The sequence below is a fragment of the Vipera berus genome (assembly GCF_964194415.1).
Source record: "Vipera berus genome assembly, chromosome: 3".
Taxonomy (NCBI): Eukaryota; Metazoa; Chordata; class Lepidosauria; order Squamata; family Viperidae; genus Vipera; species Vipera berus.
In genome coordinates this window covers 116916253-117060431 of record NC_138204.1, presented here as the reverse complement: position 1 = coordinate 117060431, position 144179 = coordinate 116916253, and the positions used below count along the sequence as shown (strand labels likewise).

Genomic DNA, 144179 nt, shown 5'->3' with positions numbered 1-144179 from the left:
TTGATATTGTTTATTGGCTCTACCTGAAGTCAAACTCTCAACTTGTTCTTGATCTCTTCTTTTTATTCCTGATCTTGCTAGGTTCTGATATAATAAAAATAAGAGAACTCAAGTATTTTATATCTATTTTCCCTTAGTCTTCTCTCCTTAAAAAGCCCACTTGGATCTCATAATTGCATAATTATGCAATTAAGGCTGTATAATTTTTATTACCCAGATGTAGACAATGAGGGAGTTGGATTTAGGAAAGAAGAATTATCTCCTCAGAACAATTTTTCCAAAATCAATAGTCTCCTTCAATGTCACCACTCACTTTATCTTGATTGACATCAACCTGGCAAAACAGCCACCTACTCACTAAACACCATACTCACAAAGATGATGCCACTACAGAACATTCCATGTCCACAGACACCATAATGAAAATCCTGGATCTATGCCTCAACACAAGCTTCAATGGGAAAATGTGCAAGCAAGTACAAGGTATCCCAATGGGATCACCCATATTAGACCTAATAGTAGAAGCAGTCATGCAACAACTCAAATACATAGCTCTACCCACCATCCAATCAAAATTCTGGACACGCTACATTGATGACAACTTCGTCATCATCAAAAGCTCCCAAATTGAAGAAACATGCCACCTACTTAATAACATATTCCCCAGGATCAAATTTACAAGCAAAGAGGAAAAAGAAAACAGACTCTGATTCCTTGATATTGACACAAGGAGATTGGACAACAAAGAATTGGAAACCTGCATCTACCACAAACCTACACACACAGACCAGATCCTCAACTTTGCAAGCAACCATCCCACTGCAGACAAAAGCTGTGTCCAGACCCTCTTCAGAAGGGCCAGGACACACTGCAGCATGACAACACTAAGAAAAACAGAAGAGAAAAGGCTGCTTGATGTCTTTCTTCATAACAGCTATCCAAAAAACTTTGAATTCTGACACACAGCACCCAAACCACAACACCCTACACAGCTGACCATCACGCAAAAACTAATCAAAGGGGTTTTGGAAATGACAGCCAGAATTCCCAACCCTTAGGAATAGCAATAGCCTACAAACTCACAGCCAGACTCTACCAGGAATTATCCAGAACCAAAGTCAAGATATAGAAGGATGAAAGAAACAATGTAATCTACAAAATCAACTGTAATGATTGCAACCAATTCTATGTGAGATAAACATCACGTCAATTAAAAACCAGGATCCATGAACACCGGCTGGCAGTCAAATGCCACAATCCCAAAACTTTAAACTTTACACACACTGACACCAAACAACACCAATTTGATTGCAGCAACACTAAAATCATTGGCTACATTACCAATTGCCACACTCGTGAGTTCATCAAAGCCTGGCACTCCACGAGCAATTCCATCAACAGACACATTGACCTACAACCAGCCTACAAACTCCCCAGAATCCAAATCAACTGCACAGCCAACCAGAGATAGTGCTTTACTTTGTAATGAGTATCTCCAGCCACCACAAGAGGGCCAGGTGCTTTCTTGGGAGGGGGTCTTAGAGTTGACTCTCTGAAAGGCTTTAACAGGCTGCAGTGAAACACTGGATGGATCTTTCGTATATTACCGTATTTCCTCTACTCTCTGGTAATTCAACAGTAAAATCCATAGTGTTCTCTTCCCATGGTTGGGAAGGATCTGTAAAAGCCCAGGCTTTCCTGGGACCCTTTTCATGGTAGCACAGACTGTACAACTTTTTACATAACTTTCCACATCTTTTTTTTTAAATTTGGCCACCAAAAGTGCCTCCGAACGAGATGTAGTGTCTTTAAATAACCAAAGTGACCAGCTTGCTTTACGGCATGGCTGCATTGGAGCGCTTGGAGTCTGAGCGGTTCAAGCAAATATAATTTTTCCCCTTTCCAAGACAATCCATCCCTATGGGTCAGGATGGGTTGATTTTCCTTGAACCATTAATCATTTTTCAGTTCTTGTTTTAATTTTTCTATTAATGGGTCACTTGGATTAGGTGACCTCACATGTTGTTTTCCAAGGTTTATCTGAGAAATAACTTGTGATGGTGGCATAATAGGATTTATGATTTGTTCACATTGGCTTTTGTATTGAGGTAACCTAGAGAGGGTGTCAGCCAAAAAAATCCCCCCCCAGTATATATTTCAGGGTAAAGTTAAAATGGTTAAAATATTGCGCCCAGTGAACCTGTTTGGGAGAGAGTTTGTGGGGAGTTTTCAGTGCCTCTAAGTTCTTGTGATCAGTCCAAACTGCAAAAGTCACCTTGTTCCTCTGTAGAAAATGACACCAAGTCAACAAGCCCATCGGATGGCAAAAGCTTCTTTCTCCCAAACAACCCAACTCTATTCTGTGTCAGTGAGTTGTTTCGAAATGTAAGCACAGGGTTGTAATTCTCCTTTTGGGTTCTTTTGTAACAGGACTGCCCCCACAGCCACATCGCTGGCATCAGCTTGAACGATAAACTGTTCTTCAGGATGAGGGTGTTTTAGAATTGGTTCAGTGGCAAACAGTCTTTTTAAGTTCTCAAAAGCAGTCTGGCGCTCTAATGACCAGTGTAGGGTTTCGCCTGGTTGTGGTTTACCCCCATCTTTGCCAGTTTTTGAGAGTTCAGTGATGCGCAAAGCAATTTCAGCAAATGAGGGGATAAATTGGCGATAGAAATTAGCAAATCCTAGAAAGCTCTGAAGTTGTTTTCGAGTTCATGGGGGCTGCCATTCAATTACAGCTTTTACTTTAGCTGGATCCATCTCTATTCCTTTGTTGGAGATTCTGTAACCCAGATAATCCAAACGTGCCTGATGGAATTTGCATTTTGAGAGTTTTGCAGAGAGTTTTGCCTTCAGCAGTTTTTTAACCACCTCTCGTACTAAAATCATACAGGTGAAACTCGAAAAATTAGGATACGTGCAAAAGTTCATTTATTTCAGTAATGCAACTTAAAAGGGGAAACTAATATATGAGATAGACTTATTACATGCAAAGCAAGATAGTTCAAGCCATGATTTGTCATAATTGTGATGATTATGGCTTACAGCTCATGAAAACCCCAAATCCACAATCTCAGAAAATTAGAATATTGTGAAAAGGTGCAATATTCTAGGCTCAAAGTGTCCCACTCTAATCATCTAATTAAGCCATAACACCTGCAAAGGGTTCCTGAGCCTTTAAATGGTCTCTCAGTCTGGTTCAGTAGGAATCACAATCATGGGGAAGACTGCTGACCTGACAGTTGTGCAGAAAACCATCATTGACACCCTCCATAAGGAGAGAAAGCCTCAAATGGTAATTGCAAAAGAAGTTGGATGTTCCCCAAGTGCTGTATCAAAGCACATTAATAGAAAGTTATGTGGAAGGGAAAAGTGTGGAAGAAAAAGGTGCACAAGCAGCAGGGATGACCACAGCCTGGAGAGGATTGTCAGGAAAAGGCCATTCAAAAGTGTTGGGGACTTTCACAAGGAGTGGACTGAGGCTGGAGTCAGTGCATCAAGAGCCACCACACACAGACGGATCCTGGACATGGGCTTCAAATGTCGTATTCCTCTTGTCAAGCCATTCCCAAACAACAAACAATGTCAGAAGCATCTTACCTGGGCTAAAGAAAAACAGACCTGGTCTGTTGCTCAGTGGTCCAAAGTCCTCTTTTCTGATGAGAGCAACTTTTGCATCTCATTTGGAAACCAAGGACCCAGAGTCTGGAGGAAGAATGGAGAGGCACACATTGCAAGATGCTTGAAGTCCAGTGTGAAGTTTCCACAGTCTGTGTTGATTTGGGGAGCCATGTCATCTGCTGGTGTCGGTCCAATGTGCTTCATTAAGTCCAGGGTCAACGTAACCGTGTACCAGGAGATTTTGGAGCACTTCATGCTTCCTTCCACAGACGAGCTTTATGGGGATGCTGACTTCATTTTCCAGCAGGACTTGGCACCTGCCCACACTGCCAAAAGCACCAAAACCTGGTTCAATGACCATGGGATTACTGTGCTTGATTGGCCAGCAGACTCGCCTGACCTGAACCCCATAGAGAATCTATGGGACATTGCCAAGATAAAGATGAGACACATGAGACCGAACAATGCAGAAGAGCTGAAGGCTGCTACTGAAGCATCCTGGTCTTCCATAACACTTCAGCAGTGCCACAGGCTGATAGCTTCCATGCCATGCAGCATTGAGGCAGTAATTGCTGCAAAAGGGGCCCAAACCAAGTACTGAGTACATATGCATGCTTATACTTTTCAGAGGTCTGATATTGTTCTATGTACACTCCTTGTTTTATTGATTGCATGTAATATTCTAATTTTCTGAGATTGTGGATTTGGGGTTTTCATGAGCTGTATGCCATAATCATCACAATTATGACAAATCACGGCTTGAACTATCTTGCTTTGCATGTAATGAGTCTATCTCATATATTAGTTTCCCCTTTTAAGTTGCATTACTGAAATAAATGAACTTTTGCACGATATTCTAATTTTTCGAGTTTCACCTGTATGTTCTTCCATAGTCTCTGTATAGATTAAGATGTCATCAAGATTAATCAAAACCCCTTTATACAAATGATCATGCAGCACCTGGTTGATCAGCTGCATGAACACAGCAGGAACTCCTTGTAATCCAAAAGGCATGACTTTGAACTGATAACATCCCAGGGGGCTGTTAAAGGCAGTTTTCCATTCATCCCTTTTTTTTATTCTCACATGACTCTCGTAGGTCTAATTTGGTAAATACTCGCCCTTTTGCCAGGTGGGGTAACAGGTCCTTCATTAAAGGGAGAGGGTACATATTTTCCATGCTGACCGCGTTCTTTAAAATCAATGCAGAGTCTAAGAGATCCATCTTTTTTCCCCTTAAACAGTACAGGGGTGGCCACTTGGGATTTTGCGGGTTCAATGAAGCCCCTTGTCAAATTTTTATCTATATGCTCTTGTAGTTCCTTCACTTCGAGAGGGGTCATTGCATACATCTTCGGTTTTGGCAATTTTGCTCCTGGCAGGATCTCAATAGCACAGTCAGTGGTTCTATGGGGGGTGGGGTAGGATGTCACATTCCATCTCACTAAACACTTCAGCCAAATCTCGGTATTCGTTGGGAATGAGAGGCATTCCTGGCAGAGGGTATGCTGCTGTTCTTAGAGTTTCTGATGGCTGCATTGAGATTCCTCTGGTGGCACCAGAGGGGTTGGGGTGTGTGTGTGACGGACCTATGGGTAATCTTAGGGTTCTCATCCCCTTCTCCCACCATATTAGAGGTTTCCATTTGTCTAGCCAAGCTAATCCCAAAATCACTGATTCAGTCATTTTGGGGGCTACCATGAATTGAATAAACTCCCACCTCTAGTCATACAGGCACCATTAGGTGGGTAGCTAAAACTCCTCCCAATAAAGATCCATCCACCTGTTCGAAACTCATGGGGGATGAAAGCTTTTTTGCTCTGATGCCTAAATTAGGGAGATTGATCAGGCATCATGAGCATTCAGAGTCTACTAATACATTTAAGTCTATTTTTGGGTACCTGTCTTAGGGACTATGATCTTTGCAGAAAGGGAAAAAGGTGAAACAGGTTGATGCACCATCAGGTCATTTTCTCCCTCATCATCGCTGTTATATGGAGCAGGTGAAGTAGCAACTTTAGTCAGGGCCTCGGCCTTCTCTTGAGTAGGGGAGGTGACTTGAGTGGCTTGCTCCTGGTTAATCCAGCTCATTTTTTCTCTGGTAGGATGAAAGCCTCCTTTTTATTTCTCTGAGGTAGTTGACATGCTTTTTTGTTGAGGGAATGGAACTGGACAAACAGCAGCTCAGTGGCCCAGCTGGCCACAATGAAAATTCTTGATCGATGGTCCAGTTGATGTCTTTGGAGTCCCAGTTGTCCCAGTTGGAGGGGTCTGTCAGGGAAGTTGACATCTCGCCGGATCAGGTCTCGGCCCAGGTCCAAGAATCGGTGACTTTTTGTAGCGGTTCAGCTTGATGTCTAAATTTACAGTCAAGCAATACCACTCTTGGAGTTGGTCTGTAGATGCATGCCTGGAATAGGTCTGAATCCAGACCATTTTTGAAATGATGAACCAGTGATCGTTCAGACCACTGCACAATTCTGCCAGCCACTCTCTGGAATTCACGCACATATTCCTTTGCTGGCCGACATTTCTGTTTCACTTCATGAATGTCCTTTTCAGCTTGCAGAGCTATGGAACCATCTTCGAATCTGGCTCTTATCCCTTGGATTAATAGATTATAGTCCCATAGCATTATACAAGCTGTTCAACCATTCTGATGCCTCCCCCTCTAGGTTTGCCACTATCATATCGACCATAGTGGCAGAGTCTCGATAGACGTTGACATTCCAGTTCAAATTGGAGTGCACTTGATTCAAAAAGAAAGTCAAATTCTCGGGGTCACCATCAAATGTAGGTTTGAAAGGAGGGGCTGCTACAGGTCACTACCAATCTAAAAGAGCTTGCATCCACCCATACTGTTGCAATTGATCTCGTGGGAGCCCTGCTGCCCAATCAACCCTTGGCAGGGGTCCTGGGCTGGTGTGGCTCCAGTAACAGTGGTTGGGACTGAGTCACTGGGGTTGCCGCTCGGGACTAGCTCTGTAATGATGACAATATGGCCTGGCCTGGTACCGGTAGCAATCTGAACTACCCCAACATGGTTATCTGTCAGGTCTATCAGGGTATTGGTGGCAGTCGGGGCTTCTTTACACTGATAGTGTTTGGGGATGATTTGGCATAGATAACAGTCGGGGCTCGTGTAGTGGTGGTACCATTCAGGGCTAACATACCATTTTTGATGATTGGGGCTGGCATAACATCGATGGTGATCAGGACTCTATGGCTGCTAATGACAGTCGGGACCAATATGACACTGATACTGATCCAGACATCACCCCCACACTGGACTCTTAAGTTAAAGTTGGTGGCTTTGGTCGTGGGGAGGTGGCTCTGGCTGCGGCTATGGGACTGGGACACCTCCTGGACTGGGAACAGTCTTGGGAGCATCTGTCATCATTCAACCGACTGGCTCCGCATTGCTGTCAGGTATTTCCACTCACCCGATTCATTCCAAGGTGCCAAATGTTTAGCACCTCTTCAATCAGGAGACTGCGATTCGTGAGAAGCAGTCAGAAGAAATTCAAGTTTAGTGGCCTTTGCAGAGCTCTTTTTCAGCTGGGTTGCTTCTGAATGCCAAGCATCTCCACTAGACAGAATCCTTTCTGATGACCAGAGGAGTTTCCACTGGACCTCTTATTCCATTGGTCTTGCACCTGCCACCAGGGCCACCAAAATCACACTCTCTATCGGAGCTATGGCCTGCACTCCATCCACCAATATAGTTGCTGTAGTTTTGGTGCTGGTGACAGGTTCCTCTTTCCTCTCCATTTTGGAATTTTCCCTGAGTCTTTGTCATCCTCTTTAGGCTTTGGGTAGGCAACTGGAGCTCAGGACCCCATGAATTTAGAATATTTTTGAGTCTTGGGTTAATGTCATGGTTCCGATAGATAAGACCATTTAAAAGAACTTCAAGGCAAGAGTTTCTTCCTTAAAGAACATTTTTATTTGGCTACAACATAATGGCACATACAAAGGTCAACCCAACACTAAATTCCACTCCCCTAGGTTACAAAGTTGCAAGTTACATTTCCCACCCCAAATTGCTGTCATAAATCACATTCACCAATTGTTAGGAAGTGCAGGCACTCCTCCCAGCTGCTCCATCCTGTAAAAATGTTACCAGCAATGACCTTGGTTCCCATACATGTGAATTGTTTTGGCTAACTTAGAACTACCCCCTCCCTCCTTCTTCTAACTAATTAAGTGGCAACGAAGACAAAGTGAAAATGGCTTCAATTCGGTTTGTCACAACATTGACATATGAATTTAAAGCACATTATATTTGAGAAACTTTGTAAAATTTAAAGTGATAGAAAAATGAGGATAAGTGAGATAAGTGATAACCTAGCAGTTATGAAATACTATAATTCAGAATAATTTAACAACACAAATTACTGATAGATTACGTATCTCTTTAAAATTCAGCACTGATATTTTCCACTTTATGGTATTTCCACACTTTTGAACAAGGTGATGAATCCTATCTCATAGATAATATGATTCCTTTCTTGTTTCTCTTTTAAATTCAATTTTATTTTCTGTTGGTTGAAACAATAGGAATACAAATTTTGAAACAAAATATTTTTTGCAATTTGATCTGAATTTGCATTAATAATCATTTGTTTAAGTATTAGAGGATAAGTGATTAAATGATGGCTGCTATTTATGTCATTCCTGTAGAATAACATAAGTAAGAGGCAACCAAGAATGTAAAATACTCAAAATGCAAACAAACAGCAGCTTATTGTTCTGCAAATGCAATAGTCTTGTTTCAACATTTTCTGCAGGGTCTGGGAGTAAAACACAGATACCTTTCTTCTACAATGACAGAACTGCTATTAGTGAGGTGGAGGGGGGGGGAATTGCATCTATGGAATTTCTGCTGGATGACTTTTGGTGCCAGATTAAAAAAAAAAGGATGAAATTCAGTGAAGCAAACAGGCCAACCATCCTGCCTGCACCTTGCCATTTAGCCCAAACACCTAGAATTACAAGGAAATAATCAGAAGCCTCACGGCAATAGGGAAGCATAAAACTCCAGAATGCCATAAAACTCTAGTGGCTACTTTCACAACTAGTTAAAATGAGAATGTTACAGGTAAATCATAACTCAGGCCAAAGGCAGAGCCAGGAAAGTTGCTACTTGTACTTGTCTGAGGTAATAAAAAGGTGACTTGTTACATTATTTACACCACCTCGTAAAGGCAGGCCTCTGGTTGCCAGGTGGGCAGGCAAGGGCAGGACTCTGTGGCAAAGACACTGCACAGCAAGGCAGAGAAGGGGTTAAGATGTGCCAGTGGGGGCTGGGGAGGCAGAAAAGGTTCATCTCTTTGGGAATGAAATCCAGGTGGCCTGATCTGTGAACAGACGAAAGATAAAAATCACAGAGGAAATGGCGCTGTCTGAGCCCCCAGCTGGATGCCTCGTGCTGACCCTCCAACCTAAACCCCATCAGTCAGCTTGTCCTTCCCATGACTTTTCACCTTGTGCTCTGCCATTCCAAGGAGCCCATGTGGGCTGCGGGAGAAACGTTTCCCCTTCCTCTTTTCCATGCCTAAGAAAGAGGCATGAGGTACTCTCATTTATATATTTATTGCTGGAGGAGGACATTTCAAGCCCGAGTGTTTTAACAGGTCCTTGAACGATGTTTCTGTGGGCAAGCAGAAAAACCCCCTGAGCTAAGGGAAAATGTAGCAAAGAGCTGGGCTGGTTCTAGGGGCAAGACCCCAAGGGAAAGCACAGTTCATTCCCTTTGTCCATTGTTTGCTTGGCATGTGGGCTGTCTGGTGGGTCCCAATCATATTTGTTCTGGAAGCTTTTATTTGCAATTTTGAAGTATTACTGAAAAAGACTGAACAAATATTCATAATACTTGGATTTCATTTATCCAACTGGGAAAAAGTGGGAAAAGTATCACTGAGGCTGCTTCAAAAATGTGTATGTGTGTGTGTGCCCCCAACAGAACAGTTTTTCAATGTACACTTCTGCTTGCTGCAGACATGGCAGTGCAGTGAAAGAGCTTTGTTAACTGTATAGGAGTGCATTCCATGAGTCTTTTAAGGGGCAAAATACCCAGCTGCACTTTTGATTGTTAAGGACAGGAGAAAGCATCTGTGTGAGTTGCGTACATCCTGTCAGGAAGTTACTGAAATGGTTAATTATTCAATAAAAGGTAGGACCATGTAAATGGAGAGCAGGAAACACCCAGAATGATATTTCTGCTCACCCAAAATATTGGCAACTGGAAAATGAGATTGGAGCCCATAATTTCCTAGAATGGATTACCACCACTTCCTCCAAAGGACCTTACAGAGCTCTGTGATTCCACATGCCAGGTGCTCAAGAACTGAGCTGAATTATTTCTGGCTTGGTTGCAACCCTGGCTTTTTTTATTGCATTACGGTAGATTTCATTTTTGCTTTGATTGAAATGTAGCAATAATTCTTACCTTATTTGACCCTTTAGTTCTTGAACTTCAGAGTTTCAAGAGGAAGGATTTCTGTCTGGCACTTTCTTTAGTTCTTCCTTTAAAGAAGTGGGTTTTTTTTGTTTTTTGTTTTTTGCCAAGCTAAATGCACACAACATGAAGTGATGTGGCCTACTGTGTGTCAGTGCATGCATGCATGGGTGCTATTTTCTTTTCTGTGCAGAATAGAATGGGGAAATGTTAATTTCTCTTGGAGCTGCACCTTGAATATTTTTCAAGGTGATGTTTTAGAATAAGTTGGGAAATCTATCCACATAACGGTGTGACAAAAGATTCTGCATTTTCTGAAGTATTCTTCCACCCAATTAAATAATCCCAAAGTTGTTTTTCAGAAGATTTTTTTTTAAATGAAAAGATTGGCTGTTATGAATTTCAGCTTTTCAGAACAAGGGGCTATCTGTGTGGATTTCTACATGATTGTGACAACAGTGATTCTGTGAGCAGATGTAAATATACTGTACATGCAGTCACAACCAGTCCCTTCAGCTGCCTTTGGCAAGCTGTGTTGATTCTCAGTAATAACATTTTAAGTATGAAAAACGACAGAGCCCTTGAAGTTAATTTGCACAAAGATGTGATCATTTTGAATGTCAGCCAAAGTGCAAGGCCTGTCTGGGATTCCTGTGTGCAGATATCTAGAAAGAGAGAAGAGAGGTTGAATGCAGTGCTTCAAATGTGGCCTCAGTGCAAAAGCAATTTCTTTTTCCAAAATCCTGAATAAGGGGTGTTTATTCATGCTGCTTAAATATTTCTTCTGTTTTAATTTTGTGGTTGTGATTGTTTTATTATTTTCTTTTTATAGTTTATTATTGTATAGCACAAAAATAGGTGCAGGACTGTGGAGTTTGGTAGAACCACTCCATTTAAAAACCTACCATGTTTGAGGAAACAAGGGAAAAAGTAGGACTGAGTTTTAACCCCTTATAAATCTTTCAGACCATATTTTAACTTTCTAAACATGGGCCATTTCTAGTCTTATTAATACATTGATCAATGTGGTAAGGTTACTTCTGTCCAGAAACTGCTGTAGTTGATAGGCCAGTTAGAGCTGAATAGCACTTAGCAATAGCACTTAGACTTGTATACCACTTCACAGTGCTTCACAGCCCTCTCTAAGCGGTTTACAGAGTCAGCATATTGTCCCCAACAATCTGGATCCTTATTTTACCAACCTCAGAAGAATGGAAGGCTGAGTCAATGCTGAGACGGTCAGGATTGAAATCATGGCTGTGGGCAGAATTAGCCTGCAATACTCCTCAGTGATACTTTTCCCATTCCCCCCCCCCCAGTTGGATAAATAATGAGGAGAATAGACTCTCCTTGTTAAAATGATGTGTGCCACCGTTGATAGAGACGAGTGTAGCAATGCTTCATATTACACATTTATTTTTTCAAGGAGAGAACAATCCTGCTCAAACCTCAATAAAACAGCTGCTAACCTGCCATATTTCTAGCTTCTCAGAATTCAGCTTATTGACACTTATCAAGTCTACCATCCTATCCAGAGAAGAGTCTAAAGTTAACTCTGCTTAGATGATAGAAAGAAATAGAGTAGGAGATTTCCAGCCCTATGATTCTCCATTCTAAATAACTCAAGGCGGCAAACACACACACAATTCTACTTCCTCCTGTTTTCCCCACAACAAAAACTCTGTGAGGTGGGTTGGGCTGAGGGAGAGTGACTGGCCCAAAGTCATCCTATGATGCACTGTTTCAAGATGACAAACAGATAGACAGATACAAGAGATTTAGTGGTATATAGCTATCAACATACAGATGAACTTTACTTCAGACTGGTTTCTTGAAGTCATTGAATAGCCCTGGAGGAAAACCAGAACCTGGGAAATCTGACTTAATCTATGTGAGTTATTTGAGACGATCTTTAAAGTGAAGTTGCATATAGGAGCCTGACCCTTGTTTTCAACTCACAACTCGCACTTCGGCACACAATGATATTGTGATCAATATTCTGAGAAGTTGCTGAAACAATAAGAGCAACAAAGAATAAACAACTGCTCTCTGTATTGAAGGTTATTTAGCAAAATGACCAAGCATGATTCAGTCACATATAATCTGAAAATCAAAAGAAAAGAATGTAGTTAGCCCAGGATGTACAGTTACCACTTCTTAAGCATTAGTATTCCTCTAATATACCCCAGAAAAAGAAAACAGTTTACTGTAATATGCAACATTTCAACAAGCCTCGGCACATATTAAATAAAAGATAAACACATCCCAGTTCTAAATGTTATACTATAAAATAATTTAATTACACTAAAGGAGACCACTGATAGATTTCCTTGGCCTCAGCCCCACTTCTCACTCAGAGTGCAGCTGATGCTCAGACCTGCCAATCTGCTAACTGACTGTCCCTTCTTAGCCCTGCAGGCTGTACAAACACAGGCAAATTCATGCAATGAGCCGGATTTGGCCCATTGGTTTAAAATTTGAGCAGTGCAAATTCACACCCACATGTTTCAAAAGCTGAAATAGGTCTCACAAAACTGAACAGACAGTTCACCAGATTTCTTATCTGGATGTGAATTAGTTAAAGATGTGCAGGGAATAATGAGCAACAATTTGTTGTCCAGTTCATTTTGCCAGTAGGTCACAACACCATGCATTCAGGATGTTCTATATCAACCAGGATTTGTTTTGTTTTGTTCAAGAAGGCACATTGGATTGGAGCAACCCATTTGGGCTGTCCTATATTTTTCTAATAAGTACTAAGGAGCCAGTGTGGGCAACAAGAAGCATCTGCAGATATAAAGAAGATAGAAGAGACTGGTACAATGGTTTGTAACATTCCAGGTTTTTTTTAAACAACAACAACAACAAAAGAAGTCCTTTAAAAAAAGTCAGATGAAGCAAGGAGATTGGTGGGCACCAGAGTATTATAGTTTCTTATTTTGTTATACCAACATAACTAGTTAGTTTTTTGACCACTGTAAACTTTGAATTGCAGAAGGTATTGTACGTGGTAGCCTCTTCTTGTTATTCATTGTTTCAGGTAGTTATTTATCCAGTATTTTAAATTTTGTATTTGCATTTTATTGGGATTTTAGTATTTTAAATTATTTGTGCTTTATAAAAGAAAATGAAACAAATGCGATGTTAATCTGAAAGGCCAATTTTCAATTGCCTCAAAAGAAAGTTGATATAATTATATTACCAATTTAGATTTGTCCAGTTGTTAATTCCTGACCTGGATAATTTTGGAAACTGTAATTTTAGGAAGAACAACTAGATATGCTAAGAAGAAATTCTCCAGAGCTGAGCTGTGAGTTGCAGGATATTTTGGTGGAAATTAGGATGTTTAAATTAGTTTTTAAATCATATTTTGTAGCATTGGATCATTAAGTTTATTCTGCTTTAGCCTCTGCAGCAAGCTTATTCCAGTGTTTTCAGAAAATGTGTAGCAATGAAAAATTTGACACACAAACATATATCGTAACAGAGGAGAAGAAATTTTGTACTGCGTACTTTGTATATGCCAAAAAATAGAATTATTTCCAGGATAAAAGACAAAGTAGTTTGTCCAATTTTCCCCATCTCATTCACCTTCGCTCCTTCTCTGCTATTGCTCCCGTGCAGCTGCTGAAGGTATTCTTTGGCCTCCCTTCCTGTCCAATTTGCAGCAAGGAATATGCAGCCCTCCAGATGGTGCCAAACTTCAGAACCCAGAAGTCACTGCCAGCATGATGAATGGCTAAGGATAACCTTGGTAGAACTTCTAATTCTGGAGTATCTGGAGGACTACAGGTTGCCAACTCCCGCACCCAATTAATTAAGCACAAACAATAAGCGGAGTAAAAAATATATATATATATATTTCTAAGGAATATTTCTTTGGGTTTTACAATTCAGTTCAGTAATCAAAATTTACATACAAAATTTGCATAATAAAGGCAATGGCAAATGGAAAGGACTGTATAAAATGTATAAATTAGAAAAGTGTTTATAATATATGGGGAATTTTCTTTTTTTAAAAAATGCACAACAATGTGCATATGTGAGAGAACAGATGACTGTTTACACAAAAATAACCCTGCACATTTAGATTGAGCTATAGAATCCTATGTAAACTGAGGTATTTAAATGTCACACACAAAAATATAAGATAAGGAGGGATTTGGAAATACATTATACAGAAACAGAGAGTCAAGCATAGGCAGTGGCAAATCTAGAATAGTTGGCAAGGCCATGTATCTAGCTCTTCCAAACAGAACACCTTTTATTACTGTAGTCTGACAGCAGAAGGACTTGATCAAAAGTTATAATTTAAAGCATATTTGTTAGAAATAAATCATCCTAGAGTAATAGCAAGAAAAAATGGTGAAGGGTATGCTTTCATGTAAATATTTTGAACAGAAAGGAAATATATTCTGCTTACTTGAGCTTCCAGTTTTGGATGCTGTATGTTTGCATAGTACTGTCAATGCAGAATATTCAGTTGTTATCTCAGTCTCCCCAGCTTCATTCATCCTATTTTTATGCCTTTATAAATAGCCAGAGAGGCTATTATCATGGAATATCATCATTAGAACAGCCTGGAAAATTTGTTAGTTACTTCCAGAATTAAAAACTCATAACAGCTGTTTTTCTTGCCCAAAATATAACAACAACAACAACAACAACAACAACAACAGTTGGGAATGAGAGGGCGAAGATCTTGTGGGACCTTTGAATACAGACATATCACCATTTGGAACACAATACGCCAGATATCGCAGTTGTAGAGAACCAAAGCGTACAGCTGATTGATATCGCTGTACCAGGAGATGCCAGAGTTGAAGAAAAAGAACTGGACAAAATTACAAAATATCACGACCTGGCCATCAAAACTGCATGGTTATGGATGAAACATGTAACAGTGATACCCATTGTCATCGGGGCACTGGGAACTCTGTCCAAAAACTTTGCAAAATACATCAAGCAACTGCAGCTTCCTGCAATAACTCCAGCAATGCTACAAACAACTCTGCTACTCGGAACATCTTACATTTTAAGGAGCTACCTGGTTGATACCTAGGATGCTGGCAGCAACCCGTGTCAACCATCAGTGCCAGTCAATTTGAATGTTCAGTTGACTGAGGTTCATGTTTAATGAATAAAAGATAACAACAACAACAACAACAACAACAACAACAACAACAGAGTTGGAAGGGACCTTGGCGGTCTTCTAGTCCAACCCCCTGCTCAGGCAGGAAACCCTATACCACTTCAGACAAATTGTTGTCCATCTCTTCTTAAAAACTTCCAGTGTTGGAGCATTCACAACTTCTGGAGGCAGGTTGTTCCACTGGTTAATTGTTCTAACTGTCAGGAAATTTCTACTTAGTTCTAGGTTGCTTCTCTCTTTGATTATTTTCTCTGTACTGTTTCTAGAGTTTCAACATCTTTTTTAAATCATGGTGAACAAAACTGGATGCAGTATTCCAAGTGTGGCCTTACCAAGGTGTTGTAAAGTGGTATTAACACTTCACGTGATCTTGATTCTATCCCTCTGTTAATGCAGCCTATCACTGTGTTGGCTTTTTTTGGCAGCTGGCTCATATTTTAAGTGATTGTCCACTAGGACTCTGAGATCCCTCTAACAGTTACTATTATTGAGCAAGGTATCATCTATACTGTACTTGTGCATTTAGTTTTTCTTGCCTAAATGTAGAACCTTACTTTTTTCATCATTGAATTTCATATTGTTAGATAGCACGCTATGTTCAAGTCTGTCAAGATCATTCTGTATCTTAAGCCTATCTTCTGGAGTATTGGCTATCCTGCTATTTTTGCCAGCTTGGTGTCATCTGCAAATTTGATGAGTTCCCCATCTATCCCCTCATCCAAATCATTGATGAAGATGTTGAAGAGCATTGACCACTCCAGCAGATTGGCTTAATATACAGAAGGATCTTTACAGACTTAAACATTAGGCACTATCTAATAAAATGAAATTCAATAGTGAAAAAAGTAAGGTTCTACATTTAGGCAAGAAAGAGCACTGGGCCAAGAACAGAGCCCTGGGGCACCCCACTACACACTTCCTTCCATGTAGATGCAGTTCCATTGAGGACCACATACTGAGTACGGCTGGTCGTTGTTGTTGTTAGTTGCGAAGTAATGTCCGACCCATCGCGACCCTATGGACAACGTTCCTCCAGGCCTTCCTGTCCTCTACCATCTTCTGGAGTCCATTTAAGCTCACACCTACTGCTTCAGTGACTCCATCCAGCCACCTCATTCTCTGTCGTCCCCTTCTTCTATTGCCCTCAATCTTTCCCAGCATTAGGCTCTTCTCCAGTGAGTCTTTCCTTCTCATTAGGTGGCCAAAGTATTTGAGTTTTAGCTTCAGGATCTGGCCTTCTAAAAAGCAGTCAGGGTTGATCTCCTCTAGGACTGACCGGTTTGATCGCCTTGCAGTCCAAGGGACTCGCAGGAGTCTTCTCCAGCACCATAGTTCAAAGGCTTCAATTCTTTGGCGCTCAGCCTTTCTTATGGTCCAGCTTTCACTGCCATACATTGCAACTGGGAAGACCATAGCCTTGACTATACGCACTTTTGTTGACAGGGTGATGTCTCTGCTTTTTAGTGTGCTGTCTAGATTTGCCATGGCTTTCCTCCCCAGGAGCAAGCGTCTTTTAATTTCTTGGCTACAGTCCCCATCTGCAGTGATCTTGGAGCCCAGGAAAATAAAATCTGTCACTACCTCCATTTCTTCCCCATCTATTTGCCAGGAATTGAGAGGGCCGGATGCCATGATCTTGGTTTTCTTAATGTTTAGTTTCAACCCAAGTTTTGCACTCTCCTTCTTCACTCGCAACAAGAGGCTCTTTAGTTCCTCTTCACTTTCTGCCATTAGAGTGGTATCATCTGCATATCTTAGGTTGTTGATGTTTCTTCCGGCAATCTTAATCCCAACTTTTGATTCATCTAGCCCTGCCTTTCTCATGATGTGCTCTGCATATAAATTAAATAGGCAAGGCGACAGTATACAGCCTTGCCGGACTCCTTTCCCAATTTTGAACCAATCAGTGGTTCTGTGTCCAGTTCTCACTGTTGCTTCTTGGCCCGCATATAGGTTTCTCAAGAGACAAATAAGATGGTCTGGTATGCCCATCTCTTTAAGGACTTGCCACAGTTTGTTATGATCCACACAATCAAAGGCTTTAGCATAGTCAATGAAGCAGAAGTAGATGTTTTTCTGGAACTCTCTAGCTTTCTCCATGATCCAGCGTATGTTAGCAATTTGATCTCTAGTTCCTCTGCCTCTTTGAAATCCTGCCTGTACTTCTGGTAGTTCTCGATCCACATACTGCTGGAGTCTAGCTTGTAGAATTTTAAGCATGACTTTACTAGCATGAGAAATGAGTGCAATGGTGCGATAGTTTGAACATTCTTTGGCACTGCCTTTCTTTGGAATTGGAATATAAACTGATCTTTTCCAATCCTGTGGCCACTGTTGAGTTTTCCAAATTTGCTGGCAAATTGAGTGTAGCACTTTTACTGCATCGTCTTTTAAGATTTTGAATAGCTCAGCTGGAATACTGTCACCTCCACTAGCTTTGTTGTTGCTCAGCTTTTTTAAGGCCCACTTCACTTCACATTCTAGGATGTCTGGCTCGAGGTCGGTGACCACCTCATTGTGATTGTCAGGGATGTTAAGCTCATTCCTGTATAGTTCTTCTGTGTAATTTTGCCACCTCTTCTTAATCTCTTCTGCCTCTGTTAGGTCCCTGCCATTTTGGTCCTTTATCATGCCCATTTTTGCATGAAACGTTCCTTTCATCTCTCCAATTTTCTTGAAAAGATCTCTGGTCCTCCCTATTCTATTGTTTTCTTCTATTTCTTTGCATTGTTCATTTAAGAAGGCATTCTTATCTCTTCTAGCTATTCTTTGGAATTCTGAATTTAATTGGGCATAACTTTCTTTTTCTCCCTTGCCTTTCCTCAGCTATTTGCAAAGCTTCCTCAGACAGCCATTTTGCTTTCTTGCATTTCTTTTTCTTTGGGATGGTTTTGGTTGCTACCTCTTGTACAATGTTGCGAACCTCTGTCCATAGTTCTTCAGGCACTCTGTCTATCAGATCTAATTCCTTAAATCTATTTGTCACCTCTACTGTATATTCAACAGGGATATGATTTAATTCATACCTGACTGGCCTAGCGCTTTTCCCTACTTTCTTTAATTTAAGCCTAAACTTTGAAACAAGAAGCTCCTGGTCTGAGCCACAGTCAGCTCCTGGTCTTGTTTTTACTGACTGTATAGAGCTTCTCCATCTTTGGCTGCAGAGCATATAGTCAATCTGATTTCTGTGTTGACCGTCTGGTGATGTCCATGTGTAAAGCTGTCTCTTGGGTTGTTGGAAAAGAGTGTTTGCTATGACCATCGTATTCTCTTGACAAAATTCTATCAGCCTGTGCCCTGCTTCATTTTGTACTCCAAGGCCAAATTTGCCTGTTATTCCAGTTATCTTTTGGCTTCCTACTTTAGCATTCCAATCCCCCATGACGATAAGGACATTATTTTGGGTGTTAGTTCTATAAGGTGCTGTAGGGCTTCATAGAACCGGTCAATTTCATCCTCTTCAGCACCGCTGGTTGGGGCATAGACTTGGACTACTGTGATATTGAATGGTTTGCCTTGGATTCGAACTGAGATCATTCTGTCATTTTGAGGATTGTATCCCAGTATTGCTTTTCCTACTTTTTTATTGACTATGAAGGCTACTCCATTTCTTCTGAGGAATTCTTGCCCGCAGTAGTATACCTGATGGTCATCTGAATTAAATTCACCCATTCCTGTCCATTTTAGTTCGCTGATACCTAAGATGTCGATGTTTAGTCTTGTCATCTCTTGTTTGACCACGTCCAGCTTTCCTTGATTCATGGATCTTACATTCCAGATTCCTATGGAGAAAAAATCTTTACAGCATCGGACTTTCCTTTCACCACCAGACATATCCACAGCTGAGCGTCCTTTCGGCTTTGGCCCAGTCGCTTCATTCTTTCTGGCGCTACTAGTACTAGCCCTCTGCTCTTCCCCAGTAGCATATTGGACGCCTTCTGACCTGAGGGGCTCATCTTCCAGCGTCATATCGTTTTGCCTTTTGGTACTGTCCATAGGGTTTTCATGGCAAAGATACTGGAGTGGTTTGCCATTTCCTTCTCCAGTGGATCACGTTTTGTCAGAACTCTCTGCTATGACCTTTCCGTCTTGGGTGGCCCTGCACGGCATAGCTCATAGCTTCATTGAATTACGCAAGCCCCTTCGCCACGACAAGGCAGTAATCCATGAAGGGGCTGGTCAGCCAGCTACAAATCCATCTGTTGGTGATTCTGTCTAACCCACATTTTTCTATCTTATCAAGTAGTAGATTGTGGTCTACTTTATCAAATACTTTACTGAAGTCCAAGTAAATGATATCCACAGCATTCCTCTGGTCCACTAATTTTGTCACCTGGTCAAAGAATGCAATAAGATTTGTCTGGCATGATCTGTTTTTGACAAGCCCATGCTAGCTTTTGGTAATGACTTTGTTTAGGTGTTCACTGATTTCTTGCTTGATTATCTTTTCCAGAATCTTCCCAGGAATTGAGGTCAGGCTGATAGGCATGTAGTTTCCTGGATCCATTTATTTTTTTACTTTTTTGAAGATGGGAACTCCATCAGTTTTTTTCCAGTCCTCTGGTAGTTCCCCAGTGCTCCAGGATTTTTGAAAGATATACTGTAGTTCAGTGATTCTGAGATCACATCTGCCAGTTCCTTCAGAACCTTGGGGTGTAGTTCATCTGGTCCTGGTGATTTGAACTCATCTACGGTGGACAGGTGCTCACTTACTATTTTCTTGCCTATCTTATCTTGTGTTTTTTATAGTACTATTTTTGATAGGTTGGACTGTTAAGTAGTTCTGCTTTCTCCCTGTTGCTTGTCCTATTCTTGCCACTAATGGACGAATCATTTCCGTAACTTTTTTCTTGTTTTTTACATGTTGAAAGCTTTGTTGTTGTTGTTGTTGCTGATATTTTTGACTTTTGTTGCAAGCCTTAGTTCATTCTGAGCCTTAGCTTTCCTCACTTCATCTTTGCAGGCTTGGGCTATTTGCTGATATTCTGCCTTAGTTATGTGCCCCTCTTTCCACTTTTTATACTAGTCCTTTTTGTCTTTCAATTTATCAGAGAGTTATTTATGCAGCCATGCTGGTTTCTTTTGAGAGCTGTTATTTTTCTTCTTTGTTGGTATTGTGCTAGACTGGGTTTTTATAATATCACTTTTTAAAATTTCCAAAACTTCTTGAGTTGTTTTCTCTTTAGGATTCTCATCCATGGAATCCTTCCCAAGCTCTCTTTAAGTTTATTAAAATTAGCTCTCTTAAAGTCCAAGACTCTAGTTTGATTATGTTTTATTGCTTGTGGTTGCATAATGTTTAATTCTAATATTGTATGATCACTCCCCCATAAGGTTCCTATGGCTTCAACACCTTCCATTTCATCTCTGTTAGTGAGAACTAAGTCCAATATGACTGATCCCCTAGTTCCCTTCTCTGATAGTTGTCTATTAGTTTTGTCAGGAATCTCTTTGATCTTGCACTTAGTGCAGAGTTTGTCTCCCAGTTGATGTCAGGGTAATTAAAGTCCCCCATTACTATTGTGATGTGTTTCCTACATACTTTAGTTAACTGACTAGCAAAAAGTTCATCTATTTCCTCTATTTGGTTGGGTGGCCTATAGTATATACCTATGGCAATGTCATTTCCCCCCCTTTTATAATGACCCAAATGCATTCAAGACAGTTTTTGTCATTGTTGTTCTTATTTCTGTAGAGATTATTTCTTATATAGAGAGCAACTCCACCCCCTCTTTTATTTGTTCTGTTTCTTTTAAATAATTTAAATCCCTCAAGCTATGTTTTTCATTTGTGGGTTTCATCCCACCAAGTTTCAGTAAAGGCAACAATATCATATCTGCCATCATTTACCTGAATTTCTAATTCACCCTGTTTATTGCTCATACTCTGATCATCTACAGCTATCATGGACATCTTGAAAGCACATTCTTTGAATGGACTTTTGAATTGAATGGAATAGAACTGACTATTTACAATTCTGCCATAGAAGTTATAAATAATAGAAAAGAGGAATATCAATCCTGCTATCTTATTACTAGTTTGGAGAAATAAATAAAATTTTGATCTGGAATTGCAGAGCAGATCCTTGGCTATGGCAAATGATCCTTTTTAACTAAGAATAAGCAAAAAAAGGAAGAGAGGAATTTACACTTATTTTAGCACTTGTGGGACTAGCCACTCTTTCCGTGAAGACTGCCTAAAAATACTGTATCCCATTTTGCTGTACTGCGTGTATGCATGTTTTGCTGTACTGCGTGTATGCATGTTTTCTGCACATACACAGAGTCTAAACAGAAGTAAGCAAGATCTTCCAAACAGCGGTTGTATCAAATATAAGCACCTATTCATCAGGAAGGGGAACAGCCTTTCTTGCTGGAACATTATTTGAGGCCTCAAACCATACAAAAAAAACATATTTGGCTTATTTAGAAAATCTATGTCACTCTATGTGAGGGAAGCTGCCTTATAATTAGTGGTAACCTGGACTTCCGGTCTGATGCCATGGAGCTCCAGCTTCTTAGTCCGATTTCATTCTGTCTGGCAACCCCACAGGGCCGGAAAGTTGCCCTGCAGTGGCAACGAAGAAGAAGGGAAGCTTTGGGAGTCTGGACCAGATGGCAGTCAGTCCAAACAAAATGAGGAACCTCTTCAAATGGACGGAAGAAAGGCTGCCTGTAGACACAGGCAGTCCGAGTCATCGTCAGCCGGGGAAAAAGCGAGGAGACGCAGCACGTTTTATTCCTCTCCCTTATGGACTTGAAAATAGACATCCCATGATTGGGAAAAATTTCTGAAGCAATGACCCCAGAAAGACCAGGGAAGAAGGGAGTTAAAAGCGGTGAGAAATTATAAATAGGGGAAGGAAATTAAGGAATACAAAAGTATATATACTTGTAAAAGTGGAATTTGGACTGATTTAAAGAAAACTTAGTTAACCCCTATGATGTGGAAAATCTTTTCATATTCAATTTTTACGATAAATAATTTAAAAAGAACTTTTTAAAAACTTTTTAATAATCTTCTAAACCTGGATATAGACAATACAGTAAATAAGGACTTCTAGTGTTGAAAGGAGATATTACAACAATACCAAAATATCAAAAGAACTTGAGAAGCCTATGACCTTGAAACAACACCTGATGTAAACAAAAAGCTTTACATGTCTCTAGGTTAGAAAAGACTCTCTACAATCATATTTTTTGACTCTGGACATAACTACAACAGAAACTATTTGGAAACAGAGGGCTTTTTACATCTTTAAACTTACTGGAACATTTGGATTAGCCTAAAGTAGTCAGCTCATTTTACGGTTGGATTATAGCCTAAGGCAGTTGGCTTTTTTTTTAATCTTGCTTTTCTTCTTGTGGATTTACAAAACTTACTCAATTGAAAAATGAGTGCACCAAATCTCACTAAAATTGTGAAAAAACCCTCTTCTGCACCCTCTGTTGGAACACCTAGTTCAGCAAGTTAGGGATCTATTGAGACAATGTCGCGGCGAGAAAACAAAAATACTGCTCAAATAGTGATAACCTGAATAGTTTGCCACATGCACTGAGGGTCCTTAGGATCTTGAAAAAAGTTCTGTACTTTCTGAATATAGGCCCGCTTTGCTGTTCTTATAGCATGTCGCAAATCAGCTCTTGCTATAGTAAGTGTTGCCACATCACCTGATTTAAAAGCAGCATTTCTCACCTTCAAAATTACACAAACCTCCTGAGAAATCCAAGGTTTCTAATTTGCCTGCATAACGATAGTCTTAAGAATACTGACATTCTCCATACACTTTTGAATATAAGCAGACACAATAGAAGCATACCCAGTATGTTGACCATATGTTGCAGCCTCTTTAAATATGTTCCAATTTGTGCACCCAAAACAATCTTGTAGAGCTTCCATACCTCCTGCCGGCCACAGTCTCACGTGTTTCATAGTTGGTGTCTCTCCAGTTAACAAAGGCTTATATGCTGGCATAAGCATCACAGAGAGATGATCTGAAGAGCCAAAACGATATGATTATAATAGGTGTAAGGAAAGTGTCTGAACCCATTTCGTTCATGGGGGGGGGCCTTTTCCTATTCCTTTCCCTTTCTTTTCCTCTCTCTGGGTTCTTCCAAATTCCTGGGGGGAATGGGGGAGGCTTTTGGGGGATTGTATATGTAATGGCATTTAATGCTACAATGTATCCTCTCTGCTTCCTCTATCTGCTTGCTCTTTGAACTATTCTCCCCTTAATGTCAGCCTGTGGGTGAGAAAGGAATGTGCCTTTGGCCACCTGGCTTATCTCTCGCTGTGGAAAGGAAGGTGCGAAGACCCAACAACATTTTCACAGCCCTGGGAATGGAGTCTTTTCAGCCTTGTTCCCACAGTGGACTTAACACCTGGGGATTGGCCTGTTTAAACTGACTGGATGAACTGTTGGGGTGGGGTTTGCTTTTTGCTCCTTTAACCTATTAATTTGAGTTGGAAACCCTCAGATCCTGCTTTCTATGCCTGCTGTCAACTTCACCTAATAAAAGTTCCTTTTGGAATGGAATTGTTCCAAGATTCCTGGCTTTCTTGGGATGAGGTTTTGAAGCAGCTCCTTACAGAGAAGCTGCAATTGCTGTTGTTTGCATTCTGCCTTAATTTTTCATTCCAGATATTGTCCTTTACATGTAGACCAGGAAGGAATGCCTGCCTTGAAACACTGCAGACTTGATATGCAACCTCAGATTGATGCAACTGAGAACACGGTTAGGCCATGATGGCCTAGAGTACACTTAGAAAAAAGTTGGTTATTTTTGTTATAATAGATGAAAGTCCACCAGGGCTCAGAGCCTGCATTTGAATTATTCCACAGCTATGAAGAATATTTTATGTTGAAGTGAGGAAAATCATGCTGAGCAGCCAGTTTCTGACAAATATAGGTTTTGCTGAAAACATTATTTTAGGAGAAAGACTGAAGCATCAGGTACAGGTGCTGATCACCTTTCAAGTAAATGAATCAAAAGTTGTTGTCAATCCAAAAACACAACTCACTTTATCACCTCTAGAAGCAACTGTTGAATGTTGTAATATCATCAGAAAACTAAAAATGTGGAGACAGCTTATACCTGCAAACTCACTATGTAATTTCCTTCTTCAGAATTGTAAATGTTGAAGGAGGAAAAAAAATACTATTTCTGTAAATCCAGAAATTTCTTTTTTACAGTCCCCATTTATACAGCCTTTCACAGAGTTATGAACCCTTCTTCCCATTGCTATATTATAGGCATGCAACAGGATCCCTATCATTAAAATTATATTCTGTGTTGGAAAAAAATACAGAAAATTGTTTCACATATGAGAGGCTCTGACTTGCTACAACTAGCCTCAGTTTTGACTTATGCTGTTGTAATAGCAAGGATCTTTGTTAAACTGAAAAATCAAGTCCATCAAACGTACATATGGAGAGGCTGCTTCATAAGAGCAGCAGTTTCATAAGCTCACAATCCTTTCAGCATGCTACACAGTACGACAAGAGACTACAAGGGCCCCGTTTGGGTAACTTTCCATTTGTATGCAGTGCTCCAAAAAAGAGTAGTTGATTTCCATTGCAATAAGAAAGTGTCTGTGGCCCGCCCCCTGCACCCTTAGATAAGATTTTTTTTAAAAAAAGATGCCAGATAGAATAACTTAAACATATTGTTTTCAAATGATTCAGTTTGTATTTGTTTGTAAACATTACCACAAATAATCTTTTGGGGTTCCAACCTCTTTTAGAATGTGATTGTCAGGTCCCAAATGGTTCCCTGTTTTACTTACCTTCCTTCTGTCCTTCCATCTTTGGGACCTGCCATTTTGTTGTGGGAGGGGGAAGCCCAGCATTACTTGCATGTTTGTATTTGTTCGCCAGTTCTGTTTCCTTTTCCTGATTGCCATGGGGAGGGGTATGGTAGCTCTCCGAAGATGATCATGATGAGCCGGATGTCAGCGAAGCCAAGAGGTCATGTGCCAAAAGCCACAGCTGATTGCCCGGAGATGTCAGCAGATTGGATACAATTCAAATCCCCGTGCAGTTTTGGTGGGAGGGGTTTTACGGCTTGGATGACTATACGGTGTTAGTGAGCTTTTACCTCAGACCTCGCCTTGATCCCCCACTCTTACTGATCCACAAATAAAAGAATCCTGTTTGAAGCAGTGATTGCCTCAAGAATTCGAATTCTTGGGAGGACAACTGAAGTGGGTCGTTACAGTGATGGACATTCATCAGTGGAACAAGCTCACACACTGACACTAATTCAGAGCTTGGGTTCATTTGATGATGGCAAAATGCTGAGCTGATGCTTGAAAAACATTTTGAAAAAGTAAATGTCACTGCAGCCAGAAAACACTTGCCTGCCTTGAATGTGTGGGGAAGTTCTGGAGGGGGAACTCAGCTGCTCTCCCACTATGCCAATGTATTGCATAAATATATATATATATATTCCAATGCAGGATGCAAGGCATGAAAAAGATTGGTGAGATCTGAACAGTAAAGGCATACTCCTTTTTCTTTTGTTGCATGTGGTGGAAGAGGGGGTCAAATTACTCTCCAAAGCACCAGAGGGCAGGACAGGAAAAAATGGTTGGAAACTGATCAAAGAGAGAAGCTACCTGGAATTAAGGAGAAAGTTCGTGACAGGACAATTAACCAATGGAACAGCTTGCCCTCAGAACTCATGGGTGCTCCATCACTGGAGGTTTTTAAGAAGAGACTGGACAGTCACTTGTCTGAGATGGTATAGCTTCTCCTGCTTCTGCGGGAATAGAAGACCTACAAGGTCCCTTCTAAATTCTATTCTATTCTATTCTATTCTATTCTGTTCTGTTCTGTTCTGTTCTGTTCTGTTCTGTTCTGTTCTGTTCTATTCTATTCTATTCTATTCTATTCTATTCTATTCTATTCTATTCTATTCTATTCTATTCTATTCTATTCTATTCTAGCTCATACTTAATTGATCATCCATTAGGAGTCCAAGGTCCCTCCCACAGTTACTATTTTTGAACCAGGTTTCACCTAATTTGTACTTATACCTTTGGTTTTGTTCTGCCTAACTGTAAAATCTTGCTTTTCTCCACATTAAATTTCATTTTTTTGGATAGGGACCATTGTTCAAGTTGGTCAAGATCTTTTTGGATCCTGAACTTGTCTTCTGGGGTGTTGGCTATTCCTGCCAGCTTAGTGTCATCTACGTTCCTCTTCTATGATGAGTTCCTCTTCTATTCCCTCATCTAAGTCATTTATGAAGATATTGAAGAGTACTAGGACTAAGACGGAGCCTTGTGGTACCCCACTGCTTACTTCCCTCCAGGTAGATGTAGTACCATTAAGAACTACTCATTCAAAACAGTTTGTCAGCCAGTTACAAATCCATCTGGTGGTGATGCTGTCTATCCCACATTTTCTAGCTTACCAAGATGTAGGTTGTGATGTACTTTGTTGAATGCCTTGCTGAAGTCTAAGTATATTATGTCCACAACATTTTGCTGGTCTACTAATTTAGTCACTTTGTCAAAGAATGAAATAAGATTGGTTTGGCAAGATCTGTTTTTTAATAAGCCCCTGCTGACTTTTAGTTATAACCTTGTTTCTAGATGTTTGCAGATCTGCCTTTTGATGATATTTTCCATTATATTCCCAGCTATTGACGTTAGGCTGATTGGTCTGTAATTTTCTGGGTCTGTTCCCCTGCCCCTGAAGATGGGATCCACATCAGCTTTTTTTCAATGCTCAGGTAGTTGGTAGGATTTTTGAAAGATATGGTACAATAGTTCTGAGATAACATCTGCCAGTTCCTTCAGAACTCTGGGATATAATCCATCAGGTCCCGGTGATTTATATTCATCAAGATCAGATAGGTGTTCTCTTACTATTTTCTTGCTTATTTTAATTTTTATTTCTAATTTGTCTTTTGCAGTATTTTTTTTTTGTATGTTGGGCTATAGTTTCTTTTTTTGTGAAGACTGATGCAAAGTATGAGTTAAGCAGTTCTGCTTTCTCTCTGCTGCCTGTTACTTCCTTGCCATTTTCTCTCTTTAGTGGACTGACTGTTTCCTTGACTTTTTTCTTGTTATTTATAGCTTAAAAGAAACTTTTTTTTGTTACCTTTGACTTTTGTTGCAAGTCTCTGTTCATTTTGAGTCTTTGGCTTTCCTGACTTTATCTTTGCAGATTCGGGCTATTGGCAGATATTAATTGGCTGGCAGTTCTGACTGCTCAATTATTGGTCAAAAAAGACAGGTTATTGATGGGTTGGCAATTACCTGGATGTAAACATGCTCGATTGTCATAATACTGTAATCTGATTTCCAAAATTAACAGAATAGGCCACAACAATTTTAAGTGGATTGTAGATTGAAATCAGAAAAGTATGTGAATGGAAATCAGTCAGGCTAGAAGCTGATAAATTAAAAAAACAAACAAACAAGGAAGGAGTGCTGAGAAGCCAGATAGTCACTGCTTATGCATATACTTCTTTGAGTAATAATTTCCAGAAAACAGCTAATTTATTAACATGCTGACCAAAACCTTACAGAAATATGAAATTCCAAGAAAATGTGGGTAGGAATTAGAAAAATATTGACCATCAGGGGAAAATGAAAATTAGGGAAATTACCCTCAAAGTTTTTCATTATTTTTCTGCGTTCACACATCTGTAGCCATCGTTTAGCTGGATGATAAAATATTTTTCCAAATTGGCTTGAGGTCTGGTGGGAAAATCAGCCTGGCCTAGAAATACTCCCACTATCTAGAGCAGGGGTGTCAAGCCTGATTGCCTCACAGGCCATATCGTGATGTATTGGGATGGGGTTTTTTTGCTTTTGCAGGGCCGGAGTGGGCATGGCCTGTGTGGGCCGCATCCGGCCTACAGGCCATGTGTTTGACATGCCTGATCTAGAGAGACTGGCTAATCAGAGTACCATTTGACCATCCTTTAAGATACATTTGTTTGTGTAACTGCAACTATAATAAATCTTCCTATAGTCTCTTTTAATTATCTTGATGAAGCTATTAATTCCTTTCTTTCATCCTATCTTGACATAAGTGCAAAGTTACTGAGTTTTATCAATACTTTGTTTTGAACCCTATAATGAATTAGGACACAGGTTGTCTTGTTCTCCTGATGTTTGCATTCATGTGATGTACACCTCTTAATTGCATTATATACATTAAAAAGGTAAAGGTTCCCCCGCACATGCGTGCTAGTTGTTTCCAACTCTAGGGGCTCATCTCCGTTTCAAAGCCGAAGAGCCAGCGCTTGTCCAAGGACGTTTCCGTGGTCATGTGGCCGGCATGACTAGACGCCAAAGGCACACGGAATGCTGTTACCTTCCCACCGTAGTGGTCCCTATTTTTCTACTTGCATTTTTACGTGCTTTCGAACTGCTAGTTTGGCAGAAGCTGGGACAAGTAACAGGCGCTCACTCTGTTACGCAGCACTCGGGATTCGACCCGCCAAACTGCCAACCTTCTGATCGACAAGCTCAGTGTCCTAACCCACTAAGTCACCTTTATATACATTATATACATTATATACATTACATCGTATTTTATAAAAAAATCTTCTTCTTACTCCTATGGGTTGTATGTGTCCTCCTGAATCTCAGGTCCTCTACTTAGACCCCTGGGAGTTGAGGGTTCTACACCGAATCTTAGCTTCTTCCTAGGATTGCAGTCTTCTGGGCAGGCAGCTCTGACGTTGTTCCTGGGATCCATTGGAGCCACTCTCCCAACTTTGGTGTCACAGCTACTGTCATCTTGCTGCTACCACCCTTGGTACCAATTTGGCCTTCACTTTCCATATCCTCTCTAGTTCCTCCTTCAGGCTCTGGTATTACTCTAGTTTTTCATAGTTCTTCTCCTGATGTTGCTGTCCCTTGGCACCACTGCATCTCTATCACTGCTGTAATACTGAAGATACTTGGCCATATGATCAAGGTGAACAGCAGCCAAAGTATATTAAAATTTGGTTTAATTTAATTTGGTTCAAGATCAACATAAAGTAGTATTTCAAAGTATAGGATTAATCTTTCCAAATAAACAATCTGTCTTTCCAAGGTAATGAAAATATTGAATATATTGTGGAAATTTTTTTACAGACTATAATCTACAAGTGGACTAAGACTCACCAGGATGCAGCTGCTCCAGATAAGGAGTCATACTACATGTTCCATCAAGGATAGCTAAAGGAAAGCCATTTAAACATACAGTCTTATTACCAGCCCTTTTCTAGCATTACCTGGCCTTTATGTAGATCAGGGGTGTCAAACTCAATTTCATTGAGGGCTGCATCAGCATTGTGGTTGCCCTCGGGGGGCCTGCTGGGTGTGGCCAGGGTGGGCATGGCCTACTGGGTGGGCGTGGCTGGAGTGCTTATGGCCTACTGGGTGGGCGTGGCCAGCTCTACATCATTTGTGTCAAGGGTGCCTATGGGGGCCTGGGCAGGAGTGGCACAGATCTGAGGGTTTCTGGCAGAAGGAGATGGGACCAGGGAAGTGCCAAGGCATGGTCCACCGGAGGAGCCTCACTGTTCCTCTCAGGCCATGGGGGGGGGGCTGGACAGTGGCACGGAGGTCAAATGCCTAGCCCAGCCCTCAAGCACCCACGGCACTAAGCCCAGCCCCACTTCCCCAAGGGGGTGCCCAGCTGCACTTACCTCCTCCTCAAGGCTGCTGCTGCTGTGCTTGCTCTCCTTAGCCAGGTTGCTCATGATGGGTGCGAGGGCAAAATCAAGAGGGAGGCCCATTCCCTCTCCATGTGAGGAGACCTGGCTTTGTATCCAAAGCTTCCTTAGCAATGGGAGACCCCCCCAGCATAGGCCAGGAGGAGGGGGCAAGGGGATGGTGAAAGGGCAGCAGGGCAGGACTAAGGTAGGGCTTCCCTCAGACCTTCCCTCTCCTTTCTTCCTTCCAAAGAACAGAGTGATGGGAAAATATTTGAGATGAGGGAGGGAGAACAGGCAAGAAACACAGCTGGGGAAGTGTCATCCTTCGTGAGGAATGAAGAAATGCACCATTGCCTGGAAATGGCCAGCACATGGCCCTCGCCTACTTCACATATCCGGCTTGGTGGGCTCTATGGGAGGGGATGCCATGAGCAGCATGAGAGTCGATGTTACCTTCCCAATGCTGCCCAGCCCCCAGCCTGCCCAGTTTTGGCAGACAGCAGGGTGCTGTCCTCACAGTGCTGAGAGGCTGAGCCGGGTGGCATGAATCTGAAGAGAAGCACAATGCTGCCCAGCCCCTAGCCTGCCCGAAGTAGGCAGGGCCATCTGCTGGCCACTTCCAGGCGATGGTGCATTTCTTCATTCCTCACAAAGGGTGATACCTCCCCAGCATGCGCCGAGGGGGCAGTGCCGACGCAGCATGGGCCGGTCCCTCGCTGTTTCCAGATGGCCTTGTGGAGCTAAGACTGAATGTATTTCAGCATAGATGACCACCACAAAATTTTACATTGGCTCCTGGCCAGCCTGGGCCAGGGCCAAGACAGCGGGGGCCATTCCCTTACTGTTTCCAGGATGGCTTCGCGGGCCACATGAAACCACTTCGCGGGCTGCATCTGGCCCCCGGGCGTTGTGTTTGACGTGTCTGATGTAGATGCTTAGCTTAGATTATATTCCCCATTTGTATCCCTAACATTTGTGGCCTCATTTTTCTAGAGCAACCAATATATTAAATATAACTTGAAATAAAGTTTTGCCCATGGTAAGATTCATGTCGCCTTCTAAACCATGTATTACCCTTGGTATAATAAAATATAAAATCCTTAGTTTCATTTTTAACACCTCACAGTAAATATCTTACAGAATTTGCTAGTATAGAAAACAATTATTGTAATAATCAGGCATCATCTAGAGTGATTTCAAAATTGTTACTAAAGTGAAAACATATATTTTCAATATAGATTTTAAAACTGAATTGATATGATTCATTTTGTGAAAACCCTATTGTTGCTGTAAGATCTTATTCTGTGCTTGAATCATTCAGCTGAGGACTAACGTTTCATAACATAAGTTTTAATAAGGTGTTTTCACCTCTTTTATAATTGTAAAAAACAACCAGAAGACTAAAGAATAGTCTATGTCTATTGATTTTTCATTCAGGGATCAATTCTAAAGTACTTAAGTTATACTTAGTCTGAAATAGGTAATTATTACCTTTTACACTCATTTTATCTTTCCTCTCTAAATAATTAGGGTAAATAGTTATCCCATGACTTTCACCAGTACTTGAGCTTATGATATACAACAACCCCTAGTCTTTTGACTTCATCTGCTCTGCTTTCACATGCCTGTGGGAACTTTCTTTGATGTTCAATGGGGTCCCTGCCCACTTGACTTTCAATAAAATAAGATAAAAGAACAGAACAAAATAGAATAGATGTTGGCTAACTTCTAGCATTATTTTTATGTACAGACATAGCTCTGAACGCCACAAAGATTTTATTGGAATAGTAGTATCAAGTCTACCATTGTTTCCTGCCGTTCTGTTGAAGTGCGGGGAGGAAGGTTTCTTGGCATTTTTTGCATGCTTTCACTTTTCCTGTAACTGCTTGGGAATTAGGGAGGGGGATTGTCTTAGGAGACGGAGCAGACTCCTTTCCAGCCAGTTCTAGTCTTTGCGCAGGACTTTCAGATTCCACCTGACTTTTCTCAAACACTTTCTCTTAGTAAAAGTACCTTTGATTCAATTCAATGGAGTCAAGAGTTTTGCTTTTCTGAGGGACCAGCTGGGGCAGGTCCTTACATTAGGCAGAATCTGCGAATCAGTCAACCCGGAGAGACACATAGCCCCAGTGCTTTTTTTGTAAAAGAAAAAGGTGCCGGAACTCACACATGTCATACAACCCGCCTTGCCTATCCTACAAGGTTCCATCCAAAAAAGGTGCTGGAACTCCGTTCTGAGCGTTCTATGAGAAAAAAAGCCCTGCATAGCCCTACTGTGGGGACCGTGCAAATGGTCAGCTCAAGGCAGCAACCAGGAGGAAGCTGAGTGCTGGGGGGATAGCCTCATACAGGACTCACCCTGGGTTAGACCTCTCTAAGTGGACAGAGGAGGTCGCCAGCCTGGGAGACTCACTGAGCCCCAGGTGGTCCATAGGCATCAGCAAGAAAGACAACTGGGAACGGAGAGCCAGAGGGGTGACTCTCAGCCGGGGCAGTTGTGGCAACCAACGATGTGAATGGGAACCAGAGCTGGAGGAGCTTGAAGATGAGGAGGAAGGCCTGACCATGCTGACCACCTGATGAAGTAAGCCATGCATTTCATGATGGATGCCTTCCAGACCCTCAAGGCACGCTGCTGTCAGCAAGATTCAGCAAGCCCAAGAGGAGGAAGATGGTAGGAGAGCTAGACACCACAGGGGGAGTTTTGGCAACCCCAGTAGGTATCACCATGGCTGCAGGCATAGCAATAAGGGGACCCACCCATAGCTAAAGCCCTAGGGGGACTGGCCCAGTGAGAACCAAGAGTCGCAAGACCCCACCCCTCGGTGTGAAGTTCGATGGAGACTCCCAGCAGCTGGGATTCTTCCTAGCCCATGTATTAGCTTACATGCAAGAATATGGGCCGGAAATTCCCACTGAAGATGCTAAGGTGAGAAGCATCACCCTGGCACTGGAAGGAGCTGACTACCATGTGAGGATCAGGGAGGGAGATGAATGGAAAACCTATTTCAATTGCCTCCTGGGGTGCTTCCAGTTCAAAGTCCTTCTTTTGGCCTCCAGGGCACTCCTGCTGCGTTCATGCAACTAATCAATGAAGTCCTACATAGCACATGTACATATAAGGTGGTGCTAGTGTACCTAGATGACATTTTAATTTACACTAAAATGAATGTTGAGCATATGAAACTGGTGAGGGCTGTCCTGAAGAAACTAAGAGACACCAACTGTATGCCCAACTTTCCAAGTGCAAGTTCCACCAAAGCAAAATAGAATACCTAGGCTACTGCATCTCACATGAAGGAATGAAAATGGGCCCCCAGAAGGTCAGGGCAGTGCTGGAATGGGCTCTACCCCAGACCAGGAAATAGCTGCAGAGTTTCCTGGGCTTCATACCATCTTTTGCCCAAACAGCACTCCCCATTACAAACTTATTAAAGACAAAAGGGGAGGACAAACCCAAGCCCAGTTAACTTTTGAAATGGACTTGGGAATGCCAAGTGGCATTTGAGAAACTTAAATGATTGTTTGTAGTAAGCCATTTTTAAAGCACCACGACCCGAACATTCTTTGTCATTCAGGTGGATGCTAGCAATGTGGTCATTGGGGATGTGTTGCTACAGAAAAATGAGAATGGCCAACTGCAGCCCTGCGCTTACACCTCTAGGAAGCTATCAGGTGGGCAGTATGGGAAAAGGAGGCTTACACACGGTGCACTGGGCGCTTCTGTCTTGGAGGCACTTCCTTGAAGGAAGCAAGGTGTCTTTTGAAATATGGATCAATCATAAAGATTTAGAGGCACTGAAGACCCTGCAGAGGCCATCTCCCAAGCAAGTGAGATGGGCACAGTGTTTTAACCAGTTCAACGTTATGTCATGCTACCTCCCGGGAGGGAATTTTTTTTAGCAGATGAGCTATCATGAATGCCTCAGTACAGTTGCTCTAGATCAGAAATAGTCAAGCCGCTGCTCCCGTCACACCAATTAGCTGCCCAAGAGACCACCTGAGTGCAAATAAATCAGGGCCATCAAATCAGGACCATGGCCCTTAAGGCTGCACTGCAAGAAAACAAGTGGTTTCAAAGTCATGGGAATATCTGCTCATTCCAGACAGACTAGCTTGGATAGGGGTTAAACTCTATGTTCTGGAGAGTCAAAGGGTGATGGTTTTGGGGGAAAAGCTGGGACATTTTGGCTTTTAAAGACTTTACATCTGGTGAGAAGGCAATTTTGGTGCCTGTCCTTGTAAAAGGACATTGAAAGCTATGTAGCAAGTTGTGCATCAGACAAAGCAGCAGTAGGGGAAAACCCCAGGACTCCTCCAAACTGTGGCCAAGCCATCAGCTCCCTGTTTATTTTGTTATGTTCTGCAGAACTAACTAGTCATTCAGGAGGGCAGCATGTCAGGTCCACAACTGGGTCCTGCCATTCTGTTGAAGGGGGGGGGGCTTCTTGGCATTTTTTGCATGCTTTTGCTTTGCTGTAACTGCTTGGGAATTTGGGAGGGAGATTTTCTTTAGAGATGGAGTAGACTCCTTCCCAGCTAGTTCTTGCCTGGCTCCAAGGCTGTCATGACCTGAAAGTGACCTCTTATCTAACCAGTACCTCAGTATTCTCAAAACAACCTTGCATCATCACATTGGCTGCCGGTAGATTAGTCGGGGGAGGGGGGGTTGAGTTTGGGAAAATGAAAGAATTGCTTTGTGCTTTGGATAGGACTTTCAGATTCCACCTGATTTTTCTGCAACCACTTTCTCACAGTAAAAGTTCCTTTGATTGAACTCAATGGAATCAAGAGTTTTACTTTCCAGGGGTACCAGGTGGGCAGGTCCTTACAGGGAGCAGCCTCAAGTCATCTTGAGAGAAAGCATATCTCTCAATTATGTTGGGAGTGGCCACCACATACTACCAAAATTCAAACCTAATGTGCCCAAAGCAATTGCCTGCTCTAGAGGTAATTATGCTATGAATCTTTTTGAATTCTATGAAATGGAATAATATCCGGTAATTTAAAGCTGTTTTAGGACTATAAATTTAGCAGTTTTAGTTTAAAGTTCCTCAAATATCAAAATTAAAGGGACTTTTTGGAGACAAAGAAGATGCCCTTGAAGGGAAGATTAAGCTGTTCCCTAAACATTATCTAAAGATCCATTTTAAAACTTAGTCACCCTTGAAATAAAATGTGCTTTTGCTATATTACAACAAAAGCTACTCAACCTTAGGCCAGCTGCTCTAACTTGCTCTTTTTCTATAAGAATAATAAGAGTTTAGTTTCCAGGTTTGTGTATTTATCCTCTCAGGGCCTGCAAAGCCATTTCACTAAGAGGAAATGTTTTGCTGCCATCTATTAATGAACCACTGTCCCTGGCTTCTATCCCTGATTTTATTTTTGTTCTAGGAAGTTGCTCACTTATGAATCTCAAACCAGTAAAATGTGAATGTGCATTAGGCTGTGGCTCCTGAAAACTTCCACTCTCTGGAATTGGTGCGGTGTCCCAACTATAGACATTTCCCATATAGCAAAGCAACTGACAGAGTTTCCTCCTTCTCCTGTCTCTTCACGCCTTGTTGGTTTCATTTCTTATGATGGATGACATGACACATGGTTCATGAGTTTGTCAGTACCTGCTCTGTAAATAATGGCAGCAATGCAGGACTGAAGGTGAAATGACCATCTCTCTATACTAGCTTGAGGGATTTCTAAGATGGCAGACACTGATCAATGATTAATGTAAACTAGCAACTGCACAACATATATTCACTTACACAGAGAAAGCATCTTAGCCAAATCAAGGTATCATCTTGCAGCGGAAAAAGAATTTTGGCTTCTAAGGGCCATTCCACGAGCATCATTGTTACTAGAGTCTGACATTGTTACTACATCATTGTGATCTTACAATGTAAATTTCTTTGACTGAGAGTTTTTTTCTGACTTAGTTGCTGTTCTGTCATAAGTTCAGTTAAAGGGGGTCAGGGAGAGCAATATCATGAGGAACTGCTTTGCAAATATGTCTGTTTATGTTGTTTACATTTACATTACTGTACCAGATGAACTTGGATCTCTGAGAGCCTAGACCTAGGTTTGTGGTTTTAAAGGATTGTGGTGGATGGGTGTCTTGGGCCGGAGATCACTGACTTGGATTTCACGTCTTATATCTTTGGATGAGAGATATGATATAGATGTGGAAGAGACAACAATATTCCTTTCAAGCAATAGTTTGTAGTAATGACAGTTGGTATTGGATCAGAAGTGGGGGTCTGCATGTGGAGATATGTGTCATTAAGGGGGACAAGTAGGTTTCTTTAACTTGCTGTTGCTGTGGTTTTTTGTGTTTTTTTGTCCATACCTAGCAGCATACCATGGTTCTCACAGGCTAGCCAGTTTGGAAATGGTTGGTGAAATCTGGATGTTGGATGAAGTAAATACCTGGGAGAGATATGGCTGGGCTAAGCAGGGTTGTTTTGGTTGTGGAGGGCTGAGGGAGACACTGCAGGGGACAGGGGTGCTCTCAGGGAAGTGTCTCATCCCTCTTCTGGCCTTCAGCATCCTAGGTTTTAAAGAGAGTCTAGATCAGTGATGGCGAACCTTTTAGAGACCGAGTGCCCAAACTGCAACCCAAAACCCACTTATTTATCGCTGGGTGCCAGGTGAGCGTGGCCTACTGGGTGGGTGTGGCTGTGGTGTTCATAGAAAATTGAGTGGGTGTGGCCAAGGTGGGTGTGGTCACCTCAATGTCACTTGTGGGGGGGCAGCTGGTTGAAGAGGGACAGTTGCCACCTCCAAGGCATGGCGCAGGTGCCCACAGGGAGGGCTCTGAGTGCTGCCTCTGGCACCTGTGCCATAGGTTTGCCACCACTGGCCTGGAATGAGTCAGTGACATTAGATTGCACTCACCTACACATGCACTCACATGTATGCAGACCTCAGGGTGCCTCTGGTTTTCAGAGGGCCTCCAAAAGATGAAGCAGCAGAAGAGATGACTAGAGCATCTCTGAAAAAAAAATATCTAGGAGCAAAAAGAAGTCAATAGAAGACAAGTAGCTAGATATAACTACTGTTTACCCAGGTTTCAGTACTTATTAATTAAATTTCCTCCAGTGTTTTTCAGCACATTGCAACAATATAGCAGTTAAAAATGGACATAATGGTATTTCAAGATAAACTCTTTATTATGCAACAACAAACATTCACTAGATTTAGTAGTGCTATCATTTCGAAGTCTCCCGTGTGTTCTCATATTTGCTCCCCCTCCCCCATGTCTTAACACAATAAATTGATGAAAGTTGATAAATTTAGAATAGTAGCATATGGGGTTTAGAGGTCAGAAAAAAATGTTCAGCTGAAGCATTTGGAAAGAGTTATCTTGGGGAAATAACAGGACAGAAAAGTAGTTAGAAAGTAAAGTGACAGACTTTCATTTTACTTTGAATGAGGTAGTAGAATCAAGTTTACTATAGAGATGCTTCTGGTATTTCAGCTTTTTGCTAGTGGCTGAAACTGATGAACCAGTTAAATCCATTCCTAATGAGCATCTCTGCCTCTTTGTAGCTGATTTAGTCAGCAACTGATTCCCAAAGCACTGTATGCTGGATCCATTCTTCATCTCTGTTGCCCTCAACAACTGCTTTCACCCTGTCATTGGCCAGATTGGTGGGAATCTGTAGCACTTTCCATTTTTTCGACGTTCCATCATTTTCCATCATATTTCCATCTGAATTAGCTAATAGACTGAGCAGAGCAAGCTTCCGTCATGAAATGACAAGCCACTTAGTTTTCATTAAAAGAAGAAATAGCAAAGAAAGGCCAGAGATTTAACTATTCAGTCTTCCCACAAATGGTGTCTATATATGTGCATTTTTGTAATGCCTGGTTAAGTACTCCCTCTGATAGGTTATGAAGGTGGGACTTTCCGCAGGAACCATCTATTGTTGAAGCAGTTAGCAATTCAGTATGTTTCCCATAACTAGAAGCCTGTTGAGTGCTTAATACTGGCAAAATAGCATTGCTGGCATGTCTAGAAGTGGAGATGATCAAACTACAGCAAGCAAATGGAGTGCTTCCTCTGCAGTTGATTACACTGGGTTCTCAAATAAAATTCAAATGTGAAATTAACTAGAGGGAATATTAACGGAAGCTGTGTCTTTTTGTAATAAGCACATTCAGCTGCAATTTTGTATCCCTGTGCTGTAGGCATTTTTATTGTAATTTATTAAAAACGTAAGTTAAGAATAGTAGGGCTATGAACTGACACAAGTATTTAATTAAAAAGATGCTTTTGCTCATGTGTACTGGGAGCTCACAAATGAAAAAAATGGAAATTGTCTCCTGCTCATATGTTGAGTTAGCAAGCAGCAGTTTCAAAGCCTGGGGGAAAGAGAAGAGTGGAGAAAAGTATGAAGGGAACAATTTCAAAATGGAACCCTGGCAAAAAGAAGGGGGTCGACACTGCCAATTCAACTATGTCCTGCCCAGTGTATGAGAGGAACATAATTAAAGATAGATACCAAAACTGTGTTGGTGTCCCTAAAATCTGGAACTGGAACTTGCAGTTCCATTTGTACTGTGGGAAGTCAGCCCCCCCAGAGAAGGAAATATTAAAAGGGCAGAAAAATATATTTTCTCAAAGGATCTTAAAGAGGCAGAAAAGCATGCCCATTTTTTCTTAATAGCCCCAAGTTTCCCTCCCCAAGCAGAAACCAGCTCTTTAGAAATGCAGATGTAAATAATCCAGAAAGATTGGAGGCACCCAGCTAGATGCCTAGGAAGACAAAGAGACCTAAAATCTACATAATCCACCCAAACTCTAAGGCAGGACATAATAGGATTAACACACAGATGCCAAAGGGCACACTCAGACTCAGGTCAAAGTTCATGACACAGGAACTACTCCAAACAAAAGGCTCCAGAGGGTATAAAAACCCACTCCCTACATGTGCTCTCTCTCTTTTCTTCCAGAGCCATTTTTCTGTCTGGCTCTCTTCTTCAATAAACTGCAACCTTCTTTCTAAAGGTGCTGGTCATTACCTATAAGTCCGGGGTACTTGAGGGAACACCTGCTGCCAGCATCAAGTGCCCTTCGTCCAGTGCGCTCCCACAGGGAGGGTCTGCTCAGGGTCCCACCGGTAAGAGATTGCCGGTGGGTAACGCCTAGGGATAGGGCCTTCTCAGTGGGGGCGCCTGCCCTCTGGAACCAGCTGCCAGTGGAGCTGAGGACTGCCCCTGACCTCCGTTCATTCCGCCGGGGCCTGAAGACCTGGCTCTTCGAGCTCTCTGGCCCAGGCTGAGGATTAATTTATTTTAACTGGGGTTTTAGTTGCACAGGGTTAAATTTAATCTTTTTTAAACTGGTTTTAACTTTTGTATTTTTGGTTTTTAGTTCCCTGTAAACCGCCCTGAGTCCTCAGGGAAAGGGAGGTATATAAATGTAATAAAATAAAATAAATAAATAAATAAAGCCATCGCCATGTTGTTTATTCCCAGCTTGGACTGAACCATGATGAAGACTTTTCCTTCAACAGTACCAACAGTTTAAGACTGTTGCTAAGACCTTTAGTCATAGCTTCCATAATGACCAGAAGAATATCTGGTCCTTCCTTTCACAAAGAATTTGGAAATGACAGGCTTTCTCTCAAGGGCAGGTGTGTTATTTGTGTCAACCTAAAAAAACATCCCCCGGCCTCAGATCCGGGTAGCAATGGCCTGGAAAAGTCCTCTGGCAGCCAGATCCACCTTCCAGAGGGCTGCGGAAACATCTCCCAGCTTCAGATCGAGGTGGCAGTGGCCTGGAAAAGGCCTTAGGTGGCCATCTCCACTTTCCCGAGGACCAAGGAAGTGTCCCTTGGTCTCAGATCTGCCTGGCAGCAGCCTGGAAAAGGCCTCTGGTGGCCAGATCCACCTTCCAGAGGACTGCAGAAGCATCCCCCAGGCTCAGATCCAGGCAGCAGCAACCTGGAAAAGGCCTCTGGTAGCCAGATCCACTTTCCTGAGGACCACAGAAGCATCTCCCAGCCTCAGATCCGGGCGGTGGTGGCCTGGAAAAGTCCTCCAGCAGCCAGCTTCACTTTCCAGAGGACTGCAGAAGAATTCCCCGGCCTCAGATCCAGGTGGCAGTGGCCTGGCAAAGGCCTCCAGTGGCCAGATCCACTTTCTGGAGGGCTGCAGAAGCATCCCCCAGCTTCAGATCCAGGAGGCAGCAGGAACCACAGTAGAGAGAAGATGGAGCTTTTGAAGGTAAGTCCAGCGTGGCAGGAAATGAGAGGGAAGAATGAGGTATCTTAGTGGGTCGGGGAAGCCTTGGGGGCCTGGTCCATCACTAGACCCTCCATGGCCTTCCCTATCCTGAGATACCTAATGTACACTTAACGAGCCACGTGTGTCTTAACCAGCAAGGGAGTGATCTTGTTCGAGATATGAGATTCACTGACACATGTTTTCAAGTTACAAGGGAAATGGCAGGCTACATTACACTCGTAATTTGAGGACTACCTGTACAAACACATACATACAAATCTTCTTCAGCAACCTCTGCTGGTTCAAAACAAGAATCACTTTCATCAACTGCATGCATACTGCTACTTTGCTCAGCCTGCTATGGGAAATAAAACTTTTTTTTTATACTGTATTCTTATATGCTTCCAATCATTCTGCTAATTAGAATAGTTTCTTTTTTTTTAAAGAATTTTATTGGATTTTATAGGGTTAGAAATAAAATAGGGTTGGGATTGGGGTTAGGGTTTAGGCTGGGGTTGGGGTCGGTATTGGGATTAGGACAGGGTTAGGGTCAACATTGGTCTGAAACTAAACAGAGAAAAGACCAAAGTATTGACAAAGAACTTAACAGATAAACAGAAAAGTCAATTTACAAAAAGACAAATCTGCAAATAGTTAAAAAAAGTTAAGTACTTGGGAATCTATTTAACAGCAAGATGTGTAACACTAAAAGAAGATAACTATGAAAGATTGTTAAAAGTAATAAAATTGGACTTGGAAAATTGGAAAAATCTCCAGCTGTCAAAGTTAGGAAGAATAGCTACAGTGAAAATGAATATCTTACCAAAAATACTCTTCTTATTTCAAACAATTCCTGTAAAATTGAGAAACGTTTTTTGATGACCTGAATGCAACAATATTGAGATTTATCTGGCAAGGGAAAAAAGCACAAATTAAAGTGAAAATGTTACAAGTAGCTAAAGATAGTGGAGGATTTGGACACCCGGACTGGAGATTATATTACCAAGCAGCTATTTTAACATGGCTTAAAGAATGGATAATGCTTAGAAATAAAAGACTATTGTACCTACAGGGGCATGACCTACTGATTCGTTGGTATGCCTTTCTGTGGCACGGGAAGAATAAAATACACAGATATTTTCAAAACCATTTTATAAGGAATGCACTTCTTTTATAATTGGAAAGAATAAAAGAGAAAATTTATATTAAGATACCTGAATGGCTTTCAACAATGGAAGCTTTTGCTTTCCCAAATTTAATTAACTATGACAAAGTCGGACTTATAAAGATATCTTGGATAATGAAGGGAAACTGAAAGATAGACAAGATTTACAAGGCATTGATTTAGCATGGTGGCCATATTTGCAAATTCATATGATATGAAAAGGATGAGAAAACAACGGGATTCTATAAAGGACAGAATTTGATCAAATATTGCTAAAAACAGATGAAAGGTTGATTAAAAAACTATAAATATCTGTTAAGCTTAAAGATGGAGGAAGAACAAGTAAAAGAAACAATGATAACATGGGCAAAGCACTTTGGATATTCTATAGATTTGGAAGACTGGCAAAAACTATGGGATAGAAATATTAAATTAACTAAAGCAGTGCCATACAAAGAAAACTTGAGCAAAATGTTTTATAGATGGCATATGACACCAGTAAGATAGCGAAAATGTTTAAAAATACTTCAAGTAACTGTTGGAAATGTAAACAAAGGCAAGGTACTTATTATCATATCTGGTGGACATGCCCTAAAGCAAAAACGTTTTGGGTTAAGATGCATGTATGGCTGGAAAAGATGACTAAAAACAGATTTTAAACCAGAACTGTTTTTGTTAGGAATATTAGGAGCTAATTATGAGAAGGAGAGTGAATATTTAATATTACATGTATTAACAGCAGCGAGAATTGTATTTGCCTAATATTGGGAAAATGAAAAGTTACCAACTGAAGAAGCATTAATCAAGAAAATTTTAGAATGTGCAGAAATGGATAGATTGACTTCAGAGATTAAAGAGAAAGAAGATTCAGTTTACGTTAGAACATGGGATAACTTCTATCAATGGCTAGGAAAACGAACTAGGGAGAAAGGAATGTGATATGTTATTTTGAATACATACTAGTAAGAAGAATGATACAGTATGGATTGATTAATTAATACTGTCTATGTTAACCAATCATACTTACTACTGTTATCTACTACTATATTAATTATTGTTAGCTATATATATGTACCCAGACAATATTCTGTATGCTAAATATTGAAAATGTTACTGGGGGAGAATAGTTTCTTAATGAATAGTCATGCCTTTTTCCTGCTTAGCTATCTTGATTTTTTGTCTTGATCTCCCTGCTTCTCTTTATTTCTATTTCTCATCCTGTCTTTCTGCCCATAGGACACTCAGTCTCATGAAAATCATTCTCCAAAGATGAGAAATTTGGCCCCTTCCCTCTTCCTGGAACTAGGAAATACTTTAGAATAGAATAGAATATAGCTGGAAGGGACCTTGGAGGTAGTAGTCTTGTGGATCAGGGTTCACTGGACTGTTCTCCCAGGGCCTCATCATATGTGGGCCTTTGTTACTGCTTCATAGAATATAATAGAGCTGGAAAGGACTTTGGAGGTCTTCTAGTCCAGCCCCATGCTCAAGCAGGAGAACCTTTACCATTTCAGACAAGTGACTGTCCAGCTCTTCTTAAAAACCTCCAGTGATGGAGCACTCACGATTTCTGAAGGCAAGCTATTCCATTGGTTAATTGTCCTCACTGTCAGGAAGTTTCTCCTTAATTCTAGGTTGCTTCCCTCTTTGATCAGTTTCCAACCATTGTTGGAAATTCTCGTCCTACCCTTTGGTCCTTTGGAGAATAATTTGACGCCCTCTTCTTTGTGGCAGCCACTCAGATACTGGAATACTGTTATCATGTCACCCCTATTTCTTCTTTTCTTTAGACTAGCCAAACCCAAGTCCTGCAGCCGTTCTTTGTATGTTTTAGTCTCCAGGCCTTTGATCTAGTTGCTTTTCTCTAAACTTTTTCCAAAGTCTAAATATCTTTTTTGTAGTATGGTGAGCAAAATTGGTTGCACTATTCCAGGTGCGGTCTTACTAGGGTTTTATAAAGCGGTACTAATACTTCACATGATCTTGATTCTACGCCTCTGTTTATACAACCCAGGATTGTATTAGCTTTTTTGGCTGTTGCTACACATTGCTGGCTCATAGTCAAGTGATTGTCCACTAGGATTCCAAGGTCCGTCTCACAGTTACTGTTTTTGAGTCAGGTGTCACCTAATCTGTACTTGTATCTTTGATTTTTCCTGCCTAAATGTAAAACTTTAAAATTCATTAAAATTCATTTTGTTGGATAGGGCCCATTGTTCCAGTTTGTCAAGATCCTTTTGTATCCTGAGCTTGTCTTTTAGGGTGATGGCTATTCCTGACAGTTTAGTGTCATCTGCAAATTTGATGAGTTCCCCTTCAATTCCCTCATCTAAGTCATTGATGAAGATATTGAAGACGTACTGGGCCTAAGACAAAGTCTTGTGGTAACCCACTGCTTACTTCTTTCCATGTGGATGTAGTACCATTAAGGACTACTTGTTGAGTACAGATTGTCAGCCAGCTACAGATCCGTCTATTGCTGATGTCTATTCCACTTTTTTCTAGCTTACCAAGCAGTAGACTGTGGTCTACTTTGTCAAATGCCTTACTGAAATCTAAGTTTATTATGTCTACAGCATTTTGGTGGTCTACTAATTTGGTCACAAAGAACGAAATAAGATTTGTTTGGCATGATCTGTTTTTAACAAACCTGTGCTGGCTACCAGTTATAACTTTGTTTGCTTCTAGTTGTTCGGAGATCTGTTTTTTTATTATCTTTTCCAGGATCTTCCCAGGTATTGATGTTAGACTGATCGGTCTGTGGTTTCCTGGATCTGTTTTTTCCCTTTCTTGAAGATGGGAACCACATCAGCCCTTTTCAATCCCCAGTGCTCCAGGATTTTTGAAAGTGGTGCAATGGTTCTGAGATAACATCTGCCAGCTCCTTCAGAACTCTGGGATGTAATCTTTTGGGTCCTGGTAATTTATATTCATCAAGGTCAGATAGGTGTTCTCTTACCATTTTTTTCCCTTATTTTAATTTTTGTTTCTAATTTGTCTTTTGCAGTATTTTTTTTGGTATGTTGTGCTATAATTTGTTTTTGTGTGAAGACTGATGCAAAGAATGAGTTAATCAGCTCTGCTTTCTCCCTACTGCATGCTACTTCCTTGCCATCTTCTCTCTTTATTGGACCTACAGTTTCCTTGAATTTTTGCTTGTTATTAATATGTTAAAAGAGTCTTTTTTATAATTCTTTATTTCTGTTGCAAGTCTTTGTTCATTCTGAGCCTTTGCTTTCCTGACTTCGTCTTTGCATGTTCTGGCCATCTGCTGATAATCAGCCTTAGTTATGTGTCCCTCTTTCAATTTTTTGTACTTGTCCTTTTTGTCTTTCAGTTTGTCTCAGAGATGTTTGTGCATCTATGCTGGTTTCTTCTTGACTTTCTTGTTTTCCCCCCCAGTGGTATTGTGCTGGACTGGGCTTTTATGATAGCATTTTTCAGAGTTTTCTATGCTTCTTCAGTTGTTTTCCCCTTTAGGATTTTCATCCATGGAATCTTTCCTAGGTTCTCTCTGAGTTTGTTAAAATCAGATATTTTGAAGTTTAAGACATTGGTTGAATTATTTTCTATTGCTTGTGTTTGCATTATATTGAATGCCAGTATGACATTTTCACTTTCCCCCATGGTTCTGGCAAGTTCAACTCCCTCTATCACTTCTTCTTTATTAGTAAGAATTAGGTCCAGTGTAGCTTTACTTCTAGTTCCCTCCTCCACCTTTTGGATGACAGCTAGGTTGGTTAGGAATCTGTTTGATCTCCCACTCGCTGCAGAGTTTGTCTCCCAGGATATCTGGATAGTTGAAGTCTCCCATTAGTACTGTGGTATGCTTCCTACATATGTTTGTTAACTGATTGGCAAAGAGTTCATCCATTTCATCTGATTGGTTGCATGGCCTATGATATACACCTATGGCAAAGTCACTTTCCCCCCCTTTTATATTGACCCATATATATTCTGGAGGGATTTTATCTTTGATCATGTGCATTTCTGTAGATATGTAGTGTTCTCTTACATATAGAGCTGGAAGGGACCTTGGAGGTTTTCTGCTCAAGCAGGAGAACCTATACCATCTCAGACAAGTGACTTTCTAGGCTCTTTTTAAAAATCTCCAGTGATGGAGGGCCCATGATTTCTGGGGGCAAGCTATTCCACTGGTCAGTTGTCCTCACTGTCATGAAGTTTCTCCTTAATTCCAGGTTTTTTCTATATAGTACAACTCCTCCTCCACTTTTTGTAGATCTATTTCTTTTGAACAATTTATATCCATCTGTCAGTACATTCAAGTTGTGGGTTTCGTTCCACCACGTTTCTGTAACACCAACTATGTTATATCCACCCTCATGTACTATTGGTTCTAGTTCACCCTGTTTGTTCCCCAAGCTTTGAACATTAGTATATAAACATTTAAGACATTTATGCCTCTCCGTGGGTGTGTTTCCTGAATCTCCTGATTGTTGTTCGATTTTTTTTCTTTTTTCTCATCCTACCTCTTTATTTGATTTGTTTTCTTGGGATTTGTGATTGGTTTTGTGTTCTAGAGATTCTAAAGTACTAGTACCACTTTACAAAGCCCTAGTAAGACCACACCTATAATACTGCAGCCATGTTTAGTCACCATAACACAAAAGAGAGAGAAGAGCAACTAACATGATCAAAGGCCTGGAAGCTAAAACATACAAAGAATAGCTGTAGGATTTGGGTTTGACTAGTCTAAAGAGAAGAAGAAATAGGGGAGATGATACAAGTATTCCAGTATCTGAGGGACTGCCACAAAGAAGAGGGGGTCAGGTTGTTCACCAGAGCACCAGAGGGCAGGATGAGAAACAATGATTGGAAACTGATCAAAGAGAGAAGCAACCTGGAATTAAGGAGAAACTTCCTGACAGTGAGTACAATTAACCAGTGGAAAATCTTACTCTCAGAAATTGTAGGTGTGCCATCACTAAAGATTTTTAAGAAGAGACTAGACAATCACCTGTCTGAGATGGTATAGGTCAGCGGTCCCCAACCTTTTGGGCACCAGGGACTGGTTCCATGGAGAAAGGTTTTTCTGTGGACCAGAAGGAGCATGGTTTTGAATACTGCCTGCTTCCAGATCCTTGAGCTTTGCTTGTTTATGTGGCCTGCTTGTTGGAATGCTGCAGACTGGTGCCGGTCCATGGACCAGGGGTTTGGGGACCTCTGATATAGGTTCTCCTATTTGAACAGGGGGATGGACTAGAAGACCTCCGAGGTCCCTTCCAGATTCTATTCTATTCTATTCCAGGGATTTTCAACCTTTTCACCCATTGTACCACTTTTAGGATATGGCAACATCCGAGTACCACCAGTCTCCTAGCAAGGTGTCAAAAACTTGATGACCAAAAAAAGAGGAAAAAAGTGATGAAGTATGGGTAGTCCTTGACTTACAACAGTTTGCTTAGTAACTGAAAAAAGTGCCCCCCAAGCCACAGCCAAGCAAGACACCTACCTTCTGGGCTCAGAAAAGCCAGGATCAGCGCCAAGCTCTTCCACTGAGCCCTGACAGGCCTGCAGCTCCAGCTGTCTCTCAATCAGGCTTGTGCGGTGCTGCCACTGGTTAAGTTCATTCCCCTCCCCCACTACCACTTTTCTAGGATGGTCGCATACCACCTGCCAGGTGCCAATGTACCACAGGTGGTACCCGTACCACTGGTGGTGCCAATGTACCACAGGTGGTACCCGTACCACTGGTTGAAAAGCCCTATTCTATTCTATTCTATTCTATTCTATTCTATTCTATTCTATTCTATTCTATTCTATTCTATTCTATTCTATTCTATTCTATTCTATTCTATTCTATTCTATTCTATTATTTCCCCTCAATTTTAGTTTAAAGCCCTTCTAATGAGTTGGGCCAGTCTTTTTCTGAGCATATTTTCCTCTGTTTTTATGAGCTGCAGCCCATCCCTTGCCAAGAGTCCTTCACATAGGAAATGGAGTCCATGGTCCAGGAAACCAAAGTTTTCTTGATGACACCAACCCTTTAGCCAGTGGTTTATTTCTAGAATTTTCCCCCCTCAATGGGTTTTCACCTTTTGTTGGGAGTATTGATGAGAACACTACTTGTGCTCCTAGCTCCTTAACTTTATTGCCTAGTTGTTTATAATCTCTCAATATTGTGCTCAGGTTCTTTGTTGTGTCATTCATCCCAATGTGAAGTAGGAGAGGGTAGTAATCTGTGGACCTAATTATTTTGGTTAGGTTCTCAGCCACATCTTTGATTTTTGCTCCAGGGAGACAACATAGTTCCCTGGATTCTATGTCCAGTCTGCAGATGGCTATTTCTGTTCCTTTGCGAATAGAATCTCCTATTACCAACACTTGCCTTCTTTTTTGGGGGGTACAGTCAAGTTTATCTCAGGTGTATTTGTTGATGTGACTTTTTGGGGGATATTTGGTGCTGTTTCTTTGCTAGGTGTCTGCATGTTTTCTTTGAGGGGGAGGGTGTGGGTCTGTGTATTTCCATCTAGGGGGAGAAATTGACTGCTTGGTTTTAATGGGGCTACTTCTGATTGGGTTAGATTGGGCGGTAGGGGTTTGTTTGCTGCTTCTTCCTTTGATTGTCGTGTTTCCTTCTTTATTTGACATACCTCCATTTGTCTTCTTCCAAGGGTTTATCAGTAGGGTCAAATCCTCTGGGAGTGATTTGTCCATTGTTTGGTTCGATTTGGGTATAGCCTTCTTGCATAGGTTGGAGTTTGGCTAGAGTTGCCTCTTGGTCCCTTACTTTTTCCATTAGCTGTTCACATAGTTTACATTTAATGCATCTATAATTTGGATGTTCTTTGGGGATAAGCACATACATGGAACATGTATTGCATACCACAATAGTATCAACCACCCATGAGTTTGTTGTTTTTTTATGGTTGATGGATGTGCTTTGCTGTTAGCCATGTTTCTACCTTCTCTATCCTATGTTTTGCAGATCACAATAGTATCAGTATCTTTTTCCAAGAGTCTGCTGTGTGGTTGCTGTTCACAGTCCCCGGTGTACTGGTCTGCTGCCATTCTCAGTCCCTGGTCTACTGTCATTCATAGTCCCCGGTCTACTGTGATTCCCAATCCCTGGTCTACTGTCATTAACAGTCCCTGGTCTACTGCCATTTGCAGTCCTCAGTCTACTGTTATACGCAGTCCCCGGTCTACTGCTGTTTGCAGTCCCTGGTCTATTGTTGTTCATAGTCCCTAGTCTACTGCCATTTGCAGTCCCTGGTCTACTGTCATTTATAGTCTTTCTCCTCTCCTACACAAAAAGAAGAGTTGACCCCTTGGTAACTGGGTAACTGGTCTTATAGGAATGCCCTGGATGGGCTTCTTCCCTGCTGAATGAAGAACGATTGCAGGATTTGGGTTTGGCTAGTCTAGAAAAAAGAAGGACTAGGGGTGACATGATACCAGTATTCCAGTTTTTGAGAGGTTGCCACAAAGAGGAAGGGGTCAACTTATTTACCAAAGCACCAGAGGGTAGAAGAAGAAAAAATGGATGGAAACTAATCAAGAAGAGAAGCAACCTGGAATTAGGAAGAAACTTCCTAACAGTGAGGACAATTAACCAGTGGAACAGCTTGCCTTCAGAAATTGTGGGTGCTCCATCACTGGAGGTTTCTAAGAAGAGACCAGACAGCCACTTGTCTGAAATGGTATAGGTCTCCTGCCTGAACAGGCGGTTGGACTAGAAGACCTCCAAGATCCCTTCCATCTCTAATTTGATTGATTGAATGCAAGATATTGGGGCTAAGTACTGTAGTTATGGGAATGCTACACTAAACATTATCCAGCACTTTCCCACCTGAAGACTAAGTATCTGTCTACAAATGTGGGTACAGATGTGTAGGGAGTTGAGGAGCACAGTTTGATCTTTCTCCTATATTATACACCCAACCAAAAGCTCCCATGAAGCTTTTGGTTAGAAACTAACCTTTTGTAGAAAACTTTCTCCCAAATCTCATTCTGAAATCTTATGAGATTTCCTTTTGCAAGAGCCAGGCAACAATTGTGTCCTGTCTTCTTTTCTCACTATCACTTCCATATCCCCACAAATATTTCCTTTCTTCAAGAACAATTATTGCCAAGTTGAGCAGAGAGGAAGTTTTCATTTAGTCTAATAATCAAGGTCCTTTTGCAACATGCCTCTACTACGAAATTTGCAGGTTATGGGAAAGTTCCATTAGCAAAACCCTTGTCGACTGAAAATGAATCCTTTAGTGAAATGCAAACATTGAAATGTACAATGTTTTTTACCAAGCAGCTATTTTAACGTGGATTAAAGAATGGATAACACTTAGAGACAAAAGATTACTATACCTAGAGGGGCATGACCTGCAGATTGGCTGGCATGCCTTTCTGTGGTATGGGAAGAATAAAGCGCATAGATATTTCCAGAACCATGCTATAAGAAACTCACTTCTCTGGGAAAAAATGAAAGAAAAAAAGTATATTAAGATACCTGAATGGCTTTCAGCAATGGAAGCCTTTGCTTACCCAAACGTAATTAACTATGATAAACTTGTAACATATAAAGACTTACTAGACAATGAAGGAAGATTGAAATCTAGACAAGACTTACACAACAAAGTATTGACCTATCATGGTGGCCGTACCTACAAATCCAATCAAGATATGAAAAAGACGTGAAAATGATGGGGCTCTATAAGGAACAGACAGAACTTGATCTTACATTGTTAAAAACAGATGAAAAGCTGATTTAAAAACTTAATAGATTACTGCTTAACTTAAAGATGGAGGAGGAACAAGTTAAAGAAACAATGATAATATGGGCAAGAAATGTTGGACATACTATAGAGCTTGAAGAATGGGAAAAGTTATAGGAGAAGAAATATTAGATTAACCAAAGCTGTACCGTATAAAGAAAATTTGTATAAAATGTTTTATAGATGGCACATGACACCAGTGAGACTAGCCAAAATGTTTAAAAATACTTCAAATGTCTGTTGGAAATGTAACCAAAGACCAGGTACTTATTACCACATATCAGACATGTCAAACTCACGATGTCACGTGACGTCGCGCGACATATCGGAACTTTTTCCCATTGCCGGCAATGGGATGGGCGCAGTTTCTCCGTGACGCTCCGGCCCGCGGGCCGGCAGTTTGACACCCCTGCCATATATGGTGGTCATGTCCTAAAGCAAAAAGGTTTTGGCTTAAGATACATCTATGGTTGGAGAAGATGATTAAAAAACAAATAGAATTTAAACCAGAATTGTTTCTGTTAGGAATGATAGGCCCCAACTATAACAAGGAGAGCAGATACTTAATGTTACATGTATTGACAGCAGCGAGAATTATGTATGCCCAATATTGGAAAAATGAAAAGTTACCGACTGAAGAAGTATTAATCAAGAAAATATTGGATTGTGCAGAAATGGATAGATTAACTTTAGAGATTAAAGAGAAAGAACTTTCAGTTTACTATAGAACTTGGAATAAATTTTATCAATGGCTAGATAAGCGAGTTAGAGAGAAAGGAATGTGATATGCAATTTTGAATTTATTTGAGTAAGAAAAGTACTATACGTTGAAAACTTAGTATTGTTTACGATAATCTATTATACCTATCATTGTTATTATTAGCTTTACTACTTTTATTTATGTATATTTACCCAGACAATATGCTGTTTGCCAAATGTTGAATGTTATTGGAGAAAACCCCAAACCTCACCCCCAACCTCTCCTGTACCCTATCCCAAATTCCCATCCCATTACCCCCCTCTTTAACCCTATAAAAACTAATAATTTTTTTTTTCAAAAAAAAGAGAAATATACAATGTTTTTATTCTCCAAATCCATAAGCTGTTATGCCTATTCCAAGGAAGACTTCAAAGCCACAAACAGTAAACTCTTTGAGGTTTACTGTACTGATAATTAGTTAATCTTTAACTAGCAGCTGAAAAGGCTGCAAGAAAAATAGCTTCTTCCTCTTGCGTCAAGAGCCATTTGTGATCAGAATGATGACTTTTGCAACCCCACACGTGGCTGGTTCATTAGGCTATATTCTAGCCTTGAGTGGATCTAAATACATGAAGATATGGTTATTCCCAAAGGTTACTATTGATTGCATGATGCCAGTCATAGCTTTCCTGGAAGGAAGTTGGATGTGGTGGGAACTGACTGCTGCTTCTGGAGGAGGTAATGACCTCTAAAAAAAATTGTCTAAAATCCAGCAGCCTCTACATTAACAGCCAAAGAGCTTTCTCTTGTGGCCAGGGAGTTAATGGCTTTAGGTTATTTGTAGTTATCTGGATTTCAGATTGACATCATAAATATTCAAAATCTGAACCCAGCTGAATGCAGCTGCTCCTGACATTTGTACGACCTAGTTGGAAACTTTAAATCAGCTCCTGCTTGACTTTCAAGGGAGCAAAATAATCCAGACCTACCAGATAGTATCGCTTCAGTGCTTTATTACGTTCAGAAGACCCCACTACAGAATGGCCGCAATGAAAGGCTCTCCCTAGAATGCTGTACTTTTTGTTAACATTACTAAGTCATTGAGATTTCCCTGTGGGAATATGGGTGCCCTAGATTGTGGCTGCATGCAGGATTTCTAATATAAAACACATGTGATTAATATAGGAGGAGGAATCTGAATACGTTCCAGATGCAAAAGCAGCAACACATTATTAATGGGTTAGCTATGATCTCTATCAGTGGGTTTTTGTTCACAAGATCTTGGAGGAGGGTGTTTATTTTTTTTATTTTTTGGGGGGGAGTGTTCATTTTTCTTTTGAGAGAGATCCTTGGGACTATGCAGTTTAGGAGGCTCTGTTGTGAAGAGATGCTCCAGCTGTTGGGAGCTGCATGTCTATACTGCAAAATGCTGACAAGGTATAATTAAAAAAAGATGTTGCTGCTTTCCTGAGATGTATGTGTGTGTTTATGTTCATACCTGCCTGTCTGCCTAAGAGACGGAGCTTCATTTATTTTTTCTTTCCCTGTTGCCCTGAGATTAATGAGAAATAAGGCTGAAAATATCAAATCAACCATAAATATCTTTGCCTTTATAGAACAACAATAAAATGCAGATAATGCCTTTTCCAGATAGTGCTGTTGAGAAAATAAGTTCCAGGTATATGGGAGAAAAACCTTCTTCTCTGAGTCTGCTCCGGGAAGAATCTCAAAAGTAGCTCCTTTTGTTCTGTGCATCTGCAGATACAATCCCTGTTGTGATTTATCTAAAAGTCTTATATTTTTATGCCTCCCAGGAGGCTTTCATGAATTGAGATGTACCATACCCCTATGACTATTTGGATCCTGAAAAAAGCAGGAGATAGAAGAGATAGAAGACTCCGGAAAGAGAATCCAATCCTAGGGCCGAAAACCTCCTGAAGCTTTTTCCAGCTGGATATTAATGACTAAATATATTAATAAATACGTGAGAAATTTTAAACATCCCTATAAAAAAGGGTGACAGAGTGGCTTTGTATGTAACACGGCCAGATACCTAGGAAGAAATTCATGACCTTATTGACTAGTTATCAGCTAAAAAACTGATGGTGATGATGATATCCATTCAGTTATATCCAACTCTTGGTGAACTGGAGATTGAACATGTCTCCCCTATTTCTTCTTTTCTTTAGACTAGCCAAACCCAAGTCCTGCAGCCATTCTTCATATGTTTTAGTCTCTAGGACTTTGATCATCTTAGTTGCTCTTCTCTGAATTTTTTTCCAAACTCTCAACATCTTTTTTGTGATATGGTGACCAAAATTGGCCACAGTATTCCAGGTGTGGTCTTACCAGGGTTTTATAAAGCGGTACTAATACTTTGCGTGATCTTGATTCTATGCCTCTGTTTATACAACCCAGGATTGTATTAGCTTTTTTGGTTGCTGCTGCACAATGCTGGCTCATAGTCAAGTGATCATCCACTAGGACTCCAAGGTCCCTATCCCAGTTACTGTTTTTAAGTGAGGTCTCGCCCAGTCTGTATTTGTGCCTTTGTTTTTTTCCTGTCTAAGTGTAACATTTTGCTTTTCTCCACATTGAAACTGATTTTGTTGGATAGAGCCCATTGTTCGAGTTTGTCAAGATCTTTTTGGATCCTGAGTTTGTCTTCTGTGGTTTTGGCTACTGCTGACAGTTTGGTGTCATCTGCAAATTTGATGAGTTCCCCTTCAATTCCCTCATCAATGTCATTTATGAAGATATTGAAGAGTACTGGGCCTAAGACAGAACCTTGTGGTACCCCACTGCTAACCTCTTCATGTGGATGTAGTGCCATACTCATTGAGTATGGTTTGTCAGCTAGTTCCAGATCCATCTGGTGATTATGTTGTCTATTCCACCTTTTACTATCTTACCAATTAGTAGGTTGTGGTCTACTTTCTCAAATGCCTTACTAAAATCCAAGTATACCATATCCACTGCATTTTGCTGGTCTACTAGTTTAGTCACTTTATCGAAGAATGAGATAAGATTGGTTTGGCATGATCTGTTTTTAACAAACCCATGCTGCCTACTAGTTAGAACTTTGTTTGCTTCTAGTTGTTCAGAGATCAGTTTTTTTATTATCTTTTCCAGGATCTTCCCAGGTATTGATGTTAAACTGATTGGTCTGTAGTTTCCTGGGTCCATTTTTTTCCCTTTCTTGAAAATGGGGACCACATCAGCCCTTTTCAATCCTCAGGTACTTCCCCAGTGCTCCAGGATTTATGAAAGATGTGGTGCAATGGTTCTGAGATAACGTCTGCCAGCTCTTTCAGAACTCTGGGATGTAATCTGTCAGGTCCTGGTGATTTGTATTCATCAAGGTCAGATAGGAGTTCTCTTACCATTTTCTTGCTTATTTTAATTTATGTTTCTAGTATGTGTTTTGCACTGTTTTTTTTTGTATGTTGGGCTATAGTTTCTTAAGCAGCTCTGCTTTCTCCCTGTTGCCTGTAATTTCCTTGCCATCTTCTCTCTTTAGTGGGCCTACAGTTTCCTTGACATTTTCCTGTTGTTAATATGTTGGAAGAAACTTTTTTTATTGCCCTTGATTTCTGTTGTGTTTCTTCATTCTGAGCCTTTGCTTTCCTGACTTTGCATGTTCTGGCTGTCTGCTGATAATCAGCCTTGGTTATGTGCCCCTCTTTCCATTTTTTGTATTCTCCTTTTTGTCTTTCAGTTTGTTAGAGAGACCTTTGTGCAGCCATGCTGGTTTCTTTTTGGATTTTTTGTTTTTCTTTCTCAGTTATATTGTGCTGGTTTGGGCTTTTGTGATTGCATTTTTCAGGGTTTCCCACACTTCTTGGGTTGTTTTCCCCTTTAGGATTTTCATCCATGGGATCTTTCCTAGGTTCCCTTTGAGTTTGTTAAAGTCAGCTCTTTTGAAGTTTAGGACATTGGTTGGATTATTTTTTATTGCTAGTGTTTGCATTATGTTAAATTCCAGTATGACGTGGTCACTTTCACCCAAGGTTACGGCAATTTCAATTCCCTCTATCACTTCTTCTCTATTTGTAAGGATTAAATCCAGTATAGTTTTATGTCTAATTTCCTCCTCCACCTTTTGGGTGACAAAGTTATTGGCTAGGTTGGTTAGTAATCTGATCTCCTGCTTACTGCAGAGTTTGTCTCCCAGCTGATTTCTGGATAGTTGAAGTCTCCCATTATTACTGTGGTGTGCTTCCTGCATACATTTGTTAACTGGTTGGCAAAGAGTTCATCTATTTCTTCTGATTGGTTGGCTGGCCTGTAATATACACCTATGGTAATTTCACTTTTTTTCTCTTTAATATTGACCCATACACATTCTGGAGAGATTTTTGTCTTGGATCATGTGCATTTCTACAGATATGTAGTGTTCGCTTACATATAGTGCAACTCCCCCTCCTCTTTTTGTAGACTTGTTTCTTTTGAACAATTTCAATCCATCAGTCCATTCCATTCATGGGTTTTGTCCCAACAGGTTTCTGTTATGCCAACTATGTCATAACCTCCCTTGTGTACTATAGCCCTGTTTATTCCCCAATCTCTGAGCATTTGTATATAAGGATTTAAGACTTTTATGCCTGTCCATCAGAGTGTTTCCTATATCACATGATTGTTGTTTGGGTTTTTCTTTTTTTTCATCACTGCCCACCTCATTGTTTGACTTGTTTTCCTGGGATTTGTGATTGGTTTTGGGTTCTAGAGATTGGTCACCCTCCCCCCTCAGTTTTAGTTTAAAGGCCTCCTGATGAGTTCGGCAGTCTTTTTTCAAGTACATTTTTGCCTATTTTAATGAGGTGTAGACCATCCCTTGCCCAGAATCCTTCATGTAGGAAATGCAATCCATGATCCAGAAAACCAATGTTTTCTTGGAGACACCAACCCTTTAGCCAATGGTTTATTTGTAAAATTCTTTTTCCCCCTTATTGGGTGTTTGCCTTTCGTTGGGAGTACTGATGAGAACACTACTTGTGCTCCTCGCTTCTTAACTTTATTAGTTGCTTATAGTCTCTCAGTATTACGCTCAAGTTCTTTGATGTGTCATTTGTCTCAAAGTGAAAGAGTAGGAGAGGGTTCTAATCTGTGGGCTTAATTATTTTGGTTAGGTTCTCAGCCACATCTTTGATTTTTGCTCCAGGGAGACAGCATACCTCCCTGGATTGTATGTCTGGTCTGCAGATGGATGGTTCTGTTCCTTTGAGGATAGAGTCTCCTATTATCAACACTCTCCTTTCCTTTTGTGGGGGCTGCAGTCTGGGGTACTTTCCTGTTTATCTCAGGTTTGTTTGTTAATGTGGCTTTTTTAGAAATATTTAAAGTGACTTTTTAGGGATGTTTGAAGTTGTCTTTTTGCTAGGTGTCTGCATGTCTTCTTTGGGGGGGGGTTGCGGGTCTGCATATTTTTGTCTAAGGGGAGAAATTGATTGGTCAGTTTCGGAGGGCCTGCTTCTGGGTGGGTAGGATTGGGCAGAAGGGATTTGCTTGTTGTATGATGTTTCTTTCTTTGGGTATTGTGTTTCCTTCTATGTGTGACATACCACAATTTGTCTTCCTTCAAGGGTTTATCGGTAGTGTCAGGTCCTCTGGGAGTTATTTGTTCCTTGTTTGATTCTGTTTGGGTGGAGCTTTCTTTCGGGGTTTGGTTAGAGTTGCCTCTAAGTTTCAACCTTTTCCTGTAGTAGTTCACATAATTTGCATCTGATACATGTGTAGTTTGGGTGTCCTTTGGCATCAGTACATACATCGAACATGTATTATATATCACAATGGTATCAATCACCTGTTGCATGAGTATGGTGTTTGGTAGTCCTTTTTTTGGTTGGTGGATGTGCTTTGCTGTTAGCCTTATTTCTAGCTTTCTGTTCTGGGTAATTTTGCCTATTTTGCTGTCCTTTTTTCCTGGTCCACAGGGGAGAAAAAATGCCATTGCCTGCCGGCCTCCTGGTCCTTTGCTGTTGCCTCGCCACCATTTGCAGGCCTCCTGGTTCACTGCTGCTGCTTCGTCTCCAGCTGCAGGCCTCCTGGTCCACAGAAAGAAGAAAAGGCTGTTGCCTGCAGGCCTCCAGTTTGCTGGCAATAAAAGAAAATATTTTGGCATACTTGTCACCCTGACCTTTTTGGATTATAAACACCTACTGAGCTTGGACTTTTAATCTCAAGAGCTAGTGGGAGAGAAAGAAAAATTTGACCTTTGATTACATCTGAGCTGTTTTCAGGGAGATTGAACATTTTGAACACTTTGATCATTGTGGATTATAACCTTGCCTGACTGACAATTTTTGGATGCCTGAGACAAAGGATCACTATAAAATATTGCTTTTGGGAATGGACCTGTACTCTGGAACCTATTGTATTATAAAGGCTATATATAAACACCAGAAAACTAGAGGAAACTTTGTTCTACTCTTACTGAGACTGGTGATACTAGAGGATCTGCAGAAGGAAAGGTACTATACGCTACAACTAATTCACCAAACAACTGTTGCATACAAAGAGGACATAAAACGAAAGCACAATGAGACTAAAAATAATTTACATAATATAATTGAGCAGTTCTCCAAATTAAATCTACAGCTAGAAAGTTCGCAAACAATGACTACAAAGTATAAACAAATAAACCAGAAATCAGAAGATGAAACAGAGATGGAAGAGATAAAAGAAGGGAAATATAAACTACCATATACAAATAAAATACTGCAAGACTTACCCATAACAATGAAAATGCAAAAGACCTTTAATCCCTTAAATCTGCAAAATACACCTGATGACAAGGAAGAAGTTTTTAAATAATGGAACATAGAGCTGTCAGGGGAAATGTTACAATTTGGGAGACCAAAAATGAAAAGAGAAATTGAGGGAGAAGGAAAGTGGGAGTTATTTAAGGAACATAAATGGATGGAATTCCCCCCCCCTTCAAAAATACGTTACCTAAATTGTCTTCCTCATGCCAAGCAACTTTCGTAAAAATAGAAAGAAACTTCCTGGGCAATTTAATTCCCTTGGCTTGGAAAGCTACTTGACAAAGAAAGAAAGCGAGAGTTAGATTTAAAAAATAGAAGATTTGACCTATTAGAGGGGGCATTATATGATGAAATACTTGTTTGAATATGATTAAAAGAACGGATGATCCTTAGATATAGTTAGACTTTTATAATGAAAGATATGATTTAGAATTAAAATAGCATTTTTCTCTCTTCTTTTGGTATGGGAAATATGAAAATAAGAGAAGGATTGGTATGAATAAAATTTTTAGCTATATAAATGTAATTAATATTGAGAAAATCATAACTAACAAAGATACTTCAAATATTGATGGGAAATCAAACTTTAACAAGAGCACGAAAAACAGGATATTGACTTATGAATTGATATTGTTATTTGTATAATCAGGGCTTTTTTTCTCATAAAACGCTCAGAACAGAGTTCCGGCACCTTTTTTGGATGGAACCTTGTAGGGTAGGCAAGGCGGGTTGTATGACATGTGTGATTTCCGGCACCTTTTTCTTTTACAAAAAAAGCAGTGGTATAATATTGGTAAAATGTGATGAAGATGTTTATATCTAACTTTGTATATATCAATAGTACCAAGAACTGTAACTGTGTAATGAGGGGAAAATGGAAAAAAATATGGGGAAGAAAGGAAGATCAGGGAAAAAATACTGGATTGCGCAGTACTGAATAGATTTATATTGAAGAAGTTAATGTTAAATATGTGAACCCAGACAACATGTTGTTTACTAAGCACTAAATATAGTAATTCTTAAAAATTAATAAAACATTTTTTTTTAAAAAAAGCTGTCTGTTACAATCATGGGGCATGAGGAAGCAGATTTAAATCTTGGGGCATACTCATACTCATCGTTACTAGGGTTAAACCAATTATCTGTTGAAGCTGAGACATTGACTTTTCCATGACAGCCTTTGAGAGACTCCTGAAAGAGATTTATTGCAGCAGCCTGGGTGTAATTCCTGACAAACATTGGGCCAAATCCAACAGGATGATGTTCAGCTGTAACAAGTACAAGCTTCCTGCTTCTGGCAACAGAAAAATTACATGCATATGTACCATATTGAGAAGACCCAGCTTGGCAGCAGTGCATGTGAAAATGATCTCAAAGGACTAGGGGACCACAATGCAATTGAACAGCTAAAAAGGAAAATGCATTAACAAACAAAATAATTCCGTGGTTTTTCTATACTGGTTAGACTGCACTTGGAGCCCAGAGCCAGACCACTCCACTTAAAAAAAAGATTTATTCTTGTTTCAAATGATACCGATTCTTAAGAAAGACTCTAATTTGGAGGAATGGCAGCGAGGTATGAATAAATTTGTGTGGGCAGGGAAAAAGCCACGAGTTAAACTTAAGATTATGCAGGATACTCGTGAGAGAGGTGGCCTTAAACTGCCTAATCTTAAATTATATTATGAAGCTGCTGCATTAGTAGGAATAAGTGATTGGATTAATTTGACGCAATTGAGGTTATTAAATCTTGAGGGCCATGATTTGTTGTTTGGCTGGCATGCATATTTGTTGTATGATAAGAAGGTAGATACTGTGTTTAGGATGCATATTTTAAGACAGGCATTGCTGAGAGTTTGGAAGAAGTATAGACATAAGCTAAGCAGCAAGATACCATTGTGGGCAATTCCAAAACACGCAATAGAAAATATACATGCTGGTTTCAAACATGATGTGACTACGTACAAGGAAATTTTAAGCCTGGAAAGGAATGTTTGGTGTTTGAAATCATATAGCCTCTTGCGAGAAGAGAAGGTTGTTCAATCTTGGTTTCAATATATTCAATTACAGGCCAGGTGGAAAGAAGACCAGAAAAATGGATTTACAATGACTGATGGAAATTTGATAAAGCAGATTAGAAATCAGGGGTCAGCACATATTAAACGGATATACCTTGCATTGATAGAGATTGATTCGGAAACAGAGCTTGTTAAGGACTGTATGATAAAGTGGGCCCAAAATATCCAGGAAGTTATTACAATGGACATGTGGGAAAAGATTTGGGTGAGGAACGTAAAATTTACACAAGCTCAAAATTTAAGAGAGAACTTTTACAAAATGTTTTATAGATGGCATCTAGATCCTAAAAAGCTTGCAAGTATGTATCCGAATTATCAGCCTAAGTGTTGGAGGTGTGGTGATGAAGATGCAACGTATTTCCACATATGGTGGACTTGTAAAAAGGTTAAGGCTTTTTGGATAAAAGTCTGGTGGAATATGCAGAAGATTTTTAAACAGAGGATAAAGTTTTGTCCGCAACTTTTTTTGTTGGGAATAATTGCAGACGCTACAGTTGTGGACACTAAGCTGATGTTGAACTTAATTACGGCGGCAAGACTTTTGATAGGCCAATATTGGAAGAAAGAGGAACTGCCGACCATAGAAGAGTGGACTTTAAAGGTTTCCGACCTGGCAGAGATGGCGAAGATTTCGGCTTATTTGAAAGATCATTCGCAAGAACGCTATATTATGGAATGGAGAAAATGGATTGAGTTTATCCAGAACAAGTATAGGGTTAAGAAGTTTTACGTAGCATTTGAATAAGTCTTCTTTCGTTTTTTTTTCTTTTTGTTTTTTTTTATTTTATTCTAGTTTTTTATATATATTTAATATTGTTAAGGTGTGTCTTTTCCTATATAAGCTAGAGAGTGATGGATTTTAGAACTTATAGTTGTTAGTATATGATTGTTTATGATTGCTTTTTATATATATACCTTGTATTTAGCTCTGGGAAGTCGGGGGGGGGAGGGGGAGGGTGGAGGGAGGGGGGGAGGGAGGGAGGTTGGGGGGAGGTAGGGGGGGAGCAGGGAGGGGGAAGGGGGGTTTCTTAAGGGAAAACTGTATTTTAAAACTTTTCAATAAAAAAGAAAAAAAAAGAAAAGAGAAAGTATTCAGAAGAAAGCTGATGGGATAATAAGCAGTCTGCAAAACGAGGATTGAAGGAACAGTTAAAGTGGTATACTTATCTTGAAAAAGACAAGATTTATGTAAATATCTAAAAGGCTGCAGAGGAAAAACAGGAGTAAAGTTGGCAAGTTCCTTAGCAGGTAAAAGAGGCAATAAATGAGATCTCAGCTCTGCGAAAGGAAGGAGTGTGAGAAAGAGATTCAAAATGCCCCTGCCTTGTTTCTGTGTGGTAAAAGGAGGGGTTTGTATGTGTGGGAAGTGGAACTCTGGCACACTTTCAAGGTTGTACTATTCTAAGCTACAATACTAAAGCAGAGTTCCTTGTAATATCTATTTCCTGACCTGGCCTAACTCAAAGGGCTGACATTAATCTGGAAAGCATCTCTCCTCTAATTAGACATTTGCCTTCAACTGAGGAATGGCATCAGATCCACTGTCTGTAGAACATTTTGCTAGATCCTTCCAACATCAACACAAGTAAATATACAAATTACCAGCTCTTACAATGCACAACACAGCACACAGGGCAAGACTTATCTCAATCAGGAATGGCTCAACAGCCTGTAACCCAACCAATATGTGTTTGCTTTGCTTTCATGAAATTTGCCCCAGGATCAGTTTCTGAATTCCTGACTCAGCGTAAAATGTCTTTTTTTTAAAGAAAATTTTATTTGTTTTCTAGTTTTACAGTTGAATATTTGAAAAGCAACGTGGCGGCTGATTTGGTCAATAATTCAATAACATACAAATATCTTTAGTACAGATCTCAAACTTTTACATTAAACATTTCCTCTCTTTTCCCCTTAGTATTTACTGTCTCATATTTAAATTAATACAATTCTTATATCAATTAAATAAAAAATAACTTTCTTACATTTGTCAATAATTTTTGTTTATACATACCGTATCCAAGTTGTTTTAACATTCAGTCTTTTTAGACAATCAATGTCCTGGTTGATTTTTCTCGATTTTTAATTCCCCATTAATATTTATGTTTAATGTTTAATATTTATAATTTCCAAGTTTTAAATAATCCCAATTCCCTTTATCACAATTCATCACAAGATCTAATGTTCAGGATACATGTCTTATCTATTTGAATTCTCACCATCTTACCCAGATTGTTGGGGGCAATAAGCTGACTTTGTAATAATGCCGCTTGGGGTGTGTGTGTGTGAAAGCCCTAATAAGCAGGCATATACATAGAATGAAGGCTACTGCTAAGCTTGTAAGCCGCCCTGAGTCTTCGGAGAAGGGCGGGATATAAATGGAATTAAAATAAATAAAATAAAAACTAATTAGTGATACAATATAATATTCTTATTTTCTGGTAATTTCCAGATATCTTAAATTTAATAACCAAAATTCCTCCTATTTTAACATTTAATACTTCCTGTCTTTTTCTCTTAATATCTACTATCTCATATTTAAGCTAATAATTTTTACTATTACAGCTAAATAAAAACATATTTATTTCATTCATCGATAGATTTTTAGCTTATATATATCTTAATTACCTTGACATTTAACCTTTATAAGTAAACCAATGTTCAAATTTAACTATTAATATTTATACTTCTAAGTTATAAATGACCAAAGTTTTCTTTATCTCATCCCATAACAATATCTAGTATTCAGAGTACAGATCTTATCTATTTGAGTATATTCTATTTTAATTCTCATGAGTAAGTCAAAAACCCAATTTTCTTCCGTGTTATCCTGCCTTCCTTTCTTTGCCAAATCATCTTCCATGTCCGTGCTTTTGAGTCATCAAACAAATCTTCCTGTGTTGTTATGTAGATTGTTTGATATAGAAAAGACCATCCAGTTGCCATTTTTTTCAGAGGACTAACAAATTGTCCCTCTATTTTTCCATCTTGACGTAGTTGTCCTGAACTGTTTATCTTCTCTTCAATCTGTTCTTCTTCTTGATCTTCAGGTTCCTTCTGGTTTATGTAGAAAGTCTTTTCCTTTCTCCATATTGTCAGTCCCTTTTCTGGGTTTTCCATTGACTGTATTTGTTGATCAGTTGAATCTTCTTTCATAATCTTTAATTGTTCCACATTTTCTGTTATATTTTGTGTAGTTGATTTTTTAGTTGTAGTCAAAGTCTGAGTTCATATATCTGGGCTGACATCTTGTTCTTTTCTGTAACCTCTTATTTCATCAGTAGCTGTAAGAATAGTTTGATGAATTGTTTTCACCATAGAGAGAATCTATTCCTGATCTTCCTCTGTATGTAGTAGGGCATTAGATTAGAAGCTTTACAATCAGAAAATGCAAAAAAGGATTTTGTCACTAAATAGGGAACACAGCTGGGCTTCTCAGCTGATGTCTCAAGGTTACATAAGTCTTATCTATTGTATAGGTTGCTAGCCGAGTCTCTTTTAAAGGTAAAGGTAAAGGGTTCCCCGCACATGCATGCTAGTCGTTTCCGACTCTAGGGGCCGGTGCTCATCTCCGTTTCAAAGCTGAAGAGCCAGCACTTGTCTGAGGACATCTCCATGGTCATGTGGCCGGCATGACCAGACACCAAAGGCACACGGAACACTGTTACCTTCCCACCATAGTGGTCCCTATTTTTTCTACTTGCATTTTTACGTGCTTTCGAACTGCTAGGTTGGCAGAAGCTGGGACGAGTAACAGGCACTCTGTTATGTGGCACTCGGGATTCGACCCGCCAAACTGCCGACTTTCTGAGTGACAAGCTCAGCATCCTAACCCACTGAGCCACCGCGTCCCTCTATAAGTCTCTTTTAAGCAATAACAAATTGTAGTATCACGTTTAGCCACAAGATGTCACCCCTACCATTTAAAGTTTCCTTTTCAATCCAAAGTTTTTATAATCTTTTCAATTTGCTTCTCTTTTATAAGTAGAAACCCGATCTTCGGTAATCATAGAAAATCTTTTAATCCACAAACTTAAAAAAAAGAATTCCAATTAGGATCAAGTTATTCTTTCAATGTTTTAAACTCCCTTGGATAGACAGTTGCCGCTGTTTCTAAAGGGAGGGATAAAATCTCCCTTTCCTCTCCACAGGCGGAAAAGTACTTTAAGCAGCTTATGCAGGTAAAAAAAAATAGTTAGGATTTAAGAGAGGTAGATCTCACCCAGTCTCATCTGCGCTGCTTTAAAATTGTCTGGTGGAAATTGTGACTTTGGCTGTCTGCAGCCTAGTGACAAGCCATATTGCTATGGCTGGTCTTTCATCCGCTGGCTTGGAGGGCTGCCCTGGATCAAGTGGAAGGGCTGCTGCCCTCCCATGATCCAATGAAGATCCCCTCCTTACTGGTCACCCCTACAAGGTGACTTTTGACCCTTTCCAGGGTCCCCCAGCGAAGCAAAACTGGGCACGGAAGATGGAGCTCGCCTTCTAGATGTCCATGGCAGCCACATCGGCAAACCGGATGTCTCAGCATAAAATGTCTATGGTGGGTTGGCCCACAGATTGCTCCAGGATTTTTTGTTCTGAAACTATTAAAGGAAGAGTGACCAAATGGGTTGTGACCCACACTGAAGGTAATGATCCATTGCTGGATAATCATCAGAATTTCATGCAAAGATATAGAGCTATATTTGAAAATCTGGCCAGGAAAGTAATTACAAACTGAGATTATTTGTCAGCAGAACTTGTAAGAACATATCAGATATTTAGTTATATGCCAGAGATGTGCAGTGGAATGAGTTTTCTCTGACCAATTTCAAGAAGGATTTGCTTACGAACAAAGAAATGGGATAATGAGACAGGCTCACCACAGAATTTGTTCCAATATTGTGTGTTAATTGATGGGCAGTTGGAAGAGTTGTGACATGAAGGAAATAAATAATGGAAGAAATTGTTATAGCCTCTCTTCACTCCTACTCCCTCTCTATGGCCTTCTTGTTTGAGAACCCCTGCAAACAGAAGGAACAAAAAGACCCCTGTTTTCAGCAGAGAAACAGAAAAAGAGTCCAGTTTATGTTTCTAGCTCAGAGCATCAGGGGTGTGCATTGATAAAGTACAGACATCTGAGTCACCTACAATGCACCTCACCCGTGAAACTGCAGCCCACATAGCAAACACATGCCCAAATTGCTCAAAATCTTCATCTTCAAGAAACGTCTCACATTTCCCTTCCAAGATCTTAGCAGAGGGGCCCCCCAGACAATGAAAACAAACTCAAGCAACCAACAACAAGTGGGTGCATTTTATTCCTGGTGCTGTTTGCACATTCTTATATTTAGAAATACAAATCTCCACTCTTATAGACTTCCATGCAACAGGCAATTTCACATATCAGACCACAGTGCAACAATTTAAATTACCCACGCATTTGTTAGAGAAGCCTAGGTTGTTGAAATGATTGATTGGCAATCAAGCACTTTGAGCTGATCCTGTTCTGTGCTGCACAACAGCTTTGCAAGTGATAATAAATGACCGCACTGAATTCTTGCCACTCTGTATCACAGCTTCTTTACATGTTCCCACTGTGCTGGTTGTTAATTAATTGCAGACCCATAATCCAGATGTTCACTGGAGGTAGAAAATAATTTCTTTTCTTTCTGAAAGATGTCAACAGCACTATTTGCAAGCTTCCCAATCATATCCTTTTGCCTTTCCTACTTACAGTAGCTCTCTGAATCAACTTGCCAGAAGAGTTCTTAGAACTTGCTAACATTTTGAGAGAGAAGGAAGAAACATGTACGTTATCTCAACATCAGATGTGTGTCTGTACCATCAACTTAAAACCAGGAGCCCAGAAGCAATACCCCACATCTACTCACTAGTTGTCTACACTGAATGACTTTCTGGACAATGATTCAAACACTTTCTTTGCTCTTCTAACTCTGCAGTGTCTGCACCCACACTTTAAGTCATTAGGAGTGATAATTTTTTTAGGACTGGGCATGATTCATGAACAAGAGGGATCAGTACCTACAGCTTCTTTCAGTCTTACTGGGCTGCCTTCAAATTGCACTCATTTTCAGAAAATTGGAATTGAGAATCACATACAATCTGATCATGAATATTTTACTGCTTTTGATGTCTGCGAGTGTGATTATAACTAACTTTGGATTAGTTAATTGTGATGCAGTCTACAGGTTTATAGAACAAAATATTTTCTAATATTTAGGATAAATATGTAGTGATGTAATTCGATGACATTTCAGAAATGTGAAATTTCAATGTGTTAAGATTCCAATGTGAAATGCTTGCATATACATGTAGTGACTTGGACCCACACTAATTCCCATGACAGATCTGCAAACCACCTACATCATGTTACATGTTTTTAACAGGTTTAATTCTGTCACTATTAGCCTAGGGATTAGGCAGCATCCTTCATATCACAAACCAGAATGAACTACTCTTCCGTGATATATATCACAACCAGCTGATCTTAGATTGCCAGACTGCTGACTGTGGATTTCTTTATCTTACCTTTAGGCAGACCAGGAGAGCAAAATGGAAGCTATCTCCTTTTTGCAAAAGTACATCTGTGGGAGGACCCCTTCTTCCTGTTGGGATCCTCAGCATTTGAATTTCCTGGGTTGTGGTATAAGTCTCCACATATTACCTGGATGGATGAGCCAAGCTTTCCTTTCAGTAATCTGAATCTTTTGAAGTGCATTTTCCCCCCACACTTACTACATTGTTTGTTCCCAGTGCATGAGAGCTGCCTGAAACTCAGAACTGATAAGACTAATACAAAAGAGTAACATTCCATTTGCAGAAAAGAGTAAATTTAGACTTTAAGAAGTGGAGAACTGAGATGAATGCCAAGTAATGCCATTCATAGTGTCCCAAAAGAGCTCAGGTAGGCAGATCATAGAATGAGGTGAGAAAATTCATATCTGTGTGAGAGGTCAACATCCTGTTTCCCACAAGCAAAGCTGCCTATGAGGAAGTAATATTGCAGCAATAGCAGCAAAACTGTCAAGTTTGGGATGTGGCTGCTTAGTTTGATTTTCTGCAGGTTTCCATTGTGATTCACAAATCTGCTTCAATGAGTGATCTTATCAAAGTTTAATCAGAAAGAGATATCCCTTTGAAGTTACTACTATAATAGCCGCAGATAAATTTCCCATATCAATTACAATTCTTAATACATAGAAATTCAAGGCATGGACAAATAAACCTACATTTGATTGTTGAATTTGCCTAATAGTTCATCTCCTATTTAGCTACCAGATAATTGTCCTCCTCTGCTGCCTTCCTAATTGCGTCCTGAAGCTGAGAATACATATATTGTAACCCTAATATTTTGGCAATTATCTTCAAGTCCACTGTAATTCAATTTTTATTCTTGGAAATGTGCTGACTGTCAGACCTTGGTAGTGCAGGCAGCTGATGTGGTATTTTGTTCAGTGCCATACTAATAGTAATCCAAAAAAAACCAACCCTTCTTAAAACTGGGTAACTTCAGGACTTTCCAAAAGGTAGACTGCATCTACAAATTTCAAATGGAGAAACTGAAGCTATTTCAAACGTTTTAAACATACTGTCCCAATTCTTGAAAAGTCTGAAAAAACTTTCCAGGCTGACACTTGCCAGAAGCACCCCCATCTCCAAAATACTATTGGTTCAATACTCTTCTAGCAATAACTGAGCATCTATAAAAGATGGAGACTGACTCTTACCCAGACGTTGATCCAAACTGGTGCCTGCATGATCTTTCCCTCCTTCTGAGCAAGTTGTCACCTAGAACAATTTTATACCGCTAATTAGGCATTTGATTGGCATTTGAAATTCCTTTCAGGTTCATTGTCTTCCCTGCTGCTTTGCGGCCTCTTTGGGTGACCATATTGGAGGCTCAGTTGGAAGTTCAAACAAACTCCAACCTACACAAAAAAGCTCTACCCAAACCAAACCAAATAATGAACAAATAACTCCCAGTGGATTTGACCCTACTGATAAATCCTTGGAGGAAGACAAATGGAGGTATATCACACATAGAAGGAAACATAATACTCAAAGAAAGAAGTAGCACACAACTAACAACCCCCCTTTGCCCAATCCAACCCAACCAGAAGCAACCCCATTAAAACTGAGCAATCAATTTATCCCCCTAGATGGAAATACGCAGACCCACAACCTCTCCCTCAAAGAAAACAGGCAGACATCTAGCAAAGAAACAACACCAAACATCCCTAAAAGAGTCATATCAACAAACACACCTGAGATAAACAGAAAAGCATCCCAGACTGCACCTCCTCAAAAAAGGAAGGGGAGTGTTGGTAATAGGAGATTCTATCCTCAAAGGAACAGAATCAGCCATCTGCAGACTGGACATACAATATAGGGAGGTATATTGTCTCCCTGGAGCAAAAATCAAAGATGTGGCCAAGAACCTAATCAAAATAATTAGGCCCACAGATTATTACCCTTTCCCCCTCTTTCACATTGGGATGAATGACACAACAATGAACCCGAGTACAATACTGGGAGATTATAAGCAACTAGCCAATAAATTTAAGAAGCAAGGAGCATAAGTAGTATTCTCATCAGTACTGCCAACGAAAGGCCAACCCCCCATTGATAGAAAAAAGAATTCTAGAAATAAATCACTCGCTAAATGGTTGGTGTCGCCAAGAAAACTTTGATTTCCTGGAACATGGACTGCATTTCCTACATGAAGGACTCTTGGCAAGAGATGGGCTGCACCTCATTAAAACAGGGAAAAATGTACTCAGAAAAAGACTGGCCCAACTCATCAGGAGGGCTTTAAACTAAAACTGAAGGGTAGGGTGACCAATCTTTAGAATCTCTAGAACACAAAACCAGTCATAAATCCCAAGAAAACAAACAATGTATTCAGGAGTGATGAGAAAAAAGAAAAACTCCAACAACAATCAGGAGATGCAGGAAACATACCTATGGACTGACATAAAGGTCTTAAATGCTTATATACAAATGCTCAAAGCTTGGGGAACAAACAGGGTGAACTAGAAACAATAGTACATGAGGGCAGGTATGACATAGTTGGCATTACAGAAACTTGGTGGGACAAAATCCATGACTGGAAATGTACTGATGGTTGGATACAAATTGTTCAAAAGAAATAGGTCTATAAAAAGGGGAGGGGGAGTTGCACTATATGTAAGAGAACACTACATATCTATAGAAATGCACAGGATAAAAGATAAAATCCCTCCAGAATGTATATGGGTCAATATAAAAGAAAAAAAAAGTGACATTGCCATAGGTGTATATTACAGGCCACTCAACCAATCAGAAGAAATAGATGAACTCTTTGCCAACTAGTAAACAAACGTATGTAGGAAGCATACCACAGTAATAATGGGAGACTTCAACTATCCAGATATCAACTGGGAGACAAACTCTGCACTGAGTGGGAGATTAAACAGATTCTTAACCAACCTAGCCAACAACTTTATTATCCAAAAGGTGGAGGAGGGAACTAGAAGTAAAGTTGAAGTTGCCAGAACCTTGGGTGAAAGTGACCACGTCATCTTGAAATTCAATATAATGCAAAGACAAACAATAGAAAATAATCCAACTAGAGTCTTAAACTTCAAAAGGGCTGATTTTAACAATCTCATAGAGAACCTAGGAAAGATTCTATGGATGAAAATCCTAAAGGGGAAAACAACTGGAGAAGCATAGGAAACTCTGAAAAATGCTATCATAAAAGCCCAGTCCAGCACAATACCACTAAAAAAAAACAAAGTCAAGAAGAAGCCAGCATGGCTGCACAAACATCTCTCAGAAAAACTGAAAAACAAAAAGGACAAGTACAAAAAATGGAAAGAGGGACACATGACCAGGGCTTTTTTTCTCATAGAATGCTCAGAACGGAGTTCCGGCACCTTTTTTGGATGGAACCTTGTAAGGTAGGCAAGGCGGGTTGTATGATGTGTGTGAGTTCCGGCACCTTTTTCTTTTACAAAAAAAGCACTGCACATAACTAAGGCTGATTATCAGCAGATTGCCAGAACATGCAAAGACAAAGTCAGGAAAGCAAAGGATCAGAATGAACAAAGACTTGCAACAGAAATAAAGAATTATAAAAAAGACTCTTTTAACATATTAATAACAAGCAAAAATCAAGGAAACTGTAGGTCCAGTAAAAGAGAGAAGATGGCAAGGAAGTAAGAGGCAGTAGGGAGAAAGCAGAGCTGCTTTAGGCAGGAAAAAAAAATCAAAGATATAAGTACAGATTAAGTGAGACCTAACACAAAAACAGTAACTGGGAGAGGGACCTTGGAGTCTGAGTGGATGATCACTTGAATATGAGCCAGCAGTGTGCAGCAGTAGCCAAAAAACCTAATACAGTCCTGGGTTGTATAAACAGAAGCATAGAATCAAGTTCATGTGAAGTATTAGAACCTATTTATAAAACCCTAGTGAGACCACACCTGGAATACCGCAACCAATTTTTTTTTTGGTCACCATACTACAAAAAAGATGTTGAGACTTTGGAAAAAATTCAGAGAAGAGCAACTAAGATGATCAAAGGCCTGGAGACTAAAACATATGAAGAACGGCTGCAGGACTTGGGTTTGGCTAGTCTAAAGAAAATAAGAAATAGGGGTGACATGATAGAGTATTCCAGTATTTGAGGGGCTGTCACAAAGAAGAGGGTGTCAAACTATTGTCCAAAGCACCAGAGGGCAGGACAAGAAACAACGGTTGGAAACTGATCAAAGAGAGAAGCAACCTGGAATTAAGGAGAAACTTCCTAACCATGAGGACTATTTACCAGTGGAACAGCTTGCCTTCAGAAATCGTGGGCGCTCCATCACTGGAGATTTTTAAGAAGAGGCTGGACAGTCACCTATCTGAAATGATAAAGGTTTATTTTATTAGATTTATTTATTTTATTAGATTTATATACCGCCCTTTTCCGAAGGACTCAGGGCGGTTTACAAGGTATTTAAAACCAACCAATGCAAAAGTTAAAAACAATTAAAAAAGATTAAATCATCCCTTAAAAATAAAAACCCCAGTTAAAAATTCTCAGCCTGGGCCGGAGAGCTCAAAGAGCCAGGTCTTCAGGTCCTGGCGAAATGAACGAAGGTCGGGGGCAGTCCTAAGCTCCACGGGCAGCTGGTTCCAGAGGGCAGGCGCACCCACAGAGAAGGCCCTCCCCCTGGGTGTTATCCACCGGCAGTCTTTTACCGGCGGCACCCTGAGAAGACCCTCCCTGTGTGAGCGCACTGGATGAAGGGAACTTGATGCTGGCAGCAGGTGTTCCCTCAAATATCCTGGACCCAAGCCAAGGTTCTCCTGCTTGAGCAGTGGGCTGGACTAGAAGACCTCCAAGGTCCTTTCCAACTCTGTATTCTATTCTATTCTATTCTATTCTATTCTATTCTATTCTATTCTATTCTATTCTATTCTATTCTATTCTATTCTATTCTATTCTATTCTATTCTATTCTATTCTATTCTATTCTATTCTATTCTATTCTATATGGTATACACATCTCAGGTTCTGCAGCCTTAACTTCTGGTAGTAGAATTTCTGTAGAAATTACAAATTCCTTCAAGTCACTGGTAGTGCTGAGCTAGCCAAGTGTCTTTATTCTTGTGCATTCAGAATAGAGACATCTCCTCCTGGTTCTCTTACTCTAGCATTCATAATTGGAAACTAATGGTGCATAACAACTGATTATGTGGTTGAAGCTTGCGTTACTCCAGAAGAGAATCTTAGCTACTCATAATAGTTCTCTTCAGTCCCAAGTGAATATAATCACAAAACAACTCTCCTCCAGCTCTTCATTTTCTTGTCTGGCTGCTTCAACAGCAGGAAATGAAGCCTAATTTACATTCTCCCTCTTTCTTTAGAGATACCAATGAGCTGCATCTGAATTCTAGTACCAAGTAACCTGGATAGCATAATTTTCTCCAGTTGCCCTATTTTCTCTATTTGTATGGACTTCAGGTTCCTCAGAAGCCACATTTATCAGGCTTGTTCTGCTGAGAGTCCAGAGATGTATTGCACAAAAAACACAATCCCTTGGGGAATGCTATAAATCCTGAGACTGCCATTCCACTTGCTATGTATTCTGAAGAAAGGAAAGGACATCTTCAGCAGGTTTGTTGGTACTGCTTATGTTGCTATCAACAACATAGAAAAAATGAAAAGGAACAGTGAGGGTGGGAATCCTCCGGATAACAAGCTCATGGGGCTTGGGCTATATAACAGGGAAGGAGACAGGAAACCTCCTCCCTTGAACCCCCTCACAGGGTCACATAGCAGAAGAATGAATTAAGACACGGGTGTCAAATTCGATTGCGTCACGTGATGTATCATTATGTTTTTGGCCTTTGTGAAGCCGGGGTAGGCATGGCCTGCGTGTGACGCCTCCAGCCCATGGGCCTCCAGTTTGACACCCCTGAATTAAAAAGTTTGGAAATCCTGAATTCCAACAACTGCGTTATTGGTAACTGCTGGATTATTGGTAATTCTGAAAGAAAACTCTTCATCAGGGTCCAGTCCGAGTCGGAAATAAAGAAAATGGAGACTGCTTTAGAAAGAAGGTTGTGGTTTATTGAAGAGCAGAACCACAAGACATGTGGCTCTGCAGCAGATGACATGTTGCTGGGCGTGTTGGGTTTTTATACCTTCTTGGGCTTTTGTGTTTGGAGTTGTTCCTGTGGCATGAACTTCGACCTGAGGTTCAGTGTGCCCTTTTAGTATTCTGATGGTGGTGGGTTAATCCTATTATCTCCTAAGAGCCTTGGTGGAGCAGTGGGCTAATGCCTCCTTAAGTAACACCAGCTGCCTGCAATTATTGCAGGTTCGCATCCCACAAGGCGCAAGGTTGACTCAGCCTTCCATCCTTCCGAGGTAGGTAAAACGAGGACCCAGATCGTTGGGGGCAATAAGCTGACTTTGTAATAATGCCGCTTGGGGGGGCGAAAGCCCTAATAAGCAGGCATATACATAGAATGAAGGCTATTGCTAAGCACACTTGATTTGTGCTTAGATTGTAAGCTGCCCTGAGTCTTCGGAGAAGGGCGGGATATAAATGGGATTAAAATAAAAAAATAAAATAAAAAATAAAGGTCATGTCTGGCTGTGGCTGATGGCTGTCTTGTGTTGGATGGGTGAGGGGTTGCTGGTTCTAGGGATCTTTGTCTTTCTAATCCCATTAACTCCAAGCTTCCTGGCTCCAGTCTTTCTGCACTTCTACAGAGCTGGTTTCTGCTTGGGGCAGAGAGACTTGGGGGGGGGTGAGGGGTTTCTGCCTAAGATTTTCTATTATTCCTTTGGGGAAATATATTCTGCCTTTTTTTAACATCTAGGAGGGTGGGTAGGTACTGACTTCCAACAATAACAAGCTGTGGAAAACCTATATCTGTGGTGAGAAGGGGAAACTCAGATGTACCAGAAATAAAGAAATTTGATTTGAAAGGATTTGGTTGATGGTGGTTGAACTCATAAAGAAAGACTGTCAAGGCCACCTCCCTCAGCTTACTCAAAGAAGATACCAATCAACAAATTCCTTGTCGATCTGAAAGTCTTTTCAAGTTTTGAGTTAATAACGTCTGCTTTCTTTCCTGAATAGGAGACTGCTAGTTATCTCCTATTGCTAGGTTTCATCACAGTAGAGACTTTTATTTTCCCTACTCTAGTAATATCTAGGACTGGTAACAATCCTATTTTGCTTCTCTGTGGGACAAGGACTCCCAGCTTCCAATAAAAATGCTTTGTTATTTCCAGGAAAAGGCTATATCAATAGAAGCATAATTTAAACCATAGGAAGCCCCTGTTGCACATTATTCTGCATTAATCAAACCCACCCCAAGTATGGGGGGAAGTACATTTTAAAAGATATTAGAAAACTTGAACAGATTCAAAGAAGGGCAATGAGAACAGAGGGACTAGAAACTCTGTCCCATCATGAGAGATTGAAGGAACTGGGCAGATTCTGCACTGAGGAGGAAGAACTGTGGGGGATACACAGGTATAGCCTTCTGCACATTCAGAAGATGACACAGAAGTCAGTGTACATAAGATTCCCATTTAATATCCCAGGCTTATTTATTGAAAAGCAGCCAAGAACAAATCTATCTTTTATGGTATTCACAGTTGTCCTTTCTGACCTGCTTTTCAGGGTTCAAATTGTCGTATATACCAGTCAAGCTAAACTTGACTTGAAATAAACATTATTATCTTTGCATTATCCCATGATAGGTTTTCTGCCAAAACAGATCCTTGCTAGGTATGCCCATGCTTCCTTGACTCTGCAACAAAATATCTAAGGAAAAGGTCCCACGAGTGATTTCAGATGGGTAAGAAGACTACTTTTTGTTTATTCTGGATGGAAGGTATTGTGTAGTGGGTCCGACGCAAGGAAGAGACGCCAGCCAGAGTGTGAGTTCAGCTCTTTATTGGAGGGGATGGCCAACTGAGGAATGAGGGTTACCTGGCCTCCTTAAATACCTAGCCAGGTAAGCGGACAGCCAATGGGGTTGGCCCTAGGTTTCCCGCCGAAACTGGGTTTCCCGCCAAAAACCGTTCAGGCCAACGCCCCCTGGTGGCTGTTGCTATGCAGGTGCCTGCATACATAACAGAAGGTATATTTCCATCTTTCTTCCAACTTCCTGAAAATTGCAGTTTCAATTTATATATACGACTTAATCTAGTTGACCCATATGTTTGCCTAACCTGGTGAGGTGGTTAGGAAAGTATGTGCATTTCTTTTCCCTTTCCTTTCCTGTGGGGTATTAAGTCACAGGTAGCCAAGTTATGGCAAATGATTATCTTTGGGTATGGGGAAGAAAGTTAAAATGACCTTACTTCTTTCCTAGAATTTCCTGAGTTTCCAGGTTTGTACAAACACTGGAACCACATGAAGTACAATGATTTGTGCTAGGTGGAGTGTTAGGTAGGAACTAATGGAGGTGATTTTAGAACCATTCTTGATTATCTTTGAGAGCTCCAGGAGGACAAGCGAGAGCCCGTAAAACTGGTGGAGAGCAAATTCAAGGGCAGAAAAGGAGACCCAAGAAATTAGAAGCTCATCAGCTTGACATGTATTTTGGTCTTTGAATAGATTATAAAGCCACAAATTTATGAGCACTTGAGCAGATATTCTGCAATTAACAGGAACCAACACTGGTTTGTCACCAACAAATCATGTCAGATTCCTTCTTTGACAGGGTAACTGGCTTAGTAGGCATTGACATATTAAAACCTTCAAATGATATTCTCCTTCAAAAAAGGTGAAATATGGGCTACTATGGTTAGATGCCCTTACATTTGGCTGAGTGACCATGCCCCATTTGATGTTCTGTGTCCATTTACGGGCAATAGAGTTTAAAATGTCACTGACAAATTGGAGCAAGTTCCAAATTATATCTGGAAACCAGGCTGTATAAGATAAAATTAAGGATTGTGATATATTTAGCTTATAGAAGACAGTCAGGGAGGTTAGGATAACAGTCTTTAAATATCTAAAGGATGATCACAGGGAGAAAGGAACACATTTTTATTGTCATAGAGTTCAGAACTGCTGAATTAAATTGCAATGAAGCAATTCAAGGTAGAAATCAAAAGGAACATCCTGACTAGAAAACTGTCAACTAGTAGAATAGGCTGCCACATGAATTCTCCTTCAGTAGAGGTCTTCAGAGGCTGGAGGATCATCAGTCAGAAATGTCCTTTCCAACTCTATATTCTATAAATATTATGTTAAGCCACAAAATGCGTTTTTGTTCTTGCAACATGGGCATACTAATTTTTCTCAGACATTTGAGAATTTCTTGGCAGAAGAAAGCTCATAAATGAGGCATTCTAGCTGTACAATTAGAAAGTATTACATTTACAACTAAAGAATATAGATGAAATATCTTAAATGGGAGGGAAATTTATGCCTTGTTCAACATCAGAAGTGCAAACCATGAAAATTACTTCTTAAATCTTACAAAAGTCTCAGCTAAGATTGATAGCTTATGATTAATCTAATGAAAAGCAAAATGTTACTGAACACAAGTTTTGCAGAGATTCCATAAATGAAAGGAATGGCAGGGACTTCTTATACTTTAATATGGCTTGTTGCAGAACCCAATATAAATTTTAATTACATTAAAATTAATATAATTCTAATTCATTGATTTGAGAATGAAATAACCAAACCCTGGGATTCTGCAGCTTTCATGCATTGAGCCTTGAGGATTTCAGCAGCATCTACTTTTAGGTCCCAATTTAAAACGGATTTCCTTCCACAGCTCCTACAATGCTGCAGTTCTGGCCAGCAATGAAATTGGATGAACTTGTGTTTTTCTTTTCCAGACAGTTCTAAGACTATAAGTGTATGTGGATTATAAATTTCACAACATTTGCAATCAGGCAAACATCTGCTCTAAGATGTTTCCGCTGGATAAGGCCAGCCAAAGGCTCCAGGACAAAATGTGCAGGGATTGCACCAATTGCCACCTGTCTGCTCCTATCATCAAGTTGATTTTTATGGGCCTGACATCAGCTTTCAAGACATATGATCTATGTGTTTATTTAGCTGTTTTTCCTGGCGTTCCCTAGATCTGAACTCCCATAAATCCTCCCACTGTTGGATTTTTGAACTTGGAAGAGATTACTTTTTTTGACAGCACATTTCTTCTCCTGCCTTGTCTATATGACAGCTTTTACTATTTTCAAGTCAGCTTTCCTAGCATCAAACTGCAAGGCCTACAGTGTACTTCTTAGTGCTTTCAAGACTTACAGTCTGATTTTGCCTTTGTACATCTGAAACCCTAGCTCTTCTTAGACAAAATTGGAGTAATATCTCCAGTTCATTTGCTGGCCACATGCAATGTTGATGGCTTTATAGATCTTGGGAGACAAAGGGTTTGGCAGAAACAACTACACATATCCCAATATTTTTAGCAGCTTCCTTCCTATAAATGCTGATGCTTTCTTTGACATATGAATGAGATAAAATGAACAAAACCCTAATAAAGAAATAGATTTTGAGGCATTTCAGATCTTTAGAAGAAGCATATGGCTCAGAGCTTCATTTCTGTTAATCATTTCAGAATTCAGAAGGAAATGTGGGATGTGGAAAACTAACTCTGTGAAATGGTTCATTTTATATAAATATACCACTAATGGTACAATCACATTGTTTGTATTTGGCAAGCCTAACCGCCAAATTGCATTTCTCAGTACAGAATGTGGATCAGAGAGGTGAGCTTTCATCTGAAGTATGTCTGAAACTTTTAAGCCTTCAGTAGTGATTATATTTAGCTGGCATTGCAGAGTTAAGTTTCATATGTTGAATTCTGGTGATTTAGTTGCTGTTGAAGGCTCAGAAAAAGAGTGCATTTCCTAGTCTGTTGGCCATTTAAATAGACACCATTCTGTTTAATTTCCCACACCATTCTCTTTGTTCCACTTTGAAAACAGCTTTATTTGTTAATACAGCAACTTAAATTTACAGACCTTGCCAAACAATCAAGCAAAACCAAAAGCAGACAACGCTGGGGTTCTGAAAAAATGAAGTAGGATACCCAAGAAAACCCTGAAAAATTAAGTGTCCTGAGAAATGTATTCTCCTTTTAAAGCAAAAAGACAATGCAAACTACTCTTCCCATCTCTTGCATTTATGAACTTGTTTACTTTTTGTAAAATAAGCAGAAAAAAGCATGCTTCCTTTGCAAGGATTAGAGGACAGGAACAGGGACAGGAATTAGCTCACATTTACCTCTTTCCTTATTTGGAAATCTCAGCTAGCAAGATGTGTTGATTGCAAAGGCATTCGGATTTTTCCTAATCTTAATTATGCTGTGGGCCAAGATGGTGGGTGAGGAAGAAAGCAGGGTAGAGGACTGGACAGAAAAGGACAAAAGATTTTTTCAAAACTAACAAGATCTAGTGAAGATAAAGGTCTGAGGGAATCTGACAGGGGATTCACCCAGGAAGATTAAACATGAGCATGCTCTTGTTCTATTTTAGTATATAAAGTAACTTTTAAAATAAATGTTATCCAAGAGAGGTAAACTGATAACATAAATTTCAAGTGATCCTGCCACTGAGGCTTTGTGAAGAACCACCTGCTTCTCCAGATGTCTTGGTTATCTCCTGAACCTTATCCAGCTTCTCTTACTACATCAAGACACGAGGCAAAACAAGAACTTACAAATAGTCTCAGTATTTCAATATATTAGTAATGAAATTGCAATCGACATTTTGCAACCACCAAAGAAAGAATGAGCATTATGGGACAGAATGTATCCTGTCAGGGGAAAAAAACCCACCCTCATTCAATTAACCATAATTTACAAACTTTTATCAGCAAGAGAAACTTGTTTAGTTTTCATAACAAAACCTTAAAAGAGTATAGCGTAGAGTAACTTTCACCATGTATTTTAACTCTACTTGTAGTTTGCTTACAATGTTTATAGTACATGAATTAGCTTGTGAATATAGGCCTTCTAATAAAATTGATTTTAAAGCCTGTGCAGCGTATGGCAAGAAATAATCACCCAGCTGTGCCTTCCATGCGAACATCCCTTTTTAGTTGTTCCAGCTGTACCTGTCATCATTTCTCTAGCTTCATTAAGAGTGAACAAAGCTAATACCCTCTTGAAAGGGGTTGCTGGATGGTGGTTGCTTTATCAGACCATCAACAGAAAAGAAATTTTGGGGAGAATTTATGGACCAAAAAATGTTAGCAGAGGTGGCCTTCAGGGACTGTCTCCAGGGACAGACTTCTAGGGTAAAGATGGATAGTCCTTCTGGCTTTGAGGTTTGCATTAGTTCTGGAAGGTTCTAGGACAATTTATCATGGCCACCTGCCCATGCCCACTTCACAGCACCACCACCACCACAGCCAATCCATCATGGGCATTCTTCATTGGCTAGCCCTCCAACGGTGCTCCTCCCCTGCCACTGGTCTGCCGGCACTCCTCCCCCGCTGCCTCATCCCTGGCAATTTGTGGAGAGACATTCACTGCACCTCCCATGTGGTGCACAGAGAAGGCGCCAGGTGGGACAGTTGGAAAAAGTAGGACAGTATTTTGTATTCAACTCGGAAGAGGGAGAAGGAAGGCAATGTATTACTAGACAAAAGAAGTCTTAGTTGAGCAAGAAATAATGTTATTTGTAAACAAATGAGACATGAGAAAAAAATGACATTGGAATACAATTTTTTTTAATTTTAATTCCATTTATGTCCCACCCTTCTCCGAAGACTCAGGGCGGCTTACAAGCTTAGCAGTAGCCTTCATTCTATGTATATGCCTGCTTATTAGGGCTTTCATACACCCCCCAAGCGGCATTATTACAAAGTCAGCTTATTGCCCCCAACAATCTGGGTCCTCATTTTACCTACCTTGGAAGTATGGAAGGCTGAGTCAACCTTGAGCCTGGTGGGATGCGAACCTGCACTAATTGCAGGCAGCTGGTGTTACTTAAGGAGGCATTAGCCCACTGCTCCACCAAGGCTTTTTTGATTTTTTTCTGGAAAAAAATGTTTAAAATGTTTAGTTAAACCTACATAACTAAGGCTGATTATCAGCAGACAGCCAGAACATTCAAAGAAAAAGTCAGAAAAGCAAAGGCTCAGAATGAACAAAGACTTGCAACCGAAATCAAGGATCACAAAAAAAAGTTTCTTTCAACATATTAATAACAAGAAAAAATCAAGAAAATTGTAGGTCTACTAAAGAGAGAAGATGCAAGGAAGTAACAAGAAATAGGGAGAAACCAGAGCTGCTTAACTCATTCTTTGCATCAGTCTTCACACAAAAAGAAATTATTGCACAACATACAAAAAAAATACTGCAAAAGACAAACTAGAAACAAAAATTAAAACAAGCAAGAAAATGATAAGAGAACACCTATCCAACCTTGACAAATATAAATCACCAGGACCTGACAGACTACATCCCAGAGTTCTGAAGGAGCATGCAGATGTTATCTCAGAACCATTGTGCCATATCTTTCAAAAATCCTGGAGCACTGGGGAAGTACCTGAGGATTGGAAAAGGGCTGATGTGGTTCCCATCTTCAAGAAAGAAAGAAAAAAAAAGCAGAACCAGGAAACTACAGATCAATCAGTCTAACATCAATACCTGGGAAGATCCTGGAAAAAGATAATGAAAAAAACAGATTTGTGAACAACTAGAAGCAAACAAAGTTATAACTGGTAGCCAGCACGGGTTTGTTAAAAACAGATCATGCCAAACCAATCTCCTGCTTGGTAAGCTAGAAAAAGGTGGAATAAATAACATCACCACCAGATGGATTTGTAGCTGGCTGACCATACTCAACAAATAGTCCTCAATGGCACTACATCCACATGGAGAGAAGTAAGCAGTGGGGTACCCCAGGGTTCCGTCTTAGGCCCAGTACTCTTCAATATCTTCATCAATGACTTAGATGAGGGAATAGAAAGGAAACTCATCAAATTTGCAGATGACACTAAACTGGCAGGAATAGCCAACACCCCAGAAGACAAGCTCAGAATTCAAAAAGATCTTGAGAAACTTGAACAATGGTCCCTATCCAACATAATGACCTTTAATGTGGAGAAAAGCAATGTTTTACATTTAGGCAGGAAAAATCAAAGGTACAAGTACAGATTGGGCAAGACTTGGCTTAAAAACAGTAACTGTAAGAGGGGCCTTGGAATCCTAGAGGACGATCACTTGAGTATGAGCCAGCAATGTGCAGCAGTAGCCAAAAAAGCTAACACAATCCTGGGATGTATAAACAGAGGCATAAAATCAAGATCATGCAAAGAATTAGTACCGCTTTATAAAATCCTAGTAAGACCACACCTGGAATAGTGCAACCAATTTTGGTCACCATACTACAAAAAAGATGTTGAACCTTGGAAAAAGTTCAGAGAGGAGCAGCTAAGATGATCCAAGGCCTGAAGACTAAAACCTATGAAGGACGGCTGCAGGACTTGGGTTTGGGTCCTCTAAAGAAAAGATGAAATAGGGTGATGTGATAGCACTATTCCAGTATTTGAGAGGCTGCCACAAAGAAGAGGGGGTCAAATTATTCTCCAAAGCACCAGAAGGCAGGACAAGAAACAATGGTTGGAAACTGATCAAAGAGAAAAACAAGCTGGAACTAAGGAGAAAATTCCTAACAGTGAGGACCATTAGCCAGTGGAACAGCTTGCCTCCAGAAATCATGGGTGCTCCATCAGTGGAGGTTTTTAAGAAGAGACTGGACAGTGACTTGTCTGAGATGGTATCCCCTTCCCTTCCTGCTTCTTGACTTATTTAGTAGTATGAAAGACAAGTGAAAAGGGATCTCATCACTGTTGGTTTTTTTTTTTTTAAAATCCACCCCAGTGTGGTCTTTGGCACATGTATGTGTATATGGGGGTGGGGGAAATCCCCAGCAGTGTTGCCTAGTGCCTCTCTGCAGAATCACTGCCATGCAGCAGAACAGCCCAAGGCAGCAGCAAGAATGCCCCAGTGCCCGAAGGAGGGGTGGCAGCCTTAAGCACTGCCTTGTTTTGCAGCTGGGGCCACATGAACAGGCTGCCTGCCTCCAGCTCTGCATGCCTACAAATACAGCCTGGCTGCAGCAGGAGCCACTGACTGTCATGCTTGCAGGCTTGGCTGCTGCTGAAGTGTGCTTGGCTGCTGTTGTGGGGCCATCACGGGAGGGGCATGACAAGTGTGCATCGCCTCCTCCTTCCCCACCATCTTCTGAAGGCCAAGGGAGACTTGGAGGGCTGGGCTGGGAGGGAGGGAGCTAGCTGTCCTTCCTCCCACCCCTTTTTGCCCATTTTGTTGTTTTTCCAGTTGCCCCATATAGCAATCGCTGAATCTCCTGTCTCCCAGTCCAGTGCCCTGTGGGAAGTGCAGCTAATTGTCCCATACAGTGTACTGGCCAGGGACAAGTGTCCCTCCATGAATCGCCAGGGACAAGGGGGAGGGGGAGGAGTGCCAGTGGACTAATGGCAGGGAAGGAAAGTCAGTGGAGGACCAGCCAAGTAGGAATGCTCACTGTGGGTTGGCTGAAGTGGGGAGGCCTGGGGCGTAGTAGGCATGGCCAGGTGGCCATGATCAATTGTCTCATTCCAGTTCTGGAAATGACTTTTTCCTTTCATTTTGATGATTCAGTTTGGTTGAATCTGTTGATTCAATTTCTTTTCACCTGGTGATTCTATTCCCTTTTAAACACATTTTTCAACACTGTACTAGGAACAATTCCTATCTTCCCACTCATTCATAGAGATTTTAATTGCTTCCAACCCCCATGGACCTTTTGTGCCATTGGACTTTTTGTGCCTCCTCAGTCTTGCCAGTCAACTCCTTTTGACCCTCCAGCCCATTTGCTATTGTGTTTTACCCTTCCTGCATCAACAGAAGAAAAAGAACGGCTGTGTGGTGCCGTTCAGGTGCAGAATATTTTGTTGATTCTGATTTATTAAACTATAAAAGACTGGTTTATACTAATACATACCAGAATATTAATACTAACAATACAATGACCAAAGCACAAATAATGATTTAAATAAACATAGCAGTCTATAAAATATCATAGAATAAAATTATATTATTTAAGTGACTTACAATTTATAATATGAACAAAGCAACTCAAGGAAACTTGAACACATTGGTGAAAATTCCCCTTCCTTGTCCTTCTGTTGAAATAAGACTAAATCAAATGCTGACAATGAATACATGTTGGCAATCCATTACGGCAATTCATGTATAGATTTAGCCTTCCAATTTTGTGTAATAATTCTTTTTGCTATTCCCTATCCACAAGTATCCATAATTCTTGATATCTTGATAAGTTCCAGATATTGGAATGTAATCAAGAAGAACACATGTATCTTTGACAAGCAACAATTGCTCTAAAGTCATATTGACATTTCTGAGAATTTCAGGCCAGACTATGGCAATTGTTGTTAGGCACAATAATACGATCTAGCTTCGGAACTCCATTCTCTTCCAGAAAGCCAAGAGTAAAGAACTTGAGGGGTTCTTGGTGCTCTCTGAATTTTGTAGATGTAGATGTTTCATTACTCTAACTAATGTTTCATTACTCTAACTAAGTAACATCATCAGTGCTAGTAAGGAGTGCTTTTGCTGTCGGTTTATATTCTGGTGTCTATGCTGATCTGAGTGCTGATTACTGGAGAGACGCTGGAGTCTTTTTCTCTTTTGGGCTGGTTGATTTTCTCTTATTTTGATTTTTCTCTTAGTTATAGAGTGTTGTGATTCAGGGTCAGCCTGTGGGTTCGGCAGTTGGGTCGGACGACTCAGAGGAGGAGGGGGGTGTTGAAGACCTTGCTGAGGGGGTTGAAGATCTTGCTGATGAGAGCCCTCAGCCAGGCCCCTCCCACTTGGTCACCACGGAGACCCAGCTGTGTGAGCCTGACAGCGTGGATGAAGATGACCCACAGCTGGCCCTGTTCAAGGCGCCCAACGCAGGAGGCAGTCAATTAGGAGTAAACAGAGGAAGGCAATGGGGCTCCTCGGAAGGAGGCAGAGAGAAGCCACGCCCTGAACTCTATATAAGGGGAATGTGTGGGAGGGCTGGTTTGCTGAAGGCAACCGCTTGGATAGTTCCTGTTTCTTAAAGCTCCTGTTTCTTGGTTCGTGTCTTGTTTGTTTTTGTAGCTATAAATTTGGCAGGCGTAATTCCAGCCTCTTGCCTTCTTGTAAAAGGGGTTGTCCCTGCCTTTTCTGCAGGGCCGGTAGCAGGCTGGTACAGAACATAGATGTTGTTAACGTCTATGTGTCTATTGATGGCTGATTTGTCCATGTAATTTGTAATCAGCACTAAGATCAGCATAGATTAATCCTAACAGCATTCCTTACTAGCACCGATAATGTTACCTAGTTAGGGGTAATGAAACATCTGCAAGAAAACAAGCAAGCTCAGAGAGCGCCAAGGACCCATCATTTCAATCCTGAGCTACAAATATTCTCCTTCATTAGTAAACCACTTATTTAACAAGTGTTTTGTTCAACTTCCAGAAGCTCCAGGGGGTATACATAGCATCCCTTCTTCAAATTATGAGGAAAGCTTAAGAGAGTATGCAAATGGTTGAAGTCACACATGGCTGAAGGTGGAGTACAACCTTCCACATCCTAGTCCAGTATGTCAATCACTCCACCACCTTGATTCCAAGACCAAGGTAATTGTAATTAATCCCTTACTGAACATACTTTGCAACATCCAATAGATATAGAATTGTCAGAGCCCTTCAAATATATTTGATTTGAATCCTCTCATTTCTCCCTTTCTTGCTTTTGTCTATGTGTTTTCAGGGCTTGCCATACTGTTGGGGAAGGATGCTTACATGGGAAATATTATTTGCTTTGCTCTGCTCTGTATGAGGTGCCCTCCCTCTAGGCAAGAGGAATGCGACCTGAAAACATCTGCCTTATCTCCAGACAATGGAGCCTGGGACCACTGGAAAATGAAACAGAGAGACCTCGAGAAGGGCGCTAAATCTCCAGGCTGTCATAACACTCTGGCACCTGTGTATTGGCTGGATTTCAACTGGATGGTTGAACATGGGGGAGGGAGGGGGAAGGAGTTTTGAATTGTCTTTTGAGGTACTCTTTCATGTGCCAAATCTTCAGACATTGCTTTGCTCTCTTGCCATCACTAACTCTCAATAAAAAGTTCCTTATGAAAAGATGCCTGTTTCAAGAGTTCTGCTTTCTTGGGAGATCTAGTTGAGGTAGGTCTTTACATAAAGCAAGGTCTGCAGTAGTGCCCAACCCAGAGAAGCATCTGCCCTACCAAGGGGAGCCGTGCACAGCATGTCTCTGCATGGCAGCGAAATGGGAGAAGTTGGAACCAAAGACTGCAGTGAGGCAGCCATTCATATTTATCCCAGAGAAAGCACCTTCACCTGGGTAGAGGAAACTGCTGCCCTAGAAGATGCCCTGAGGCCAAGATGGTCACTTGGTGTTGGGAGGAGAGAGGGCTGGGAGGAAACGTCCCAAAAATAACTTTCACCCAAGGAGGTCGGAAAAAGACTCACAAGAAAAGGACAGAGCTGCTTTCTGATGATGAAGATCTGGACCTGCAGTCAGACCCGATGGAGGGGATCCTGAAGTGAGCCATGCATTACATGGTGGAAGCTTTCGAGGATCTAAAAGCCAAATCCCTGAGCTGCCCAGAAAAAGAGGAAGAACTGACTGAGGAGGTTGGAAGTGGAGAAGGAGAGAAGGTGATAAGCGGAGATGGTAGCAGGGGTTGTGGAGACGGTGGTGGCTACTTTGACAGTGCGGCAGCGAGCAAACCCCTAGAGAGCTCAGACCCCATGACTGCCCAGAAAGAGAACTCCCCCAGAGGAACCAAAGCTGGTTCCATTGGAAGTCAAATTTGATGGGGATCCTCAGCTGTTGGGCTTCTTCCTGGCTCATGTCCTTACCTACATACAAGTGTATGGGTGCTCTCTGCCCAATGATGCAGCCAAGATCCGGGTCATCACTTTAGCCCTTGAAGGAACTGCTGCCAGGTGGATGGTGACCCTATATAACTGCAATGCTCATAAGCTTTGGAAATTTAACCACTTCATGATCACACTGAGATGCCATTTTGAAGACCACCTGGCAGACTGGAAAGCTAAATATTGCATAAAAACCATAAAATGGGTATCTGGTAGCCAAATATATGGAGAAGTTTTGAGACTTGGCTTGCTGCCTGAACTGGCTTGAAGACATCCTGATAAGCTGTTTCCAGGATGGGCTAAACGATGACCTGTACAATGCCTGTGTGGCTTGTGGAGCACCTGCTCACCTCTACGAATGGTGTCTTCTAGCTGAAGAGGTAGAAATTGACCAGACCAGAACCTGTACCGTCCCATGAAGTCAGGAGACAAATCCAGCCTGAGAGAAGGGGAGGGGTCAGTAAAACCTCCACAACCCAACCACGTTCCACCGCCTACTTTAAGTGCACCAAGGAATCGCATCATGCTGTGGAATGCTGCAGCAAGAACCCAGTTAGGAAGTCAGTTCGCCCCTCTGGGGGGAAACCAAGCAAATCCACCCAGTGCTTGAAAGACACAGTCTTGAAGCCCACAGAGGTTGTGCAGCTCCCCTTAGCCCCAAAGGAGGGGGGTAGAGCTCTGAGTCCACTGGATGATGAGTCGGGGATGTCAGAGAGTGATTACGATAATGATCCATTGGTAAGTGGGCTGATTGACCCCATAACCATGCCCATAGAACTGACAATCCTGGGCAGAGGCAGGAAAATGGCCCTAACCACTTTGTTGGACTCAGGCTAGACATGGTGCCTGATGTGTCCCAACTTAGTTGGGAAACTGGGGCCTCCCCTAAGAAAACTCAAAGACCCCATCACCTTTTGCCCGTTTGATGGGTCAGTAGCAGGGAGCATCCTGACAAGCTTTGTCACTGAACCCCTGGGAAGCCACTTGGAGACTTTAGCATTCATTGTGGCTCCCGACACGGAATGGCCCCTGGTCCTTGGGCTAACTTGGTTAAAGAAATGGAACCCCCTAATAGACCATAGAGAGGGGCAGCTAAGGTTCCCAAGGAAGAGAGTGCCTTCCATGGGGTTAACTGGAAGTAGAATGGAGGGTCCAAAACAGGAATTTTCCTCCATGCTGAGCAAGCAAGAGATTCAGAGCATTCCGAAAGTGTACCAAGATCTAGCTGAGGTTTTCAGTCAGAAGAGGTGGGATGAGCTTCCCCCTCACTGACCTACGGACTGTGCTATTGAGATCATCCTGGAAGCTAATTTGCCTAAGACGAAGCTATATTCAATGACCCCTAGAAAATTAGATGAGCTTTGCAGGTTCATCAACAAGAATTGAGATCATCCTGGAAGCTAATTTGCCTAAGACGAAGCTATATTCAATGACCCCTAGAAAATTAGATGAGCTTTGCAGGTTCATCAACAAGAATTTAGCCCAGGGGCTCATCCAGCCTGCCCGACCTTAGGTAGCATCTCCTGTTCTATTCAGAGAGAAGAAGGATGGGTGTCTTCACCTCTGGGTTGATTATAGGTGCTTAAATGAGTATCCATGGAAAATGTGTGGCCCCTGCCCCTTATGAGGGATATGTTAGCCCACCTGATGAAAGGAAAAGTCTTTTCTAAGCTAGACTTGTAAGAGGCATATTATCACATCAGGATTAAGAAGGGGGATGAATGGAAGACTGCTTTCAACTGCCTCTTAGGCTGCTACCAATTCAGGGTGCTCCCTTGTGGGCTACAGGGAGCCCCCGTAGTGTTCATGCAACTGATCAATGAGGTCCTTCATGAACACCTGTATAAGGGAGTTCTGGTATATTTGAATGATATCCTGATTTACACTGAAAATAAAGCTTAGCATGTGAAATTAGTCAGGGCAGTCTTAAAGAAGCTTCACACTGCTAAATTATATGCCAAGCTCTCGAAGGGTGAATTCCATAAGGATAGAATTGACTATCTTGGCTACCACATTTCTCAAGAGGGGGTGGAGATGGACCAAGAAAAGGTGTGGGCTGTTATGGAATAGACCCTTCCCTACACCAGGAAGCAACTGCAAAGCTTTCAGGGATTTGCCAACTTTTACAGGCAATTTATCCACTCATTTGCTCAGAATGCACTCCCTATCACAAACTTACTGAAAACTAAGGGAGGGGGTAATCTGAAGCCTGGCCAGCCACTAAAATGGACAGCTGAATGTCAAGCTGGATTTGAGAAACTTAAGAGACTTTTTTTTGCAGAACCAGTGCTGAAACATTCAGACCCAGAAAAGCCATTTCTAATTCACGCAGATGCTAGTGATGTGGCAGTGGGGGCAATGTTACTGCAGGAAAACCAGCAGGACCAGTTACAACCCTGTGCCTACACATCCAAAAAATTGTTGGAGACTGAACAACAGTGGGCTGCTTGGGAGAAGGAAGCCTATGCAGTGAGATGGGTCCTCTTAACCTGGAGGCATTTCTCAGAAGGGAGTAAAATCCCTTTCCAGGTCTGGACTGATCACAAGAATCTTGAAGCTTTGAAAAACCCCAGGAGATTATCTCCAAAACAGGCACACTGGGCCCAGCACTTCCATTGTTTTCACTTCTCCATCCACTATCTGCCAGGGGGAAAAAAACTTCCTGGCAGATGCTTTGTCACGAATGCCACAATATAACAGTTTGACAGCGGAGGTAGTTTTACTTCTACTTTCCCCACAGCAATTGGCCATCCCAGTCACTGCAAGGGAGCAAACTAAGAAACCCCCACCATTAGACAACATATCGATTGGGGAGTTCAAGAAGGTGCTGGAGAAGGATGAGTGGTTTAGCAGCCATAAAGATCTCTGTTCAGTGCAAGATGGGTTAGCTTGGTTGGAAGAAAGCTGTATGTGCCTGCAAATCAGAGACTGAGAATCATGCAGGCCTGTCATGATTCAGAAATGGCAGGACACTTTGGGTTTGTAAAGACTCTTCACTTGCTTAAGAGGCAATTTTGGTGGCCTTCCTTAAAGAAGGACATTGAAAGCTATGTGCCCAGCTGCCCTACTTGTGCTGCTGCTAAATCTACATTTAGCAGGGAAAGATGCCTGGCCTCCTGCAGCCGGTAGCAAGCCCTTCAGCACCCTGGAGAGAGATCTCCATGGATTTTATTGTGGAGCTACCCGAAAGTGCGGAAACACTGTCATTTGGGTTGTCACCAACTTGTTCTTTAAACAAGCCTATTTTATCCTGTGTCAGAAGATCCCAACTGCAAAGACTTTGGCTAAGTTGTTTGTGCAGCATGTTTATCACCTTCATGGTGCCCTAAAGTGCATAATATCTGATAGGGGTATTCAATTCACCTCTAAGTTCTGGAAAGCCTTTTTGGACCTGTTAGGTTCGGATCAGAGACTGTCATCTAGTCATCATCTTCAAATGAATGGGGGGACAGAACGAACGAATTCAGTTCTAGAACAATACCTCCATTGTTTTATTAATTATCAGCAGGACAATTGGACTGATCTGTTGCTGTTTGCTGAAGTGGCTTACAACAATGCAGTACAATCCAGTAGTGGGCTCACTCCTTTCCAAGTGGCTAATGGGCAAAGCTTCCTTCCTATGCCTGAATTGCCTGCCAAAAAACCTGCCATTCCTCCCCTTAAGAATTGGGTTCAGCAATTGCAGAACATCTGGCCAGTTGTTAGGAAAGCTTTGGATGAGGCTAGGGAAGTTTATAAGGCTCAGACTGACAAAAAGAGAATGGAGCCTAAGCCTTTCCATGTTGGTGACAGAGTTTACCTTTTCACTAGATTTTTACAGTCATTGCAGCTATCAAAGAAGCTGGGGCTGAAGTATATTGGTCCGTTTCCCATTAAATCCATTATAAATCTTATTACAGTGGAGCTGGAACTCCCTAAGAGTTTGAGACAAATCCATCCAGTTTTCCATTGTAGCTTGTTGAAACCTGATGTCACCTCCAGACTATGACCTGTCACCACTCCGGCTCCTAAGCCTATTATGGTTGAGGGCAAGCAACAGTTTGAGATAAAAAAATATTATAGATTCTTGCAAACATCACAGGTCCACACAATATTTAGTGGCCTGGAAAGGCTTTCCTGCTTCACAGAATGAGTGAGTTTATAAAAAAAACATGTCAGGGCCCCTAGATTTCTCAAACGCTTCCATGCACGCTATCCAGATAAACTTGATTAATGTGTTTATTTTTGTTTTTTCCCCTTTCCCCCTTCTTGTTTTGCAGATGGATTTGTCTTTCTATTAGGGGGGTGAAATGTCAGAGCCCCTCAAATGTATTTGCCTTCAATCCTCTCATTTCTCCCTGTTTTTGCTTTTGCCTACGTATTTTCAGGGCTTGCCATACTGTTGGGGGAGGGTGCTGGCATGGGGAATATTATTTGCCTTGCTCTGCTCTGTGTGAGATACCCTCCATCTGGGCAAGAGGAATGTGACCTGAAAACATCTGCCTTATCTCTAGACAACAGAGCCTGGGAACGTTGGGAAAGAAAACCGAGAGAGATCTTAAGAAGGGCACTAAATCTCCAGGCTCTCATAACATTCTGGCACCTGTTGATTGGCTGAATTTCAACCAGGCAGTTGGACATTGGGGGGAGGAGTTTTGAATTATCTTTTGAGGTACTCTTTTGCGTGCCAAATCTTTAGACTTTGCTTTGCTCTCTTACCATCACTAACTTGGTGGAGCAGTGGGCTAATGCCTCCTTAAGTAACACCAGCTGCCTGCAATTAGTGCAGGTTCGCATCCCACCAGGCTCAAGGTTGACTCAGCCTTCCATCCTTCCGAGGTAGGTAAAATGAGGACCCAGATTGTTGGGGGCAATAAGCTGACGTTGTAATAATGCTGCTTGGGGGGGGCGAAAGCCCTAATAAGCAGGCATATACATAGAATGAAGGCTATTGCTAAGCACATTGATTTGTGCTTTAAATTGTAAGCCGCCCTGAGTCTTCGGAGAAGGGTGGGATATAAATGGGATTTTAAAAAAACTCTCAATAAAAAGTTCCTTTTGAAAAGATGCCTGTTTTAAGAGTTCTGCTTTCTTGGGGGATCTAGTTGAGGCAGGTCCTTACAATGAAATTTTCAGCCAGGTAACATTTTAAAGACCAAAGAACTTCACATTATAAAACAACTTGCCACTGATTTAGAGGAATTTAAAGGAGATTTAAGCAATAGAATGTAATTCCGAAAAGAACTGGTCCTACACTGGATTAAATAATACATTCTATGATTGTGGCAGTCAGTCTTAATTTCCACTGCCCAGATGATTTATTGTATAGTATAGTTTTGTCATAAAAAAACAAACATTTAAGACTAAACAATCATTAATCAATTCCTCTTTTAATTGAGAAAAATAGTAGAAGATACCATAAACTTTACAGATTTGGGGGGAACCATTTTGGGTCAAACATCATGTCAATTGAAAATCAGGATCCACTAACACCAGCTGGCAGTCAAACACCAAAATCCCAAATTCCTAATCTCTGTGCACACTGACACTGAACAGTACCAATTCAATTGGAGCAATACAAGAATCATTGGCCATTCTACCACTCACCACACTCATGAGTTTATTGAAGCCTGGCGCTCCATAAGCAATTCCATCAACAGACACATTGACCTACAACCATCCCACGAACCCCTGAGAAGTCAAATCAACTGCACAACTAACCAAGACAGCACAGACGTCAACCAACCCATGAAACACCCCCCCGCCAACTAGCATTTCACCTCCCAATGACCCTCAGCTGATGTGACTCACACATGACCCATCACAAGATCTTCACCTGATGTGACCCATACCTGACCCATCACAAGACCAATCACAAGACTGTCAACTGATGTGACTCACAACTGACCCATCACAATACCCATCATTAGACTCTCACCTGATGTGACATTCCCATCACAAGACCTACTGGCTACATGAAGCCCTTATAAGAAGAAGAACACCAAAACTGACATTCCCTAAATTCTGCTGAACATGTTATGTAGCCTGGTAATGAAATGTTCAGAAACCAACCCATGAGCTCAGAGAACAAACCTCCACTCTCATCGTACACCCGAGCTAAGATATTTGCCAACTTTACCATCTATTCCTGTACTGTGTGTAATGCCAGATCTTTCCACTTTTTTACATATAGCAATTTCACTGCACTTATCACATATAAAAACAGAGTTCCATGGCTTTTTTTTCTAACTGTTTATTGATCAAAAGAAAACCTTTGGTTTCAATTGTAGATTAATCCTTAAAATCTTCTGAATTAGTATATGTATTTGAGTCCAAAATATTCTGGCTTTTTGCATATCCACAAAATATGATAAAATGTCCCCTCTTGTTCACATTTCCAACATAAATTGAGGTATCTTTATACATTCTAAACCAGGTGTCCCCAACCCCCAGGCCACAAACTGGCAAATGAGCTATGTAAATGAACAAAACTCCACCTGAGCATGTATGGGATGCAGGCAGCACGCCTAAAACCAGAGCCCCCTCCGGTCTGCGGGGAAAAAACCTCTGTCCACAGAATCAAAAGGGGGGCACAGTTCTAAACAGTTTCTCTGATGACATATACTAACAATACATAATTCTATTAAAAAATCTCTTTAAGATTATTTATAACATAAGGTAAATTTCAGTCCTTTCAACCCCAAATTCTCCCATTGCTCCATTTCTATATTATAACCAAAATTCTTTACCTGCTTATCATACTACACATTCTTTCATTTGTTCTTCTGTTTCAATTTTCAATATAAATTTATGCATTTTAGCAATAACATGTTTATTGTTTATACATAGTTTTATTCCAGACTCAGTCTTACACTGCTCAAAACCCAAAATTCTTTATTTATTTATTTATTTATTTATTTATTTAATTTGTATACCGCCCTTCTCCCTAGGGACTCAGGGCGGTGAACAGGGCAATACATAAAAACTAGATACAAAAATTAAAATTATTAAAACATGATTAAACAATGCCCATAAATTAATACAAATTTAAAATTAAAGTCATTTCCCACCCCGTCCCATCAGGCCAGGCCAGCTTGTTTAAAGAGGTAAGTTTTAAGATCGCGCCGGAAGGAGCGGAGATCGGGCGCCATCCGGAGCTCAACCGGAAGATGGTTCCATAAATCCGGTGCACCCACAGAGAACGCTCTCCCCCTGGGGGCCACCAGTCGGCATTCTTTGACCGGTGGCACCCTGAGGAGGCCCTCTCTGTGGGAGCGTACTGGGCGGAGGGAAGTTGACGCCGGCTGCAGGTGCTCCCCAAGGTATTCTGGACCCATGCCATGAAGGGCTTTGTAGGTCATTACCAACACCTTGAACCTCACCCGGAAGACAACCGGTAACCAATGCAGCTCGCGGAGTAAAGGTGTGACATGGGAGTATCGGGAGACTCCCAGTACAACTCTCGCGGCTGCATTCTGTACCAGTTGGAGCCTCCGAGTGGTCTTCAAGGGTAGCCCCATGTAGAGAGCGTTGCAGTAATCAAGACGAGAGGTCACGAGCGCATGAGTGACCGTACGCAAGGCATCCCGGTCTAGATAGGGCCGCAACTGGCGCACCAGGCGAACCTGGGCGAAGGCCCCCCTCGTCACAGCTACAATATGGTCTTCTAAGGAGAGTTGTGAATCTAGGAGGACTCCCAAGTTGCGAGCCCTATCTACAGGAGATAATGACTCACCCCCCATAATGAGGGGTGGGATATCCTGAATATCCCGAGATGCCGGTACGCACAGCCACTCAGTCTTGTCAGGGTTGAGTCGAAGCCTGTTCCTCCCCATCCAGACCCAGACTGCCTCCAGGCACCGGGACATCACGTCGAGGGCATCACTGGGGTGGTTTGGGGTTGAAATGAAAAGTTGGGTATCATCAGCATACTGATGATACCCAACTCCAAAACCACGAATGATCTCACCCAGCGGTTTCATGTAGATGTTGAACAGGAGAGGCGAGAGGACCGACCCCTGAGGGACTCCACAAGCGAGAGGCCTCGCGGTCGACCTCTGCCCCCCTGCCAACACCGACTGCGAGCGTCCCAGGAGATAGGAGGAGAACCACTGAAGAACCGTGCCTCCCACTCCCAATCCCCTGAGACGCCGCAGCAGGATACCATGGTCGATGGTATCGAAAGCCGCTGAGAGGTCTAATAGGACTAGAACAGAGGAATATCCCCTGTCCCGGGCCCTCCAGAGATCATTCACCAGCGCGACCAATGCCGTCTCCGTGCTGTACCCGGGCCTGAAGCCCGATTGGTACGGGTCTAGATAATCCGCTTCATCCAGGACCAGAGGGAGCTGATGCGCCACCACACTCTCAACAACCTTCGCAAGAAAGCGAAGGTTGGAGACCGGGCGAAAGTTATTCAAAACAGCCGGGTCCAAGGCAGGCTTCTTGAGGAGAGGTCTCACCACCGCCTCTTTCAAGGCGGCGGGAAAACTACCCTCACTCAGAGAGGCAGATATAACCGCCTGGAACCAGCCTCGTGTCCCCTCCCGGGCTGCATAAACCAGCCAGGAAGGGCACGGGTCCAATAAACATGTGGTGGAGCTCAGCCTCCCCATGATCCTGTCCACTTCCTCCGGAGTCACAGGATCGAACTCCTCCCAGGTGACATTGACAAGACCGCTCGTGTCCTGATCGTCCGATACTGCCCAGTCGGAGTCCAAACCGGTCCGAATCCGAGCGATTTTGTCCAACAGATGTTGACTAAATTCCTCGGCACGCCCCTGCAAGGGTTCCCCACTCACCTCCTGATTAAGGAGGGAGCGGGTTACCCTAAACAGGGCGGCCGGGCGATTATCTGCGGACGCGATGAGGGCAGCGAAGTAGTTAGATCTCGCTACCCTCATCGCTGCGAGATAAGACCTAATATGGGTTCTTAGTCGCATTCGGTCGGATTCAGATCGGCTGGACCTCCAAACGCTCTCTAGGCCCCATCTCCGACGCTTCATCTCCCGGAGCTCCGCGGAGAACCATGGAGCCCATTGGGATCTGCGCCGGGTCACGGGCCGCAAGGGTACAACTCGGTCAAGTGCCTCCGTGGCCGTCCTTTCCCAGGCTTCCACTAAGGCATCTGCCGAGCTGTGAGCTGAGGAGGCAGGTGGGGACCCCAGCGCTGCCTGAAACCTCTCAGGGTCCATTAAGCGCCTGGGGCGGAACCATCTAGTTGGCTCAACAACCCCACGGGGGGGGGTGGCAAAACGGAAGACCAGCCGCAGGAGATGATGATCGGTCCATGACAGGGGCATAACAATTGGGGAGCCCCCACCAAGATCATCTAACCACCGACCAGATAAGAAAACCAAGTCAAGGGTGTGGCCTCCCTCATGAGTCGGTCCATGAATTACCTGCGTCAGGTCCATGGCCGTCATGGAAGCCATGAACTCCCGAGCTAACTCAGATGCTCCTCCCAGGGATGGTAGATTGAAGTCTCCCAAAACCATAAGTTTGGGAAACTCAATCACCAGCCCTGAGAGGATATCGAGAAGCTCAGGCAGGGCTGCTGCTACGCGACTAGGCGAAAGGTACACGAGCAGCAAGCCCAACTGCGCCCTGGGACCAAACCTCAATAGGAGAGATTCACACCCGACTATCTGAGGAACGGTGGCCTCCTGCGGACATAAGGTCTCCCTCATAACCACAGCCACTCCCCCACCCCTACCCTGAGTCCGAGGCCGGTGTAGCACCCGGAAGCCTGGTGGGCAAAGATCAACCAGGGGGATACCACCCTCTGGGCCCAACCAGGTTTCCGTGATGCAGGCCAGGTCCGCATGCTCACCCTCGACAAGATCCCGGACGAGGGGAGCCTTATTAGCAACGGAGCTGGCATTCAGGTACACCAGCCGGAGCTCAGGTGGCTGCACGTCCCCGCTCCCAGAACCTTGGGTCGAAGACAGAGGGTCGGAGTGCCTCACCGCTTGTAGATAGCGGAGAGGCCCTCCCGGAGGTCGATACGGCCCTCTGATCTTACACCTGCTGCCATTCCCTATCGTCGTGGGAATTGACAATCCCACGACCCGCTCCAGAGCTCCGGAGATGACCAATCCCGGCTCCCCCTCAACGCGATCTATCCTGGGCCCGGCCTGAACAGCAGTTGGCGGATTACCCCCCCCCCCTCCAACCAACCACAACCCTCCCCCCTCCCTAACCCTACAAAAAATTTAGCTAAAAAAGTAATCAGGGGCCTCTTATTAAATTTATATCTTAGGCCCCTGTTTCTGCCCGGCCATCTCTCAGGGTCCCAACAATCGGGCCCGTCATCAAGAGGTGAATTAAAAGGTAAGGCGGGTCGCACCCAGGATGGGGGGGCACCCCTGAGGGTGAGTAAAACCGTGCTGGAGTACCTCAAAACCATGGTAATAATTGGGTAAAACAGCAAAAAAACGGACCCATATCAAAATAAATAAAATGGGAGGATCTTAAAATGGAAGGAGAATATCCAGACTGCAAACCCAGCTCTTCTGCCACTAGAGCTGGGTAACCCCGGGACAATCCCCGTTCTCTCACAGCGGTCAGAACCGGGGAGCAGCCTGAGATATACAGCCGGGGAGAGAGATACCGCCTAGAGCTCTCACCTCTAAGACGGAACAGATGGGAACTCTTACCTCTTAACCACTCTCTCACAGTGGTTATACACCCGGCACCTTCCACAACCCAAGGGGAAAAGGAAAAAGGGAGGACAATAGGGGAAACCAGTCAGCGAGATGGATTAGGGTAAAAACCCATAAAGTCACGGAGTGGGGCTCAAGGATATGGTCCAGTGAGCTATAATAGTCCATGCCTCCAGATGTCCAGGCATAAAAGTCCATACTCCACCCAGCCATAGTCACCATGCCAAGACGGTCGCGGCACTCCAACTCCCTCACCGCCAACCGTCCCAGACGCTAACCAGGGCCGTCTCCACCACTCCAGCTTAAAACGCTGACGCTGCTCCAAGCCGTAGTTCATAATAGCAGTCGTAAATCAACCAGCATCCGGCTCCTGAGCAACTGGAAAGTTCTCCTCAAGGTCGCCAGCTCCGTCGAGTTATTCCGGGCTCCGCAAGACTCCACCAGACTCCCATAACAGCATAGCCGCAGCTAGAATCAGCAGGTTGGCGGGGCGCGGGGTGCGGGTCTCCCAAGATCTTCCAAGACCTCCACCACTCTACTCTAGGATTCACTGGGTTCCCGCAGCTCCGACAGCCAGCCAGTCGGTGTTGTACAAAGCAAGGCTCTACCGAGTTCTTCCGCGTTCTTCCAGAGCCTCCGGAGGCCTCCATTTGGCTTCATTGAGCTCCGGCGGCCCGACAATCAGCTGAGTTCCTGCGGCCCGACAATCAGCTGGTCGGCGCCGCAGAGCACAGCACGGAGCTCAGCCAGTTCTTCCGGGCTTGCACGGCTCTCCCAAACCTCCAAAACTCCAAGCTTAGAGAGCACAGCACAGCACTTAAAGAGAAGACAGCACAGCCGCTCCCTCTGGCTTCGTTGAGCTCCCGCGGCCCCGACAAACAGCTGGTCGGCGCCGCAGAGCACAGTCAGCTGGTCGGCGCCGAAAAACACAGCACGGGGCTCAGCCAGTTCTTCCGGGCCTACACGGCTCTCCCAAAGTCCTCCGAACAGCCGGGGCCCTCCGAAAAGCCGACAAACAGCTGGTCAGCGCCGCAGAGCACAGTCAGCTGGTCGGCGCCGAAAAGCACAGCACGGGGCTCAGCCAGTTCTTCCGGGCCTGCACGGCTCTCCCAAACTCCTCCGAGCAGCCAGGGCCCTCCGAAAAGCCGACAAACAGCTGGTCGGCGCCAAAAAACACAGCACGGGGCTCAGCCAGTTCTTCCGGGCCTGCACGGCTCTCCCAAACTCCTCCGAACAGCCGGGGCCCTCCGAAAAGCCAGACAAGCAGCACAGCAGCTCCAGGAGTAACCATCAGAAGCTTTCCTCGACCCTAATCCAGACCCCCAATACAGAGAGAATGACATTCCTGTGGGGCTCCCAGGGTCGCCAAAATTGCTGGAGCTCCCCATGGAGCTCAGCCAAGCACGTCCGCCATCTTGGGCATGCGTAGTAGTATCTTTGGTCTACTTTAAATATCTCTAATAAACATAGATAAGAGAATCATTAACAAGTATATCCTTCTGCCACCAGATCTTCTCTTAATTTTATTTTACATTTTTCTTGAGAAAATTCTAATATTTATGATTTCTCTTCTATAGTATGCTTCTGATACTGAGAGCTGCAATGGTACTTTCAAGCATAACCTAGGTTTGTATCTGTTCCATATTCACTTCATAGCACATCTAACAAAATGATTTTTTAAATCTACCCTTAGCCTCATCATGCCATAAAAATCCATGCCAAGTCATGTCTTTCTAACTCTAAAAATTTTAGATTTCTTAGCAGCATTCACACTTTCATCCAAACTTACACAACAAGCTCCAAAATATAATTTCTAATTAGGTAAACCATGTCCTCATCTTTTTTTTTTACATTTTGAGGTACCTTAAATTTAACTCCTAATTTTCCCCTGCCACACAAATTTAGATATATTTCTCTGCCACTGTTTAAATTGATACATCAGTTGTCAAAACAGGTATTGTCTGAAACAAAATAATATTCTGGGCAAAACATTTGTCTTCATCACAGAAATTCTCTTCAACAATGTCTGTTGTATTTTCTTTCATTTTAGCATATCTTTTTTAAATTTCATTCCATGTTTTGACATAATTGTTTTGAAATAACATTCAATTCCTATTTGTCATAGTAATATGAAGGTATTAGCTTCTTTTCAATGTTAAAACCTGTTTTATTCATCAACTCTGTTTGCTCTTTTAGCTTCATATTTTTAACATCTTTGTCTTCTGTTTGTTAATCTTGAAACCTAATAATACCCTAAATTATTTTAGTGTTTCCATTAATATATCTGTTATGTATTTGGTTCTTGAAGGCATTGAGCGAGACGAAGTGTTCAAACAGCAACAAGTTTATTCTCAGTCAGAACATAACAGAAGCAAGCTAATAGCTGCTGCACAGCTATTTATACAGTTGACCTCTAGGTGGCGACCAATAGATTTGAAGGAGCAGTTTCCCACCCCAAACCTACTTAACTGCCTGGAGACAGCAAGTCTAGCTCAGCCCAGTAAATGTTACAACATACCGAAAGTATGTCAACCATTAAGCAACAGTTAACATAAGCAAGTGAATTATACATACAATGCCAATACATTACAATACCTGTTCCCTTTAACCTCCCCCCCAACCCCAGGCCCATGGCCCACTACTGAGCCATAAGCCATATGGAACCGGGTCACAGAAGCAGAGGGCGAGTGTGTGCACATGCTCATCCCCACTTGCATGAGCTGTGGGGTGAGAGTTTGTGTGCTCCATTTCCGTGAGTGGTGGGTACACGTGCCTGCCGCTTGTGTAAATGGAGCTGCCTGTGCTCATGTGAGCTGGCCAGCCACTTGTGTGGAACCACCCTGGAAAGGGTAGGGAACTATGTTTTAAAAGATCTTTCAAAACCAGCACTAAATCATCCACAAAAGCTCTTAATTTGTAATTCTCTTTCAAAAATTTTAGTCCCATAATCCTTATGTTTGTATTCAGAATTTCAGCAACCAAAATAAACAGGAGAGGACATAGCAAATAGCCCTATTTTGTTCCTTTTTGAATCTTAAATGGTTTTGTTAGAGCTCGATTAATGATTTATGCTTTTTGTGAAGTATAAATCAATTTTACCAATTTTATAAAATTGTCTCCAAAAATTCATATCTTCCAAAACTTTAAATAAGAAATACCAATTCAAATTATCAGAAGCCTCCTCTGCATCTTAAAAAAATAGTGCAGCATCTTTTTCTTTATGTTGTTCCAAATAGTCTAGAATTTCAACACAGTTCTATCACCGTCATTCAACTGTTTGGGGGCTAAAACCTACATGGTTATAATTCTTGTAAAATTATTTTCAATCGATCAGCTGAAACTACTGTAAAAACAACTTACAATCATTTTTCGACAATAATATTGGTCTGAATTTTTTTATTAAAATACCTTTGTGTTTATTGTGGTTGTGTAACCTTTTCTGAAAGTTTCATTTGGACCTCTTCTAGTTCTTTTTTAAATTTTCCCAAGAATTGACTCACATTCTGAACAGAATTCAATTGAAACCTCTGCTGCTTAAAAGTAAAAATCACACCATCTAATTTGAATGAAATTGAAACTTTTTCTGCTTTAATATTTTAGTCAAGAAAGAATATTTTTTTTCTCTTATATAAAAAATATGATAGGAAATTCTTTTAGGACAATTATATTATCAGTGTTTGATTTTTTTAATAAGGTATTGTAAAATTTGATCCCGTCTTCTTCTTCACAAAATGTACCAAAATATCTCTTCAAAAAAAATTTATTCTTGCAAATCTTGAATTTATTCTATAAACTGTCTTTGACTCTGTACCCCTTTTCCCAATTCCTCAAATTTTTCAAATCTTATACAATTTTTGCTCTAATATTTTTGCCAGAATTATCTGGAATAGCTCTAAATCTCAGACAAAATTGTTTTAATACCAGTAGAACTAAATTATTCAGTTTTCTCTACAATTGTCTATCTGTAACTTTTGTTTTACTCTCCAAAATTTCCACTTTATCATTAACTTTTTTTTATATCTCCAGACATTTGTTTTAGATATTTTTCCATCTTTTTAACTCCTTTCATTGTTTCAAGTCTCTCATCTATTTTTTTCCTCAAAATCTGTAAATTTAGTTTCAAGTGACTTAATCAATTTACTGCCAAGTTAGTAAAACATTTTCTAAATCTAATGGAATTGCTATCTCTGCAGACTGTTCTAATGATCCCTTGCCCCTATCCCCCATGCTGCTTTTTGAGTTATTATTATCCAAAATCCAAATCCTAAAATGCAATCCAAAAGTGAAAGTATCTCAAACAAGAGAAGAAAAGCAACCCCTTGCCGCATTGCCCCATCTTTTGCCTTTCTTTTATTTGGTGTTGTAATTACAATCAAATGCCACATTGACTTCTCCATAGTTATGGTCAGACACTTATCTACTCATGTTACAATTGCCTTTTGTTTTGTAAATTCCACCAATTTTTGCAATCTTATTTAATAAGCAAAATACATTCCCATGGAAAGTCCAACTCAACTGCCTAATTCAATTACTGATATGACAATACAATTTCATTTAAACAAAATTTTAAAAAATAAGATTTATTAAAAATAATATCCAAATAGTCAAATATTTAAAGAATGATAGCAAGGAAAAGGAATGGGTGTTAATCCTCTTAAAAGAGACAGAAGTAACTCAGAATGCTTAGCCTTGAGAAAGGAACAAGGATGGATATGATTGCACTCTTGAAATAGTGCATGCTGAGTCCAGATTAAATTGTACAACCAAATCAAGTTGGCCCTCTTCATTGCTTCCGTATTGAGGCATGAGACTCTATTTTGTCTCAGAACAGACCACTCTGACTGTCCAGAGTGAACCAGTGCCTTAAAGGAAAGCAAAACTACTTCACACAAAACTATTGCAAATATAAACAACAACTGGTTTATCCATCTTTAGGGACTGCTTAAAGCAGATACATCTGTGAATTAGCTGCCTATCTCAAGCCTGTTTTTATTACATCAGTAATAATTTAACTTTGTGTGTATGAGTATAAAAGTCATGGTAATAGAATCTCAAAACAACAAGTATTATTTACTTGGACTTCAGTTAGGCATTTGATAAAGTAGACCACAACCTACTACTTGATAAGATAGAAAAATGTGGTTTAGACAGCATCACCACCAGATGGATTCATAGCTGGCTGACCGGCTTTGTTCTGGGCCCAGTGCTCTTCAACTTCATCAATATTTGGATGAGGGGATAGATGGGGAACTCATCAAATTTGCAGATGACACCAAGCTGGCAGGAATAGCCAACACTCCAGAAGATAGGCTTAAGAAACAGAAGGACCTTGACAGACTTGAACATTGGGCGCTATCTAACAAAATGAAATTCAGTGGTGAAAAAAGTAAGCATCTACATTTAGGCAAGAAAAACTGAATGTACAGTATAGGTGGTACCTTGCTCAATAATAGTAATGTGAGAGGGATCTAGGAGTCCTAGTGGACAATCACTTAAATATGAGCTAGCAGTGTGCTGCAGCTGCCAAAAAAGCCAACATAGTGCTAGGCTGCATTAACAGAGGGATAGAATCAAGATCATGTGAAGTGTTAATACCACTTTACAATGCCTCGGTAAGGCCACACTTGGAATACTGCTGTCAGGTTTCCAACATATGGCTTTTCAAGTGACTCTGAGGCATTGTTTACCTTAAAAGTCCTTTATTAGCCTAATACACCGGCAAATGCTTGCTCAAAGGAAGCTGGAACCTAAAATCTCTGCCCCTTGCACAATATATTAAAACACAATTCTCCACCTTTCTAATTTTGTCATTAATCATGTTCTCCAATTAATTTAAAGAATCAGTTTCCCTTCCATTAGAAAACCTACTAACATCTAATGTTATTGCTTGACAACTGCATCCAGTTTTGGTCACCACGATGTAAAAAAGATGTTGAGACTCTAGAAAGAGTAGAGAGAAGAGCAACAAAAATGATTAGGGGACTGGAGGCTAAAACGTACAAGGAATGGTTGCTGGAATCGGATATGTCTAGTTTAATGAAGAGAAGGACTAGGGGTAACATGATAAGAAGAGGGAGTCAAGCTATTCTCCAAAGCAGCGGAAGACAGGACAAGAAACAAATGGATGGAAACTAATCAAAGAGAGAAGCAATCTAGAACTAAGGAGAAATTTCCTGACAGTTAGAACAATTAATTAATGGAACAACCTGCCTCCAGAAGTTGTGAATGCTCCAACACTGGAAGTTTTTAAGAAGAGACTGGACAACCATTTATCTGAAATGGTATAGGGTTTCCTGCCTGAGCAGGGGGTTGGACAAGAAGACCTCAAAGGTCCCTCCCAACTCTATTATTATTATTGTTATTATCAACTGATGTATATATTCCAGGCTATAGCCAGTTATAGGTTATCTAGGACAGATAATGGTCTTGAAAAACAGATAATGGTCTTGCAACCAAATGTAACTGAAGCTAAAATATGTGGATTGATCAAGACATCAATTGTATGCTATTACATTTACAAGGCAGATGAAGGCATTAATTAATTTTATATTTTATAATATATTTGTTGGTCTGAGAACCAACTGGCTGATTATTCAGCATTGCAGAACTATAGAAATATATGGAAAATTTGCTTTGAAATAAGTCAAACATATACATGCACTTATCTGTTATCCAACAGCAGTGTGCAGATGTGTTTGGGTAGAGGTGTATGCAAATGGCTGGTTCCTGTTTTCTCTTGTGTATTCAGTGAAGCAAGTGCATGAAAGAAAGAGAACTATGATTGATCATTGCACTGTAATGGGTGCTCTGCTTCTACTGAAGGAGCTCAACCTTTGTGCAAAATACAAGACCCTCCTTATTAATGTGCTGTTACTACTAATAGCTCAGGGTACAGCAGGTTGGACTCACAGAGAGTGCATTAGAAAGCAAATTCACACACACTTACTGAGAAATATCTTCCCAAGAGATAAGAAGTTGTCTGGTACATGCTTAGCTTAAAAGATAAGCAAAGTTTAGTATAACACAGAGAATGCCTTGTCTGTAATATGACCAAATGAGTATTAAAATACACTGCTGAGGACTATTACCTGAATATATGCTTGCATATTCCTAAAATCACTAAAATGGAAGGATTTAGGAGATGTAGAAAACATTGGGCGAAAGCTGATGGAAAAGTAAATCTTAGCCACAAGAAATATCACTTCCACTTTGTCAGTAAGAAAATAGATTTTAGGAAGAGGTTAAGGCTCTTCCAGAAAGGGTTGTACTTTTTCTTAAGGAGCAACTTCTCAGTCAGGGAGAGTTCTTGATTTTTTTTTTTGCTATCAATTACAGTATACGTATGGCAGTTATGAAGAGGACTATTTTCCCCCCTACGCTTGGGGGGAAGGGTAGTTTTCGTTTTTATCATTATTTGTATTGATTGTTGTGAACTGCCCAGGAACATTATATAAGAAAGGTGGCCATAAATGTTCTCTAAATAAATGAATAAATTTGAATAATTAAACTATTACGCTTGCTGCAACCATTCTGAACTGATTGGATTTTGTGAGAAGAGAACCAGTTTGGTACTGTGGCCAGAAACCAGGAGACAGTGAGTTGTGGTCCTTCCTTAGCTATGAAAGCTGACTGTATGCCTTTGGGCCAGTCTCTCTCTCTCTCTCTCTCTCTCTCTCTCTCTCTCTCTCTCTCTCTCTCTCTCTCTCTCTCTCTCTCTCTCTCTCTCTCTCTCTCTCTCTCTCTCTCTCTCTCTCTCTCTCTCTCTCTCTCTCTCTCTCTCTCTCTCTCTCTCTTCCCCCCACCCCAATGCAAGACAAGTTGAAGGGTTGTTGTAATGGAGACAGAAGCATTTGATATATCTATGCTGTTGTGGATTGACCAAAATCAAGGTAGGTAAACAATCTAAGAAATAATAGAATTATCGATGCCTTGATGACTTTGCATTTTGGATATTGCAATGTGCTCTACACAAGGTAGAAATCTTGAACTAAAAAAAAGTAGGATAGGTAACTGGTGCATAAACTAGCAGCTAGATTTTTAATCATTGCAAGATATAAGGATTGTATGATGCCCACACTGCAAGATCTGATTGCAAGTTGTTTTCCCATTAAATAAACCTTTAAAGTCCTAAACAGCTGAGGGTATGACCACATGAGACACTGCCTCTCCTATTACAAACCTGCCCAACCAATTAAATTTGCAGGTGATGCCTTTTTGGAAAATGCTCCTGCTGACATACATAAGAGAGCGCTCTAGCGCATCATTCCCCCTCCTTCCACCTTTAGAAGAGCAGACACAATGCACCACTTTCTCCAGATATTGGAGCAGCAATGTTTTTTATTTTTGTTTTACTTTTGTCAGCCTTTATATTTTTAAAAAATTCTATATCTTGGCTCTATAGGAGTTTGGTACTCTTTAACAGAATGATACTGAATAAATATACTAAATAAGAAAATAAAATCAGTAATAAGAATCATAGAATCATAGGGTTGGAAGAGATTTTGGAGGTCTTCTAGTCTTCTAGTCTAACTAGAAGGCCCCCGACCTTCGCTCCTTCCGGCGCGATCTAAAAACGTATTTATTTGAGCAATCTGACCTGGTCTGATGGGTTAGGGTTGGGGTTTTAATATGTTTTTAAGTATTGTTTTAAATTTTAAATTTGGGCATTATATTTAATCGTTTTTTAACTTTTGTATTCTGTTTTTATATTTATTGCCCTGTACACCGCCCTGAGTCCTTCGGGAGAAGGGCGGTATAAAAATATAATAAATAAATAAATAAATAAATAAATAAATAAATAAATAAATAAACTCCCTGCCCAAGGCAGGAGTCCTCCAATAATGGTGTACCTACAACTCCAGGAGGCAAACTGTTCCATTGGTTAATTCTCACTGTTGGGAAGTTTCTCCTTAGTTCCAGGTAGAATTTCTCTTTAACAAGCTTCCACCCATCACTTCTTTTCTTGCCTTCAGGTGCTTTGGAGAATAAGTCAGCCCCCTCAGATACTGGAAAACAGCTATTATGTCACACCCAATCCTTTTCTTTGTTAGGTTAGACATACCTAGTTCCCTTAACCGTTCATCATATTGTTTAGCCTCCAGCTCTCTTATCACCATTGTTGCTCTTCTTTGCATTCTTTGTAGGACCTCAGCATCTTTTTAGTATTGTAATGACCAGAATGGAAACAGTACTTCAAGCATGGCCTCACTTAGTGCAGTATAGTGGAGTAGAGAGCTGTATTGTCACTTCTCATGATCTCGATGCTATTATTCTGTTGATGTAGCCTAGGACTGTGTTGGCTTTTTTGGCAGTTGTAGCACAAGGCTGGCTATACTTAAGTGGTGGTCCATTAGGACACCAAGAACCATCTCACTGTTATTACTGTTGAGTCAGATACCACCTAATCTATACCTGTGCATTTGGTTTATCCTACCTTGGTACAGAACCTTGCTTTTCTCATCACTGAACTCCATCTTATTGGCCCATTCCTCTAGTCAGTCAAGATCTTTCTGAATCTTGAGTTTTTCTTCCAAAGTATTAGCAATGCTCTCCATGGTGTCATCTGCATGATGCTCCTAGAGTGTCATGATTTATTCTGAGTGTTTTGGATAATTGTGGATGAGAATATAAGTGATTCCAGCCCCTCCCCTCCACCAGTCTTGATAAAGGCTATTTGTGGGATCTTTTTGTGTTCAGTATAGACATTACAAGTCAGAGTTAAAAATCACCATAAGAGTAACAGAGATGTGCCCTGCTTCTTCCAAATTACACTAATTAAATCTAATGTAAATCTAATCTAGTGTTTCTCAACCTTGTGAACCCAAAGATGTATGGACTTCAACTCCCAGAATTCCCATGCTGGCCAGGAATTCTGGGAGTTGAAGTCAACACATCTTGAGTTGCCACAGTTAGGAAACACTGATCAAACTTATACTTACAGGTTGATATTTGATGAAATTTACAATGAGGAAGCTTTAATGAAGAAGTAAAGGTTTCCCTATCAGCTCAAACTTGGAAGGTGTAGCAGTTGTTCCCCCTCTCGTAGGCTATTTTAACTCTTTTTAGGAAGGGCCTATATGAAAACAGTCCATAGTCAGTTTTGCCAACTGCCAGGATCTGATTACAATTTCTATGGCAGACTAACATGGAATACCAAGGCAGAAGGCTATTGTGAAATGTTAACAAATGTCCTGGAAAAATGAAAAACTACTGCAATCTGAAATTAGTATTTTGTTTTTCTGTCTCAAATTCAAACTACATTTTCTAATTTCAGTTAGTTCTCAGCAGCATAGACAAAACTCCCAAGGTGACAGATAATGTTAAATGAATCCTAGAACTGAATTTAGAACTGAAAAACAGTAACTTCTTGTTTGGTCTATGTGTGTCAGTCTGGTCAATTTGCACTTCTTATTACATTCTCTGTGGCCACTGCTCTTTCCCCGCCAGCTGTGTAGTTAAAAAATAATGAATAATGTTTGTTAATGGGACATGGAAGAAATCAGAAACTGTACATAATATGTAAGCCAAACTGTACATAATATGTAAGCCAAAAATCAGAGTGGAACGAGAAGTCCTGTACATTGGCATATTTTTGTTGGTCTTCCTTGCTACGTGCTTCTTTAAAGAAGGAAGAAACCTTTCCTAATTAGAGTAACTGTATGTCTAATTACTATATAGCTTTTGACACAATCAGAAGGGAGGATTTTGGGGACTTCCGGTTTTGTACCATAGTGCATGGCTGAGGGACTGCTGAGCTCCGCACCCCATGGCTGGTTTTGCCCTACCAGGGGACCCTAAATGGGTCTAAGTCACCCTGGAGAGGTAACAAAGAAGAAGCCCCCCCCCCCGTGGATCATGGAAAGATGGTGATTGATCCATTTGATCCAGGGGAAGCCCTCCAACCCAACAAGAGAAAAGCTAGCTGCACATCCCTGACTAGCCCAAGCTACCAGCACCCAAAGTCCAAAAGCACTAACCAGAGCTGTGAACAGTGTGCTTGGAACTGGGTGAGAATATTAATCTTCTCTCTTTTATCTTGTAACTGATTTCCTGAAAAGTTCCCCAAGAAGCAAAATATCCTCTGAAAGTGAGAAGAGAGGGGATTGCACCTCCACTTTTTCATAGATGGAAGTGGCGATTTAATTTTTTATGGGGGACAGAAATATATTGAAATGAAGTTAATAATACTACAGTTGGGATAAATCTGTAAATTATGAAAACCATTAAGATTAGAGTATAGAACAGCACTTTCATTGACTCAGAAATTGACATGATGCCCAGAAATAAAAAAAAACAACAACAACTTGTTCCTTTGAACCTCAGTGACTTCTAGCCAAATATAGAACAGCTGAGAACTGAGGAAAGAAAATACACTGGGCCACATTCTACAGATTGAGAACTATATTTGTTTTAAAAATTGCTGACCTTCTGGGATTATGAACACTTACTGAGCTGTGATCTCCAAGCTCAAGAATTGTTTGCAGAGAAAGAAAAACCTTGACTTTTGGCTAATCTTCTAGGAGAGAATCTACTGGAGATTAAACATTCTAGATTGCAGTTTTGCCTGGCTGATAATTGAAAGACCCCTGAATAGAAAAACTGTTATAAAACACTGCCTTCAGTGGTGCTTTGACAATTGGAAATGCATTGAATTATAAAAACCATAAATAAAGATAAGAGCTATATAAGATTTGGTTGTTTGGATTTTAAGATTGGCTGGTTTAACAAGGCTAATCATAGAGACTATGGTACCAGTGACAATGGTGTCAAATCATAATGAGATTAAAAACAACTTTGACAACATAAATGAGTACATCTTTAACCTAAACTTACAATTAAAAAACTCTCAGAAAATGATGACAAAAAATGAACAAACAAACCAGATAACAGAACATAAACCAGAGGACAATGACCCAAAGAGCAAAGGTACAGATGAAGAGAACCATAGCTTGATAAAAACAAAAGAAAACTTGCAAAATTTTGCGATAACAATGAAAATGGAAAAGATATCTTATTTTTCAGGGCTTCAAAACAAACTTGAAGATAGGAAAGAAGATCTAACAAAATGGATCATACAGCAACCAGGAGAATCAATAGAGTTTGGAAGACAAAAAAAACCACATGTCTTATTTAACTTGTCTCTTCTATTCCCAACAACATTTACAAAAATACAGGAAGAATCCCCTGGCAAGTTGAGCACACTGATTTGGAAAGTTACTTGGCAAAAGAAGAAGGCTAGAGTTAGATTCAAGAGATTTGATTCAACTTACCAGATGGAGTATTATATGATTAAACACTTGTTTGAATATGGTTAAAAGAATAGATAAATTATGGATATAAAGGGGCCTTACAGTAAGAGGGACAAGATATACAAGTAGTATAGGATTTTTTGTAATATATGAAATGTAAAAATATTGGGATGGTGTTTGTGAATTGAAAGTTTGGATATTTAAAGGTAATTAACTTTGAGAAAATTATGACCGATAAGAATAGTTTGAATACAGAGGGGAAACAGGACATATAGTGACTTAACAAGATGACTTTTATAAATACAATTGAAACAGAAGCTGATCAGAAAAGATGTTATATGCTTATGTTACTATTATTTGTACAAACACAAGAAAAATGTTTATATCTAACTTTGTATGTATCGAAAATATTAAGAACTATATTTGTTTAATGCTGACAAAAGGAGAACACTACTGGAAGAAGAGAAGATCAAAGCAGTATAGCTTTAATCAATATATTGATTATGGAACTATAGAAATTAATTATTATTGATTGTTTTTTAAATATATGAGCCCAGATTACATGCAGTTTACCAAGCACTAAAGACTGTTATTGTAAAACAAAAATCAATAAAATATATTTTAAAAAAAGAAGGGAGAATCTTAATGGAAAACTTTGGAAGGAGTGGTAATGAATATGGAATAATGTGAAACTAGAGGACAGATTTAATTTTGGACTCAACTGAGATCCAAGTATAGATGGTTTTTTAACCCAAGCTGTCTTATTTCCCAGCAATTGGATTGAATATATGACAAACGTCTAGCTGGATAAAAATAATATGTTTTGATTGTACAGAGTTACACAATGGGTGTGAGTCAACCTTTTGAAGTTTGCATACAAATAGGTGCTGCTTGGTGTGTGGGGAGGTGAATACCACTGACAAGGGAATTTTCCCTCATGGCTTCTTTCTGGTCCAAATATATTACTAACTATAGCTCAGATCATCTTTCAGATAATAGATCACTTCTATAATATATATTTCTGTGATAAAGTCTGAATAGATTCAGAATCTTTTCTTCCTAATACCAATATGTGAAATTCTGAAAATATTTTTTGCTCTGTTTAATCTGATTAGTTCAGTGTTCCCAATATCAAACATACACTTCAAAACTACTGGTGGATTCTTAAAGTCACAATGTGCATAATAACTTCAGAAAAAGACATTTGGAATCCTTCAGTTGTATTATCTGCAGACTGCAAGATCTATTGTGAAACTGCAAAATTTACTGTTTACAGTAATTTACAAAATTATAAAATTTACAAAAATAAAGTAATTTACAAAATTCACCAGAGAATCCATTGCAGACCAGAACCACAAGATCCTGGCATAGCTTCTCCTACACTTACTTCCAATATGCAGAAAACTATGGTGCATCAAGAACTTATTCATGCGGGCTTGGATGGATAATAGAATAGAATAGAATAGAATAGAATAGAATAGAATAGAATAGAATAGAATAGAATAGAATAGAATAGAATAGAATAGAATAGAATAGAATAGAATAGAATAGAATAGATCCATGATCAACTTCAGCCTGTCTGGGCAGCATGCTGGAAACAAGAGAGTGTTTTTATGCTCCACTATCAGGATGTGTTCCCTGTAAGAGTTAAATAAGCCATCTAGGAATGGGGCAAAGAGATGCTGAAGGTACACCTTAAATCTGCAAGTGGCCAAATTATACTGTTTGTGCGAATGCAATCATTCAATATTGTTAAGTTTTCCATGGCACCCAAAAAGCCCAACCAAGCTGCAGCATCCTGGCTCATTTGTTCGAAAGAAAGGCCCAAGATCTTTACTCCCAATGCCGATGGGATGGATGGATAGATATAGTTTTCCAGTGATATCGGTCTAATAGAATATCTTGGTCTACTATTATGATTACTTTTGCCTTCCAACCCCAATCTAGGAGCATTTTGCAGGCTCAAGTCATTACTGCAATAAACTATTGATTTTGTCAGCAAAATCTAAATAGATAGGTAGATAGATAGATAGATAGATAGATAGATAGATAGATAGATAGATAGATAGATAGGTAGGTAGGTAGGTAGGTAGATATAGCTGTTTCAATAAGCTATTTGTAAGTCAAATTATTTTTAAGCCCCTAGGCATCATTTCATTTTTTTGTATTTAATTCTAAGACTGCTGCCAAACTCACTGCACAATCACAAGTTCTAGTATCATGAACAAGAGGAAGAAAGGGACAAAATCTGTCCACAGGACTGAGAACATAGTAAATTTGAATTCTACTTTTTCCTAAACCAAAAAGCCACAATCCTAAGTTTTTCCCTCTTACCAAAAAGTGAGAACAATTTACAATTATTGATGTGTTCACCAAAAGAGTCCTGGAATTTGGATGGTATTGTGAAGTGCCAACTCAGAGACCATCAACTTCTTTATTTTCTGTATTCTTTTCCATTTGTCAAATGGTCAATTTAAACACTATGTAATTTTGTGTTAGCTGAGACAGATATTTTTTTAAAACAATCCAGTTGAGCACATCCCACTTCCCCCACAAATTCTACTCTCCACCTCACACTTCAAGGGAAGCATATTTTCTTGCTGGTTTAGAAGGAGTGGAAGTGCATGGAAAGGCTCTGCTGTTGGCCAACATCTAAGTGCAAGCTCAGCGAATTAGATGATGATGGATGAATATGCAGGGAAGAGGTAATAAAGTGGGCCGTAGTCATGTAATCTTCGATTAAAATGAAATGCATACTAGGAACATGGCATTTCTGCATGCCCCATCTCCCAGGGGAGATCATGAATAAATAAGACAATCGTTCCGCTGACACGTGCTGGGACATATAAAGGACAGTTATTTCAGAAAAGCAAGGCCTCAAGTAACAGATGAACTAAAGATATAGGATTTAACTAGCTACATTATTAATAAAATGTCATATTTTGAACCCAGGCTTAGGTTTGAGACCCAATTGATGGACATGCTTAGGTCCCAAAATTCTGTAGGCACCATGCCTATTTTACCAAAAGGATAATGCAGGCATGCTAATAATACATCCAAAGCTGTTCTTGAAATCTCCCAAGTCTAATGTTTAATTTGGATTTTTTAAAGAATCTGAATATATGTTTACAGTATGTCAGGTCATGAAACCACTACTAAACACTGAGTCACGTTCCCCGTGAGAGGTCCCCACCTTGCCTCCTGTATCTCCCATTTCCCAATACCTCTGAAATAGATTTTCCTCCTCTGCCTTCCCTGAAAACCATTCCATCCCCCATCTCCCACACTCTTTCTTGATATAAAACGGGGACCTCCTCCAACTGACGAACAGGGACAAGATGAGCCCTAGGGGCACTATAGCACTTGCTCTCAGTGCCCTCACCCCTTCCTCACTGCAGAGAGGGATCACATCCAGCACCCCTTTATCCCCCAACACACTCACAATACATCTACTCAATGCACAAACAGGACCCTGCCCAATCACTTTCACCCACCAAGCAGGGATCCACTCCCCCCCACCCCAGCTGTCATCCAGGGAAAGGCACCAACACACTCACCAGACTCTTACCCAACTTTCCCCTTCATCCCATTTCCTGGAGAACCTTTTCTTTGGATGATACAACAAAAATGATTCCCTTGCTACAAAAGCATGCTCACATTTTTTTCTTATGTAGTGCAAAACTGTTTATTTTATTTATTTATTTATTTATTTAATAATATTTATATACCGCCCTTCTCCCAAAGGACTCAGGGCGGTGAACAGGGCAAGAATAAAAATACAAAATTACAAAAATTAAAAAAGGATTAAATAAATGCCCACTAAAAACAGTAAATACAATATTAAAACCCCAATAAACCCCCCCCCAATCCCCCATCAGGCCAGGCCGGCTTGTTCGAATAAGAATGTTTTTAGATCGCGGCGAAAGGAGCGAAGATCGGGCGCCATCCGGAGCTCAACCGGTAACTGATTCCATAGCTGCGGGGCGCCCACAGAGAAGGATCTCCCCCTGGGGGCCACCAATCGACATTCTCTGATCGGTGGCACCCTGAGGAGGCCCTCTCTGTGGGAACGCACAGGGCGAAGGGAAGTAGATGCCGGCAGCATGTGTTCCCTAAGGTACTCCGGACCCCTGCCATGTAGGGCCTTAAACACCATTACTAGTACCTTGAATCTCACCCGGAAGACAACTGGCAACCAATGCAGCTCACGGAGCAGAGGTGTAACATGGGAGTATCGGGAGACTCCCAACACAACTCTCGCGGCTGCATTCTGTACCAGTTGGAGCCTCCGGGTGGTCCTCAAGGGCAGCCCCATGTAGAGAGCGTTGCAGTAGTCCAGACGAGAGGTCACGAGAGCATGAGTGACCGTGCATAAGTCATCCCGGCCTAGATAGGGCCGCACCTGGCTCACCAGGCGAACCTGGGCGAAAGCCCCCATAGTCACAGCCACTATGTGATCTTCCAGAGTGAGCCATGAATCTAGGAGGACTCCCAAGTTGCGAGCCCTATCTACGGGGGGTAATAATTCACCCCCCATAGAGAGAGGTGGAATATCCGAATTAACCCGGGATGCAGGTATGCAAAGCCACTCAGTCTTGTCGGGGTTGAGTCGAAGCCTGTTCCTCCCCATCCAGACCCGAACCGCCTCCAGGCAACGGGACATCACGTTGAGGGCATCACTGGGGTGGTTTGGGGTCAAAATAAAAAGCTGGGTATCATCAGCATACTGATGATACCCAACTCCAAAGCCACGAATGATCTCACCCAGCAGTTTCATATAGATGTTGAACAGGAGAGGCGAGAGGACCGACCCCTGAGGAACTCCACAAACAAGAGACCTCGAGGTCGACCTCTGCCCCCCTGTCAACACCAACTGCGAACGTCCCAGGAGATAGGAGGAGAACCACTGCAAAACCGTGCCTCCCACTCCCAATCCCCTGAGACGCCACAGCAAGATACCATGGTCGATGGTATCGAAAGCCGCTGAGAGGTCTAATAGGACTAGGACAGAGGAATGTCCCCTGTCCCGAGCCCTCCAGAGATCATTCACCAGCGCGACCAATGCCGTCTCTGTGCTGTACCCGGGCCTGAAACCCGATTGGTACGGGTCTAGATAATCCGCTTCATCCAGGACCAGAGGGAGCTGATGCGCCACCACACTCTCAACAACCTTTGCAAGGAAGCGAAGGTTGGAGACCGGACGAAAGTTGTTCAACACAGCTGGGTCCAAGGCAGGCTTCTTGAGGAGAGGCCTCACCACCGCCTCTTTCAAGACGGCGGGGAAGCTGCCCTCACTCAGAGAAGCCGATATAACTGCCTGGAACCAGCTTCGTGTCCTCTCCCGGGCTGCATAAACCGGCCAGGAAGGGCACAGGTCCAATAAACATGTGGTGGAGCTCAGCCTCCCCATAATCCTGTCCACTTCCTCCAGAGTCACAGAATCAAACTCCTCCCAGGTAATATCGACAAGACCGCCCGTGTCCTGATCGTCAGACTCTGCCCAGTCAGAGTCCAGAGTGGTCCGAATCCGAGCGATTTTGTCCGACAGATGTTGGTTAAACTCCTCGGCACGACCCTGCAAGGGTTCCTCCCTCACCTCTTGATTAAGGAGGGAGCGGGTCACCCTAAACAGGGCAGCCGGGTGATTATCTGCGGACGCGATAAGGGTAGCAAAGTGATTAGACCTCGCCACCCTTATCGCAGCGAGATAAGACCTAATATAGGCTCTTAGTCACAATCGGTCGGATTCTGATCGGCCGGATCTCCAACCGCTCTCTAGGCCCCGTCTCCGACGCTTCATCTCCCAGAGTTCCGCGGAAAACCATGGAGCTCGACGGGATCTGCACCGGGTCAGGGCCCGCAAGGGTACAACTCGGTCAAGAGCCTCAGTGGCTGCCCTTTCCCAGGCTTCCAGTAAGGCGTCCGCCGAGCTGTGAGCGAAGGAGGCAGGTGGGGACCTCAGCGCTGCCTGGAACCTCTCCGGATCCATTAAGCATCTGGGGCGGTACCATCTAATTGGTTCCACACACCCACGGTGGGGAGTGGCAAAACGGAAGACCAGCCGCAGGAGATGATGATCGGTCCATGACAGGGGCATAACAATTGGGGAGCCCCCACCAAGATCATCTAACCACCGTCCAGATAAGAAAATCAGGTCAAGGGTGTGGCCTCCCACATGAGTCGGTCCCGAAATTACTTGCGTCAGGTCCATGGCCGTCATGGAAGCCATGAACTCCCGAGCTAACTCAGATGATCCTCCCAGGGATGGTAGATTGAAGTCCCCAAAAACTATAAGTTTTGGGAACTCAATCACCAACCCAGAGAGGACATCGAGAAGCTCAGGCAGGGCTGCTGCTGCGTGACTAGGCGAAAGGTACACCAGCAGCAAGCCCAACTGCGCACCAGGGCCGCATCTCAGGAAGAGAGACTCACACCCGACTATCTGGGGAACGGTGGCCTCCCGCGGACACAAGGTCTCCCTCATAACAACAGCCACTCCCCCACCCCTACCCTGAGCCCAAGGCCGGCGTAGCACCCGGAAACCTGGTGGGCAAAGATCAACCAGAGGAATACCACCCTCTGGGCCCAATCAAGTCTCCGTGATGCAAGCCAGGTCTGCCTGCTCACCCTCGACCAAGTCGCGGACGAGAGGAGCTTTATTAGCAACAGACCTGGCATTCAAGTACACCAGCCGGAGCTCAGGGGGCTGCACGTCCTCTCTCCCGGGACCTCGGGGCGGAGCCAGAGGGTCGGAGTGCCTCACCGCTTGCAAGCAGCGGAGAGGCCTTCCCTGAGATCGATACGGCCCTCTGTTCCTACACCTGCTGCCATTCCCTAACGTCGTGGGAATGGGTAGTCCCACGACCAGCCCTGGAGCCCCGGAGGCAACCGACCCCCGCTCCTCCCCCCCGCGATCCACCCCAGAACTGGCCTGAACAGAGGTTGTTGGACTTCCCCCCTTGTCCAAACAACCAAAAGAAGTACCCTCCCCCCTCCCTAACCCCCAAAAAAATTTAGACAAGAAGCTAACCAGGGGCCTCTTATTGGATTTATGTCGGAGGCCCCTACCCGTGCCCAGCCATCTCTCAGGGTCCCAATAAGCGGGCCCTTCATCGAGATTATAAGCGGCTAGAAAGGCGGGTCGCACCCAGGAAGGGGGAGCACCTCTGAGGGTGAACAAGTCCGTGAAAGAATACCTGAAACAAGGCATAAGGAGCAAATCCAGGTAAAAGGCAGTCCATAGTTAATAAGGAGGATCCAAACAGAGGATAAATGGGTGTCCAGACCCTCCACCCAGCTACTGCCACTCGGTTGGGTGAACCCCCAGGACAGGCCGACCACCGTCCTCTCACGACGGTCGCAGAGCCTATTCCCGGGGGGTGGTCTGAAGCACACACTCTGGGTATAGCATGCCCCATAGAGCTCTCACCTCTAGGGGCAGCAGGTGTAAGTTCAAGCCACCCTCTCACGGTGGCTAATACCCAGAGTCCTCTGAGTCCTTTGGGGATGATGTGTAGAAGACAATAAGCAATAGTTAGTAAAGGCAAGAATGTAATAGTGTGATAAGCCATGATAGTCTGCTCTGCTAACAACCAAGTCCTTCGCTGCTCCGCCATTCCAGGAGATTGTTCCTGGCCACAGCTCCATGGGCCCCCAGTTCTACAGTAATTGGAGCCTTCCAGAGTGTGGTCTACAAAGTCTAACTCCTCCAGGCTTACTGATTTCCCCCAAGCCCCGTCAGGCTCCTCCGGAACAACCAGGGCCTGCTGGGCTTCACTGGGCTCCACTGGGGTTAACCGGCTAACCCAGGAACCTTCAGGGCCACCAGAAACACTGAAGGTGCCAGGCCGTCTGGAGTAAGCAGAGCAAACAGGAGACAAAACAGGTTGACAGCAATGCCAACCGCCGAGCTACCGAGGCTGCTGCTGTTGCCGGAACGCCGCTGCAGACACCGTCGCCGTCGCTGTTGTTACCGGAGTGCCGCCAGAGCCGAGGACGATCTAGAAAACGCCGCCGCCGCCGATGGAAAACGGGCCGAGAAGGCCCAGGCGCCAGTGGCACAAGCGGCCCGAAAAAACGGCCCAGAAAGCAGCGGTCGATGTCAAAAGAGGCCTAAAACGGCCCAGGAGCAACGCCGCCGCGGCCACCATCGCCGCCACCATCAAAGTGGGCTGAAAGTGCTGTCGCCGTCGCAGTCGAGAGCAGACCGAGACGACCACCAAGACGGCCCGAAACGGCCCGCAAACGCCTTCGACGACACCGCCAACAGTCGGGGACCATCTGAAGACGCCGTCGCCGCCGCTGCCGAAAACGCCGCTGCCGCCGCCGCCGCCACCACTGCCAAAAATGCTGCCGAGAACGGCTCGGAGGACGCCCGAAGCGGTAGGAAGATGCCGCGAACGCCCAGCCTGCAGACCAGCACACCAGCAGACCAGCAGACCAGCGGAACGCCAACGGTAAGGTTAGCAGGCAGCAGACAACATTGTCCAGCTGCCTAACTCATTGCCCATCACTATCACCCCAACACAGAGGGCATAAAGCACCCCTGAGGGGCTCCTAGGACGCCTAATTTCTGGGACTTGCAGAGCTCAGCCCAACACGTCCGCCTGCACGTCATCCATCTTGTAACACTCCAGAGTGTTGTTGCCTATTTGATTTATTTAATGTTAGCTAGTCTAAATGGGCTATCTTAAAAGTAAAATGGAAGTTTTCTTGCAAATCCTGAAGCAAAGTTAACAATTTCCTTTAATAATCAGAATTCATAAAAGTTTAACACAGGAAAGGAGTTCCTACTGTATACTGGATTCCCTAGCTTTACTGACTGAGCCAGAAAAAAAAGACAAATCCAAGAACACATATTCCAGAACTTCTTTTCTGAACCCCTCCATGGTCCATCCGCTCATTCCAAGATCAGGGAACATTTCCATTGCCACAGTTCATGATCTTCTTTCATTTACAAATCTGTTTCCTCCCTCTTTAAAAGCATAAGGATGATCAAGGCAGTTCATTGGGAATACAATCAATTTTTAAAACCAGTGTTTCTGGATTTGGGGAACTTTAACATGTGCAAACTTCAAGTCCCAGAATTCCCCAGCCAGCTATGCCATGCCATGCTGGCTGGGGAATTCTGGAAGTTGAAGTAACACACATCTTAAAGTTCTCAAGATCAAGAAACACCTTTACAGACTATTGTAACCAAGTAAGTTGTCTACAGACCAACTTCTGGGACAAATCAATGAAGGTTCATCCATACTACTTAATGATCAGGCTAGCTACACAAAAGGCAAGTTTATAGATCCCCACTGCTAGCACTAATTGTCACATATTTCACATGATAGTTTGCAATACAAGATGCTTCATTTATGAAAATAATTGGTACAGTTTTTGTTTTTGCCGACGCGAAGTATAAATAGTGCAATACTACATTCTGTTGAGTAAAAGGGGAAATAATTTTATTCAGTACAATAAAATCAGCTTGCATGGATACTAAAGTTTTTTTGAGGACAGGTTAATGACAAGATCCCCTGTACCAACCTTTTGGGCATGAGGGACCGGTTCCGTGGAGAGAGGTTTTTCCGTGGACCAGAGGGGGGGTCCTGTTTTTGGGTGCTGCCTGCATCCTGCAGATGGGGCCTCTCTGGTTTGTGTTGACTGGTTTCTGGCATGCTGTGGACCAGTGCCATTCCACAGACTGGGGGTTGGGGATCCCTGCCCTGTATCTTGTAGTTAACTGCACACACCTAACCCATCCAGAGGCAGAAAAAATGCCCAGTCTGCCCTTATTTCTCCTAGACGCAGTTGCCTTTCAGTACATAGACTGAGTTCTTTCTCTGCCACTACTTCCAAACTGTTGAGGAGAATTCTAGATAATAGCTTCCACTATTACGGTATTATGTCTCCATCTACTCATTAGTGATACTACTAGAAAACCTAGTGTTTGCATTGCTTTGCTGTTTCATGGATATTTTTTTTCTAGTGAGGCCAGGAAACCTTGTTGATTTTGTACCTGTGGAAACACAAATCTGAACATTTTGTCAGATTGGACCAGGACAAATATTTATCTTTCTTATCTCTTCCTGGCATCTTATCAGCATGGGCGGATTGCAAACTGGGTCCTATCCACAAAGTTTTCTTCTGCTTACAAAGAACATTATATCTGCATTGGGAACATGCAGGAAAATTGCCAACATGGATTTAAAAAAAGGGCTGATAGGAAGAGCCCTGTTCTCAACTTCTCCTCTTTTAAATAACAGAAAAATACACGTGTTTCTCTACACTACACTAAAGGCAATTTGATGTCACCACCATTTCTGCAGCCCTCAAAAATTGTCTAAAAATGCTTTCATTATTATTAATCCTTGAAACTCATGAGCCAATCAAAGTAAGTTCTCTGCATTGTCTGATCAGTTGGAGAATGCAAAAGGTATCATTCAGTTAATGACTTCGCCCTCATCTTTCATTCATTTTTGGCAATATTTCAAAAAGAAAAAAAAAGAGCAGCAGCAGCAATTTGGGTGTGTGTGTGTGTGGGGGGGGTGTTGTTGGGCTGCAAAGCTACCATTCTTTAAACAGACGGCTGCTTTATGGGATGGAAAAGGGACTGAGTTCAGCAAGGGGCCTACAAGACAGGCTGAGGTAAAGAGTTCCTTGCAAAGGAAAGGAATGGGCTCAATGGACTAACTGAGGCAATGGAATAGGTAGGTGTAGCCCTGATTCGGAGTGGTGTCAAGTCCCCGTGAAGAAGTGCTCTGTGTGGAAAAACTGAACAGTTTATGGGAGCTGCAGAAAGGAGCCCTATTTCATCAACGACAACTCTCACACAACGCAACTCTGCTGGAAATTCAGGCTGGCTTTGAAGAGGTTGTAGTTTTTTATTCCAAAGAAAGAGCAGAGACAAGAGGCAAAGATCAAGAAAGTTTGATATCAGGAACCAGCAGCTGTTTGGTGTAGATTGTGGCTACTCTCGTTTTGGAGGTGACATGTTCTCTCTGTCTGCAGGCTGATGATTAATCGCTTATGTCAGCCTCTAATCCTATTCAGGGGAACAGAGACACAATGGCATCCAGCCACACCTTTAACTCACACAATTAGCAAATTTTATATCAGCTGGGTACATGGTGACAAAGGTTGGCCCAGAGGGCTGCTGAAAAAGCAACCATCATGGTCAGTCTCTAATGATCTTTTGTCCTCAGATGTTTGGCCTCATAACAGCCTTCAAGATTTCCTTGTTCTACTGCCTGGGGGACCATATTCTGTTCTTGATGAAAGCAATACATGGTCTTCCCTGCAACGCACGAATGCTTGCATTCAAGAGGCTTTCCTATACTTGTATTCCCACTAAAAGAGACTAAATCTACCTGATCTCAAGAATCCAGAATCTGAGTTTCTACCAAGATGTTTGATGAGATTAGCTATACCAATATTCTGCAAATATTTTATAAAAGAAAAAAACTAATTTGAATGGCAAAGCTTTACATTCCTTCAAAATCTTAATTTTAAAATGTACAAGATGTAATACCTACATTGCAGGGAGAATATATGCACATATAACCTAACCTAATCTACTTTTTTCATACAGAAGATGTGGGTTTTTAAAAAGCTTTCTTGCTTTTTAAGTGGTCAGTTTTATATTCATAATTATAATGTGAGTTTTTAGGCTAATAAGATAAAGTATAGAAATTTAAGTGTGTTAACTGCTTAAGACTGTATAAAAATGAATAAATACTATTCACCAGGAAGTGGGTCAAAAGATGACAGAAGCACTGAGGCAGAACAAAGCCAGACCCTTTGTACACAAGCTGGTCATTTGTCCAGTTGTCTGCAAGGAGTATAAATCTTTCCATTCCCCACCATCCAGTCAGAGCTGAAGAAGCTTCTTGGATGAGAAACGAAACATCTTTAAAAAAAAAAAGTCCAGTTGCCTTATGAAAAAGCACCTTTAGGATATTGAAGGGGTAGACAGCTTCTGCTTTTTAGGATCAACCATTAACAGAAAGGAACAAGCAGTTAAGAAATAAGCCATAGATTTGGTAGAGTGGTGGGATTCAAATATCTGAACAACTGGTTCTCTGTGTGGACGCCACTTCCAGAAGTCCATTCTGAGCTGGGGGAGGCCTCCGGGCTCAGAGCAGACTTCTGGAAGTGGCATCCATGCGTTCCGGTGGGCCATTCTGGGCCTGAGAGGCCTGCCTGGCTCAGAATGTACTTCCAGAAGTGGCATCCATGCGCTTCCGCTGGGCTGTTCTGGACCTTGCAAAAAAAGGCTAGGGCATTAGCCGGTTCATTGAAGTCAACAAAAAATTAGCTACTGGTTCTACTGAACCGGTGCAAACCAGCTGAATCCCACCACAGAGAATAATCATGGAGACATTGTAAAAGCTATTCAGATGTCAAAATAAGACTATGCCTAGAAAAAGAGGAATAGTGTAGACAGTGGTATTCTCTGTGAATTCTATGGAAGCAAAAGTTGGGTTTTGAAGAAGCAAGATAGCAAAAGTATTGATTCTTTTGAAATTTGGTGTTGGAAAAAACACCTGAGAATATAATGGATATCCAAGAAAAAAAATTGAGCAAATCAACCCAGACTTTTCACTCAAGATAGGCTCAGATTATCCCACTTTGGACACATTATGCAAAGATCTAGCTCTCTGGAGAAGGACAACTAGCAACAAAGTGGATGGATGTTATAGTGATGATATATGCATTATTGGAAGACTTAAAGATTAAGGAAATGATCAGGAAGAAAAGTCCATCTATATAGTCACTAAGAGACACCAGTCTGATGTAAATATGTATTTATTATACAAAGAGTTTTATTCAGAAATTTGAAAAACAATTTATTTGTCTTAAGCTGAAAATAAAAATATGGAAAACATTTTGGAAACTTGGACTTGCAATATAAATTAATATATATTTTCTATTTGATGGAGTTACAGTAAATGCAATTACAAAAGTATTAGCTCTTTATAACCATCTAAGAGAGCCAGTTTGGTATAGTGGTTAAGGCATAGTGGGAGATCATGAGTCCTAGTCTCAATTTAGACATGAAATCAATTGAGTGATCTTGGATAAATCTTTCTTTCTCAACCCTAGGAAGCAGGCAATGGTAAGACATTTCTGAAATCTTGCCAAGAAATCTACAGGGAGTGCATATTGCCAGGATTCAACACTGACTGGAAGGCAATAATAATCACTGGGCTGGGCTCATTAGTAATACCACGTGGGTTGCTGGAGCAGCTAACGGCTCTCCAGCAACCCAGACTACAAGTCTCCAGTGCTACTATTGGCTATCCCTAGGCGGTAATGGTTGATTCAAACCTATTGGCTGCCGCCTAGGGGCTAGACTATATATTGCGGCTAGTTGCAGCCATTTCCTCAGTACAGATTCTTCAAGAAATAAACTATGAGTTTCCCTGTACTCAGTTACCTCGTCTTCATTCCTGCACCAAGGAACCCGTTACACAACACTGGCGACGAGGGTGGGATCCTGCTTCCCTGAAAAAGAGCTGAAGTCTACAAGGGGAAGGCAGCACACGCCGGAGGGAAAAAGACATTTCCCTCCCCCTCTCTCAAGGTCAGCTAGTAAGCTGCGCTAGCGACCTCGTGCTCAGTGGACTCATTCCCTGAGCCTGGGAAGCAGGATTAGGAAGAAAATGCAGGAACCAGCAAAGACAGAATGCCAAAGGTCAGGAGACTTCGAGAATTCGACGTGAAGCACCGAGAGGAATAGCCATCATATGTGTCCCAGGTAGAAAACTACCTCCGGGCAAATCAGATTGCAGAAGAACGACTGATTTGGCCGAGAACCTTTTCACTCCGACACCGATAGAATCGGTCTCCTACGCAGACCTCAGAAAGAAGCTAACCAAACATTTCCAGCCCAAGATGTCTGAAATGGCTTGGAGATTCAAGTTCGAACAGAGAATGCAGCTACCCAGTGAATCAGCTACAGAATTCATCGTGGGCCTGAGGCAGGCCACTCGCCTATGCAAATTCTCAAACTTAGAGGAGAGACTTCGAGACTGGCTCATCTGCGGCCTACGGAACCGAACGCTTCAACAGAGACTCTTTGCCAGACAGAACTTAACGTTTTCAGAAGCACAAGATGAAGTAATGGCCGACGAAGCCGCTGAAAGTGCAGTTCAAACAGTACAGCCCACACAAACAACAAAGCATGAAGAAACGGTCCACAACGAGGATGCCAAACACACTGAAGAATCTTCCGAGGAAGAAGAGCCTGGAATCAACAGACTCCAAAAACAACCCAAAGCACAACACCGCCACAGCCAGCAGCAAGAGAACATTTACAAGGCAGTTCTCTTTCCTAGATGTAAAGGGTGTGGCGGCGACCATTTTCGCGCCGATTGCAGATTCTGATCAGCCACGTGCAGAGCTTGCGGAAGGACAGGCCACATCTCAGTGGTTTGCAGAGCCCACCAGAGAGACCAGCCACCCAAACACCAGTCAGAAGAACCGACTAGGAGAGGTACTGGGGCCCAGGGTCCAGTTAGTGTGGGGTTTTTCAGAAGCCGAAAAAGCGTGTGCCGCACCAGGGCCCGATGCCCCCTCAAACCTAAACTCAGACTCGTGGTAGAGCTACAAGGAGTTCCATGTAAGATGGAATTGGACTCTGGCTCTGCAGTCTCAATTATTTCTCAAGACACTTTTAACTTCGTGTGTAGGCGCAGTACCGATTGGGCCAAATTAAGGCCCTCAGACATAACCCTAACTGACTTTCAAAATGCTCAAGTTAAAGTTAAGGGAGAAGCCACTTTGATGGTAAAATTTAAGGGGTTTTATGGGCAACTGGATGTCACAGAAGTAGGGGGCCAGAGAATGAGTCTCATTGGACTCAATTGGTTTGATGCCTTAGGTATTCAGATTACTGGTATCAACCGGACACAAACTGTAGACCTCGCATCAGTATGCGAGGACTATGCAGATTTTTTTGATTCAGCCCTAGGAACATACACAGGCCCACCTATCTCATTTAAGCTAGATCCCAACGTAGTCCCAATCAGGGTTAAGCCTCGTAGGGTCCCCTTTGCCTTAAAACATAAAATTGATTCAGAAATTGATAAGCATCTAGAAAAGGGCATTTTACAGCCTGTTGATGGTGGGGAGTGGGAAACTCCTATAGTCACTCCACTTAAAGCCAATGGGGAAATTTGCATTTGTGCTGACTATAAATGTACTCTAAATAAAGCCCTCAAGCAACACGCTTACTTGGTACCTGTGGTCAACCACATTTTAGCTTCCTTGCAAGGGGGTACTATCTTTGATAAACTTGATTTATCACAGGCCTATCAGCAATTGCCAGTTGATGAGGCCACAGCTGCGGCTCAGATGGTCATGACTCACAGGGCTTTTTTCAAAGTTAAACACTTACAGTTTGGAGTCAGTGTTGCACCTGGCATTTTCCAGGGAATCATGGAGCATACACTTAAGGGTATTCAGGGCATCTGCCCTTATTTTGATGATGTTATTATTGCAGGGGAATCCCCAGAAGTGCTAGCCAGTAGGCTCAGAGCTGTTTTGCAGAGGCTTCATGAAGCAGGTCTCAAATTTAAAAAGAGCAAGTGTAGTATTGGGGTTCCTTCAACAGAATTCCTGGCTTTCTGAATTGATGTTAACAGCATTCACCCTGCTGATTCTAAAGTGAAGGCTATTAAAATGGCTCCTGGTCCCAGATCCAAAGGAGAGCTACAAGCATTCTTGGGTCTTCTAAACTTCTATCACACATTTCTACCTCATAAGGCTGCACTAGCAGAGCCCCTCCACAGGCTTCTAGATAAGAAAGCTCCATGGAAATGGACTAAATTACATGAAAAAAGTTTCCAGGAATTAAAAGCACTTTTGTCAGAAAAGTCCACTGTAACTCACTACAAACCAGTATGTCTTGCATGTGATGCATCTCCCTATGGGGTGGGGGCAGTTTTAAGTCACATAGAAAGGAATGGAACACAGGTTCCTATAGCATTTTACTCAAGGATATTGTCCTCTGCCAAGCGCAACTATGCTCAGATTGACAAAGAGGCCCTAGCCATTGTTGCTGGAATAAAAAACATTCCATGACTATTTATATGTCAGGGACTTCACGGTCTTTACAGACCGCAAACCTCTGTTGGGACTTTTGACAACAGACAAACAAACCCCCCACATACTGTCACCAAGAATGCTGAGATGGTCTATTTTTCTATCTGCATACACTTTTAAATTGATTCACAAACTGGGTAAAGAAATGGGCCATGCTGATGGCCTCAGCAGACTACCACTGCCACTAATGGAACCAGATCTGACTCCAGCTGCTAGAATTCTGTCCATACAGGATCTACCTGAATTCCCCCTCCATGATGGGGACATTGCTGCAGAAACTGCCACAGATAGAAAACTTAGTAGAGTATTGTCATGAGTATACATGTGCTGGTTGGATAAAAGCCCAGGTTCTGAATTTCAGAACTATTTTGTCAGAAGGCATGAGTTATCTGCCCACAAGGGGTGCATTTTATGGGGAAACAGAGTCATAATTCCCTCTTCCCTAAGAGATAGGGTTTTGCAATCATTACATGAAGGCCATCCAGGCATTTTCAGAATGAAAGCTTTAGCTAGAAGCTACCTTTGGTGGCCTGGACTTGATAAGGACATTGAGGCACAAGTCCATGGTTGTTATACATGCCAGCAATCAAGGCCTGAAATGCCACAGGCTCCAGTTCACAGGTGGGAGGAAATGCACACTCCCTGGTCTAGGATTCACATAGACTACGCTGGGCCCTTTCAGGGACAGCTCTTCCTTATAGTAGTGGATAGCCACTCCAAATGGCTGGAAGTAATTCCAGTTCCTAACATGACTACATGACCATCCAGGTGCTGAGAAAACTCTTTGCCACACATTTATTATTTATTTATTATTTTATTTATTTTATTTATTAGACTTATATACCACCCTTCTCCCGTAGGACTCAGGGTGGTTCACAAGGTTTTTTTTTAAAAAAGACAATACAACAATAACAAAAATTAAAAACAATTAAAATGATTACATTAACCTTGAATAAATAAAAATCCCAATTAGAATCCAATTAAAACCCCAATTAATACTCTCAGTCCAGGCCAGAAAGCTCAAAGAGCCAGGTCTTCAGGTCCCGGTGGAATGAGCGAAGGTCAGGGGCTGCCAGATGTCTTAGTTTCAGACAATGGGGCCCAATTCACTGCTGCTGAATTTCAGGCCTTCCTTAGAGCTATTCTCATCAGACATGCAACGTCTGTGCCTTTTCATCCATCTTCTAATGGTCAAGCTGAATGCATGGTGAGGACAACGAAGGAATCACTCAAGCGCATTGTCACAGGTGACTGGCATCACAGATTGGCAGATTTTCTACTCTGCCAGCATTCTACGCCCTGCACTGCTACAGGGAAAAGTCCTGCAGAACTACGTTGGGGGAGGCGTTTGATCACTAAACAGGACAGGTTGCATCCAGATAGAGTGGCAGCAGAAGCCTCTCGACCAAAGCCCCCGAGGGGGCTGCAAATGGGCGATTGGGTTTGGGCCAGGAACTATGGTCATGGGAATCTGTGGGTTCCTGGTCAAATTACCAAAGCATCCGGGCCCCTGTCTTATGAAGTGGGATTGGAGGGAGGGCGCATTGATCAACTCAGAAAACGGTTTCCAGAATGGCCACTAAATGAGGACTGCATCATAAGTCCCTCCCAAGGTCCTCAAACTTGTGGCCAAGCCAGTCCTCACATGGACTCTCAGGACTTTTCCTTCATAACTGAGGAGGAACCAGAGGGAGAAGTGGGGAGTCCAGGAATGCAACATGGATCCCTTGAAGGAGCAAGCCAACCAGACTTCAGCAACTGCTGTGCCTACTCTGCTGATCAGTCTGACTCTGGGGTGGGCCAACCTGGAGAGGCCAGCCAGAGAGCATCTAATCCCCTTGACGCAGGAGCACCAAGGGACTGAGTAAGTTGGTAGACCACAAAATGACTGGAACTCCAAGATGTTCCACTAGAGCACACAAGCCTCCTTCATATCTTGCTGATTACATTGTAAAATAAAGAGCTATAATATTGTTGCATTGCAGCTTGCCACTGTACTATAGAAACTTACGTTATGATGTGAACTGTCTAGTGTACTGTCAATGAAGGCTTATTCATTCAGGTGCTATGATGTAACTGTCTAGTGTGCTGTTAATGAAGCCTATTCATTCAGACATTGTTTAATAACATTGTAACCTATATGGGTTTTTTTTCTATTACTATTATTTAAGTTGTTTTGATATTGAGTCTTGAAAATTGCATTAAGACTAACTTGTGTTAATATTGTGTGATCTAAGAGGGGAGGGGTGTTATGTACTGGGCTCATTAGTAATACCACGTGGGTTGCTGGAGCAGCTAACGGCTTTCCAGCAACCCAGACTACAAGTCTCCAGTGCCTGCAACAATATCTCTAACACCATCAAACATCCACATCTGCCTATTCCAGGTCCTTAGTAAAGACTCGATAGGCAGACAAAAATGCCAAATCTTGTCTGAACATCTGGCTGACTGTTTGACATTCATTAAATAATAATTTGAATCTTGCAAAATTTCAAAAAGATGCAGATTTTTTTTATTCTCACATGAATATCTGGTTTTGTTGAGAAAGAGAATCACAAATAACTTTTTATTAGATACACAAATGTATTTTGTGCAAAATCAGCATTTACATTTGGAAGTTTTACTTCTGAAAATATGTTTCTTGTCCTATTTTTAGTTTTATTTTTGCATGCAATTAATTATAAATAGAGGAGGATTAACTAACATATCAGCAACTTTTCAGAAGGATAGTTGCAGGGATTCTTGTAGCATGAGAATGTTCAACTTTGATTGATGGGAAGAGTAAATTCATATTTTAAGTGATTATCCACTAGGACTCTGAGATCCCTCTCACAGTTACTACTTTTGAGCAAGGAACCACCTTTACTGTACTTGTGCATTTGGTTTTTCTTGCCTAAATGTAGAACCTCTTCCCTTCTGTTCTGGTTCACAATTGCTATGAAATGGTCTATAGCAGGGGTCTCCAACCTTTCTCACTTCAGGAGGGAGAGAACAGTTCTGTGCAAGTGGCAGGCACACACATTTGCGCTTGCAGCTCCATTTACGGTGTTCCACCGCTTGTGCAAATGGAGTTTCCCGAGTGAGTGCCTGCCGCTTGTGCAAATGTAGGTGTGCATGCTCGCTTGCTACTCATGTGGCCTGGTTTCAAACAGGCCAGGTCAGGACCCGGGGTTGGGAACTCCTGGTCTATAGGATATGATTTGGATGAGGGGATAGATGGGGAACTCTTCAAATTTCCAGAAGATACCAAGCTGGCAGGAATAGCCAACACTCCAGGAGATAGGCTTAAGATACAGAAGGATCTTGACAGACTTGAATATTGGGGACTATCTAACAAATGAAATTCAATGGTGAAAAAAGTAAGGTTCTACATTTAGGCAAGAAAAACCAAATACACAAGTACAGTAAAGGTGGTTCCTTGCTCAAAAGTAGTAACTGTGAAAGGGATCTCAGAGTCCTAGTGGATAATCACTTAAAATATGAGCCAGCAGTGTGCTGCAGCTGCCAAAAAAAGCCAACACAGTGCTAGGCTTCATTAACAGAGGGATAGAATCAAGAACACTTGAAGTGTTAATACCACTTTATAACACCTTGGTAAGGCCACACTTGGAACACTGCATTCAGTTTTGGTCACCACGGTGTAAAAAAGATGTTGAGACTCTAGAAAGAGTACAGAGAAGAGCAACAAAGATGATTAGGGGACTGGAGGCTAAAACATATAAAGAATGGTTGCTGGAACTGGGTATGTCTAGTTTAATGAAGAGAAGGACTAGGAGTGACATGATAGCAGTGTTCCAATATCTCAGGGGTTGCCACAAAGAAGAGGGAGTCAAGCTATTCTCCAAAGCACCTGAAAGCAGGACAAGAAGCAACGGATGGAAACTAATCAAAGAGAGAAGCAACCTAGAACTAAGGAGAAATTTCCTGATAGTTAGAACAATTAATTAATGGAACAACCTACCTCCAGAAATTGTGAATGCTCCAACACTGGAAGTTTTTAAGAAGAGACCAGACATCCGTTTGTCTGAAATGGTATAGGGTTTCCTGCCTGAGCAGGGGGTTGGACTAGATGACCTCCAAGGTCCCTTCCAACTCTATTATTGTTATTATCAACTGATGTATATATTCCAGGCTATAGCCAGTTATAGGTTATTGTTGTTGTTATTGAAAACAATATTGGAAAAAAATCATAAAGGCTGGCTCAGGAATGACAAACAGTTTAATTGGTTTTTGTGTTCTGTTGACCAAGATCACAGAAAATGTAACAACACATGGATGGATGATGTAACAACGGCTGATGGAGGCAGAATTGCTTAAATCTCTTTCACTATGATTTGATTTAGCTTTAATCTAAGCTTGCTAAGCTTGTAAGCCGCCCTGAGTCTTCGGAGAAGGGCGGGATATAAATGGAATTAAAATAAATAAAATAAATAAATAAATAAATAATATTTTTCTTATGATTTAATCTTAAATTGTTTTATTAGACAATTTTTGTGTGTCAGCAGTGTACCCCAACCTCATAAACTTTTGTGATGAAGTACAGAATATAACTTAAGTAGATTAACAGTCCCACATTTTCCAAGCAATTATATTTGAGAAATAGTTAACCTCTTTTGAGAAAGAGAATTGGTTTTTTTTAGTATGCTTCATGTTTATTCTTCTCCAAAGCCACTAGAGGTCCTGTTGCCATTTCTGTGCATTTCTGTTTACTGACTTTTCATGGCTGCCAAGGAAATATCCTGTAGTTACAGAAGTGATGAACAATTTTCTTGTCCTGCCAGTTTGTGGGAAACAAGTTTAGGACCCAGACAGGTACAGAATATCAAATGGTTACTGCAATGAAACAATGCAAATTCCATTACGGGGTACTTTGCACTTCCGTTATTAGTGAGAATTACAGTAATGCTGTTTGTAAACTGGAGAGTACTATCCCAGTCTAAAAACACCAACTTGAAATTGGCTGACTTAAATTTTGGGTTTTTTGCCTGTTTTTTATGCAAAATAAGTTTCTTTGGAGTAATGCTACTTGTATGCCTCCCTTCCTCACAAACCTCTCCAAAAAGGAATTTACTGATTTCAAAATATTTTTTCTCCCAAACATTTTTTGTAGCAAAATATACATAGTTCCACTGATTTTATAATGTTGGTCTGGTCATGAATATCAGGCTGTCAAACAATATTGGTTTGAATAAAAATATGCTATAATAAAAGTTCACTGTTTGGAAGCAATTTATTGGTCCCATGAAAACTTATTTGATTGAGGGAAATACAATGAATACAATAGAAATTTATTTGTTTGGAGAATTGGTCATAATATAATGTGTCTTGCAAAGGTTTTTCCACATACAATTCCTTTAGCTTCTTAAAGTTGTATCTTTTGATCGTGGCATGCAAGTGTAGTAGAAGAACTGAGTTAATTTTGTTTATTCATTCATATCTATTCTGCCTTGTACCATGTTTCATGGTTAAATAATGACATGTTGCACTTTAAACACTGTAGCCCATTTTGAATTAAGAAAAACATTATAACATTCAGAACAAAAGCCAGTAGAAATATGAATTTCTAATCTGTACATTTACTCAGTTGTAAGTCACTTTTGTATCAGAGATCATAGAGAGCAAATTATCCTCAGTCACTGGCACTTGGAAAAGAGAAGTAGCAGAAGAAGAGAAAGAAAATCTAGATCTTTTTGTGCGTGGAGATAATGGTTAGAAAATGACATGGCTATGGAGACAGCTGTTATAGTATAGGTTCCCTGACATATGTGAGGTAGGAATTTAATAGGCCTAGTGTGCACCTTCCTCTTACCCTTTTGACATGCAAATGAGCTGGTTCCACTCCAGCAGGTATCTGCATTTCCTATGAGCCCAGAGCAAGAATAGCATTAAAAAGGAGCGATGGTTACAATACAAATCATTGTTTGTATTTCTTTCTTTGTAAGAATTGTTAGCTGCTCTGGATATTGAGATCCACATTGTTCTAGTGAAAATCAACAGAGACATAATTACAACTTTGTAATGTTGTCATTATTATTTCTAAAACATCTCAAATGTGTAAAGTCTAACAAGCTCACTCTTATGCAGAAAGGAATAATTTACTATAATTCCTACTTCATGTAAATGAAGTAGGTAAGAGTGAAGGGGAATAGAGAGAGAAGAGGATTGGGAGAAATAAATATTCTGAGATCTTTCATATGTGATTAGCCTAGTATCTTTCCTGGATTGATTTGAATCAAAGCAGCTCATTGTTATCACATGTTCCCAGTCATATTGCCTCATTGTAGGCAAAGGTAGTCATAGGGCATTACTTAAAGGTTGAACTTGCCTCTACAAATGCGGAGTGCCATTAAGAGAGTTAGTGGTTTAAAAAACTAAAATGCTTTTCACATTTCAACCAAAGACACAGTAGCTTTTAAACACAGGCTAAGATTTAAATCTGAGAGTATAAGTTTTATTTTAAACAATGGGATTTCTAAAGATATGTTGTTACAGAGACTGAAGAAGTGCAACTGAGTCTAGACTGAATGTTTGGGAAATAATGACAAAATAGAGAAAGGTAAATAAAATCAGAAACTTCTGTTGCCAAATGAGAAATGTATTCTATGATTGTGTGTGTTTATTCTGCTATCAAGAATATAACACCTTGTCCAAAGTTTTTAAATATTTTAAATAATAAAATTTGTTTTTTAAAAAAGAATATAGACGGGGAAGCAAGACTAAACTAATAGTAATAGTAATATAATATGCCTTGGTAGAGCCTTGGTGGAGCAGTGGGCTGATGCCTCCTTAAGTAACACCAGCTGCCTGCAATTAGTGCAGGTTCGAGTCCCACCAGGCTCAAGGTTGACTCAGCCTTCCATCCTTCCGAGGTAGGTAAAATGAGGACCCAGATTGTTGGGGGAAATAAGCTGACTTTGTAATGATGCCGCTTGGGGTGTGTGTGAAAGCCCTAACAAGCAGGCATATACATAGAATGAAGGCTACTGCTAAGCTTGTAAGCCGCCCTGAGTCTTCGGAGAAGGGCGGGATATAAATGTAATAAAAAAAATGCATATTAGGTAACCTCTGAACGGTGAGTATGTTTGTATTCCTACTGGGTTATTTCCAAAATAAATGAGATCTCAGACTTACTGATATAAATTGTAACAAACTGTCTAGCTATTTCATTCATAGGTTCATTAATCACTATATTATTTACATATGGCACATTGTATAAATAAAATATGATTGTTAACAATTGTCTGTTGATCATGATGATGTCCTACCAGCATTCTGGACACTGAGTAATTTTATTAGAGGAGTTGCAGGACAAGTAGCTGAAATAGTCTCTTCAGCAAGGCCAATAAAGAAACTAGTGGTGTCTTAAAGAGTCACAAGTGTATTAACATAAAGGTTTTTGCAGTTTTTAGTTCATTTCATTATCTAGAGCAGACATGTCAAACTCATGACATCACGTGACGTATCGGAGCTTTTTTGCCACTACCGGCAATGGGGTGGGCATGGTTTCTTCATGACGTGTCCGGCCCACAGGCTAGCAGTTTGACACCCCTGATCTAGATAAAATATAGTCCTGAGAAGAGAAAAAGAATAAAATGGGACATGAAAGACAAGGGAAGACTTCCAACAATGTTAAACATAGTATGGTTTGTAAATCATATTTTGCAGCTTCTTTATGATATAGACCCTGGCAGATCATGGTTTAACACAGTATGCAAATCAAATCAGTGGAAATTATCTATAGTGGTCATGAACAAGTAGATAGGTGTGAATTAAAAATTCTTGCACTGATTGAAACAGTTACTAAGGAAAGAAAGACTCATTTGTGGAATCAAGAGGCAAGCTTTATAATTTAACTAAAGAACCTGTACCCTATTGGGTCATTATTTCAGAGATATTTTCTTATCTAAACAGAAAAACAGAATAACCATGCGCATCAAAAAACATTGGGAGCAGGAACAACTTACAACTTCTTGCCAGCTTCCTCATTGAGTTTCCTTGTAGGAAGCTGGCAGGGACCATTGAAAACCAATCTGCCTGCCTGCCTGCCAACTTGCCTATTTACTTTGCTACAGGGTTGGGAATGGTGCATCGGGATGCAAGAGGGTTCATCAGAGACATGATGTGGGTTGAAGATGGTACACAAGAATATAGTGCAAGTTGGGGAGGGTGCACAAAACTGTGTCATGGGCTGGGAATTGCATAGGGCTGGGGCATGTGTCAGGAAGGGTGTGAGGAGATGGTTGACACAGCCACCTTCCCTGCTGACTTTTCCATTGACTTGTAGAAAGCTCTCAGGAAACGTTGGAAATAAGAATTGTGTGACCACAATTGACTGTGTTGGCACTGAAGCAGAAGCAACACAGTGGCACTGAAACAGTCACAACATCTCCCAATATCATTCCTAAGGAAGTAATGAATCTGTTAACCTGTTTTGAGATACCTTGGTTCAATATTTGTTGCCCCATGACACACTGTTTTGCCCAACTGTATGTTAAAACAGACAGGAGAGTATAAAGATTATATTGTGCTCAACAAGAATAAATAAGAGTTCTTTGATCCTAACTTATATTACACTCTTCTGGAAAGAAACAAAGATTATAAACTGAAATTTAAAACTATAAATAACAGTGCAACAGCTATTGGGTGGAACCAATCATAGCTCTATATTCACTGTTTTGGCCCAAAGAATGTTCTTTCTCGCTTGTTAGAATGGAGTTTAAATCTGTTGGAAATTCTGTATTTCAAATATTAGTAACTAAGCCTTCTTATGCATCTTTTAGCCAGTAGTCCCAAAATTCCCTATCAGCATGTTTTGTTTATTTATTAAACATATTTGTATACTATTGCAGTCAGATTTATTCTTGGTGGCTTATCTAAAAAGTATTAGAATTTGGAAGTCTTGATTAAAGAGATCATGCACAATTCCTATCCTTTATAGATCGTCTTCTGCTGTGCTTTGCCCTTTAATGACACTCAAAATCTGCCTCCAAAGACAAACACCTCACTCTACTTGAGCAGGGGGCTAGACTAGAAGACCTCCAAGGTCCCTTCCAGCTCTATTCTATTCTATTCTATTCTATTCTATTCTATTCTATTCTATTCTATTCTATTCTATTCTATTCTATTCTATTCTATTCTAGCCATTTTTAGGCCTTATTCCTATCAGGTGGCTGCATTCAGGGATAAAACGAATACAACATTAAAACTTATAATGCTGCCTTAGAGAGGATTAGGAGAAGAGCCAGCGTGGCATCACCTGAAATCCACCTAGCAGATTTTTCATGTAAAGCAATCAACACATGTTTGCAGTGGGCTTTGCTTTTATTACAGGCCAGCTCTGCTATTTAATCAGCTTTCCGATTCCTTCTGTTTGCACAAAAAGCTGCTAACCCAGATTAAAGAGGAAGAGCCTGCCTAAGAAATGTCAGTGGCATACTGCCATTGCAAACATGCTCCAGCTAAAGCAATGAGGGAACGGTTCTCTCTGGTTAATGTTAATAAAGCATTACAGCTGTGCTTTTCATGATCACCTTGCTTAAGACAGCTAGAGACAGGAAAGGAACATTACACAGAAAAGGAAAATAAATGGTATATATGGCACTGACTAATCATGTCATCAGAGAAGAATTGAAAGCAAATCTTTGTTTTGAATGAGCCACAAGGCTAAAAAAAATGCAATCCATTTTAGGATTCTCTTTTAGCTCTGTTGCAAAGTTAGCTGGCAGAGAAGAAAATAGAAGTCAATACCTTTAGCTTTCATAACCTGATGACCTTCATTTATGTCTGATTTCAGTCCCCAATCACGTTTGGCCATGTTGGATAAGAATTATGGAGAATGAAGTTTTCTATAGATGAGGGTGATGGGCTGGATGCCAAAACAAAGCAAGGTTAGGCATACACTTAAAAAGAGTCCAGGAAGTCTGTACAGTAATTGGGGGGTTTGTCTGGTAAGAACAAAGAATGCTTATTCACAGGGAATATGCATGTGTAAAGGTTGTAACAATTCTAGGTGGTTAGAAAGCTGATGAAAGTAACGAAGACTTAGGCATCTTGCAAGCTCAGCTAAAAGTTAGGAATAGAGATGGCCTGGAGCAGGGGTGTCAAACTGCCGGTCTGCGGGCCGGATGCGTCATCCCAAAACTGCACCCACCCCATTGCCAGCAATGGAGACAAAGCTCCGATACGTAGCGCGATGTCACGTGACGTTGCGAGTTTGACATGTCTGGCCTGGAGCAAATAGAATGCATATTAGATAACTCCTGATGCATTTATTAGCCAAAGCTTAGGAATAAGGATAACTAGAGACCAATAGAATAATTGTTAGATTATTACTGAAATGTTTACTAGATGATATTTCTTGTATATCCCACCTTATCCCACCTTCTGCTTTAATGAAAATGTATAAAGCTTTCTTAATTCTGTGGTTCGAGGTGCCTTGGCATTTTGGCCAGGATCCCTTTTCTTGGAGCGCTTCAGTAAAAGAGAAGAAAACCTGCACCTCGTATCTGGTGTTCTTTATCAGCCTCAGCACCAGGCTGAGACCTGAACTGAGGACAACAATTGAAGGCTGCTAAATTCACCTGAAATGATTCAGGATAGAAAGACAATTCTCTCCATTTGAAATTGTCTTTGGAGGATTCTAAATTATTTGATATATTGGCAATAATTTAGCGACAGCATAATCCCCGCTGCCTTTTAGGGTATTATAAATGAAAATATGTGAGTAAAATCATAGAACAAAAAAGAAACTACATTATTTTTGTATGAATTTGATCAATATGCCTATCTACCAGTATAACATACAAAAAAGCAATTAAAAAATTATAGAATACTATTTTGAGTATGTTGGTATAAAGTATGTCTACCAATTGAATTAAGTTCCACAAAAACATTTTTGTTAATACATCTGTGATTCTTTAAGACTGAATTTGCTATTAGAAATTCTCTGAATTAAAACAAAAGTCAGGAAAAGTTAAACATGGTTGGACTTCATGGAGCAGGGAAAATCCTCACCTATCCAGGTAACAACTTATTATTTGTTCTTTTACCGAATGCTGGGAAATAACTACAGCTGTGAGATATGGCATACCCTTCAGAAAATTCCCAAGTAGACTGTGTAGGAAGAATCTACAAATTAGACATTCAAGAAAGCTGTCCCTTTGTGTTGATGGTCCATTTTCGTACATTTTATACTTAAGTGTGAGCAAAAGATAGAAAGTAGCTGCAAAAAAGTAGTAAGTACATTTTCATTTACATCATTAGACTTCTGTATTACTGGCAAATAATTTGATGAGCAGAGTAATTTCTGATCTCAGCTGTATAGTGTGGACATATCTGTAGTCTCAGCAGCCAATCAGAGGCAAAACATATGTTGTGGAGCTAGCACATTAAACCAATAGACAACTCTCTAACATCCAGGGCAACACATCCAACATTTATCCCTCATGCTGTGGCATATTGATGATGCCCCACTTCAGCTACATGTAGAAGAAGCAAATTTGCACATAGTTATAGCGTTATCAGCATACCTCCACAGCAGTCTTGTGGTCCACTGCAGAGGCAAAATAAGACACAACTCAATAAATCATCAGAGCTACTTCTCCAGAATGAACCTCTCTCATAGGCCCTATGATTGACATGCTCCACAGATCCTTGTAGATACAAATAGCGATTCCTTTATTCTTTTCAAATTCTAACACCAAGAACACTTGACTAAAAAAAAAGAGAGAGAGAGAGAGGAGGAGCACTCCTCAGGTTGTCTGGAAAGAATGTCTAGAAAAAGTAGGGATACTCTGGAAAAAATATTCAAATGTCAGTGCATCCACCATAAAAAAGGGGAATTGTAGCACTTTGACAGTGGATGCCATAATGACAACTTTATTTGGGCAAAAGTCCCTTATGGCTTTTCTTATAATTTAATATAAACTAGCACTGACAAATATCAGAAAATCAGGGGACCATCTGCCCTTGAATTTGTGATACTCCTTACCAAGGTTTTTTATTTTAATAATTAAAACCTTTTATTCTCCTCCTCAGAATATTTCCACTCCTCATTTTTTTGGCATTTCTTTCACTATCTGAAAACCACAAGTACATTATCTCTCTGTTTTTTTTTAATAAACATAACCAATTGTTTCTTTCTTCCATTACACTGTGTGCTGTCATTTACTCATGAAACATTATTATAAGACCAGCATATCAACCTCCTTCTTAAGCTGAAATGACCAGAACTGGTTTAACACACTCAGTGAGATCTAGTCATTCCTGGAAGGAATAATGATTTAATATCAAACAAAACAGAAGACTGACTTCAGTAAATTGATATGAGCATAATGATGAAATATATATGTTCCTCGCAGGCTTTTCAGCTCAGAATAAAGCTGGAAAAAAAACCTGCCTGAAGGGTCAGAAAGTTACTGAATTCCAGGAACGAGTGGTCAGTCTTTGGGTAAGGCAACTTTGTACTTGTGTCTTCTGAAATCAGCTCTATGTGTCTGTGGAGTTTTCTTCAAATTCTAACAAACAGAGGAAGATAAGGGATTATTCTGTCCAACTCACTTAAAGCAAGCGTACTATGCCACCACACGTCTTTCTGCTACCCTAGAGAGCTCTGCAGGGGAAAAAGCCAGGCAAGACATAACCTAATCATTTTAAAAGCTCCCTTAAGAGGGTGGCAACAGGACTGCATCACATGCTAATATTTTAGCTAATCCTCTGCTAATTTATTTTATCAAATTAAAAAATACGGCATTCTCTAAACACCAGGGACATCCCATTCTTAGAATCCCAACAGAAAACCACATGTTCCATTTGTAAAGAAGACTTTTCTGCCAAGAATATAAAATTAATAAAGTAGGATTAAGTGGAGATAGGATTTTAACTGATTCCTTAATCCCAGTGAATAATTAATGATGGCAATTCATGATGTGGTTGTGAATTCATTCCATATTTGAATAATAAACAGCCTCAATGAAACTACAGTGGAGACCACTTTGTAGACCCCCCCCAATAAAAATCCTTTTCTATTCAGTTACTAAAGTGCCATAAAGAAATATAACAGTCATCAGTGCAGATGGTCTGCCAATTATATAAAGGTTAAGATCCTAATCCAATCATGTATTATTGGTATTGCTACAATTGTTATTAAAATTATATATAACTGGATTAAGCGTTCTAGCAGACATCCTCATCATTATACAAACACGACAAAATAAGCACCCATCAAGTGGCTTCTAATCTAAGGAAACAGAGAAGCCAAAATGTGTGACACAATAACATATTGTTTCAAACTGATGATTTAAAATATTTTTTAAAATATTACTATTTCAGAGTGTTTGAATCTTATTTTTGTTCTCAAAATGTAAAATCTCTTTCCATCTATCTTTATTAAAGCTGGGACATGCTGCTCACATGTACATTCCTATAACTTTTATCTTCCCAAAGTGGCAAATCTGAGATTCAGTGACATACTACATCATCTATGCCATAGGATATCAGCTCTGGTTTGAGTTTTGCTGTCATGCCAAATTATTGTGGAATTCAAACTTGAAAATAGCAAGACAATCCTTTTGTTGGAGAACATGGATGGAGTGTGGAGAATATGGGTAACATGAATTAAAAAGATTAAATTATTGATTTTTTGTCATTTAAGGAGTTGCAACATAAGAATGATTTGCTGGAAAGTTCAATGTGATGTCCTTCACTTAAACCAAATTTTTATCTTGATAATATCTATCTGAAGCTATCTGCTTCAAAAATAAAAACAAACTTTACTAAAAAGGTAATGTTCCTAACAAAACAAAAAAGCCTATCACCAAGTGCCCTTCGTCCAGTGCGCTCCCACAGGGAGGGTCTGCTCAGGGTCCCACCGGTAAGAGATTGCCGGCGGGTAACGCCCAGGGATAGGGCCTTCTCAGTGGGGGCGCCTGCCCTCTGGAACCAGCTGCCAGTGGAGCTGAGGACTGCCCCCGACCTCCGTTCATTCCGCCGGGGCCTGAAGACCTGGCTCTTTGAGCTCTCTGGCCCAGGCTGAGGATTAATTTATTTTAACTGGGGTTTTATTTGCACAGAGTTAAGTTTAATCTTTTTTAAACTGGTTTTAACTTTTGTATTGTGGTTTTTAATTCCCTGTAAACCGCCCTGAGTCCTCAGGGAAAGGGCAGTATATAAATGTAATAAAATAAATAAAATAAAATAAACTGTAAACACACATTATAATATGTAACATTGGATGCTTAAGAATACAGGAAAGCCTACAATTCAGAAATTGTAGGGTCCCATACAGTGGTGGGATTCAGATATGTGAACAACTGGTTTTCTGTGTGGATGCCACTTCTGGAAGTCCATTCTGGGCCTGGGCGACAAAAAATTAGCTACCATGCCTGCCAAAGTGGTGCGAACTGGCTGAATCCCACCACTGGTCCCATACTTGATTTTCCATGAATGATCTTTTCAGTCTTCCTATACCATATTTCTCCAGATTTAAAATTACAATAAATTCAGGAAAAGGATATTATTTGAATTTTCTTAATGCTAACCATCTTTCTAGGGAGAAGTTGATGGATTGGGAAAAGAGTGGTCAAAATGTATCATTTAGTCATGAATTTTGCTCTGGAAGACTCAGTGGTTGTTTTTAGATGCTCATCTCCTTTTATATTCAACAACATTCTGGAAACTTATCAGATTGACAGTGGAGATAGATATTGTACATGTCTGTGGCTTCAAAATTAATAATGAGAGGTTTGAAAATTATGTTCTCCATGAAATATACCCTGTCTAAATAATTCACCTTGTTTTCTGTTCCTGTACAAACAATTTACCACTCAGAATCAGAATCAGAATAGAGGTGGAAGGGACTTTGGAAGTCTTCTAGTCCAGCCACCTGCTCAAAGAGGAGATTCTGTACCATTTCAGACAAGTGACTGTCCAGTCTCTTCTTATAAATCTCCAGCGATGAAGCACTCACAACATCTGAAGGCAAGCTGTTACACACTGGTTAATTGTTCTCACTATTAGGAAGTTTCTCCTTAATTCCATGTTGCTTCTCTCCTTGATTAGTTTCCATCCTTTGTTTCTTGTCCTGCCCTCTGGTGCTTTGGAAAATAAATTGTGGCAGCCTCCCAAATACTGGAATACTGCTATTATGTCCCCAGTCCTTCTTTTCTCTAGACTAGCCAAACCCAAGTCCTGCAACCGTTCTTCACATGTTTTAGTCTCCAGACTTTTAATCATCTTAGTTGCTCTTCCTTGCACTTTTTCCAAAGTCTCAACATTTTTTTTTGTAATGTGGCCAAAACTGGATGCAGTATTCCAGGTGTGATCTTACTGAGGTTTTATAAAGTGGTACGTGATTTTGATTCTATACCTCTGTTTATACAACCAAGGATTGTATTAGCTTTTTTGGCTGCTGCCGTACACTGCTAACTCTTGTTTAAGTGATTGTCCACTAGGATTTCAAGGTCCCTCTTACAGTTACTGTTTTTTAGCCAGGTTTCGCCTAATCTGCACTTGTGCCTTTTGTTTTTTCCTGCCCAGTTGTAAAATCTTGCTTTTCTCCACATTAAATTCTATTTTGTTTGATAAGGCCCATTGTTCAAGTCTGTCAAGATCTTTTTGGATCCTGAGCTTGTCTTTTGGGATGTTGGGTATTCCTGGCAGCTTAGCGTCATCTGCAAATTTGATAAGTTCCACTTCTATTCCCTCATCTATGTCATTTATATTGAAGATGGAACCTTGTGGTATCCTACTGCTTACTTCCCACCATTTAGATGTAGTACTATTAAAGATTTTTTACTTGTTGAGTATGGATTGTCAGCCAGTTACAAATCCATCTGGTGGTGATGCTGTCTATCCCATGTTGTTCTAGCTTACCAAGAAGTAGGTTGTGGTCTACTTTGTCAGATGTCTTGCTGAAGTCTAAATATACTATTTCCACAGCATTTTGCTGGTCTACTAATTCTGTCACTTTGTCAAAGAATGAAATAAGATTGGTTTGGCATGATCTGTTTTTAACAAACCCATGCTGGGTTCTTGTTATAAACTTTGTTTATTTCTAGATGTACACAGATCTGTTTTTTGATTATTTTTTTCCAGTATCTTCCAAGGTATTGATGTTAGGTTGATTGATCTGTAGTTCCCTAGGTCTGTTCCCCCCCCCTTTTTGAAGATGGGAACCACATCAACTCTTTTTCAATCCTCTGGCCATTCCCCAATGCTCCAAGATTTTTTAAAGATATCATACAATGGTTCTGGGATAGCATCTGCCAGCTTCTTCAGAACTCTGGAATGTAATCCATCAGGTCCCAGTGATTTATATTTATCAAGGTCAGACAGATGTTCTCTTACCATTTTCTTGCTTATTTTAATTTTTTATTCCTAGTCTGTCTTTTACAGTTAGTTTTTTGGTAGGTTGGTCTATAGTTTCTTTTTGCATGAAGACTGATGCAAAGAATGAGTTAAGCAGAGCACTGCTTTCTCTCTACTGCCTGTTACTTCCTTGCCATCTTCTCTCTTTAGTGGTCTGCCTGTTTTCTTGACTTGTTTTGTTATTTATATGTTGAAAGAAACCTTTTTTTAAATTATCTTTGACTTCTGTTGCAAGTCTTTGTTCATTCTGAGCCTTTGCTTTCCTGACTTTATCTTTGCAGATTCAGGCTATCTGCTGATATTCTGCCTTTAAACTATTGCAGGTAGTTCTTGAGTTACTAATGTAATGGAGCCTGCCTATTACATTCATAACCCAAGAATTCATAGGAGTGAATGGCATAATCTGAATGCGATCACTCCCTGCTTTCACTGACATATTCTCTAATAGAATGCGCAGGTCATTAAATGCACATGAGGTATCTCAGGGTGCGGAAAGCCACAGGGGCCTAGTGCAAAGACAAGACCACTGCGTCCAACCACCAAAGGCCTTTCCCCACCCATTTGGACCTCATGCTCCTCTTTTCACTCCTTGGGGTCCAAAGCTGCTTGGGCCTTTCCTCTCTACCCCATCACCGACCACTAATTTACCTTTGGCACCATTGTCTGAGAGTACTGAACTGCCCATGCTCACCTCCTGTGCAGCCTTGGGTGCTGGATCCCTTGTCCATCCAGGTGGAGAAATGCGGGGTTGGCCTCTCCCCTTTCCTGTCGAACCCCAGCCTCTCTCACAAGCAGGCATGGCCCTGCTCTGACATGTCACTGTGTTTTTATGTGTTTGTCAGCTAAGCACGTTGCAGTCTGCTCTTTGCCAGCTGTGCTGTTATCTTATCATTGTAACCATGGTGAGTGTCACATGTTCAACCATGTTTTGGTTTCATGTCTGGCTCTACTACTGTGCGTGCATGTCAAAACAAATGTTCTTCTTTTTCTCTTTCTCTCTGTGCTGTCTGGTGAGGTAGAGCATGTAGTCAGTTAAGAGCACTTTCTGGAGTGCTGAACCTGCCCAGATTTCACAAATTGCTCCACCGCAGAGCTGGAGAGCTTGGCGCACCATCATCCTGTTCCCCTTGTCTGCCAAAAGCACTCCTTTGCTAAATTGTAAGAGGTGCTCCTAAACAAACCTGCTTTCCACCTCTGTCATGTTTCTCTGCCGCCACGGAGCTGGAGAACCTGGTGCCCCACCTGGAGAGTAGGATTGCTTAGGAGCCCCTCTTGCAATTTGGAAAAGGAATGAGTGCTTTTGGCAAGCAAGGGGAGTAGGGCGGTGGTGCACCAAGCTCTCCAGCTCCATGGCGGAGCAATTTGTGAAATTTGGGGGGGTTCGGCACTCCAGAAAATGGCAGAGCAGGGCCGCGCCTGCTTGTGAGAAAGGCTGGGGCATGGCAGGGAAGTGGCTGGACAAGGGCTGTGGCACCCAAGACTGCATAGGAGGTGAGCATGGGCAGTTCGGAACTCTCAGTTCTGGCACCAAAGTAGCATGTTGCAGCATCTCTGTAGTACTTCATTAGTGTGAATGACCTCTGTGATGTTGCAAGATACCTAACTTTGGGACCTGGTTGTAAGTACATTTGGTGAGGAATGTCGTAACTTTGAACATTCGCTAAGTGAACATTCATAACTCAGGGACTACCTGCATTTGAAATCCTGTCAGTGTTTCCACATTGCCTAATGACTTACAGTCTACAGCAGCCTTTCTCAACTGGAATTCCAGTTTTTGTGTGGCTTTTCATGTAATTGAACTTTGAAATTCACTACCTTGACTGGCTTCAAAACAGAATGGAACAGTTTGTAGAAGCCATGGGATCAGATGGTATTTGTCTTGAGGGCAGGCCATCTTCTGCTGGGAAACTAATGGTGTTTCTTGTGCTATTGGTTGGTCATTTTTATGTTATAAGCCTAGGGTTACATGGAAGAGTATGGCTGGGGTGGGGGGAATCATACCATGAGCTGAAATAATGTCTATGCAGGGGATTCCTGAGAACTGAATATTATTTCAAGGATTCCTCTAGAGTAAAAAAGGGTTGAGAAAGGCCGGTTTACAGTATTGAATTAGTCATAATGATTACATGCCTCCAGAATTCTTTTGCTGGAGTTGAAGCTTTGCCCCTGTTTATAGTTGTATTGTATACTGCTTGGTGCACTGACCATTTTCAATTTTCAGCCATGGTCCAATTAAGCAATTTTAAAACATATTAATTTTATTTTTCCCAACTTTTAAAATTAACATGTTGAGAACTTTTTACTTTCTCATAATTTCTAAGACAGTTATAAGGATATACAATTGCTTCAATAATCAGTTTCAATAATCAGTTTGGAAGCTAAAAGTGAAAATGTAGTAAATTTTCAACTCTGCAATTTTTCATTCTGACCATAAAATATATGTAATAAACCTAACTATGGAGAAAAATCATTCTTATATTAGTTATATGTAACATCTTATTGATTTTTCCCCCAGAATATGAAACTTTATCATACTCCCACCAAAGAAAAAAGAATGTTCCATTCAATTTAAAGCATATTCATTTTGGTTGGAGACAATGTACTTGAATCTCTGATTTTACAATGCTTAAAATGAATTGGCTCATGCTGTTTATGTGCATACAAAAGCAGAATACATAATGTTTCACATTTAGCTCAGTGGGTTAGGACGCTGAGCTTGTCGATCAGAAGGTCGGCAGTTTGGCGGGTCGAATCCCGAGTGCCGCGTAACAGAGTGAGCGCCTGTTACTCGTCCCAGCTTCTGCCCACCTAGCAGTTCGAAAGCACGTAAAAATGCAAGTAGAAAAATAGGGACCACTATGGTGGGAAGGTAACAGCGTTCCGTGCGCCTTTGGCGTCTAGTCATGCCGGCCACATGACCACGGAGACGTCCTCGGACAAACGCTGGCTCTTCGGCTATGAAACGGAGATGAGCACCGGCCCCTAGAGTCGGAAACGACTAGCACGCATGTGCGGGGGAACCTTTACCTTTACTTTATTGCTTATAACATATATAACAGCTGTGGGACAAAAGGAATATAAATTTATATTGCTTCCATTTAAAGGAAGAAAAGGCATCAGTGCTTGGATTTTGGATGACAAAACTAAGAACTAAGACTTAAAAAGAAATCTCATCAAATACAGTTTTGATTTCCTTTAAATACTGTTGTGTTGTGGGTTCTGAAGAGTAGGAATGATGCCAGGCAGATGAGTACAGTCAACAGCTCTTTATTTGGTGACCAACTGTACTGAAGGGTTAGGGGTTACTTGCACTCTTTATATACCTTTCTGAGTATACAGCCAACCAATCAGATTGAACCTAAATCTCCCGCCATAATTGATTTCCGCCAAAATGGTTACAGTTCAAATGCATACTCGTAGTGACTGTTATACAAGTGCTTAGGTGTTTCTTTAAGCCTTAATACACAACACATACCAAATATGCTTCCACAAAATATACCTCTACTGTACTTCATGAGGAAAATAGAATATTGGACACACATCATTGGATATGTCTTTCCCCTTAGCAGATCTAAAACAGGCTGGAAAAGCTTCTGCCTCTGATGGTCAAAATTCACTCAGAGCTCTCCTTTGCCCAAGTTCACTGTGAAGCAGCCTGAATCTTCTAAGAAGGCACAAGCATGCTGGTGCAAGGAGTTATGGTCTTTGCAATTGAGTATTCATATTCCAAGGGACGTGGTGGCTCAGTGGGTAAATTTGCTGGTGATAAAACTTCCTGGTGACTTTTTAGGGAAAAAAATGCAAAGA

At 41.3% G+C, this 144179-nt stretch overlaps 1 long non-coding RNA gene across 1 annotated transcript; it reads right to left on the bottom strand.

Annotated features, from left to right (window-relative positions):
* Window positions 1–23210: 23210 nt before the first annotated feature.
* Window positions 23211–141136, bottom strand: LOC308666511. Its single transcript, XR_014026145.1, has 3 exons — window positions 141064–141136; window positions 67302–67362; window positions 23211–23227 (listed from the first exon to the last, which is right to left on the bottom strand). It is a non-coding gene; the product is annotated as an uncharacterized lncRNA (long non-coding RNA).
* Window positions 141137–144179: the final 3043 nt, after the last annotated feature.